We start from the raw sequence: 134,858 nt of genomic DNA, 5'->3' as shown, positions 1-134,858 counted from the left end.
CATCAAGGTCCTGTAGTGGCCTAGCCAGTCACCAGACCTTAATCCCATATGGCCCGATGGTGTTTTGAGCCGTCACCATCGCGGCTGTTGCCTGGAAGTCGCGTCCCGCCTCCTACCGGCTGAGCCAATCATAGAACAGCTTCTGCTCCAAACTTGTCAGTTTAGAGAAGATGTTAATTTGAGATTTGATTGGGAGGTGGTTTGAATTTGTGATTTGAGCAAAGCAGAGCCAAGCAGCTAACTGACAAAGGTAAGTTGCCTACATTATCTCAAAAAAATACTTTGATAGTAGGCTTAGTGTTTTATTTTAGCAGTGTGTGTGGGCACCTATATATCCTGTGTGATGGTTAGCACTACATATCACTACTGATGTTAGCTGGCTATTAGCTGTTTTAAACCACTTAATGTAGCTAGCTTTTAGCTGTTTCAAACCAAGACACTTTACTTAAAAAACATTGTTTTCAACCTGCTTACAAAGTTTTATGTTAACACCACTAATTTATTTAGTACTATCTTATTTAGCACAATGCTAACATGAGCTTTGGATAGCTCTGAGGCATCTTGTTGACTGCTAGGCTGCCTAGTAGTCGGTATACAGGTTAACTCACAGGCATTTAGCTGGTTTTTAGATACCTGTAAGGCATCTAGACAGACAGATTAAGAGGGCTGATTCCCAGGCTGCTTACGAACACTAGATTACTGTCAGGCAGCCAATTGTCTTAGTAAAGTTCCTTGGTTTAAAAGAGTTTATAGCTAGCTAACATCAGTAGTGCTATGTAGTGCTAACCATCACACATAGGATGTATAGGTACACACACACTACTTAAATAAAACACTAAGCCTACTATCAAAGTATTTTTTTTAAGATAATGCAGGCAACTTACCTTTGTCAGCTAGCTGCTTGGCTCTGCTTTGCTCAAATTGCAAATTCAAACCACCGCCCGCTCAAATCTCAAATTAATGTATTCTCTAAACTGACAAGCTTTGGAGCAGAAGCCTCTGTTCTATGATTGGCTCAGCCGGTAGGAGGCGGAACATGACTTCCAGGCAGCTGCTGCCAGGAATTCGATGGTGAGGGTTCAAAACACCATCGGGCGAAAATCTGTGGAGGGAGCTGAAGGTTAGATTTGCCAAACATCAGCCTCAAAACCTTAAAGACTTGGAGAAGATCTCCAATGAGGAGTGGGACAAAATTCCTCCTGAGATGTGTGTGAACCTGGTGGCGAACTACAAGAAACGTCTGACCTCTGTGATTGCCAACAAGGGTTTTGCCACAAAGTACTAAGTCATATTTTGCAGAGGGGTCAAATACTTATTTCAGTCATTAAAATGAAAATCCATTTATTACAATTTTGACATTCCTTTTTCTGGATTTTGTTTGTTATTCTGTCTCTCTATTCAAATAAACCTACCATTAAAATGATAAACTGATCATTTCTTTGTCAGTGGGCAAACTTACAAAATCAGCAAGGGATCAAATCATATTTTCCCTCACTGTATACACACTGTATCAGTCACTTATACACACTGTACACATGTCTGCTGCACCTGTGTGTATGCCAAATGCAAACTGACCATTAAGCATTGCTTTGAAATGAAACTTAGAATGAGCTTTTGACAAATGGGATATATACTTATGTTTTTTTTATACCCCAGTACACTGTATTTTTTTTATTATTCGATTAGATAAAGTATGTTCTATAGAGTAAAGCATATAATGTTTTGGTCATCATTAGAATATTTAAGCGGAACATTTGAAATCAAGCAAACATTTTCCCAGAGAACTTTGTGAATTGGCAAATATCAAATGAATAGTCTTGTTTGAAGAAGCAGACTTTAATTCAAAGTTGTTGAATAACAGACATTTTAATGTTTTTCTTTGTTTCTTCGTTTGTTTTTAATTATTTGAGATGTTTATTAATAATGTGAATATTTATTACAAGAAATATTGTCAAGCTAAATACAGTCTGTTAATGTAGCTTGGTGTTCATCACATTTAATTATTTTTTTGCAGTGTATCAGAGGAAAGGTGCCTTGAGAGTGAGATAGGAATAGTAAGGGAAAAATACTTTGTAACTAGACTCTTTTATTTGTTTTCGATTTTGATTGTGTGAATCTCAAGTCCAGTCACCATCCCTTTTCCTACCAAAGGGTTGTCTGCCCAAGATGATAGTAGAACCTAATAAGTTACTTAATTGTCCCTGTTTACATTGTCCTATTGCTATTGCTCTCTTAGTGTAGGGACAACACAGGGGGCCCTTTCCCCTCCCAAACGAGGAGTCCAGGGACAGTTACGGTGAAACTCCCTAAACAGTTAATTTATCCTCAACATTTACTTAGAAGTGAATTTGTTGAGGTAGCAAGTCTTAGGAACTGGATATGTGGATTTAAGTACTCTGTTGGCATCCACTATTAGTCTGAAGGAAAGGGGCTAAGAGAGTAAATCTGTATTGAGGCATACAATCATCAAGAAGTACATTTCATAGAAAACTGCTATGTTTAGGAAAGAGTTCTAAATGAAACTAAAGGTAGTACATCCCAATGTTAATCCCAATTTAACTATGTTGCATATTACACACCTCTGATGCTTGGCTTGGCTCTAGGCTTGGTGTCTGAAATTACCTGAAATCCATTTGCAAGGTTATTTTTGTGAAGAAAATGTCCTGTTTTGTTTACTCATTCATCAGGGATGATTTGTTTGTGCATATTTGTCTTAAACTATTTATTTATTAATTTATTAAATCAATTGTTTATGTGATGTATGTATTGCTTTAAATCAGGATTGTCATGGGTTTGGAATGTTCTGGAGTGATCTCAAGGTTGCTGTGTTGTAAGGCAAAAAGTGCTGGTGCTAGCCACGGAAACAATCTCTTACCCATTCTTACTCCAACATTTGGCACAAAAGGCATCACATTCAGTGTGGAGCTGGAGTTGAAGCTGCAGCAGTTAATTGAGGCATAAATGTTACACGTGTTTTTCATAGACCAAGGATATTTAAGGTCTGACATACTTTTTGACATCAGTATCTAGCGACTCTGGGCTAGTGGTACAATGAATCGATGGGTGTGTACCGGTTACAGAATAATCGTGTGTGCATAGTTTTTTACCTTGTCAATGCTAAGTTATGTTGTGTTTGGTAGTTTATTTGAATGATCAGCCATCACTGATAGGCTTGACAAGAGGTACATAGGACTCAACAGCAACTGACACTTAGTATTTGTACTGCTTGTTGACCATAGCTGTTCTTGTTATGTTGCTAAGTGTAATGTCTTGCGGACGGTGTATGCCGATTTAAGAGATTCAAACCAGTACATTTCCAATGGGGAAGCTAGTTTTCCCAGGCTGGCAGTGGGGTTTGTCTTCTAAAATATATACAGGTCTGAATGGTTGCTTATTTTTTAGACATGGTTGAAGTACCAATTGCAAAGCAGGGTAAACTATACAGAGAACACCAACATCTGCAATAACAGTTCCAAATATGCTAACTCTTTAAGTAAATCATATGGGTACTTGACTCTAACTGGTACTTGACCAAGGATTAATTCAACTCTTCTGTTGCCACCATTTTGAGCTGATGACAGTGAACCATTTCCAAAAAGAATACTTGGTAATAAATTAATAGTACATTGGTAATATATGTACAGTATACCGTATACACCAGGGGTGCACAATTACAATTCAAAGAGGTCTATTGACTAACATTTTCTCCCCCCAAAGGTCCAAACCATTACCAAAAATGTGGTGCTGGTGTTTCTGATTGACTCTGTATAACTCGAGACCACTATAACTCGAGACCACTATCAACTCGATAGAAAACGTTCCTCTGTATGCCTGCGCCTCGTCCATACATTTTATGTAGCGGTACAAGTTATCCCAGAGCCGGCCCTATGGTTTTGGGGGCCCGAAACTAAAATAGTGTAGGGGGCCCTTGGATTGGCAATTTTTTTATGTTTTTTGGGGGGTGCCCTGAACCAATCGCTAAACAAATGTTTAGTTTGTTTATTGGGTCGGGCCGGCCCTGAGTTATCCCTTACTTAAATACAAGATATGGCGAGTGAGATCTGAGCTGGTTGAAAGGCACGAGTCTCACGGTGAATGTGTGAGACTTGAGTCCTGCGTCTAACGTGCGATGTGATTTGGGGCGTCATTCTTGAATATGTAGGCCCTATAGCTGATAAACAAAGTATTGACACTCGCTGCGGTAAGGGTAAAGGCATATTTGTCTGTCCACTTCTTTGAAAGTTTGATTTTCTGTATTGACTTTACTGACCTTTGTACGGAGCCCCTAAAGGGACATGGAAAAAGAGAACGTTTCTGGTGCGTACGAGAACGTTTCTGGTGCGCACGAGATACTTTCTGGTGCATACGAGAAAGATTCTGGTGAGCACAAGATACTTTCTGGTGCGCACGAGAAAGTATCTTATTAGACACTTAATTGTAGGCGAAGTGGAGGCTCAAAAACCACATTTGGTGGCCGGTGGATCACCAATATAAACTGTGCAAGTTGCAGCATATTGCTGCTGCCATCAACTGTGCCAGCAATACCCCGAGTCGAGATACAATTTGAAAACAAAAGCGTTTTGTGATGCACAGTATTAAAGTTTGAAATGATAACGAGGACGTAAAGTGTAGCGATTGCGCCTGGGCTTATAACCGTATTTCCAGTTAAAGACATGATGATATACTCATTTTATTATAAAATACATATATTTAGTTATACACAGTGTTCTGCAGTTATCTAAAGGTAGGATGTATGATGTTATCCTGTACTCCATGCAGTCAGGGCATCTCCTCCTCCTGCACCCATAGTGGACCATGTGATGTTGAGACAGCCACGTTTATAAATGAGACCCCTGGTCAAGACGGGTGTATCCCTTGCGCCAAAACAGACAACACAACTTCAAAATTCGTTTTTAATGTCTTTCTAGATAATATAGTGGTGACGACTCGCAAGCAAACTTTTAATGTCCTTAAAAGGCATTTCCACGCATGAAAACAGCAGATCTAATGCACGCTTCTGTGCATGCGGTATCCACCACATACTTAAGCATGGTAACGAGAACCTTTCTGGGGCGCACGTTTTTTTCACGTCCCTTTAGGGGCTCCGTACCTTTGCGCTTGCAATTCTACAACTTTTCTCGCTTCAGCTTTTGCTTCTCTCACTGTCTCTCTCCTAACATGCACTGTAAACTTTTGTTTTGATTGTCTTGAGATTCATGATGTGATTTAAATAATGCACGTAATCACATCGTAGTATGGAGCGCTGTCTGGGACTTTCCCTGCTGCGCTGAGTCAGCGCAGTATGTGTTCATTGAAAGTAACGGTTGCTTCATCAGTATTTAATTCAACAATTATTTATGAGAAATGTGTCGAGGTCCAGATACAACCTTCACTCAACCGACCGAGGTCCGCCAATTGTGCACCCCTGGTATCAATCTTACGTAATGGTAAATAAAAAAAATAAAAAAACGTAATTGTCAGGAGGAGGCTTTTCAGTCAAAAGATCTGAGTATTAAATTAATGTTGTGTACATCAAATCCTTACATCGGTCCCTAAACTATAGGCTGTCATCTTCTGTGAAGTTGATGTAATTGGGAAGTATTGTGGTGGGATTGTATTTTGGCATGATATTCATTTTCCCTTTCATCAGAGTTAATTACATGAACTGTAACATTTTATATTTATTGTTACAAAATGCAAAAGGTAATGGGATGGGGAGAAAAGGGTAGTGAATTATCCTTTGTAAGCATCAATGTGGGAAGAAAAAAAATAATTCAGATACTGAAGTGGTTTTAAAGAGCACTGGATATGGGCAAACAAAATCTGAAAGTCAGAGCTTATCACAAAGTAATGTGTGAGTGTTAGTGTGTATCTGTGCTGCAAGTTAAAGAAACAAAACTGAAGCGCATATTGAGATTGTCTCAATGCACCAATCTCCGGATACTCAAATTAACTTAATAGAATTGTGGTTCTGAATTTTTGGCAAGGTTGTGTTAAAAATCTGCTACATATGTCTGCCTTGCAAATCGTCAGCAAAAACGTTCAAATCAAGGGTTCAAATCCATCGTCACCATTTTGACACTGGATATTTCTGTATAGCCTGTATATAATCTTGACATAACCCGTGTTAAGGCCACTAAGCTGAAACGGATGCCCTCTTTCTTTCACTACCTTAACATCGTTAAACAACTTATGTTTCTGGTGTACATTGTTAAACCTTTTTTTCAAGGGCATTTTCTGTATTTTTCACGTTACAGGAGACTAACTCATAAAATGTAAAATTGTATTAATGACTGATAACAAAAAAACCATGTTGGTAAATTTATGGAAGAGGGTTTCATGGTGGTAAAGTTTAGGGGTAACAAAGTAATACATTCGAACCTGATAAAAAGAGGGCTTTTTCAAAATGAAGTGAATCTGGATTTAAAGGACCAGTTAATAAAAACCGCCTATTGTCTACTTAGCAGCCAATCGAGAAGGATTTATCCCTACTCTATGGGAGAGTGACAATAACCATGAGCACGTATATTTGTAATTTAGAAGAAAGATTTCTTTAAGATAACAAATGTACTTTTAAGCAGAAGCAAGACTATGGGCGTTATTGCAAGTGTAACACTTGAATTGGTTTCTTAATTGTGGGAAATCTCAAAGACTAATATCAACTGAATAACCACTTTATGTTGGCAACTTAAGTTTAAACCATGCCAGTAATTTGATAAATTCTACCCTCCTTGATTGTCCATTAAATGAATGATGGTTTACATTTGGCTGTGGAGTGCATGTCGTTTTGAGTAACATCTCTGCCAACAACTAACAACTATCAGTTTGCTGTATTTATTTATTATTTGAAACATCATGGTTGTAAAAGATTAGTTTGACAGGACTCTGGGAATGGGGTTAATTATTTTCTGTAAATAATACGTATTTTTTTTCTTCTTAATTACAAGAAATTTGGTTAACTCTGATTTATGGCTGCAGTGCCTTGTTAGACGAGCATTGTTGTTTTTGAGATGTTTTGGTTCCAGTCTGCACCGTTTTAGTAAAAGTTGTAAAAAAATGACCGCTGTGTCCTGCATTTTTTTCTTTCTATTGTTCCTTCCTGACCTGCAATTTAAGTCAGAAAAGAGTGACACAACATTTGAACACCAGGACATCAGTTAACCGTGATGGCAATGGAGTAGGCCATGTTCAGATTCTCTGAGAACAATTCCTTCTTTCCTCTTTTCCTTGCAAGAAATCCCTCATCTTACATAACTACTGATGTAAAATTTGTCTTTGCCCACCCAATTATTGTAATGGCCTCAAATATGTTAGGGGACGATGAAGAGGCCAGAACTGTGCAACGCACAGCGGCACTGATAGTACGTAGCCAGCACAATGTTTTAGAACAGTGAACAGACAGTTTCACTTTAACTACTTAGTAGGAATGCCATCAATACCCAGACCCAGGGGCGGACTGGCCATCGGGGATACCGGGGGAGTCCCCGGAGGGCCGACGGGGTGGGGATGGTCCAAAATATCGGCCCACTTCCATCACCAACCGACCTTACCTCTGACATCGCTAGCATCTCATACTATTCCATATTACACACGTTGATAACGTATAAATTGCTTTAAGACCTTCAGTAGGCTTCAATCACTGACTGAGATTTATACTCCTCCTCGCGATCTGTATTCACACTCATGGTGCCTATTTTTCGAAAATGTTCTGTCTGTGTCTGACGGACTTCGGAATTTCAACGCAAGAAATGAAACATGATGTCATTTCTTTGTAATCATCCAAAATAATGTTAAGTGTATGGGTATTTTTCCAAGTAGGCCAATGACTGGTCTATACGTGGGATGCATTGAGTGGGCAACGCACCGTGTATTGAGTGGGCTGCGTACCGATTACTGGGTGGGCCGGTCTGACAGTATAACTCCCGGGCTACTTTTTTTCTCCAGTCCGCCCCTGCCCAGACCATGGTATAAACAAAGACGAGGTACTTATTACTTTATGAAAGTGAGGAGACACATTACTAAAGGAAGTGTGTGTAGGTTATGAACTTTTACTGTTCGCTCTCCCATAGAGTGTTTACCTAAACACATCACTGTAACATGCTATTTTCCTCTCCAAGCACAGGTCACCCAAGGCAGAAATGCGGTGGCCGCATTTCGAAAGTTTCCCAATTTACTAAGAAAACCGCAAATGTGGCAACCTTGCCTGAGTAGATCTCATCTGGAATCTCATTCAATACAAATGACAACAGCCATGAGTAAAACTGTGCTAGGACAGTGCAAATCATCTGCTGGCACTGAGGCTTGACTGCTCTACCTATATAATTTCACCCTTCTAATTTGCAGCTTGAATTTTCTTTTATTGAATTTTGGGGATCTAAATGTTACTGTTTGTATATGAGCAACCTGAATTTCCGAGCCTTACATTTTTGGATCAGAATCTTTTTTTTTTTTTTACATTGAAATGAATTATGTGAATTCGGTGTTGATTGGTTAGATTGGTCACTTGCTAACAAATTTGTTTTACAAACATTAATTTATGTTTTCATGCGTTTTGCAATAAAAATAAAAATGTTTTTCAACGTTAACCACTCTAATATCTCTAGTCCGCTTGGAACTCATACCGGCTTTCCTTTGGCTGAGATATTACATTTACATTTATTCATTTAGCAGACGCTTTTATCCAAAGCGACTTCCAAGAGAGAGCTTTACAAAGTGCATAGGTCACTGATAATAACAATAAGACAGCCCCAAAGCATTGCGGGTAGCCAAAACAAGCAAACATTGTGAACAACCCAAAAATAAGTGCCAAGGGAAAAACCATAAGAGCACGTAGTTAAGCAAGTTACAGTTAAACATGTAGTTAAACGTTAGCCAGAATGCTAACGTTATGCTACAAAGATTTAAAGGCAATAACATTGTGTACGGTTGACAAACTGTAAATATAATGTGATATGGGTGTGGCTCCAGAGGGTGTGACGGTAAGGCCACACCTAAGGCTTGTGCCAATATAACTGGGTGTGAGCTTGTAGGGTCACATCCGTACTTGAGGTGCATGCCGGCAGCATTGTTTGTCATGTGCGTGTGGCGGTGCAGTTGAGACCCTCCACTGAGAGACCCTCAGTCGAGAATACTGTAACTTAAGGCTAGGTTCCCTACTCATGTCCTGTCCAATCAAATGAACTGGTACAGAGGCGGTGGTATCAAAAATATATACAAAGTTTATTACATCCAGTGTTATCAGACAGTAGGCTCTATGAAAATAACAAACACTTAAGGGCAGGGGCATAATTGTGGGCCTACTAATCTTGGGCCTAGAATGGCTAGTTGGTTGACATCCCAAATTGAGGACTACTAAAACACACAAGATCAAGGGATGTAAATATAGCCACATCTAAATATCACAGCAACCAGTAGACATTACATAAATAACACCCACAACAAGCGTATCTGCCAGGTTAGCAAGCCCAACACAAAACCAAGGCTCACAAGAAGTAAAACCCCAAAACAATAAGCACAGAACAGCCCCTTAAACAAAGACAAAACTGAGAACACAAAGAAACATAACATGGGAAAAACAGTGGCAGTCGCTCCACACTACCGACGCTTGTCCACCATCAATGTTCAGCAGAGGAGACCGCTCAACCACCCATAGCAAATGCCTAAAGCATTAGGTAAACCGCCCAGCCACTAATTGCCTCCGGTACACTCAATTGAAACCTTCGCGGGCCTCATTAAGGAAGCAGCACGTCAGCTGTGAGCTGCCTAAAAGCTCCTGGGTCCTAAAGCTACCCGGTTACAAACGTTTGAGTCTTTTTAACGTGTCTTAAAAATGTTGTATGTTAGTCATCAAATGCATGCAAGACTGCGCCAGTAAATGTTGTATACCGGTGCGTGGGTTTGTTTGTAGCCGGGGCTGATTGCAGCAAGTGTCGGGAAGCTGATTGTGTCATCTTATCGGCTTTCTGTGTTTTGAGTGTGTTTTGCCTATAATGATCTTAATTATGTATGGTTGGTATATATGTTGTATTGTTGCCTTGTCTTATTTCAAATTGTTTATGTTTCCTAGATGTGGTCTATGTCACTGTTTCCTGGAGCGATTAAATGCTGTTGTTAAATACATGATCTACTACTGAGCCTTATAATAAAATCTATATTTTTATACAAATTCTCAGTGCCTCTTTAGTGAAGGAAACCTGGGTGTACTGGGCATTACAATAATTTGACAATATGTTTGACAAGAAGACTCTTGCTGGCCAGCTATGTCATTGTCCCCAAATCAATATCAAGATTTTCACAAACAAAGTATCTGCCATATACAAGTACTGTACTGGGCTACAGTAGATGTGAGATGATCGAGATGATCAAAGTTGACATTCTCCTAACGGTAATTATGATTTGACAGTAGGCTATGTTCGACAACAAGAGTAGCCAGCTATCCAGCCATGTTATTGTCCCCAAATAAAGGTTTTTAAGGACAAAGGAATTGGCATAAAGTGTTGGCCGCAGCCTGTCTGAAGTAGATTGACTAAACTACAGTAGCGAGGTGAATAGTGAATGTGATGTGAGATGAGCGGTTACGTGACACACACAGTCGATTCAGAAAAGTAACATTTTCCAAATAGGCAAAAAGAAATATTGAAGTCACTGATTGTTGTAATTACATGTTACCTTGTTAAACTCTGTAAACGGAGGCTTTGACTGCGTCCCTGTTGTTATGGTTACTTATTTCAGACACTTTGTACAGGTTCATACTATGTAGCCTGCACAATCATTTAGAATGGGGAACAGACCATTTTACTGGAACTACTTAGTAGGTGTACATTATCACCTGACAACGGACACCCCTGTAACCCCCAGACCATGGTACATGTAAAGATAACATGCAAGCTGGCAATCTTGCCAAATCTGACTGCAGTTTTGTAAACCATATGTACTGTTATGGTTGTTTGAGTTAAAGAACTTGCTAAATAAATTAAATGTCTGTTAAGTGTGGGGGGTTTATACCCAACAAATTACACCCCTGAACTTTTAACAGATCTATTGGCCTACTACAATTGTAAATATCCTATGGCTTATTCTCCGTTTGGGCATTGATACAATGTCATATAATATTTTCTGCCCATTCTGCACAGTTTTTGGGGACTTTCCACACCAGCACCTTTTGGCCAGTTCCTCTATTCTGCCCTACTACATGTGTTTTCCAACAGTCTGTTTCCAACAGTTACAATCGACCCTGGGTTATAGCCCTTCTCCATGAAATGGTGCCATTCATTCTACACAGATCACACCCATCATGACAATGTGAATAGTAACTGGTCCAACTCCATGTCGCAACCCATGGTATCTGTGAAGGAATACAGTCATCACACTTGTCAAACCCTCCCCACACAAGTCCAATAACTTTATAACTTTGGTTGTCGGCCCCCAACATAGCAATTTGCAGACATACAACATACATGAGACTCAGGAGAGGGAATTAGAGATAATGATAGTGGGAGGGTGTTGCACTTTACTGCTTCTCTTTTTCGTCAATCCTATGAAACATTTTTGGGGCGCCACTGCTTTAGCCTGTAAATGCCTGCAATGCTGAGAAGAAAACTGTATGACAACCATAATGTTTAATATAAATGGCCCGTCTAACAGTACAACTGGCCCCAGCTTGCCCCCCCCCCCCCTGCCCCATGGTCTAGAACCTCCCCTAGCTGCATTGCAAATCAAGGCAAGAGCCTTTTCATAAGGCCCAGTAGCAGACTCATGCTGTCGGAGGCCGTCAAATGTCAGGACTCATGGAATGCCTCTTGTCCTCTTGAAAGTAGACCTACTTGGTTGAAACTAACTATTGTGTACACAGATGGAACAGAGATGCGTTAAACAGGGCTGTGGGGTAGGCCTATGTAGGGCTGTATAGGCAGAGACCTGAATGATACAGCCCCTTTTTCACCAGTCACTCAGACACTCATCTGGGAAAGTCGTTCATTTGCACAAAAGGGACTGTAATGTTGAAATGACAACCACACTTTAATGACAAACCTCTGGAGAGGTGATCTCAGCAGTTGAAGACGAAAATTGCTGTTTGAAATCTTCTTGATGATTATCCTTAAATAATTACACGTACATTTATATAATTAGAAAAGCCCTTCTGTTCAATATGATTTAACAGTTCAAGTGTACGATTTAATACGAACATTAATGAAAATATGATGATGTATGCATGCCAGTCATTGTAGCCTTTTTACTATGGAAGCAAATCGTGACCAAAATTCAAATGAAAATGGATTTCCAGAAATGCATTTTCATTTTAAGAATGTGGCTGCATTATTTGACTCATAAATGAAATTAGTAATCGATCATCCTATTTGCATTTTAATTTTCTTCTGTAAGACTGGTCCGTGTACCTTGTGGCCATTGGTTTTTCTATTTTGCAACCCGTGTTGACAAACGCAAAATAGGGCCGTAATATCGTTTTGTCATTTTAGTAACTCAAACACACATTTAAGTATTACGGCTTGTTTTTGGTTGTTTTGTTTTTTTGGGAATAATGAAATAACAATATAACACAAATGGTATAACGAGCCATTAATCGTTGTTTTGATTATTCCATATCCTTTATGCTAATATCTGCAAAAAATTAAAAATAGCCTCGTAATATCGTTTTGTCCATTTTGGATGTCAGAACCAGATTACGGGGAAAGGCTTGGTTTCCGTTGTTTTGTTTCTTTTTGGAATTACGGAATATTCATATAACACAAACGGTATAACGAGCCATTCAGCCTACTCGTTTGTTTGATCGGCCGTATTGTGCATACTGGCACAAGTGAAAAAGAGAGGGAGAGATGCTAAACGTTTGGGGGTGTTATTACTTCCGAACACCAGAGGGCAGCAACGACCTGTGATCTGTAGGCCTACACTCTTGACGACATAGCAGCAGGTTCTTTAGTAGAAGACCCACACCAAACTGGAAGCACATGTTGACCGAGTTTGCTACTTGCTACTTAGTTAATAAATCTTTGATGAACCCAAGTTTCTTTAATATATATTAGAAACATTACAAGACGGGGCTCCAGTGTGTGTTCAAACAAGGCCAAAAGGGCCCGATGGTATCAGTTGAAAAAGACAATCACACCTGTGCAAGAAACCCTCCCCAACCATCCCTCCCCCCACCTAAATTACCTTTCAGCTCTGTTGTACGTTTTAATGAAGTGCATTGAGGCAATCAGTGAGGAAGTCTTCCCTTAAAAAAAACATAATATTTTTCCATCAATGTACAACACTACACTTGTTTAGCCAACATCAATGCATTCACGCTGTTACACACCATTTTAAAATGTCCTGAGAAAGGAAATTACTGTTCTGCTTGTGACGATTCGTATAGTAGCCTATACTTCTGTGCTTGAAGTTAGTATACTAGCTTGAGACCACTGTAGCCACAGGAATGAGAATGAATGCAATTAGAGGGGCGGCTGTGTCTACATACAATTTTTCTTGTTGTTTGTTCATAATTTAAATATTAAGTTAGTTCCAACCAAGTAGGCCTACTTTAATTGTACAGGAGGCATTCCATGAGTGCTGATATTTGACAGCCTCAGACAGCATGTCTGCCACTGGGCTCTTGTCTTGATTTGCAATGTAGCTAGGCGAGGTTCTAGACCATGAGGGGGGGGGGGGCAGTTACATTGGGGCCAGTGGTGCTGTTAGAGGGGCCAGTTACATTAAACATTATTGTTGTCATATCGTTTTCTTCATTGCAGTGCAAGCATAAACAGGCAAAAGCAGTGGCACCCCCAGAAATGTTTTATAGGAGTGGCCAGATGGGGCCACTGAAATCTTTGGGTGGCACTCCAAAATCAAAAGCCATATCTGAATTTCAGGGATTGTGTTATGCTGTTGTAGTATATAAGTTAGTTGAAAACAGCAGTGGGCTGGGGAAGGGTGATGGGATCTCAGTGTGGAGAGATATATGGATTGATATGCCGGATTGTTTTGATATACAGTACACAGTCTTCTTTTATGCAGGATACAGAGAGAATAGAGTATAGAGACTTAAACAATTGGAAAGCGTGAGAAGGTAAAGTGAGTGGGGAAAAAGAGAAGCAGAAAAGTGCAACACCCTCCCATTACCATTATCTCTAATTCACTCTCCTCAGTCTCATCTGTGTTGTATGTCTGCAAACTGATATAGTATGGGCCTACACACAAGTTATTAAAGTCATTGGACTTGTGTGGGAAGGATTTGACAAGTGTGATGACTGTATTCCTCCACAGATACCATGGGCTTGGATATGGAGTTGGACCAGTTACTATTCACTTTGACTTGATGCCTGTGACCTGTGAAGAATGAATGGCACCATACAATGGTGAAGGGCTATAACCCAGGGTTGATTGCAACTGGTGTTGGAAAACACACACACAATAGTTTTCGATGGACTCGAACGGAATGTGGATGGTTGGTCGTCCCCGTCCCATTTGAGGCTCCACAGCATCCAGCCGTTCCAGGACTGAAGAGAGGTTTATGGCAACCTCATTAATGTGTACGTCTGTGACGGCAGAGTATGCAGCCAAGCTCTCTGTGACTTGTTCTACTTGGTCACGGGCATCAGACTCAGATATATTATTAGTTTCTACCAGCTCAGCTAATTCTATCAGTGTCTGCACAATTTGAGGGAGCGCCATGATCTGTGATGCGTCCTCTAAAGACCCGGCAATTCAATCAATTTCCCGGCACATTTGCCATGTAATGCAATGCGTACGTTCACACCGCCCCCTACCGAACAAGATGGGTAGCTCGGTCAGCAGGGAGCTGAAGAAGAGCGGCTACTGACGTCACTCTGCTGCGCCGCTCGGAATGCATTTTCGTTTTCGAATTATGTTCTGTTCTTTGCGGGCAGAACACGAAAATGAAAATGCAATGTCCGCTCTGTTTTCTTTTTGATTATGGCATAACATGTGCAGTCTTGAGGAAGAAAATGCAAATAGGATGATTGATTATAAATGTTATTTAAGAGTCAAATAATGCAGCCACATTCTTAAAAGGAAAATGCAGTTCTGGAAATGCATTTGAATTGGAATTGTGGTCACGATTTTGCAGCCACATTCTTAAAATGAAAATGCATTTCTGGAAATGCATTTGAATTTGAATTGTGGTCACGATTTTGCAGCCACGTTCCTTAAAATGAAAATGCATTTCTGGAAATGCAATTTCATTTTCAAATTTTACATTTCAAATTGAATTTTGGTATCTATTAAATGGGGCATATCTTGAAAATTAAATTTCAAATGTCTTTTTCGTTTTCATTTTAATTAAGGGAAAGAATGAGCAGTCTTAAAGAAGAAAATTAAAATGCAAATAGGATGATTGATTACTAATTTCATTTATGAGTCAAATAATGCAGCCACATTCTTAAAATGAAAATGCATTTCTGGAAATGCATTTTCATTTGAATTTTGGTCACTATTTGCTTCCATATTTTACCGTTCTGGTGCCACCTGGTGTTTAAAATGTGCAACTGCATTGAGTGTTTGTATCCTTGACTTTTTACAGTCATTAGTTTTTATCCACGGTTATGTGAGCTCTGAATCAATGTCGTTTATCATACCTTAAGTGAAGTGTCCCTACGTTTGAACGTTTATTTTGAGACCTAATGTATTTAAAGATCAAAGCTCTGTTGCAGTTCTAACAACTATGAAGGTAAGTGCTAGCATTAGCTCTATATGCGTGGCTTTTGACGTTGTATCCAGGATTTGCGACTTTGCTTGGTTTTCAACTCATTTACGTGCTAGCTAGCTAACTTTACTTCCATTGCGACGTTAGCTCAATTCAATGTTTGTCTTTATTCATCGGGATATGTTAGTACGTTGTGAAAAGTGTGTGTAATATTATTTTATGTTGTTTACATGCAGACAGTGGTGTGAGTCTCAAGGTACGTACTCCAGTTTTGTGAACCTTAATTTGTGGGGGTAAGATGGCTGAGCGGTTTGGGAGTCGGGCTATTAATCAGAAGGTTGTTGGTTCGATTCCCGGCCGTGACAAATGACGTTGTGTCCTTGAGCAGGGCACTTCACCCTACGTGCCTCGGGGAGAATGTCCCAGTACTTACTGTAAGTCGCTCTGGATAAGAGCGTCTGCTAAGTGACTAAATGTGAATGTGATATCTCAGAGTTACTGAGATTTGAACCAACTTCCTGCTGCAACCTTCCGGTTGCTGTGTTGCCAATTTTGATTGGCTGTACCGGACAAACGGTTTTGAAAATCAAATAGTCTAATGACCCAGAAAACATTTTAGACATCCTCAGAAGAGGGTAACGAGTACACACAGCAAGTTTGGTGTGAATCCATCAAAGATTTGCTGAGATATGACCCAACTTCCAGTTTGCTGGCTTAACGGCACATTTTGATTGCCTGTAGCGGGCAAACAATTTTGAAAATCAAAAAACCATGTGATAGCTTTTGTGAGGCTTGGTCTTAAGATAATCTCTGCCAAATGTGGTGACAACCCCCACAATTGGCCCCAATTGGACAACATGTGTAGGAGAAGTAAAAAAAAAACGTTTTTCAATTAATTCAAAATGGCGGCCGCATCAATTTGGCTATTATCACAAATTATTATGACACGGGATGTCCCAACATATCATGAGACAAAGGAATCACTTATTAAAGGCGAACAAATCAATAGTAATTGCCCAAAACCAATTTTTGCTTCCTGCAACCACACCCAGTGATCATATTACACCAAATTGTGTGGACATCCTCAAAAGAGGGTTCCGAGTCATCATACCAAGTTTGGTGTGGAGATTTGATCCAATTTACTGTTTGGTTACTTTGTTGCCGATTTTGATTGGCTGTACCGGACAAACGGTTTTGAAAATCAAAAATAGTTCTGTGAGGATTGCTCCGATGATGATGTGTGCCAAATCTTTCCCAGATTTGACAAGAATTGAAGGAGGAGACTGACTTTGTTTTTACCATTGCATACAAAATCGGAAATGCAATACCATCAAGATCCACATGGGCCTTTATTTCAAGCCAAGAAGTGAAGGGAGGGGGCTTGGTGAGCCTATCCATTCCAGAAAGCCTTGTATCTTTGTGCTTTAGGGCGTGGCCTGTAGCGCCACCTATGGGTAATGTTGGGCCATTTGTGGTGTGGTAGTTACTCTCGGTCTATACTATCAATGTTTCAGGATTTATATAACTTTTTACCATTGCATACAAAATCGGAAATGCAATACCAAGAAGATCCACATGGGCTTTTGTTAAAGTGTTTCTCGGCCTTCACTATCAATGTTTTAGGATTTGAGACCTTTTTACCATTGCATCCAAATTTGGAAATGCCAAACCATCAAGATCCACATGGGCCTTTGCTAAAGACCAAGGAATGAGTGGGGGCTTGGTCAGCCCACACTCTCCTGAAATGTTGCGTGTGCGTCTTTGCCGCGCGTGTGTCAAGGGAAGGCTGAGTGTGTGAGGATTTGGAGCATGCGCAGGCAGGAGGAGGGGAGAGAGGATTTAGCCCCAAAAACTCTGAAATTAGCCAAGCATGCATGTTTCAAATATTCACCAAAAATCGACTTTTCATCTTACATTCAACTTTTTTTCAGATTTGAATACTAAACATTCTCAAGAGTCTTCATATGAACTAGTGATAGTATCAGAGTATTCGCTTTAGACCGGTGGATGTGTAAAGCATTATTTTAGCGTTAGCGATAATTTTGACTTGCTTTATATCAGTCATTTTTTAAGATATTAAGTCAATTTTTCACATGGGAACATGTTGTAGTGTCTTCCACCGATATACCAAGTTTGGTGTTGATATCTCAAAGATTCTTTGAGATTTGACCCAACTTCCTGTTTTGATCCTTTGTTGATGATTTTGATTGGCTGTACCGGACAAACGATTTTGAAAATAAAAATTCCAGTGATAACTTTTGTGAGGCTCAATCTGGAGATCCTGTCTGGCAATTGTGAAAAAGATTTGACCAAAAATGTAGGAGGAGTAGCGAAAAAACGTGTTTCCTTAATCTTTATTGTACAGAAAAATCCAATATGGCGGCCGTTATAGGTTCTAGAGGCTTTTTTGTTCCTCATCAGAAATAAGGCATATGTAATGAATTTCAGAGTTTTGGGACTTATGGCCTGCAAATGGCATCACTTTGAAAATTGACATATTGGGGCGTGGTCTGTAGCGCCACCTATTGTCTCACATGGCCCATGTTTGGTATGGTAGTTACTAACTGTCTGCAGTTTCAACATGCCAAATTTCACAACTTTTTACCATTGTGCTCTAGGGGCTGCCATTGACTCCCATGGGTAAAACATAATAATAATAATAAATATAGCTGCAAGCAGCAATGAGGTGGCCAAGCAGTCAAATGACCCATAAAACACTTTAGAAATCCTCAGAACAGGGTTCCGAGTGCATGCAGCAAGTTTGGTGTGAATCCATCAAAGATTTGCTGAGATACGACCCAACTTCCTGTTTGCTGGCTTTATGGCACATTTTGATTGTCCGTACCGGGCAAACGGTTCTGAAAATCTAAAAATCATGTGAAGACCTTTGTGAGGCTTGGTCTGAAGATAATATCTGCCAAATTTGGTGAAGATTGGACAACATGTGTAGGAGGAGTAAAGAAAAAACGTTTTTCAATTAATTCAAAATGGCGGCCGCATTAATTCGGCTATTATCACAAATGATGATGGGTCACACACGGGACGTCCCAAAATACCATGAGACAAAGGAATCACTTAATAAAGGCAAACAAATCAACAGTTATTGGCCTAAACACATTTCTGCTTCCTGCGGCCACGCCCAGTAATGAAATGACACCAAATTCATTGGACAGCATCAAAAGAGGGTTCCGAGTCATCATACCAAGTTTGGTGTTGATTTCTCAAAGATTAGCTGAGATATAATTCAACTTCCTGTTTGGTTGCTTTGTTGCCGATTTTGATTGGCTGTACCGGACAAACGGTTTTGAAAATCAAATATCCTTTGATAATTTCTGTGAGGGTTGGTCTGATGATGATGTTTGCCAATTTTGGGGAAGATCCGACAAAAATTGAGGGAAGAGAAGCAAAAAAACGTTTTTTCACAAAATTCAAAATGGCAGAAAATCTGTATAACCGGAAATTGACGCCATGGTGTGCGTTGAACTCGTCTCGATCCAGGGAATCCAACGGTACCTCATTTTTGAAAATCGGTCATACGGTACAAAAGTTATGTGTGGAAAAACAAGACCAACTTTGACCAGTTGGTGGCTCTAGAGTACTCCAATGGGAGACATGAAACTTGGTGAATATAAAGAAGGGACTGTGCTTAATGAGTGTGCCAAATTTCACAACTTTTTACCATACGGTTCTAGGGGCTGCCATAGATTCCAATGACAGAAGAAACGTAATAATAAATAATAATAATAAGAAAAGGTAGAATCACTTATGTGGCTTCGCCGCTTCGCGGCTTGGCCACCAAATATAGCTGCAGGCAGCAATGGCGGGTTCCTCCATAACATTTCAAACCATTACCAAATTGACATGACACAGACATGTATTTCATACATGTACACAACATTTCAAGACAACTGGCTCAATGGCTGATTTTAAGTCATTTTCTGATATTCTTCACAAATTGTCACTCTAGAGAAATATCCATGCTGCCGACATTATGGGTTCTTGACACTCTTTTGTTCCCCATGAGCAATATAAGGCATGCGTACCAACTTTTAGACATTTTGGACAAACAGGGTTAAAATGCCACCCTTTTGAAAGTGACAACTTTGAAGCGTGTTCTGTCAGGCCACCCGTGCTCTGGTCAGGCCCACCATGCAGAGATCCATTCTTTAAAAGCTTTGATTACAACAATAACTTTATGAAAGGGAAGATACACTTTAGTAAAGGACGAGTATGTAATGGTAGGAGGACAACTACATTAAGGCCTATAAGTATAGTTATATATCTATTATATGTAAAGCAGCCCAATATTTGTTGGGTGTACAACAAAGGAATTACCACTAGTTCCAATAGATGCCTCCATATTTGAAATGTAAAAATGACTGGTGGATTAATATTTTCCTTGTTTTCTGCTGTTTTTGGGGACTTTCCACATCAGCACCCATTTCCCAGTGTCATGTAACTGGATCTAGTTAATGGCGTAATGTTATGGGCATGGAGATGAAGCTACTACAAGGGGCCGGGGAGCAGGGCGGTAGGATAAGGCAGGGCGAGACGTTCTATACTGGACACACAACACGAATAAAGGGAGTCTTCTCAAGTTTTGTAAAACATGTCACGGAGCATTCATTCCGCAAGCGGAAGCTTGTACACCCAGTTCCTCTATTCTACGCTACTACACTTTGACTTTGAAACATTCATGTTGTCCCATACTATACCAGTTACAGATATACAACACAGATGAGAGTGAATAAGAGATAATGGTAGTGGGATGGTGTTCCACTGTTCTGCTTCTCTTTTTCGCCACTCCTACGAAACATTTCTGGACACCAATAAGCGCAGCTAGTTCTGGCAGGGCAATCGGGCAGCGCGCGTCAGTCAGTGATCGGGGACGTAAGGCGTCTTACTCCACCTTCCTTACTCCTCCCACTACCACACCCATGTAGCAGCGCATATCCATTGGGCCACGTCCGATAAGGCGTCTTTAAAAGACGCGCGGATATGCACACACTCACCCCGGTCGTTGTATGATCAGTGCTGCTGCCAATGTGTTTGTATTCCTGCGTTGTCGGTTGATGCTTTCGCCTGTGTTGCTGTGTCCGGCTCTTGCGATCCGGGGGTGACCTGTTGTTGTTGGGGGTGTTTGCGGGAGGTTTCGGGCATTCGCCTGGATTCGCAGCCTCTGAGAACCACGCCGACGGCGGTAGCGACGATGCAGGTAGCCAGGCCCGGCGTAACTCGCGTCAGCTCAAAGATCGCTTACTACCAGGATTGGCGATTCAACGCATCCTGGACTCTACTATGTCTTGGTCGTGTCTCTTTCCTTGAGTGTAATCATGTTGAACTGCACGTTCGTGGAGTGCTGCAAGGCCGCTCCTTTCTCCTTCCTTCTCTTCCCCAACGGTGCCCGCTGAGAATGCTCTAGTCCAGGGAGGAAGACCCGGTGCTGTTGGCCCCTCTGGACGTCGAGGTCTCTGGCGGAAACGAGTGCTCGGGTCGTCGCGCTGGAGGAGGGGTCGACGACAGCGGTGGATCCGCCGATCCCCGGTACTGCTTCGGAGGCGCTCCCGTGGCCTTCGACTTCGCATTGACTTCAGGGGAGGAATGACGTGGTACCGTGTCTTAGGACACCACCGGCTGGTAATCAGGAATGGCGTACCCGAATGAGAGGATTGTGTATCTGCGGCTCTTTAAATGGATTGTATTGCTTGATTGCCATGGCATTCAGTAGTATACGCTGTGCAACGGAATACTCGGATTTCGGGAATGTATTAGCCGGTGCTTACGTAACAGCTTGCCAATATTGTTCATTGTAATTTTCTTTATTTCAGGGGTGCGCACTGATCAATAGAAAGTGTAATTGAGCAGTTAGCCAGAGACGCTAAATTTGTCTGCTGTCTCCGGGCAGATGTTAAGGCAGCCAAATTACTTCAAACGTCAAATACATACTAAGGTGAAATATGGTATCCCTATATTATCGGTTAACCAGTTGAGTAGCGTCACAGTATCTGTCTGTCGTCGTGTGTGGGCCCACAGCGTAGACTACCATCTCGGATGCGTGACTTCGGCCATTTCAAATGAACGTCCGGTTATCTAGCTCTATGCATTACGCTGGTGTGGCAAAACATGTAGGCCTTCTGGCAAGAGGGTACCGTAACGGTAAACACCAGCGTCTAGCGTTGCTAGCTACGAGTGTCATGCTAGGTACTTGCCGGAAGGAACAAGCTAGCAAGCTGTGGGCCCCACCGTACTCATGCTGGGGGAGCGTGGGGATAATTGGACTCACGCATCTAATGTGTCGAGTGTGGCTATGCAAATCGTTGCGGGTGTATTTGACGTGTAATGGGCCGTCAGAGTGCCCCTACGCTGTAGCTAAAGTCTAGTGGGTCGATGGGTACTGTTGCACCATCGCATGAAAGTACGTCTATCTGCATACATGCTTTGAAATTGTCAAGACATACATTCCACGTCTCCCGGGAGTTCCGGGCGGGAGAAGCCAATATTTAGATTCACCGCGTGTACAAATGCACCACTTTATTGAATCGTATTTGATATAAAAACTGAATGAGATTAACCCCGCCTTTCTGAGGTAGTTTGGGAAGAACCCTTGGACCAAGTGTTGATTTAGTGTTACTACATTACATTTACATTTATGCATTTAGCAGACGCTTTATCCAAAGCGACTTCCAAGAGAGAGCTTTACAAAAGAGCATCGGTCACTGATCATAACAACGAGGTAGTCCCAAACATTGCAAGCAGCCAAAACATGAAGCATACATTGTGGAAATGTAATTATGTAATTAATTAATGTATGTAATTAAATTTACATCTGCAGTCGAACCATCATTTTAGGTGTCTGAATCCAATAGTAGGCTACTCAATATACTCCGATACAGACATTCCACGTCTTCCGGGAGTTCCCGGTGGGAGAAGCCCCACCCGGGAACTAAATGGGTCTCTGCAGGTTGGGATGACTGACATCATCAGTGTTAATGTGACTGCGATACATTGGTCATTTAGCAGACGCTTTATTCCGAGTGCCAATATTTAGATTCACCGCGAGTACATAGGTTATCAGTTACGAGAAACCAAACGATTGCAACGGTCCCTCCTGTCGTCTGTTCTGAAGGACTGGATTTAACTCTGGCATTCACATCTCAAGTAGACAGCTATTTCTCAGGCTGCCTGCAGGTCAACAACCGGTGGTCCGCGCATTCTGCTGCATGCCTCTCAGTGGCACCTAATTGGCGTCGGTGGGCGGCAGCTGTAGGCTACTCTCGGTGGTATCGTCCGCCGCAGCGGCCCGCACATATCGACACGCTGTCTTGTTCAATTCAGGAGTTCCGATAGGCAAGCATGCCGCCATTTCTTGGACGGTGCTAGACCTTAGGCCGGGGTGAGTGCGCGGTGCACATGTAGGCCTATGTTGTCTGCCGGCGAATACATGAGGACGTTTTTCAATCCACACTGATGGATGAAGGATGCAACTTTGTGGTCTAAGCAGGGGCAATGAGCGCACAGCGCAGACGTGTTACACACTGGTATCGGGGTGTTCAATTAAGGTGTTGGAGCCCTCAGCAAGCTGCTGAACGGACCAAGAGAGAAGAATTCGGATCAAGATTACGTCTACTATCATCTACCCATCTTGCACATAGGCCACTGAGGGTTATGTTGGTCGAGGGCCACTCATGTGAGCCTTCCGTGACATTGCTTGTCATAGGGCTATGCTCTTCAAATTACTGGTGTCCGACTGAACAAGGGTACTAGGGCCCTATACGGCGATAACACTCGAGTCAGTGTTTTCACAACCTTTTAATGTTTCACGGTGTGGGGAATTCACCACTATTGTGCAGTGAACGTTTAGTGTCCTGAACATTCCAACCTGATACTTTGCAAGGTGCCTCTATTGTGATTTCTCGATCTAACTGCGTTTTGTCCACTCTCCTATGTCACGCCGTGTCGCCTGGGGTGACGCCTTCCGAGTCCCGCCTTCCGAGTCCCTGTTGTCACCGATGCCGGCAAGGCCATGACAAAATCCTGGTTCGCTCAACGATTTGCTGTGGGCTGTCCCAGGATTGGTATACATCGCAAAGCTTCCGGATTGGGGCTGCCACCTGGGCATCTTCAAGTGCCTAGCCACGCTGGAATGATGGGGACTGGTCGTCCTCGGCTCACGAGCGCCTTGTACGCCCCAATGCCCTGGACATCGTAGGAGTCCAGAGATCTATGAGCTTGACGTGAACGAGCTTGCGGCCATGTGGTCAAAGGACTAATCGCAGTGTGTCAATACACGAGCCTACATTGCAGACGGTGACTGGGTCGGCTTGTTAACCCATAACAGTAGAATATCTCTTTAGATCTCGGTTTAGGCGTGGTGATCCGCAGACGTGCTCTGATCTGGTAGCTATCAATCAGAATCCATAGTGTCTGAATCGAGATATCTCTAGAGATGCCCTGGACTCCAGGGAACGGCGGGTGCTCTGCCGACACATTTGTTTATCTCATTCTCACATAGGAACACTGATGGTACAACATGCGCCTCGCGTACATCTTTGGGGTTGCCGACGGGCGCTAGAGGAATGGGTCTCTAGAGACAGCTGTAACTCTGCCCTGTATGGATGAGAGGTTACCGGATCACAAGCATTGTAGAATGTCCCTGTAGATCTTGGCTCAGCACTGGTGATCCGCAGACGTGCTCTGATTCGGTAGCAATCGATCAGAATCCAGCGTCCGAGTCAAGATATCTGCGGAGACACCCTGGATACCGGCCAGGGAACAGCAGGTGCTCTGCTGACACTAGTCATTCTCACTAGATAAGCATATCTTCGTGTTCCGGCATACATGCTGCCTTTGTGTACATCCTGATGGGTTCGCTGACGGGCGCAAAGAGGGGCAGCTCTCTGGAGGTAGCTATCTGCCCGATGTCGGATGAGAAGGGTACCGGGGAGATGGTCGGTGTATTTGGCTTGTCGCAGGCTCACCTTCCGTCCAGCGCCGGGTCTGGACGGGATGTGCGCGTGGGACGGCTCGGTAAACCGCACATCAGATGGTATGTAACACAATGGATATGCACACATAGTCTTAGTCATCGTCAATGTAGCACGACCCCCGCATCCAGAAACGCTGTTTTTGCCACTAGTACGTACGTAGTGGGATGTCAGGGGGTCCTCCTGTGGCTCAGGAGCAGCGGCGCTCCGCTCTACACATAGTCTGCATGGCGGAGTGGTGGCGTGTGTTTGGGGGGTTAAATCTCTATTGCTCCCTGCCTCATATGTCATGTATGTATGTGTTGCATCGAGGAGGCAGGGAGTGCTTCCCTTAGATCATCCACTCCGCCAAAGTAAATCTACATGTCCATGTCATGTAACAATAAATGCTCAAATCTAATACGTGATTGTCTTGACTGAAATAAGCGCAGCTAGTTCTGGCAGGGCAATCGGGCAGCGCGCGTCAGTCAGTGATCGGGGACGTAAGGCGTCTTACTCCACCTTCCTTACTCCTCCCACTACCACACCCATGTAGCAGCGCATATCCATTGGGCCACGTCCGATAAGGCGTCTTTAAAAGACGCGCGGATATGCACACACTCACCCCGGTCGTTGTATGATCAGTGCTGCTGCCACCCTCCACCGTCCCCTTCTCCCCCATGCTGTCTGTGTATCTATCCTACAGGGGGGTTATATCTCTATTGCTCCCTGCCTCATATGTCATGTATGTATGTGTTGCATCGAGGAGGCAGGGAGTGCTTCCCTTAGATCATCCACTCCGCCAAAGTAAATCTACATGTCCATGTCATGTAACAATAAATGCTCAAATCTAATACGTGATTGTCTTGACTGAACTGCTTTTATTAGTGCCTGCAATGCTGGGAAGAAAACTATATGACAACAATAATATTTAATGTAACTGGCCTTTCTAACAGTACAACTGGGCCCAGCTTGGCACCCCATAGTTGCATTGCAAATCAAAACAAGAGCCTTTTCAATAGGCCCAGTGGCAGACTCATGCTGTTTGAGGTTGTCAAATATCACCAGACATGGACTTCTGCCTAAATTGACATGCACCAACTCAGAGCAATGAGTTTCAACAACCATTAGCACAGTTATTCAATTTGTTGACTATACTCTTAATGCAAGACTATGTTTAAGTTATTGTCTGAAATTCTTTGTCAGTAACTGTTTATGTAGGAACCCGCCCTCACCAAATTGCTTTGGTCATGCTTTCTTAAAAGTCTAGTCCTTAGTTTAGATGTGCCAAAGAAGGTGATAACATGACCAAGCTGTGTTTGGTTAATTCAACTGTATAGTTCTGAAGAAGAACACCTTCTGTTTCTTTTAACAGTAGAATTAGCTGTGGCCAAACTAACCACACAATGCCTACTAGTCTAAAATGGCTACTAGAATAAGGAGTGAAGGTGGGAGCTTGGTACTGTTGGGGCCATGTACTGTTATGGTTTTTGAGTCAAACAACTTGCTAAATGATTAAATGTCTGTTAAATGTCAAATCCAACTTTAAATGTATAAAAGAGAGAATTAAACCTAGAGGTTTAAAAAGCTACGTTCGTTTAAACAAATTACAGATAGGATTTGGGGAAAAAGTATTAGAAATTAGCCAAGCATACATATTTTAAATATTCACAATGAATCCACTTTTCATCTTACATTGAACAATTTTTCAGATTTGTGTGGGTGCCGTTATAGGTTCTAGAGGCTTTTTTGTTCCTCATGAGAAATAAGGCACATGTAATGAATTTCAGAATTTTGGGACAAATGGGATGCAAATGGCAGTACTTTGAAAATGGACAATTGGGGGGTGGCCGTAGCGCTACCTATGGATAATGGTGGGTCATTTGTGGTGTGGTAGTTACTCATGGCCTATACTATCAATGTTTCAGGATTTGGAGAACTTTTTACCATTGCATACAAAATCGGAAATGCAATACCAACAAGATCCACATGGGCTTTTGTTAACGTGTTTCTTGGCCTATACTATCTACGTTTCAGGATTTTTAGACCTTTTTACCATTGCATACAAAATCGGAAATGCAATACCATCAAGATCCACATGGGACTTTATTTCAAGCCAAGAAGTGAAGGGAGGGGGCTTGGTGAGCCTATCCATTCCAGAAAGCCTTGTGTCTTGTGCTTTAGGGCGTGGCCTGTAGCGCCACCTATGGGTAATGGTGGGCCATTTGTGGTGTGGTAGTTACTCTTGGTCTATACTATCAATGTTTCAGGATTTTTATAACTTTTTACCATTGCATACAAAATCGGAAATGCAATACCAACAAGATCCACATGGGCTTTTGTTAAAGTGTTTCTTGGCCTATACTATCTATGTTTCAGGATTTTTAGACCTTTTTACCATTGCATACAAAATCGGAAATAGAATACCATCAAGATCCACATGGGCCTTTATTTCAAGCCAAGAAGTGAAGGGAGGGGGCTTGGTGAGCCTATCCATTCCAGAAAGCCTTGTTTCTTTGTGCTTTAGGGCGTGGCCTGTAGCGCCACCTATGGGTAATGTTGGGCCATTTGTTGTGTGGTAGTTACTCTTGGTCTATACTATCAATGTTTCAGGATTTGAGACCTTTTTACCATTGCATACAAAATCGGAAATGCCAAACCATCAAGATCCACATGGGCCTTTGCTAAAGACCAAGGAATGAGTGGGGGCTTGGTCAGCCCACACTCTCCTGAAATGTTGCGTGTGCGTCTTTGCCGCGCGTGTGTCAAGGGAAGGCTGAGTGTGTGAGGATTTGGAGCACGCGCGGGCAGGAGGAGGGGAGAGAGGATTTAGCCCCAAAAACTCTGAAATTAGCCAAGCATGCATGTTTTAAATATTCACCAAAAATCGACTTTTCATCATACATTCAACTTTTTTTCAGATTTGAATACTAAACATTCTCAAGAGTCTTCATATGAACTAGTGATAGTATCAGAGTATCCGCTTTAGACCGGTGGATGTGTAAAGCATTATTTTAGCGTTAGTGATAATTTTGATTTGCTTTATATCAGTCATTTTTTAAGATATTAAGTCAATTGTTCACATGGGAACATGTTGTAGTGTCTTCCACCGATATACCAAGTTTGGTGTTGATATCTCAAAGATTTTTTGAGATTTGACCCAACTTCCTGTTTTGATCCTTTGTTGATGATATTGATTGGCTGTACCGGACAAACGATTTCGAAAATAAAAATTCCAGTGATAACTTTTGTGAGGCTCAGTCTGGAGATCCTGTCTGGCAATTGTGAAAAAGATTTGACCAAAAATGTAGGAGGAGTAGCGAAAAAACGTGTTTCCTTAATCTTTATTGTACAGAAAAATCCAATATGGCGGCCGTTATAGGTTCTAGAGGCTTTTTTGTTCCTCATTAGAAATAAGGCATATGTAATGAATTTCAGAGTTTTGGGACTTATGGCCTGCAAATGGCATCACTTTGAAAATTGACATATTGGGGCGTGGCCTGTAGCGCCACCTATTGTCTCACATGGCCCATGTTTGGTATGGTAGTTACTAATGGTCTGCAGTTTCAACATGCCAAATTTCACAACTTTTTACCTTTGTGCTCTAGGGGCTGCCATTGACTCCCATGGGTAAAACATAATAATAAATATAACTGCAAGCAGTAATGGCGGATTCCTCCAAACATTGCGAACCATTGAAAAATGTATATTCTTGACAAATTGGAACTGTATAGAAAAATCTATGCTGCAGAATCACCAATGGGATACCAAATCTGAAACATGATACCATCAAGATCCACAAGGGCCTTTATTTCAACCCAAGGAGTGAAGGGAGGGGGCTTGGTTAGCCTATCCATTCCAGAAAGCCTTTGTGCTTTAGGGCGTGGAATGTAGCGCCACCTATGGGTAATGGTGGGACAGTGGTGGTGTGGTAATTACCCTTGGTCTATACTTTCAAAAAAGCTCGAGCAGAGCATACCCCCCCGCTCTCAGGGTACCGAGCTTCAGCTCAGTCATGATGCTGGGATGAATGTAGGCCTATATGTAGAGACCAGGGAGACAGACACACCGGCCAGCTGCCCTGATGGGTCCGTGGTAGATCATTAATGTGGGTTGTATCCTACAACGCTCGTGGCCTCCGAGTAGGACATACTGCTGCTGATAGATCAAGACGTTTGGTGGTGGACACATTGCTGGACGAGAGTGACATTGTCTGCCTTCAAGAAACCTGGATGGCCAAGCAAGATCTGGACAAATTGAACTCCCTACACAAGAACTTTCATGGTGCTGGAGAGTCCACTACCGATCTCAGCATGAGAATGGTTTGTGGGAGGATAGCTGGTGGTGTAGCTATACTGTGGAACATAAAATATGACCCAACGGTAAAGGTGGTGTGGCTTAACGTTGACTGGGCTATTGGGTTGGAGTTTAATCACAATGAAAATAAATGTACTATTGTAAATGTGTACACACCATATGAATCCTATGACCATGAGGATGAATTTCAGAACAGGTTAGCTTTTATTCAGTCCTTCATAGAGGACAATAGTTCATGTTGTGTCTATGTCATGGGTGATTTTAATGCTGACATGTCAGATAACCGTTTATTCGCACAACATCTGCAGCAGTTCTGTAATGAAACTAAATTAATTATATCAAGCGTTATTGCCTGATACAAGTTTTACCTATATAAGTGAAACGTGGCACACAACTTCCTGGCTAGACCATATTGTAACCACAGCCGATGCTCATGACTCACTGGAAAGTATAGAGATGTGTTATGGGCTGGCCACCACTGATCACATACCAGTTGCTAGGCTGCTAAATGTTGAGAGTGTACCCTTGTTGCTGGCCCCCCAAGAAAACTGGACTGGTCAAAATTGACCAAAGAGGTTATGCACAGATATTCTCTATTAACTGACAGCTTACATAGTGATGTTGCATTTTCTAGGGATGCCCTAATGTGCACGGATATGAACTGCAAGGATAAACATCATGCTGAAAAGCTCTGTGCCATGTATGATGATATTGTCAAATGTCTTTATGCTTCCAGTGAACCTTTTATTAATCACAAGAGTAAGGTCCCTAACGCACGGCCTGTCTGGAATGAGTTTGTGTTTGAGCAACATGCTGCTGCTAGAGAAGCCTTTAGAGTCTGGTCAGAGGCAGGCAGACCCAGACAGGGAGTGCTGCTTGATAACAAAAACCTCACAAATGCTAGATTTAAATATGCACTCGTTTCATTAAGAGAAATGAAAACACAATGAGAGCAGACTCGCTGGCCAGAAAGATGCAGAATAACAATCTTACTGACTTCTGGAAGGAGGTCAAGATCATAAATAATAACAGAACTCCCCTCCCTTCTGATATCAAAGGGGTTAATTGTCCAGAGAAGATTGCTGATCTATGGCATGAGCACTACAGTAAACTATTTAATTGTGTTAAAAGTAACACAGTGAGAATTGATAATGAATATAAAGGTATCGCTGCAGACTTGATAGTTAGATCAGTAGATATTTATGATGCCATCCACATGCTAGACAACAACAAAGCTTGTGGTATGGATTGCATTTCTGCAGAGCATCTAAAAAATGCCAGTTATAGACTCAGTCCATTTCTAGCCATGTGTCTCACTGGAATTATGGTTCATGGTGTTCTACCGAACTCTATTATGTCAGTACTGTTAGTGCCTGTTGTTAAAGATAAGGCTGGTAAACTGAACAGCATAGACAACTATTGACCCATTGCATTGGCCAGTATCTTGTCTAAAGTGTTTGAGAGAATGATTTGATTGAAATTGGAAATGTATATTCTGACTGCAGAAAATCAGTTTGGTTTTAAAAGAAAACATGGTACTGATCTCTGTATCTATGCTCTGAAGGAGATTGTCTCAGGTACACAAGTCTTAATTCATCTGTATTTTTATGCTTTATTGATGCTTACAAAGCTTTCGATCGAATTTGTCATGAAAAACTGTTTATGAAGCTAATAGCGAGAGGTGTCCCTAAACCTCTTGTGAGGATTTTGGTGTTCTGGTATGCCAATCAAACTTTTCATGTTAAATGGGACAATGTTGTATCAGCTGCTTTCCATGTTGGTAACGGAGTTCGACAAGGAGGAATTTGATTTCCCTTTTTGTTTAATATGGATATGGACGACTTATCAAGCCAGCTGAATAAGACAAATACAGGCTGTCTTGTTGGTGAATCTATTGTCAATCATCTGATGTACGCAGATTATCTGGTTCCACTCAGCCTGTTGCAACAGATGCTATGGGTGTGCTCTCAGTATGGCTTAGATCATGATATAAAATATAATGCAAAGAAAAGCCACATAATGATAGTCAGAAGTAATCAGGACAGGAAATTAACCTTCTCTACCTTTTATTTATCTGGCAGTCCCCTTGGTGTTTGTGAGGAAATAAAATATCTGGGCCATGTCATTTCTGATGATTGGACAGATGACAACGATGTGTATCAACAGCGCTGTAAAATATATTCTCAGGCCAGTATGTTTTTAAGGACGTTTTCTATGTGCTCAGATTCAGTTAAATGTTCCCTGTTTAGAACCTACATAACACCATTGTACACTGTTCATTTGTGATCTATGTACAGGAAAAGGAGTATACAGATACTGAAAGTAGCCTACAATGATGCTTTTAGATTGCTACTTAATGTGCCAAGGTGGCAGAGTTCTAGTCAGTTGTTTGTGTCTAAGCACGTACCAACCTGTAAGGCAATCCTGAGACAACTGATGTATGGTTTCAATGATGCTTTTAGATTGCTACTTAATGTGCCTAGGTGGCATAGTGCTGGTCAGTTGTTTCTGTCTAAGCACGTACCAACCTGTAAGGCACTCCTGAGACAACTGATGTATGGTTTCATGTGTCGACTGGACAAGTCTGAGAACTGAATAGTAGAGGCTCTGGTCAACCCTCTAAAGAGCTGCTATCGATTACTTGGAACTTAAGACTACATTGGCACAAAAGTCTTCATACTTTTTATGCACTGTATTATCTATGTTTTATGTTTTTGTTTTACTCTCTTTTTTATAGCTCTATGTCTGTTATTTTATGTGGAACTTGGCGTCTGAAATAAAGATTTATATATATATAAATACATATATATATATATATATATATATATATATCAATGTTTCAGGATTTGTATAACTTTTTACCATTGCATACAAAATCGGAAATGCAATACCAAAAAGATCAGCTTTTGTTAAGAGATCCAAGATTACAAGATCCACAAGGCCTTTGCTAGAGACTAAGGAATGAGTGGGGGCTTGGTCAGCCCACACTCTCCTGAAATGTTGCGTGTGCGTCTTGCCAAGCCCGCGCGTGTGTAAGTTAAGGCTGAGTGTGTGAGGATGTGGAGCACGCGCGGGCAGGAGGAGGGGAGACATTCATTGGAAATTTGGCTAGAAATTAGCCAAGCAAGCATGTTTCAAATATTCACCAAAAATCGACCTTTGATCTTACAGTCAACTTTTTCACAGATTTGTGTTATAAACATTCTCAAGAGTCTTCATATGAACTTGTGATTGAATCAGAGTATCAGTTTTTGACTGGCTGATGTGTAAAGCATTATTTTAGCGTTAGCGATAAGTTCAATTTGCTTTATATCAATCATTTTTGGAGATATGAAGTTGCCTTTGCACACGGTAACATGTTGTAGTGTCTTCCATCGATATACCAAGTTTCGTGTTGATATCTCAAAGATTTGCTGAGACATGACTTCACATCCTGTTTGGCGGCTTTTCTGATGAATTTGATTGGCTGTACCGGACAAACGGTTGTGAGGATCAAAATTATTTTCGATAACTTTTGTGACGCTTGGTCTGAAGATTATCTCTGGTAACTTTGAAGAAGATATGACAAAAATTGTAGGAGGAGTAGGCTTTCAAAGGTTTTTGATAAAATCGGAAATAGCGGAAAATCCATATAACCGGAAATTGACGCCATGGGGTGCGTTGAACTCGGCTTGATCCAGGGAATCCAATGGTGCCTCATTTTTGAAAATGGGTCATACGGTTCAAAAGTTGCGTGTGTAAACACAAGTCCAACTTTGACCCGTTGGTGGCGCTGGAGTGGTCTAATGGGAGACATGAAACTTGGTGTAGGTATAGAATCAACTGTCTTAATGAGTGTGCCAAATTTCACAAAAAGTTGTCGAAGGGTTCTAGGGACTGCCATTGACTTCCATGGAACAAGGAACAATATATATTGTTATATATTCCATGGAATTATATACAATAATAATAATAATAATAAAACTAACAATAACAATAGGTTTCCTCCTAACGGAGGAATCCTAATAAACGTAACTGCAAGCAGTAATGGCGGATTCCTCCAAACATTGCGAACCATTGAAAAATGTATATTCTTGACAAATTGGAACTGTATAGAAAAATCTATGCTGCAGAATTACCAATGGGATACCAAATCTGAAATATAATACCATCAAGATCCACAAGGGCCTTTATTTCAACCCAAGGAGTGAAGGGAGGGGGCTTGGTTAGCCTATCCATTCCAGAAAGCCTTTGTGCTTTAGGGCGTGAAATGTAGCGCCACCTATGGGTAATGGTGGGACAGTTGTGGTGTGGTAATTACCCTTGGTCTATACTTTAAAAAAAGCTCGACCAGAGCATACCCCCCGCTCTCAGGGTACCGAGCTTCAGCTCAGTCATGATGCTGGGATGAATGTAGGCCTATATGTAGAGACCAGGGAGACAGACACACCGGCCAGCTGCCCTGATGGGTCCGTGGTAGATCATTAATGCGGGTTGTATCCTACAACGCTCGTGGCCTCCGAGTAGGACATACTGCTGCTGATAGATCAAGACGTTTGGTGGTGGACACATTGCTGGACGAGAGTGACATTGTCTGCCTTCAAGAAACCTGGATGGCCAAGCAAGATCTGGACAAATTGAACTCCCTACACAAGAACTTTCATGGTGCTGGAGAGTCCACTACCGATCTCAGCATGAGAATGGTTTGTGGGAGGATAGCTGGTGGTGTAGCTATACTGTGGAACATAAAATATGACCCAACGGTAAAGGTGGTGTGGCTTAATGTTGACTGGGCTATTGGGTTGGAGTTTAATCACAATGAAAATAAATTTACTATTGTAAATCTGTACACACCATATGAATCCTATGACCATGAAGATGAATTTCAGAACAGGTTAGCTTTTATTCAGTCCTTCATAGAGGACAATAGTTCATGTTGTGTCTATGTCATGGGTAATTTTAATGCTGACATGTCAGATAAGTGTTTATTCGCACAACATCTGCAGCAGTTCTGTAATGAAACTAAATTAATTATATCAAGCATTATTGCCTGATACAAGTTTTACCTATATAAGTGAAACGTGGCACACAACTTCCTGGCTAGACCATATTGTAACCACAGCCGATGCTCATGACTCACTGGAAAGTATAGAGATGTGTTATGGGCTGGCCACCACTGATCACATACCAGTTGCTATGCTGCTAAATGTTGAGAGTGTACCCTTGTTGCTGGCCCCCCAAGAAGACTGGACTGGTCAAAATTGACCAAAGAGGTATGCACAGATATTCTCTATTAACTGACAGCTTACATAGTGATGTTGCATTTTCTAGGGATGCCCTAATGTGCACGGATATGAACTGCATGGATAAACATCATGCTGAAAAGCTTTGTGCCATGTATGATGATATTGTCAAATGTCTTTATGCTTCCAGTGAACCTTTTATTAATCACAAGAGTAAGGTCCCTAAGGCACGGCCTGTCTGGAATGAGTTTGTGTCTGAGCAACATGCTGCTGCTAGAGAAGCCTTTAGAGTCTGGTCAGAGGCAGGCAGACCCAGACAGGGAGTGCTGCTTGATAACAAAAACCTCACAAATGCTAGATTTAAATATGCACTCGTTTCATTAAGAGAAATGAAAACACAATGAGAGCAGACTCGCTGGCCAGAAAGATGCAGAATAACAATCTTACTGACTTCTGGAAGGAGGTCAAGATCATAAATAATAACAGAACTCCCCTCCCTTCTGATATCAAAGGGGTTAGTTGTCCAGAGAAGATTGCTGATCTATGGCATGAGCACTACAGTAAACTATTTAATTGTGTTAAAAGTAACACAGTGAGAATTGATAATGAATATAAAGGTATCTCTGCAGACTTGATAGTTAGATCAGTAACTATTTATGATGCCATCCACATGCGAGACAACAACAAAGCTTGTGGTATGGATTGTATTTCTGCAGAGCATCTAAAAAATGCCAGTTATAGACTCAGTCCATTTCTAGCCATGTGTCTCACTGGAATTATGGTTCATGGTGTTCTACCGAACTCTATTATGTCAGTACTGTTAGTGCCTGTTGTTAAAGATGAGGCTGGTAAACTGAACAGCATAGACAACTATCGACCCATTGCATTGGCCAGTATCTTGTCTAAAGTGTTTGAGAGAATTATTTGATTGAAATTGGAAATGTATATTCTGACTGCAGAAAATCCTGCAATGCTGGGAAGAAAACTATATGACAACAATAACGTTTAATGTAACTGGCCTTTCTAACAGTACAACTAGGCCCAGCTTGGCACCCCATAGTTGCATTGCAAATCAAAACAAGAGCCTTTTCATTAGGCCCCGTGGCAGACTCATGCTGTTTGAGGTTGTCAAATATCACCAAACATGGACTTCTGCCTAAATTGACATGCACCAATGCAGAGCAATGAGTTTCAACAACCATTAGCACGGTTATTCAATTTGTTGACTCTACTCTTAATGCAAGACTATGTTTAAGTTATTGTCTGAAATTCTTTGTCACCAACTGTTCATGGAGGAACCCTCCCTCACCAAATTGCTTTGGTCATGCTTTCTTTAAAGTATAGTCCTTAGTTTATACGTGCCAAAGAAGATGATAACATGACCAAGCTGTGTTTGGTTGATTCAACTGTATAGTTCTGAAGAAGAAGACCTTCTGTTTCTTTTAAAAGTAGAATTAGCTGTGGCCAAAATAACCACAGAATGCCTACTAGTCTAAAATGGCTACTAGACTAAGGAGTGAAGGTGGGAGCCTGGTACTGTTGGGGCCATGTACTGTTATGGTTTTTGAGTCAAACAACCTGCTAAATGATTAAATGTCTGTTAAATGTCAAATCCAACTTTAAATGTGTAAAAGAGAGAATTAAACCTAGAGGTTTAAAAGTCTACGTTTGTTTAAACAAATTACAGACAGCATTTGGGGAAAAAGCTCTAGAAATTCTAGAAGCTAAATATACATATTTTAAATATTCACAATTAATCTACTTTTCATCTTACATTGAACTATTGTTCAGATTTGTAGGGGGGCCGTTATAGGTTCTAGAGTTTTTTTAATTCCTCATGAGAAATAAGGCATATGTAATGAACAGTGTTAGTCCCCCAGGATTATTTTTAGCAGTGGGGGCAGGTCAGGTCTAACCCCCCCCCCCCTCCCCCCCCCCCGGCCAAAACAAAGTGCTAACCCTATATTTTGGAGCATCTTAATCTGAAAGTCTAATAGCTAATGTAATATTGCACATATTTTCGTCCTATCTCCCCTAAATAAATAAAATTAGCATACTTAAAGACACCTTACAGTATGTTCTAAATGGCATAAATGCTGCCAATTAATAATTGACGTAACAATTTATTGAAAATGCAGTGGCCTAGCCTACAGATTAAGGTAGAACACTCGGAACCATGTACACTGTCTGCTTCATTTGATCTTGATAGGCTAAGCATTCTGTAGCAAATAATAACAATATACCCACTATTTATTCATTAAAACTAGGCTACTTAAGCATAATAATGCACCTAAAATACAAACGTGAGCAAGGGCAGCAATCTTTATCGAATCAACAGACGTGCAATTTTGCTAGCAGGGGAAGAATACAAACAACGAAAATCACCAGTTAACTTAATTTAAATTTGCAAGAACTATAGACTAATACATTAACAGGCTTAAATGAACTGACAACATAAATTATACGACTTTCAGTTCTCAAGGATGCACACGTGCAATCTCAACTGCGCTGTGAAGCGCGTCTGTGCTATTCTCCGACATGCGCTCTAACAATCACGGCTGATAGACGGCCTAAAATTTTGTACAGCTATAATTCTGATACCGTGGCGGCAGAAATTTAACCGTGGCGGGCCGCCACGTTAAAATCAACATAGGGGAAACACTGATGAATTTTAAGAATTTTGGGACAAATCGGATGCAAATGACATCACTTTGAAAATGGCCCACACCTGGTCAGCCCACACTCTCCTGAAATGTTGAGTGTGCGTCTTGCCAAATCCGCGCGTGTCTCAAGGGAAGAATGAGTGTGTGAGAATTTGGAGCACGCACGGGAAGGAGCAGGGGACACATTTCATTGGAAATTTGCCTAGAAATTAGCTAAGCATGCATGTTTCAAATATTCGCCAAAAATCAACCTTTCATCTTACCGTCAACTTTTTCTCCGATTTGTGTACTAAACATTCTCAAAAGTCTTCATATGAACTTGTTTGACTGGCTGATGTGTACAGCATCGCGAACCATTGAAAAACGTATATTCTTGACAAATTGTAACTGTTTAGAAAAATCAATGCTGCAAAATTACCAATAGGATACCAAATCTGAAATGCAATACCATCAAGATCCACAAGGCTCTTTATTTCAAGCCAAGAAGTGAAGGGAGCAAGCTTGGTGGGCCTATCCATTCCCGAAAGCCTTGTATCTTTGTGCTTTAGGGCGTGGCCTGTAGCGCCACCTATGGGTAATGGTTGGCCAGTTGTGGTGTGGTAATTACTCTTGGCCTATACTATCAATGTTTCAGGATTTTTAGAATTTTCTACCATTGCATACAAAATCGAAAATGCAATACCAACAAGATCCACATGGGCTTTTTTTTGTGTGGTTGATACTCTTGGCCTTTACCATCAAGGTTTCAGGATTTGGAGAACTTTTTCCCATTGCATGCAAAGTCGGAAATGTAATACCATCAAGATCCACAAGGCCTTTGCTAAAGACCAAGGAATTAGTGGGGGCTTGGTCAGCCCACACTCTCCTGAAATGTTGCGTGTGCGTCTTGCCAAGCCCGCGCGTGTGTGAAGGGAAGGCTGAGTGTGTGTGAATGTGGAGCGCGCGCGCTGAGGAGGAGAGGGAGAGAGGATTTGGCAAATAAGCTATAGAAATTAGCCAAGCATGTATATTTAAAATATTCACTAAAAATCTACTTTTCATCTTACATTCAACTGAAAATTGACTATGTGGGCAGAGCCGTAGCGCCACCTATGGGTAATGGTGGGCTATTTGTGGTGTGGTCATTACTCTTGGCCTATACTATAAATGTTTCAGGATTTTTAGAACTTTTTACCATTATATACAACATTGGAAATGCAATACCAACAAGATCCACATGGGCTTTTGTTTAAGTGTGCTCTAAAAAATGCTGGGTTATTTTTTCTACCCAAACGCTGGGTTGAGCCTGTTGGGTCATTTTGTTGGGTTATTTCAATGGTGTTGGGTAGTTTTTGTGCAGCCCAGCCGCTGGGTTAGAGGCTGGGTCATTCTCGCTGACAGTTTTAACAATGCAGATTGTCCTCCTCTCTTTCACCAATACGTCACCTGGTACCTTACCCAGCGGCTGCCTCACTTTAACCCAGCTGCTGGTTTATCTGCGCCAACAGACTAACTTTGTCAACAGTCTTTTTAACTGCAGGTTTCTATCCAACCGAAATTATCGACAACAGAAATAGCCTAACATTTTGCAGCAACTGTGAGTTGTTGAGGCTACCTTTTAGCTGTCAACTCACTTTGGGCAGCTAGCCACCATTATACAGTAAAATCCCAGTTTGTGTAAGAAATAAATGTACTGCTGCAAACGATTTGCGTTTATTTGGTGTTTAATGTGTTCATTTGTCAAACTGATGCAGATTGTTGTCCTTTTTTACACATATCCACGCCACCTAGTACGAACCCAGGTGCTGGGTAAAATGGTTCACCTTAACCCAGCCGCTGGGTTGTTTAATAATACATCTTTTTGTACAGCAGAATCGACGTTCACCAGCAGAGAGAAAATTAAAAAAGGTTAGTATACACTTTTGTACCTACAAATTCACTGTTGTATACAGCTGTCAATAGCCTACCAGTCCGCACCCTAGTTAGCGACAGAATGATACGCCGCTCCATTAGTTTAGGAAGTTTGTCTAGCTAGCACTAGCTGTTACCTCACCGAGCCACCTGAGTAAACTAGCTCAAGCTCGTTTAAATAAAATTAGATAAATTCATACTGCATATTGAGCAATAATTGTGTGTTTAATAAATACATTTACGGCAAACAACTTATTTTAATAAGCGTTTATTTGCGTCCGACTGAGAAAAACCCTACAACGGCTATTTGGCAATTTACCAGTCCCTCAGGCCCCGTTAAGATAAATTGAGAGCTAACGTGCCTCATAGCATTGAAGCTGAAGCCGGCGGCAAAAGCCGGCGGCAAAAGCCACGGGATACAGTGTATATGTGAAACAATTAGCCTATACAAATACGACTCTTAAGAGGTCAACTCGGCTACTTCAAACAGAAATATACAATTTCCAACAACGTTTTGATCTGCATTTGTACTGAAATACTGTAGTCATATGTGCTTGGTTCGATAAGCGCAGCTAGTTCAGCTATGCTAGTTAGCCAAGTTGTCCGCTATCTACCAAGCTTAATTTAGCAGTAAGCATCACTAGCTAGCTAACCAGCAATGATAAAATGAATTCTTTAATTTGGCTCGATCTAACTGGCGTTAAGGTTAGCTATCGATATGTGTCATGCGGAGTCAGATGGCAGAGCGGTGAGGGAGTCGGGCTAGTAATCGGAAGGTTGCTGGATCGATTCCCCGCCGTGCAAAATGACATTGTGTCCTTCACCCTACTTGCCTCGGGGGGAATGTCCCTGTACTTACTGTAAGTCGCTCTGGATAAGAGCGTCTGCTAAAATGACTAAATGTAAATGTAAAATGTGCAGCCATACCGTGTTATAAACCACCTTGTTGTAAACCAGGGGCCTGTACTACGAAACCAGTTCAACGGAGTATATTTTTGTTACAGTAGTAGAGCTAGCTAGCTAGCTAGCTAGCATCAATAAGTTAGACATGCCAAAATATTTGCAACCGCACTCTGTCACCACGGTGGTTTTCAACTTCCAGTACCGCATAATTGACACAAGACAAGCTCATTATAAAATACATTATAACATTAAACAAATAAATTACATAAATATGATAGAGTAAAAGCAACACAATCGCTTGTTAGAACAAAAAGCGACTTTAAAAAAACTAACACCCAGCAGTGTGTATTTTCTTTGCCTCTTTCGAATGCAACAGTCCTAGACGAAAAATTATATCCATACCAACATTCATTCTGCACTCACTGGTGAGCGCCCTCATATGGAACCAGAGTGGAACTGCCATTGATATGCCTATCTATCTATCTATCTATCTATCTATCTATCTATCTATCTATCTATCTATCTATCTATCTATCTATGGGAACTGCAACCAGTTCAGAAGCCGGAAGTTTCGGAGAGTGGCAGTTCTCCCCATATTAGACGTTCTCTGATCTGACTTTGATCTGTTATAATGAGCATGTTAGGCGTGCAGCATAAATTGGCATTGCGGTGTACCCTGGAATAAAGGTAACACTTGACACAGAAATTAAAGAAATAAAAAAACACCACTGTGACACTGAAAATGTAGGATTAAACCGGAAGTTACCTCTCAAACTCACATATTGGTTTTCACAGTAAAGGCCTCTGACATTACCATTGCAGTAGGATATGCATTTGTAATAATATTAGTGTTATTTTTATTGTTCAGCCTATATGATGCTCTCCTCGTTTTAATGTTTCAGGTTAATCCACTAGGCTATGGACAGCTTTGTTAGGGATATACTTGAGAAATGGCAGCTTCCAGACCTTCTTGATAGTTTCCTAGGTAAGTAAATCAGGTTTGAAAGCCTTATATGTCTTTTTATGCAAGGAACAGGCCTGTGTATGGGTGTGTCTGTGTCTTTCTGTTGTGATTTTGTAAAAAAAAAAAAAATCTTTTGTGTCTTTGTCTTTCAGAAAATGCTATAGATGAGGACAGTTTTAAACTTCTTGATGAGGGAACCATTCACAACCTAATCCCCAAAATCGGCCTCAGGCTTAAGTTTCTAAAACATTACAGAGAACTTGTAAGTAGTTAGAATAGATAGGACCAGTTGTAAAGAAATTACTTTTATTTATTTATTTATATTTATTTATATTTTAGGACTAATGGCATACGTTTGCTTTCGATGCAAAAGGCAAATTCCTGGTGATGCAAAGTGTCTCTTTACACATTTACGTGCATTACACAATGTAAATAGTTCCTCAACATATTTCCAATGCAGCGAAAATGGCTGCGGCAGAACATTCACATACATTAGGTCTTACAGAAGACATCTACTGCAGCATGTAAACCAAGTTGAGCCTGTTCTTTGTGAAGGTCCTCCCCGGCCTGTTAAGTTCCTGAATGCTGAAGAGGTTCCAGCACAGGAAGCTGTAGATGAATGGGATGAATTGGAACAAGAGGGCATTACCAATCGGGTAGCTCTTTTTTTAGCAAATCTGAGGTCCAAGTCTTCCCAAACTTTTTCCACCATAAACTTTGTGGTTCAGCAGACCTCTAGTTTAATTAGTGACATTGTGGGTAGACTACAATAGAAGACCATGTCTCTATTCAGTCAATTTGGTCATAGAGCAGAGGTAGAGGAACTCAGAGAGGAATTTAAACACTCTGCTGAACCCCTTCAGAGGCCTGGAGACAGATTACAAACAGATGCAGTATTTTGCTCAATCAGGAAACTTTATTCAGCCAGTTGAAGAGGTTTTGCCAGGGGTTTCCTATGTACAGCAAAGGGACTCTGCCACCGGCATGGTCAAACAGGTTGCTATCCCTGTTACATATCAGCGGATTCCACTGAAGCGCCTTCTGGTCCAGGTTCTTAAAATTCCTGGTATTTTACAGACAATGCTAGCATGGCAGCAGAGAGAGGGTGATGTGCTTCAGGACGTCTTTGATGGGGACTTTTGTAAAACACATCCACTATTCTTGAAAGAAGTTTCCATTCCACTCCTCATCTACACTGATGACTGTGAAACTGTAAATCCTCTTGGATCGAAGACTTCAATACATAAGCTAGGGTTTGTGTATTTTATAATTAAGAGCTTGCCACCAGACTTGCTATCCAGTTTACGGTCACACTTCCTTTTAGCAGTGTACAAAACGGATGATGCGAAGACCTATGGGCTTGATTCTGTGCTGCAACCTGTGGTTGAAGAGCTCAAGTTTCTTGAAAGTGATGGCATCACCGTTGACACTCCTGGCTTTAAAGGTGTAGTTAAGTTCACGGTTGTCCAGGTAGTAGGGGACAACTTGGGCATGAATGGCATTCTTGGTTACTCTGAAAGCTTCTCGGGTAATTATGTGTGTCGGTGGTGCAAAGCACATCGAAATGTCTTGAGGGTGCAAACAACGGAAGATCCAGCACTGTTGAGAGATATCCACAGTCATGAGGCAGATTTGCATACAGCCAACCCCTCTGAGACAGGGTTGAAAAGAGACAGTGTGCTCAACAACTTGTCTTTTTATCATGTTACTGACAATGTGGCAGCAGCCATCATGCATGACATCTTAGAAGGGGTAGGGCCATATGAGGTGAAGCTTGTGTTGAATTCTCTGATCGAGCAAAAACATCTTACACTCGAAAAGATCAACTACAGAATCACAAGCTGTGATTATGGCTTCAGTGAGAATGGCAACAAACCCTCTCTGATCAGCAAACATGATCTAAGAAACCTTGATGGTGCCATGCGGCAGTCAGCATCTCAAATGTGGTGCCTACTTAGGTTACTTCCAGCCATGATTGGTGACCTGATCCCCATAGAAAACAAGGAGTGGCAACTTCTCCTCCTCTTGCTGTTATGCATGGAGTTCATCTTCTCTCCTTCTCTAACTGTTGCATCAACCCTATACCTAACCAAGATCATTGAGGAGCATCATTCCCTCTTCCTAGAGCTCTATCCTCATCGGCATTTGCGGCCAAAACACCATTTCATGCTACACTATCCAAAAGCAATCACAAAGTTGGGCCCCTTGATGCAATTCTGGGCAATGCGGTTTGAGGCAAAACATGGTTTCTTCAAACGGGTTAGTCATGTCACATGCAACTTTCGTAACATCTGCAAAACAATGGCATTTCGACATCAGATGATGCAGTGCTACAGTTTCTTGTCTGGTTCAGTGCTAAGCCACAATACTGAAGTTGGTCCGGGGCACTGTACCTTCTTGGCCACCTTAGACAGATTTCAAGAAATCCAAAGTGGTCTAACTGGTATCCCCCTCGTCAGCGAAGTTTTTGTGCCGGCCTGGGTAACCTTCAAGGGTATGGAATACAGAGCAGGCATGTCAGTATTCCTTTCCTATGAAACAGATGGAGAGCCTCAGTTTGGGCTTATAAAAAGCATAATTGTTCTGGAACAAACCACAAACACACCAACAATGAAGTTGGTTGTACAGAAATGGGAAACTAAAGGTTTTGAGAGGCATTTCTTTGCATACAGCGTGACCCCCACTCACAGTTTGGCAGCTGTTGATGTGGAAGAGCTGCTTGATCATCATCCATTACAAGCTGTTAAGTCATACAGAGAGCATGATGACAGTTTCTACATCTCCCTGCGCTATAGAATCTTTTAGACTTCATCAGCTGAACTGATGAAGAAAAGTTAACAATATTTTCAATACTTTACATTATTCATCAAGTCTTGCTTTACTTTTAAAAACTTTTTTTACCTGTTACGTAGTCATTTAAGGCTTCCAAAAAGCCCCTTGTCCACAATGAGCAAGGATTGTACAGCTCTGCGAACACATAATGAGTGGATAAGTTAAATCTCTTTGGCCTACCATCATAGATGGGAAATGCTGTGCCCCCTACTGCCCCACTTACAAGCCCAGATGTGCCACCTGCTACACTTCCTTTGGAAGAAACGACCATGGTCGTGGATCAGACGATGCCACTTGTACTGCACATCATTCCAGTATTTGTAAGTCCCAAATGTTCTGACTTTTTAATTATTACCTAAACAGTAAGAAACCATAAGACAAAGACGCTGCTTGGTCAGAATATCGGTATCACACCTAATTGAAAAATTTGAATAAGCCAGGCTGCATAGGTACCTTCCCAGACACAAGCATCGTTGTCAAATCAAATCAAATGTATTTGTATAGCCCTTTTTACACGCAAGCATGTCACAGAGGGCTTCACATACGCCCATAGAACTGCCCCTCAACCAACCTAAGTTTACTGTCCATAAACTTACTTTATGGAACAGCTCCCTATAATGTGACTGCAGGATAAACTGACCTCCTGAGCTGATAAATAAATGATCTGATGGTATATTCATTTCTGAATTCATACGTCTTCTTACTGAGGATTTGAGCCTTGTAACGTTAACCTACAGATGTTCGTTAATTTAGCTAGCTAGTGTAGCAATGCGTTACTTCTGATGAGCAATAGCGCTACATTGCTAACAACAGCTTAGGTAGTATGTAGCAATCGATTTTTAAAATTATCATATCCATTTCAGTTGTCAGGGGGATCAACTTTAGACATAAAACAGCAGATTTGTATCTTACCTGGTTGCTCTTTTGCTGACAACCGATGAATTGCCATGTGGCTGCAATAGACTTACCAAGCCAGCGCCTTTATGGTGAATTATGATGGCAAGTGGGCAGGCGCACGAGAAACACAAGACGCACGAAAAGTTTAAAGTGCTTATGCACGTGCAAAGTGGCAGACACTGAGGAAGACTTTGAGGAAAACAGGAAGTGATTTTCACATTTATCAGCAAGAGGCTACTTTCAAACCCTCACAGGCCTATCACTATGACATCACACACAACCATCGTCTCATATTCAGTCGCACTCTCATCAATATGCTGAAGAATATTCTTCTAAGTTGCATGGCGGGGCACGGAGTCACGCACTATGTTCCTAACTATCACATTCACACATCCCCACCAAAGCCAGCGCTACTATACGTAACACAACTCTGTAACACTCGCTACGTTACAGCTTGTGAGCAACAGACTGGAGTACAATTTAATTAGCTAGCGTACACTCTTATGGTAACTGATGACTTAATTTGTACCCAGGATAACAGCAAATAAGAATACAGACTCAATAAACGCTTTGGAAAACTCCTCAGACAGTCCATTTTAGTCTTGCCGCAAGGCATGCTGGGAACCAAGTTGGTCGTCCGTGCTCCATGCATGCATTGTCCCTTTTTAGAAAACATTAAAGAATCAGAAACTGTCTTGCATAGTCATGTTCACAATATATTATAATGTCTTGTCAGGAAATATGGTATGCCCAGGGCCAGAACCACCGTCCAGCCACTGGGTTCCTTGAGGAGAGACTGAGAAACATCAGAAAAAGACTCAGAAGCATGAGCAGACCACAGCGTGAAGCCATGCATGAGCCCAACAGGACCTTCATACCAGGTAATACTTGAACTTTTGTAATAATAAGTTACAAAACACCCATTAAAATTTTTGACAGTATTCTCAACTGTGTGCTTCACAGAATCAGCTATATCTGACACCAGAGCAGAACAATTAAAAGAGTGGCTGAGAAACAACACACAGCCCATCAGCCAGGTGGAGCAAATTATGCTCGACACAGCACCACACAGGGCAACATGGATCAGGGCAAATGGCTCCAAAACCATTGTCGAGGTCCTCCATGAATTCCCCAGACTGACCGCTCCAGGCATGGTACGTGCTAATATAATATGATGTTGTAATTAAAATGAATTATTTATAATGTGAGAAATGCTATATTAATATATAAATCTTTTCTGTGACTGTTTTCCATCTTCTAGATCGCGCAAGACTTTTTTTTCTGCACAGAGACGCTGCACCAAAGTTGTTCGAGACGTGGCTGCCGGTGTATGCAGAGAAGATCCTGCACCCGGCTAAATTCGAACAGAAACTGCCATTTCCTGTGGAGGAGATGACACTGGGTAAAAAATGTTTTCCCTTTAACTGTACACATAAGTTATGTTATAGGGTACTAAGTGCCCAGGTCACAGCTATGCCAATCCATATCATATTGCATGATACCCATAGAATTGTCTTTCTACAGATGCCAAGGGGGATATTGCCCTGAGGCTGCTGCCCAGCTTGCTCCCGCCGCCAGTTTTCAAAGTGGGCCGAAAAGTGTTCCGGCCCAGTGTCGATGAGGCCAGACAAGCCTTCATTGACCTTCGGCCTGTAAGTAAGATTTAGTTTATTTGAAAGGGAATGTCATTGATTTTGTCATTCACATGGTATTCTTGCAGGGCCCAAGAGGACTACTCTCTCCTCAAGCTAGAACTCAGAAAGAAAGAAAAACATTACAAGGCATTATCCAGCTGATTTGTTGCTTGTGAAATGTATCCTTATATTTCTCCTGTCTGTTCTTTCTTTCTCTTGATCATAGGTTGGAACAAACATGGTGGAGTACCTCCAACAGGCAGAGGTGTCAAGGCCTTAAGGTGCCAGTATGGTACTCCGACTCTGTTACGGATGAGCGGACCGCCGGATAGGACGGATTAATTAGCATTTCTATTGCCTTTATGGTTCTCCGAAGGCTGGGGGTGCTGAAAACAATTCATTGCCAGAACAGTAGGTGGAGAAGCGTTTTTTTGTCGAAAACACGTTGCTTTGTTGCGTCTTTGTAAGTTAGAAACCGTCGTTGTTTATCTCCCACCTCTCATCACACGTGTGACACTTTTACCAGCTGTCACTAGTCAGACGATGAGTGCAGCAGGTGCAGTCACATAATATTATATCAAAGACTGTGTCTAATTCAATATAACCACCTGAAAGAGCAAACTTATCTCTATCATGGTAGGTATTATTTGTGGGGAAAATAGTAGCACTCTATAACAAAATGATGTGCTTATCTTATATACCCCGCCACGTCATATTATGTGGCCGGCGGAAGCTTAATGGGCTATTGAAATAAGTCTACGCTGCTTTACAGCGTGCATTGACCATAAACGACATCTCTCACCAGGCATTTCGATTCTATTACGGCAAAGTGACTACATCCCGCCTCTAGAAAGCAGTGTATGCACATCAGTGTTAAATGCAAAGTTTAACTGGGTGAAGGCGAGCATGGTTTGAATGACAGCACTCCAATGCAGCCGGTTCTGCGAACGTACCCCATGTGCATTTTCAGCCAAGGTCCTCGGGCATTCAACCCAAGTTGGTATCGCTCTCGAACTTGGTTAGAGTAGGCTACTCAGCCAAGCTAGCATGTTTCTGCTTTCCTTGTCGACAATTTGGAGCCAGAAATGATGAAGACATGACCTTCATTAGACAAGGTTTTACCAATTGGAAAACGGCAATGTTTATTTTAAATAAAGCTCAAAAAGCTATTCTGCATTCAAATGAAGGGCAAAAAAAACTTTGCTCTTGCGCTATGCGTGCTTGCATTTTGTCACCAAACACATTTGCAAATTTATCCTCCAAGAAAAACTGCAGTTTGTCCAAGAATTAAAAGGCGGACTTCAATTGCAGCATAATAGGCCCTATGTTCACAAAAGCTACAACAAAAACACAATGTTTTTACATCGTTACTGACGTTACATCGTAGTTACAACTGGCCCTTTGACGGCAACCATAATGCTGATGTGGCCCTCGGTGAAAATGAGTTTGACACCCCTGCGATATAGACAAGGCTCTGGTTTTGTGAATTCATTTCTCCACCACCAAGTGTATAATCCAATGTGAAAAATGATACACAAAAAGGCTGATATAATTGGAAATAAAAAGATCCATACAAACTATGTACTGTCAAAACTACAATGTACTACTCTAGGTCACTAAACTGTGGCAGTCAGTGCACAGACAACAAACTCACGTTTCTGAATTCGCTAGAGTAGAGCATAAACTAGCTCACAATAAACTTTCTCTCCAAGAAGTTCTCATCACAGACGTCTTTCAAAAAGACGACCTTAGAGAAAACGCCTTTCTGTCGAAGTCGGAAATGATGTCGTTTGAAAATGATGTCGTAGCGGACCAATCACGGCCAAGGGGTATCCGTCGCGTACAGCACGGCACGACGGATCGACAGGAATTTAAACGGTGCACGGGAAAGGTCTCCGACGGCCCCGCAGACGACGGAGAGGGCATTTCAGGGCGTTCCAACTATGCGTAGGCCCTTCCTATGTGTCCGTAATCGTATAGTACGGAGTAGCATATAACGGCCTTAAGCCCTTCCCATGTGTCCGTAATCGTATAGTACAGAGTAGCATATAACGGCCTTTACCCCTACGTCCTCTCACTTGGGGATGAACACTTGTGCTCCCAGGCATTTTCCATCATAGCGGGACAGGCCTTAGAGCAAAGCACACTGCTTGGGGCAGTGGATGTGTGCTTCAAGGCTTTTTACACCTTTGACATCAACTACCCCAAGCAGTGTTCTCCTATATGGGAATTTTTTCAAGAAGGAGTGTTTGAATTGGAGGGTAGTGTCTAGCCTGGCTGCCAGCCCAACTTCTCCCCGCCCAAAATAAATTTGTTCGGGAAATTGGGTCTGGGGGGTCTCGTATTGGGGACCAACTACAGAAAACCAGAATCTGGGCGAACCAATGAAATTGCCAGGGCGGGCTTTATTCGATGATGGACAGATGATCAACAGTAACGTAATCACCCACGTCACAAAAGAGCGCTTAAGTTGAATTCGTTTTGAACAAACATGGCTACCGCTGGAGATCTGGGATGTTGTGATTCTGCCATCGAGTCTGTTTTAGAAGACATCGACAGCGCATTAATTTTGAAAGAGGAACAGAGAGACGCAATCAAGGCATTTGTCGATGGAAAATATGTTTTTGCCGTCCTTCCTACGGGATTCGGTAAAAGTTTAATTTATCAGCTTGCCCCGATGGAGTTTTAATCCTAAACGGAGAACTTCGTATATGCATTGCCCTTTATTGTTTCGCTCAAAAAGGTTGACCGTGTGAACAAGTACTCTCCCTACCCTTAAATTAATTTTACAACACCGGCAAAAATCGTTTGTATTCATTCTTCAAGCATACTTCAAGTCTGCTTGTAGTTTAGTTCTGTTGACAACAACTATGCGGTGCTTAACATACGTCACATACTCTGTTGCTCTGATTGGTTGTAGATCTATCCAATTGAGCGAAGAGGCATTTGTTTTCCAGGCTCGTTTGAAACACGCCCTGTAGTCAAAGCCCAACGGAGAGTTCTCAGACTCATATTCTGACTAGAATTATGAGTATGACAACGTCAGGCTAGGTAGTGTCACCCCTTCTGTAAAATTTTTGAAAACATCCATCCTTGCTTGTAAATAGGTGTCTTAATCATGTTTATATTGTTTCTTGATTGTGTTTTAATCCTGTTTTGATTGGCTTGTTGTTGTTGTTTTTGTTTTGATTAATTTAAACATATGATTACATAATGTGCATTTAATCTCGTCGTCGTCGTCGTCGTCGTCATCTGCCGCTTGTCCGGGGATCGGGTCGCGGGGGCAGCGACCTAAGCAGGGAGGCCCAGACTTCCCTCCCCCCGGCCACTTCCGCCAGCTCTTCCTGGGGGACCCCAAGGCGTTCCCAGGCCAGCTGAGAGACATAGTCCCTCCAGCGTGTCCTGGGTCTTCCCCGGGGCCTCTTCCCAGTGGGACGTGCCCGGAACACCTCACCAGGGAGGCGTCCAGGAGGCATCCTAATCAGATGCCCGAGCCACCTCAGCTGGCTCCTCTCGACGCGGAGGAGCAGCGGTTCTACTCTGAGCCCCTCCCGGATGACCGAGCTTCTCACCCTATCTCTAAGGGAGAGCCCGGACACCCTACGGAGAAAGCTCATTTCGGCCGCTTGTATTCGCGATCTCGTTCTTTCGGTCCCTACCCATAGTTCGTGACCATAGGTGAGGGTAGGAACGTAGATCGACTGGTAAATAGAGAGCTTCGCCTTTCGACTCAGCTCCTTCTTCACCACGACGGACCGATGCAGAGCCCGCATCACTGCGGACGCCGCACCGATCCGCCTGTCGACCTCGCGCTCCATTCTTCCCTCACTCGTGAACAAGACCCCGAGATACTTGAACTCCTCCGCTTGGTTCAGGATCTCCTCCCCGACCCGGAGATGGCACTCCACCCTTTTCCGGTCGATTACCATGGCCTCAGATTTGGAGGTGCTGATTCGCATCCCAGCCGCTTCACATTCGGTTGCGAACCGCTCCAGTGAGAGCTGAAGGTCACGGCCCGATGAAGCCAACAGGACCACATCATCCGCAAAAAGCAGCGACCCGATCCTGAGGTCACCAAACCGGACCCCCTCAACACCCTGGCTGCGCCTAGAAATTCTGTCCATATAGGTAATGAACAGAATCGGTGACATAGGGCAGCCCTGGCGGAGTCCAACCCTCACCGGAAACAAGTTCGACTTACTACCGGCAATGCGGACCAAACTCTGGCACCGGTCGTACAGGGACCGGACAGCCCCGATCAGGAAATCCGGTACCCCGTACTCTCGGAGCACCCCCCACATGAGCCCCCGAGGGACACGGTCGAACGCCTTTTCCAAATCCACAAAACATGTGTAGACTGGTTGGGCGAACTCCCATGTACCCTCCAGGACTCCGCGGAGGGTATAAAGCTGGTCCACTGTTCCACGGCCAGGACGAAAACCACATTGCTCCTCCTGAATCCGAGGTTCGACAATCCGACGGACCCTCCTCTCCAGGACCCCTGAATAGACTTTCCCAGGGAGGCTGAGGAGTGTGATCCCCCTAAAGTTGGAGCACACCCTCCGGTCCCCCTTTTTAAAGAGGGGAACCACCACCCCGGTCTGCCAGTCCAGAGGCACTGTCCCCGATGTCCACGCGATGTTGCAGAGTCGTGTCAACCAAGACAGCCCTACAACATCCAGAGCCTTAAGGAACTCCGGGCGGACCTCATCCACCCCAGGGGCCCTGCCACCGCGGAGCTTTTCAACCACCTCGGCGACCTCAGCCCCAGAGATAGAAGGGCCCCCCCCGATGTCCCCAGACTCTGCCTCCACGTCGGAAAGCGTGTTGGTGGAATTAAGGAGGTCTTCGAAGTATTCCTTCCACCGATCCAGGACGTCCCCCGTCGAGGTCAGCAGCGCACCATCCCCACCGTATACAGTGTTGACAGAGCACTGCTTCCCCCTCCTGAGCCGCCGGATGGTGGTCCAGAACCTTTTTGAAGCCGTTCGGAAGTCATTCTCCATGGCCTCGCCGAACTCCTCCCATGCCCGGGTTTTTGCCTCCGCGACCGCCAAAGCCGCGTTCCGCTTGGCCTGCCGGTACACATCAGCTGCCTCTGGAGTCCTACCAGCCAATAAAGTCCGATAGGCCTCCTTCTTCAGCTTGACGGCATCCCTCACCTCCGGAGTCCACCACCGGGTCCGAGGGTTACCGCCGCGACATGCACCGACCGCCCTGCGGCCGCAGCTCCGGTCAGCCGCTTCAACAATGGAGGCCCGGAACATGGCCCATTCGGACTCAATGTCCCCGGCCCCCCCCGAGACATGATCGAAGCTCTCCCGGAGGTGGGAGTTGAAGCTCCTTCTGACAGAGGGTTCCGCCAGACGTTCCCAGCAGACCCTCACATTACGTTTGGGCCTGCCAGGCCTGACCGGCGTCCTCCCCCACCATCGAAGCCAACTCACCACCAGGTGGTGATCAGTTGACAGCTCCGCCCCTCTCCTCACCCGAGTGTCCAAGACATGCGGCCCCAAGTCCGATGACACGACTACAAAGTCGATCATCGAACTGAGACCTCGGGTGTCCTGGTGCCAGGTGCACATATGGACACCCTTATGCTTGAACATGGTGTTCGTTATGGACAAACCGTGTCTAGCACAGAAGTCCAACAACAAAACACCACTCGGGTTCAGATCGGGGGGGCCGTTCCTCCCAATCACGCCCCTCCAGGTCTCACTGTCATTGCCCACATGAGCATTGAAGTCCCCCAGGAGGACGAGGGAATCCCCAGGAGGAGCGCTTTCCAGCACCCCCCCCAGAGACTCCAAAAAGGGTGGGTACTCTGAGCTGCCGTTTGGTGCATAAGCACAAACGACAGTGAGGACCCGTCCCCCCACCCGAAGGCGGAGGGAGGCTACCCTCTCGTCCACCGGGGTGAACCCCAATGTACAGGCGCCGAACCGAGGGGAAACCAGTATTCCCACCCCAGCTCGACGCCTCTCACCAAGGGCAACTCCAGAGTGGAAGAGAGTCCAGCCCCTCTCAAGGAGACTGGTTCCGGAGCCCACGCTGTGCGTCGAGGCGAGGCCGACTATATCTAGCCGGAAACTCTCTACCTCGCGCACCAGCTCAGGCTCCTTTCCCGCCAGCGAGGTGACGTTCCACGTCCCTAAAGCTAACTTTTGCAGCCGAGGATCGGACCGCCAAGGCCCCCGCCTTCGGCCGCCGCCCGTCTCACACTGCACCCGACCCCCATGACCCCTCCTGCGGATGGTGAGCCCACTGGAAGAGGGTCCCACGTTGTCTCTTCGGGCTGTGCCCGACCGGGCCCCATGGGAAAAGGCCCGGCCACCAGGCGCTCGCCATCGAGCCCCACCCCCGGGCCTGGCTCCAGGGGGGGGCCCCGGTGACCCGCTTCCGGGCAGGGGCAACTGAGAACCATTGTTGTATTTCTTCATGGTTGGTTTTTTGAGCCACTCTTTGTCTGGTCTTTCACCTGGAACCTGTTTGCCTTGGGTGACCCTACCAGGGGCATGAAGCCCCCGACAACATAGCTTCCAGGATCACTAGGACACGCAAACCCCTCCACCGCGGTAAGGTGGTGACTCAAGGAGGGGACATTTAATCTAATCAAATGTAATAACCAAATGTAGTTCTAAAACAAATGTTCTAAAACAATGTTCTGAGTCTGCTCTATTTCAAACGTCGCAGATACGTCGGCTCATGACTGACTGTTCCATTATTCTCATTCCGTGTTGTAGCAAGCATAATCTAGAGCCAAAGACTTGCGAGTCAGAGCCGTTCACTTTTAAAAAACCGTAATCTATCTTCACATAGAAGGAGCAGTCGTTACCCTTAATTGTACATCATGAGTAGCCTAAATTTCCTTGCGCATCGCTAAACTGAAAACTCAATAATTTCGCCTGACGATAGGTCGGTAAGGGGCCCGTTGGTGAGATCTGCACTCGGGCCCGCCAAGTCCTTGTTACGCCGCTGGTTGGAAACATGTTTGTTTTCAACCCAGCATTTTTTAGAGTGTGTGGTTGTATCTCTTGGCCTTTACTATCAAGATCGGAACTGGTTATCATTTCAAAGCATTCATAAATTCAAAACATTTGTTATCTTTTAATACCTGCCAGTGCTATCAACATTACGTGTGCCCATACATGTTAACCATAAGCGCTAGCTAAGCTAGGTAGCTAGCTAGGCTGTGCGATTTGATCCTGGACATCGCCTCACATCTGGTAGGCTTTCAACTCGTGAGAGCTGACACTGCACTCTCTGGCAAAACCAAAGGCGGTGGTATTTGTTTCTACATCAACAGTGGCTGGTGTGTAGATGTGACAGTGATTCTGCAACATTGTTCTCCGGATCTGGAATCATTTTTTATCATCTTTAAACCTTTTTACTCGCCACGAGAATTCGCGTCGCTCATTTTGGTAGGAGTTTACATGGCGCCGGGTCCACAGGTTAAAGAGGCCCAACGCACGCTCGCCGACCAGATTCTGAGTGTGGAGCGAGCAAACCCGGATTCCCTTGTTATTGTACTCGGCGACTTTAAAGGGGCAATAGACTGTTGTTTTTTGGGGGTATTTCACACTGTTCCTTAAGGTCTCCGAACAGGGTATGTAACATTGTTTGAGCTGAAAATGCCCCTAGCGCTGTTCTATGACCCCTGATACATCCTCTGAAATTTTCCCGGGAAAAAACGTAGGTTTTCTCCTTTTATGGTATGCTCCTTAATATTTATATGAGCTGCGCGCTGATTGGTTGGCTTACAACGAGCGAAGCTGCGAGCAAAGACGCGACATGCACTCACTAAAACCTCCAAGGTGAAAATACCATGGAGGCATTAGGTGTTCGACCTTATATGTTTGAGCCTGAATCAGAGGAAGAATCTGAAGTAGAGGAGCAACCATTCGCCCGAAGATTTGAAATGACTGTTTCAGATTGGTAAATTGTCATTTCGAATTGACTTGAATTTGCAACATCACCTGTTAGCTGCACAGTTATAGCTTAGCTCCTAGTGTAGGCTAATACTCGCACTTCAATGTCATAGCCTGAGCATTACTTTGTCTTAGGTTTGTTTTAGCATTGTAAGCTAAATGTTATTCATTTGCACTGTTTTATTACTTGTACCCTCTTGGTATTTTTTTGTCAAGACGCCCTGTTAGCTAAAAAGTTCGCAGCCAGTCTGCATTGGGCTGTTCATAGCCCTGATTGCAACGAAAGAATAAGTCAGTACAGTAATATTTTTACCGTATTCTCCTGCTGATTAGGCCACCTGATTATGAGAGTACTTTCTTTCCATGTAGTTATATATGATCTTACAATCATCTGCCCTCACCAGGTGTACTTGTGGAAACTGTGCACACATGCCCCTGGATAAAGAAAATATATGTTGTCGGAAAATACCTCAGGTAACTAAAACTGGAGATACATGTACAAGCTACATGCTGCTTTCTGCACATCCAAAATTGTGAAATAACTGCATGGTCATCATGTTTTTTTTACAGGTCATGAGAAGAATGGACCAGGTTTCTGAAGCAATAATCTGTATGATTGACCATCCTGGCCTCGATCCGGTGTGCCTCAATATGTATTCCTTGCAAAATGCAATGAATATTTAAGTTTACGTTTGAGAATAAGAGGGATGGAAAGGTGCGGCCAATCTGATACATAATTCAGCATTCATTATTAGTTGAGCATATTACAAAAAACTGTTTGATCAAGACAGAATGACAAACTTTATTTTGTGTCAACACAATCATCCAGTGTTATACTCTGAAATGTAAAATAAATACTAATGATAAAATAAATAGTAAAAAAATGTGTGTTCTTCCACCCTGTTCTGTTTGCAGGCAATGCAGACACTTGTCCTACAGGACTTTTGTGAGCTGGTGCTGGGGTTCCCTTGGAAGAAGTGTCCGTGTTGTCATCCCCTCTTGTGTGGTGCTGCGCATACGGAGGGAGTTTCCGGATGCTTCAGGGCAGTACGTTGGGTTCAGACCCCCCCTTGACTGAACCGTGACAAATGTTGAGCAACAGCATCCTCCATGGAAGGCCTGTCGAGCTGAACACACAGGGGCTGGGGCACAGGAATCAGCTGGACGGCAGCCACATAAGGAAGGGGGTCATGGATGATCTCTTCCAACACCAGTTGCATCATGTTGAAGACATAGCCTGTTGTGTGTGACTAGATGTGAATACAAGTTATTTTTTTGCGCCTTTGCCGTTGCACATTTTGATTTGTTGTTTATAATAAAAATTATATTTTTTAAACGTACACATTGTTGGCTCTGTCTTCATTGGTTTGACTGTGTAACCTTCCCTTTTGGCCTTTGGGAACACAAGTATATACATTAGTTTCCCCTTGGCTGTCTTCCGTTGTGCGCGCTCGGCATTCTCGATGAAGTGCATGGCAGCAAGGTACAACCTAAACAGAACAACAACAGAAATGTTGTAACACAATTGTGAATCATTTTATATAAACACACCAATCAAATTATTCCTGTAAACTCAAAGCAAAAGCTGTTGCTAAAACTGTAAACTAGACTCTAACCAGTGCCTTTCAGTTAGAGCAGCCTAAAACTGAAATAATTTGCATTTTGATGGCCGGCAATTAGGCCTGATGTCTCCAGACCATTGCTCATGTCACACCTTCACTGAACAAAACCAGTTTCTGCAGACAGTTGGTCCCCCATTCACATTTGCATTACTAAAGACTTGATTGTACATACATACCCGCATAGCATTCCAATGAAGGGGAAAACAACGTTTTTGGGAGCAAAACACTGGATGACACTGGAATGACTCCACAGTTGATGTCTGGAAATGATGGCTTAGCTTTTCAACATCAGTAAGGCACCTCTTGTTTGTTAGCACCTTTTCAATACTGTTCAGAGCTGTCGAACCTAAGAGAAAAGTAAGAGAATGTAAATTGTAATTTAGAATCATGTATATTGATGAAGATAAACAACATGTTTGCTCACATCATAGCTTTATAATACACTTTATAATACACTTTGTAATACACACCTGGTCGAAACCACTTGCTAGGGTCCTTTGAGGCATTGGGTTGATGTCCACACTTGGGGAAAGCTGGGTCAGAATGACTGTGGACATCTTGAATATGGTTCAACACAGACTTCCATTTTGCTACCTTCTCTGTTCCGGAGAGGGAGCTTGTGGCACACCAGTACAGGTGGTTGACTATGCTCCTATGCCACTTTTTCACCAAAGCACAGTCCTTGGCCGGGTTTCCCAGATTCGTTAAGAAGCTCTTAACGCCAAGAGCGTCTTAAGAACGTTCTAAGGGCACTCTAGAACGCTCTTAGAACGTTCTTAAGAAGATCTTAGCGTTAAGAGCTTCTTAACGAATCTGGGAAACCCGGCCCTTGTCTTTTGCAACTTAATTACATTTAAATAGAAAGACATAAAAATTGTTGAGTGATAATTCAATTTATGTAAAAGCTGATAGCCACCTCACAAATGTGTTTACTAAAAAACGTCTATATGTATTGAACAATATATAAATAAAGGGTCACATTACCTTTTGCTACATGCCATACATCATAGTAATGGGTGATTTTACGGTCCCTCAGGAACTTTGGGATCGGAGGGTGACGATCGGTGATAATGCAGTCCAACTTCACACCACTACCATGTAGGAGGTCCAAAGCTCTTATGAGACCCTCCTTCTCCATGTATGAGCTTCCCCCCACCTCGTTGCTCTGTGTAAAAAGAGGCAGACATAGAAAAGCGATCCATTAACCTTTTTCCATTCTGTGGAATAAAAAAAACTGGGGATTATGTACACACACGTTTCTGACCATTTTGACAACATATATGTATGCCAAAAGACAGTTAAGGCTTATTGGGGTTTGTAATGACACTATTGTCAATACTACTTGTGCATATGCATGTGATCAATTGCGTTAGTCCTAATGATTTCAAATACCTGCACCAGCTGTATGTCTACGATTTTGTTGGTCTGCACATCCATCATCGTGTAGCTCCCATACTTTGCAGAATGTCCTAAATTTAGTCAATAAACATGAGTGGAATTATTCACTGTAAGGCAACACCTCACCTAAAATTGTTGATATAATGCATACACATTTGAACAGAAAGAAAAAGGTGTACCTGGTGAGTCTGCTCGCATATCGCCTCCGAGAATGACAGTGGTTGCCTTACTGAGCGTTTGAAGCATAGGTGTTTGCCATTCAGTCCAGCTGTGGATTATGGCTGGTTCCAGGTAAGCATGTTTTCTGAAGGCAGCATAACTATGTGTTCGCAGCTGCATTGCCCGAAACACCTATAAAATAATCCAAAGTAAGTAAGTGTTGAAGTGAAGGTTTGACAAACACATTCTGCAGGGGACAATGATCACAGTACCTTTTTCATCTACGCAAATGAGGCTCCACAAAAGTAGATGGCAGCAAACAGCTGAAGGTTGCCCACAGGGGTGCAATCTGACAACAGTCACATTGTATGTAAATAACACTGCTGCATTGTGAGAGTTGAAACTTTGCTTACTCAAGCTGAGATGATTCTGTCTCCATCGTAACTGACTGTGCAGGATCAAATGTTAAATCTTGAGGATCAGAGCCTTCATAGGAAACATCCTCCACCTCCTCCTCAAATTCAAGACGAGGTCTCTTTTCTGGCCTCAGACCCTTCAAAGGAGTTGAAGACAATGGCCCAGAGACTGAAGGAGCTGTTGTGCCTACTGCCACACTTTGGCATAGCACTGATGCCTGTAGGCCTTCAAATGGGGAGGGGGAGAGTATTTTAGTGGTATTTCTTACGGATAGCTCAGTGCCTAAGGACAATGTATTGCTGTGATACAATAGCACAAGTAAATGAAAAGGCATCTTCAACACACAATTTACTATTCAGTCATATTGTTTGAATATAAACCCATTCATACCTATTGACCAAATAATTTTCACCAGCCTCCCCCACAAAAGGTAATGTAATTGTTTAAGATCAGACCAATAAATGATAATACAGATGAACACCAGTTCTATTCATACTATGAATGGTTCGTTAATTTGTTGTGAATGGCTCACATAATTGATAAAAGCACCCAATCATCATGGTAAACATACTTGGATAACCCTGCTCTGCTAAATGCTATCCAGGCATAATGCTACACGTGTTTGGAACACACAAACCCCATAAGGTTATGTAAGAGTAATTAGAAGGGTTACCTTTGCTTCGTAGGCGAGGTCCCAATGTCATATAAGACAGTTGTGTCCGTGAGATGCCACACATGGAGCATCGGTTTGGCATTCTGCGTCTGTCGCGTGTTGTTGTTCTTGTGATGTACTGGTAATCTGAAATAAAAACGTGCAAATAAATGTATTGTATCTACACAACACTGTTTCCAACAGATTGACTAGATATCATTTGAAATAATAACGGGATCGACTTGGGTGGGTAACTTTCCAGCTTAGCAAACAAACTATCGTGATTCTACTCAGCACCAGCCCCATTTACAATAAACTACATCACATATTGTACCTATAGTAGTAGATACAGGAGAAGTTAGCATTGGTAATAACTGTTAGCGACAAAATCATACTGTAGCCTAGGCTTACTTACAGCTTGCGGTTGCGATGAGCGTACTGTCGGAACAGCACCTCTTTTCAGGTACAGCTTCTTAACAAATCCTGCTTGAAATTGTCCAAGGTTGGCAAAACTGTCTCGAGTGAAATGTTCAGAGCAAATGTGTAATTGCGTGTCGAACTTCGCCGGGATCTTCTCATAGACAAACAGCAGCCATGCCTGTCGAATGTTTGGCTCCTTGGGAAGACTATAAGTGTTAGCCTTCCCTGTACAGCCTGGAATATAGCATTTACGACCGTGGTCCATTTTCAATATCCTTGTTATTGCTTAGAAGTAGCCTACAGAGCACCGCGCGCAGCTAAACTAGCATCGGAGATCTACGCTACCTCGGACCGGGCAGAAACACCAGTGTGTGGGCTGGTCTGGATGTAAATTCTGGGGCGTGACAAAGATACAGACCAGAGCCAAAAAGGTCAGTCCCCGGTCGTACGTCACACCAGTAGTTTTGTTGAAAAGCTAGCGTTTTACAGCAAAAAAAAAATCTGTTTTGAAATTTGAATAGGAAAGAGGTTCATTTTACCCACCGAACTGTCGTTATTCAACTATGACAAGGTAAAATCGGTTTTGCAATCAATTGCCCCTTGAACAAAGGTAATCTCAGCCACAAACTCCCTAAATACAGACAATTCATCAAATGCCCAACCAGAGAAGAGAACACTCTGGATCACTGCTACACTAACAGTCAGTAGAGCCTACCACGCTGTCCCTCGTGCAGCACTGGGCCACTCTGACCATACCATGGTCCATCTGATTCCTGTATACAGGCAGAAATTAAAGCTCTGTAAACCTGTTGTGAGGACATAAAAACAGTGGACCAGTAAATAATTTATAATACATTACAGTACAATTCTAGAACTATAATCATTAGCTGTATCCCGGGCATGGCACTATCTATAATTCCAGTTATTAATATTTGTGGCAACTTAATCACCAAATGCATCACGGGCACTGTGCACTATATAGCAATGGGAACAATGCTCGAAAGACTTTATAAAGGATGCATGTATTAAAGTTATGTATTGTGCTTATTAAATGTATGTCTTATGAACTTAGAACTGTGCTCAGGCTTAAAACATTGTGTCTCACACAGTGTGCGGGAAACAGGCTGTATTTTGTGTTGTTATCTCTCCATTTCAGAAGCAACCTTGAAACCGGGCTGAGAGAGCACCCGAGCAGGTGGGATGCGTGGGGAAGAACAAACTCCCTGATACACGAGAGAACAAGCTCAACCCTTTTTTTATATTTCTGTTTCAATTGCACTGTATAATATATGCTGGGGCAGGGACAGATAGCCAGTTGGACTTCGTGAACCAGCCCAAACTCTGTTGCGGGTAAGGAAACGTAGACAACCCCGGAGCTCTGTACTGTTGATTTCCAACTGCTGCATTAAAGCTGATATTATCGGACCTCTGCGACTCCAGACCACTCTTTCTAGAACACATATTTGTGTCATTCATTACCATCATTACATATTGGATTAGACACAGTAAATTTAAATCCTTCACCAGTGAGGCTATGGAGGATCTGCGGGCGTGCTTGGACTGTACTGACTGGGATATGTTCACGACTGCTACCAATAGTCTGGATGAACTCACTGAGGCTGTGACATCATACATTAGCTTCTGTGAGGACTGCTGTATACCAACACGCACCAGGGTGAGCTACAACAACGACAAGCCCTGGTTCTCAGCAGAGCTGAGAAGGTTGAGGTCAGAGAAGGAGGAAGCTTTTAGGAGTGGGGATAGAGACAGATTCAAGGAGTCGAAGAACAGGTTTAGCAAGGCGGTGAGAGTGGCTAAACGACTGTACTCTGAGAAGCTGAAGCATCAGTTCTCTGCTAACGACTCTGCTTCTGTCTGGAGAGGGCTAAGGCAAATCACCAACTACAAGCCCAGAGCCCCCCACTCCACCAACGACTCCCGCCTGGCCAATGACCTGAACAAGTTCTACTGCAGATTTGAAAGACAATTGGACAGTCCTGAACCATCCCTTCCCATCCATGAGGCCTCCCCCCCCCCCCCCCCCCCCCCCCACTACTGTGACGACTCTCTCCATTCAGGAGGGTGAAGTTAACAGACTTTTCATGTGGCAGAACCCCCGCAAAGCAGCTGGGCCGGACTCTGTCTCTCCTGCCACCCTCAAGCACTGCGCTGACCAGCTGTCTCCTGTGTTTACAAGCATCTTTAACACCTCCCTGGAGACATACCATGTGCCAGCCTGTCTCAAGTCCTCCACCATCATCCCTGTGCCCAAAAAGCCAAGACCAACAGGACTTAATGACTACAGACCCGTCGCCCTGACCTCTGTGGTAATGAAGTCTTTTGAGCGCCTTGTGCTGGCACACCTCAAATCCATCACAGACCCCTTCCTGGACCCACTGCAGTTTGCCTACAGAGCCAACAGGTCGGTGGATGATGCCGTTAACATGGCCCTCCACTTCACCCTACAGCATCGGGACTCCTCAGCATCCTACGCCAGGATCCTGTTTGTGGACTTCAGCTCTGCCTTCAACACCATCATCCCCGCCCTGCTCCAGGACAAGCTCTCCCAGCTGAACGTGCCTGACTCCACCTGCAGGTGGATCACAGACTTCCTGTCTGACAGGAAGCAGTGCGTTAAGCTGGGAACACAAGTCTCTGACTCCCGGTCCATCAGCACCGGATCTCCTCAGGGCTGCGTCCTTTCTCCTCTGCTCTTCTCCCTGTACACCAACAGCTGCACCTCGAGTCATCCGTCTGTCAAACTCTTGAAGTTTGCGGACGACACCACCTTTATTGGGCTCATCTCTGACGGGGATGAGTCTGACTACAGGTGGGAAGCTGACAACCTAGTGACCTGGTGTAGCCAGAACAACTTGCTCAATGCTCTTAAGACAGTGGAGATGGTTGTGGACTTCAGGAAGAACACAGCCCCACTCACCCCCATCACCCTGAGTGACTCCCCAGTCCACAATGTGGAGTCCTTCCGCTTCCTGGGCACCATCCTCTCCCAGGACCTAAAGTGGGAACTAAACATCAGCTCCCTCACCAAAAAAGCACAACAGAGGATGTACTTCCTACGGCAGCTGAAGAAATTCAATCTGCCAAAGACAATGATGGTGCACTTCTACACAGCCATCATTGAATCCATCCTCGCTTCTTCTATCACCATCTGGTACGCTGCTGCCACTGCCAAGGACAAGAGCAGACTGCAGCGTATCATCCGCACTGCTGAGAGGGTGATCGCCTGCAATCTGCCTTCCCTTGAGGATCTGCACACCTCGAGGTCCCTGAGGCGAGCGAGGAAGATTGTGGCCGACCCCTCCCACCCTGGACACTCCCTGTTCCAGCTACTCCCCTCCGGCAGAAGGCTGCGGTCCATCAAGACCAAAACCTCACGCCACAAGAACAGTTTCTTCCCATTCGCTGTTGGCCTCTTTAACAAGGCCAAGGACTCACACTGACTTTAAATCACAATCTGCACAATGACACCCTGCACATTGCAATTTGCACTATTGTATCGTTTGCACTATCTGTATTTTTAGGTTAGATTGTAAATTAGGGCTACTTATATTTTAATTTTTATTCCCCTTAGTATTAGCTAGACCCCCCTTAGTATTAGCTAGACTTTGCTCCTTTTGTATAGTTAGTCCACATATTTAAGTTTCAATATTCCTATATGTTTAATGTATGCACCTCCCTGCCAAAGTAAATTCCTTGTTTGTGCAAACATTTATGGCGAATAAAACCCCTTCTGATTCTGATAGTCAAGCCATCAGGTGAGCTAGAAAGCTTAGCTAAGCTAGCTAGTCAAGCCATCAGGTGAGCTAGAAAGCTTAGCTAGCTAGTCAAGCCATCAGGTGAGCTAGAAAGCTTAGCTAAGCTAGCTAGTCAAGCTAATAATGTGAGCTAGAGCTAGAATGCTTAGCTAGCTAGTCAAGCTAATCAGGTGAGCTAGAAAGCTTGTTAATGTACATTGCATTAAGCTTTACTGTACTCGTTTTCAAAAAAACAATGGCTATTTAGGGCAGTGTAGTATAATTTATATATTTGGCTTTTCTTCATGGCTGTTTAGTCTCATCTGGTCCCAAGGCAGAGACCATGGTTTCCCGCAATTTTGTCTGAGTGAATCTCTTGGTCTCAGGGCAGGTTGTCTGACGGCAGGTGAATCTCCTGGTCTCAGGGCAGGTTGTCTGAGGGCAGGTGAATCTCCTGGTCTCAGGGCAGGTTGTTTGAGAGCAGTTGAATCTCCTGGTCTCAGGGCAGGTTGTTTGGGGGCAGGTGAATCTCCTGGTCTCAGGGCAGGTTGTCTGAAGTTCGACTCCCTGCCCTGAGGACAGAAAAATACAACTTCTGCCAAAGTAATCAGCCATGAAGAAAAGCGAAATATATAAAATTAGACTACACTGCTAGCTAAGCATTCTAGCTCTAGCTCACCTTATTAGCTTGACTAGCTAGCTTAGCTTTGTAGCTCACCTGACTAGCTTGACTAGCTAGCTTAGCTAGCTACCTAGCTTAGCTAGCGCTGATGGTTAACATGTATGGGCACATGTAATGTTGATAGCACTAGCAGGTATTAAAAGATTACACATTATTTGAATTACACATTTTTTGAATTTATGAATGCTTTGAAATGATTCCGATCTTTGCTGTGCGCAACTGAAAATGCCGCCTGAAGATTGAAAATGGAGGCCCCGCCTCTGCAATTCTCTCCTCTCTCTCGATTGGTTGTCAGATTAAACCAATCACAAACGTTTCTGCCCTCAGGCCAACGTTGAGTAAAGAAAATTCCCACGAGCCTTTGAAACTAGCTATTCTACGAAGTTGTTACCAGCAGTATTTTTCAGAAGGAATCGCGATTCAAACAGTACCATCTGCTAACTGAAAATATGCCCCCAAACTAGTGTTGCCAACTTTCTCAACCCCAAATGCGGGACACTCCCCCCCCCCCCCCCCCCCCCCCCCCCCCCCCCCCCCCCCCCCCCCCCCAAAATAGTTTTGGAGCTTGAAACAAACAAACGTTTATCCAAATTGGTAAAACGTTGTCTAATGAAGGTAATTACGTTTACGTTTCTTAGCCTGGTTTTCCATCTTTATATCGTCTCAAATTAGCTTTCAATCTGTCAGTGTCACTGTTGTGTGTAAGCGGCATCAAGGGCTGCATACGTTCATTTGGAATTTTCCACCGGAGCTTTAGCTAGCTGGCTAAGGTTGCGTTCCCTCCTCCTGTGTTCAATGACTCAATTAATCAAGCTGTAGCTAACGTTAGCTAAGTCTATGTCAACAGAACTCCTGGTTAACTCCTGGGTAGCACAAATCGGATAGATGCCCCCCACCCAGACTCGGCGCCCTCTGCTGTGCAGCGTGTCCCATCGCAACATTTGCGTGATTTTTGGTGCGTTTACAGTAGCATATTATTGGCCGGCGAGGCTGTGATTGGAAAACGGGACTGAAGCTGTCCCGGACGGGACAAATCAAAATCACCAAAAATCGGGATGTCCCGGACAAATCGGGAAGGTTGGCAACCCTTCCCCAAACACGTAAATAAGCTTGATATTTAATGAGGGGGAAATGGCTAATTCAAAAGAAGTTTGCTGGAAGCGATCATTGTCAGTAAAAAAAAGCCAACCATTTGGTCTCAGTCTAGAGCCCTGCATGGAGAAGCTGCATGAAGAAGCTACGAGCCTGGAGCGGGTTGCACCAACAGGATTTAGGACCAGTCTTAAGCCAAGACTGGCGAAACTCAACGTTCTATGTCTAAAATGATGTTGCGCCTGTTGCACCACGCTGATTTAAGCTGCTTTTTCCCTAAGTCTAGTCCTAAATGTTACGCCCTGTGGAGAGGAGTCTTATGTTAAAACAGAACGTTTTCTGTGTTGGTTTCTATAGTAGGCTAATTTTCACAAAACCGTTGAGTGCAGCTAAAACAACAAGTAGCCTATAACAATGCGTCTAATTTATAGATTGTATAGTGAACGCGCTTTAAGACGTGAGAGAGTAGTGCGAGACAGAACTAACCCGCTGGATATGTACAATGATGAGGAGTTATTTCAGAGGTTTCGTTTCAGTAGGGTTGAGATTTTTTCTCTAGTGGACGAACTGTCCGACGATTTGTGCTTTCAGGCAGACCGAAATGCTGCCCTGACGCCAACGTTACAGCTTTTAATTGCACTGAGGTTTTATGCAAACGGTGCATTTCAAAACACCGTGGGGGACATGATCGGGGTGCATAAATCTACAGCTCGTAGAGTTATTCGTAGGGTCTCGCTGGCACTGAGTCGCCGCCTACCGCATTATGTCAACTTGCCTAAGGAGGCCGAGGCAATCGCTGTCAAGCAGTGTTTCCGCCAGGCGTCTGGCATCCCTGGTATCATCATGGTAAAAATGTATGGGTATCATGGCAACGCACGTTCCATTCTAGAATTCCACGGGCACTTGCATGAACGCGCATGTTACCACCAGTCTTAGTTAAGACTGGTCGTAAATTCAGTTGGTGCAACAGGCGTTAGATATGGGCCTAAGACCGTTCTTAACTAAGACTGACTTAGGACTTAAGACAGTCTTAGCAAAGACTAGTTGGTGCAACCCACTCCAGATGCCTAGCTGATGTTGCTAGTCAAACTTCATTGAATGTGCCGAATTAAAAACATTTCTTTTTACATAGTTTAGCCTGTGGCATTGAAGACAGCGACACAGAACACAAGCTTAAGATGTGACATTACTTACTGCACATGCAAGTCTTGAATTGCTTAAATTTATGATGCTGCCAGTAGGCCTACACCACAGCAGGATAGATAGTACTGAAGCTACTGCTGTGCAACAGTCTATCCCATATAGTGCTAGTTAGTTCTATACATCCTAGCACATATATGCACGTCATCTCAGTTACACTATCAGGGCTTGGAAATACTGCGACTTGCTAAACACACAACTGCAAGACCCAGTGAAATGTTATATACAGCTAGCAAACTTACGTTAGCTAGCATCGCTGACGACATTGGATAACTCAACTTCGGTAGGCAACAGTTGAGGCTGTGTGCTTAAAGATTCTGACACAAGTCCCATTGGCCAAGAGAAAAAGTGCTAAGATTCCGATTGGCCCAGAGAAATGTCAATTATAAAAATGATCCAATAATGTTTCGCAAGTCTAAGCCTGCATGGCATGCAGAATAAGGCCCCCCCCACCCCCCAAAACACTCTTCGGTTCTACACGATTCACGTAAATGATCCAATTGACCAACAAAACGGCGATTGTCGCCTAAAAGCGACAAGTTTGCAGGTCTGAAAGACCCATTTTGACCCAGGAAAACCCCTGTTACTGCTGTTGTGCTTGACTGAGGCTACATGGAAACACACTTTATTGAGAACAAATAATTAAAGGTGTACAATAGGCTATGCGTGTGAGTTGGTTGAGACTATTGTAGCAGCTTGACCTCCTCAATGTCCAAGTCTTTTGAAAATGTTGTAGCATAATTTCCTACACTCTTAAACCCGTCCCTCTGCTTGGGCTTGTAGGGACGAGAGGCCATCTCCTTCTGTATCCTCTGCCCTTTTTGCTTCATCAGTAAATCCAGAATTTCCCCTCTCTGATTGGCCATACCTAAGTATTTCTTTCTCTCCTCCTGACTTTGAGCTAGCGTTAGCTGCAGGCGCTGGCGACTCTTTTGCGGCGGCACTTTCAGCTCAGCGATTGATTTGGAGATGGCACTGGTGGTGTCCTTACGTGACCTCGCTACCGGTAGCCTCTGGTGTATATCGGACGACTCCAAGCGCGACTCCTGCGGTGGTAAGAGGGACAGAGAATTCCACAGCAACTTGGCGTGAGAGACATCATCCTGTGAGGAGCCGTCAAACACAGTGTAGTACTTCTCAAACTCTTCCTCCTCAAACTCTATACGAAGCACAGACATTTTAAGGTTATTGCTAATGCTAAGAAATATAAAACGAGAAGGGTGGTGGTCATCAACGTCAGTATAGGCTGGAGAGGCACCAAATGCGAACTGTTGTCATTTTTGGTCACCATGGAAACGAGGCGGACCGTAGCCTACGCACCACTCCTCCCATAGATGGCACTAAACTGTTTAAATACCCGTGTAGGATGCTGCCGCAGTTAATTCGCACTTCTACCTGTGCCATTTCTACCTGGACTCCGTCTGAGGACTGCACTGTAGCACCGAGAGATATAGTCATCTCGACATTACGGGAAAAGAAGGCAAGTGGCATTTCTTTTATTTTACTGTAAAGTTTAGACTACTTAGGATTTAATAAAAAAAACACCAAGCTAGATCTTGACTAACTTACATTAAAAATATATATTTCTGTGTAAAAAAAATTCAACTAATTGGTTAAATAAGGACTACAAAAAAAAGAAACATGATGACACTTCTCTAGCTAATCTGACATTCAGTATGTCAGCATAATGTTTTTAATCCATAAACAAAATTGTTATAGTTACCTACTTTCTTAATTGTGGTGTTATTCTTAAGAACACCCAACAACTTACAGAGAACAGCTACTGTACATACAAGACTATTAGTCTTTACCTGTCAACCATTGTGCCACTACCACACATCACAGAACCTTGTGACAAGTCATAATTTTGGTGTAAACGGTAAGCTTGGATGGACACTTGGCAGCACGCTGAGCTGCTTTCCTTATAAGGTAGCTCACTGGTAAGTCCCTAGCATCTCTCGAAAAGCCACCAAGACACCAGTGAGAAGAAGCCAGGTACCCTAACATGGGCATTCCAGCATGGCACCTCGCCTGTTGTATGATAGCGTTTATCTTCATTCTGCTAATTTACATAGTTTATTGTGGTCACTCAAGGCAGCCAGTGGAGCCTTGTGCTCCACAGGCAGAGAACAAGATAAGTGAGTAAGTAATGCAAACAGCATGCATTTGTATGGTTAGCTAGTAGCACCTGTATTTATCTATACAATATGAGTAGACAGGCTACTGATAGAGAGAGGGAGAGAGACAGATGAGTATATGTTTAGGCAGCAATTGGTTGGTGGCTGACAAAGAGAACACTGATGTTTTTATTGTATCTTTTATATTATGATTCAATGTCATATTGTTGTTTGCATGTCAAGGCATTTAGATTTTTGGAGGGCACCACGGCTCTTGTTGGAAGTATTTCATAGCACAAAACTGTATTATGTTCTTCTGCTACAAAACAGCTACAGTATATACTTGGCCTATATGTCTCTATGATTATCTCAATAATAGATACAGTTCCATTAAAGATTCAACGACAAGCAGTTTTGAGATCGAACCTAGGGCCAGTGACATGTCCAAGATGGCTGCCAGTGATCCTGCCAGTGATGACAGCAAATTCCTCTTCCTGGATAATGACTTTCGGAACAGCGGAATGGCCCAGGCCGATTGGTCGGCCAAGAAGATGGTGTGGATCCAATCAGAGAGAGAGGGCTTTGAAGCTGCCAGTATCAAGGAGGAAAAAGGAGATGAGGTAACGTTCTAGAGGTGTGGTCAGCTGTACCAGCATGATGGGTCCAGTGTCCAAGCTTGGTTTCAATTCAGGACAAAGATTGTTATATCTAAATAGCTTTACATGGCTTCTTCTCCTTGTGAGCTTTCTTGTACCTAAACTGGAATATATATAACATTATATAATACCTCCATATTGTTTATACTTACAGATCAGAGGATGTAAGGGTGTGAAGGCGAGGAAAGGGAAGCCACTGAGAGTACTGAGATGCAGGCAGATAGTTTGGATTTACAAACATTTAAACATCCTCGGTTGATAGGGATCAGACATAAAAAAATCCAGCGGTTGATTGTTTCTTATTCTCGTGATGATTTCTGTCTTCTATAATTTAACACGATTTGTGTCTCTACTCTCTGATACAATTGAACACTCAAAAAATACAGTAGCGTTTATTGTATGCCTTTCCTTGCCAAATCGCAAACAACTGGATTGGTAACAGCTTGTCACCTGTTCAGTTTAGTCAGAGTGGACTGTAAGAGATTATATGAGAATGTAATTGTATTTTAACATGATCTTGTGTGGTCTTACCTCCTTCCTTGTCCTTCAAGGTACTAGTGGAACTCTCCAATGGCCAGAAGATGACGGTCAACAAGGATGACATCCAGAAGATGAACCCTCCTAAGTTCAGCAAGACAGAGGACATGGCGGCCCTCACATGCCTAAATGAGGCATCCGTCCTGCACAACCTCAGGGAGAGGTACTTCTCCAGCCTCATCTACGTAAGTACTTCTATGTAGACACACACATACACACAACTGTCAGAAATTCCCTCTTCTTTTTAGAGCTGTTGCATTTCTTTCTCTATTTCTTTCTGTCATTTACACATACACAGAGGGCACCGGGCACATACTGTGTAAACACACAAACACACACAGGCACACACACAAACACACAATCAAGTAGAAACTTTTATAATCAATGCGGTCCAACTGTCCCCACCAATGAACACAATACACTATAGGTAAGGTCATCAAGAAAGGTTAGTCCCTACCTTCTCCTCGTCATCATTTCTTTATCTTCATTTTCCACCAGACCTACTCAGGCCTGTTCTGCGTGGTGGTGAACCCTTACAAGATGCTGCCCATCTACTCTGAGAAGATCATTGAGATGTACAAGGGCAAGAAACGCCACGAGGTGCCCCCGCATATCTACTCCATCACTGACAATGCCTACAGGAACATGATGCAAGGTAGCTGTGTGTGTGTGTGTGTATGCATGAATGTACGTGCACATGTGCATAACCGGTGAGTCAAAGGGCTGAGACACATACAATTTAGGAGATCAGAGACAAAAAGCTGTCAATTTTCACAAATGTGTGTTTAATTATCAAAAACGAAAAAACATACAGAAGGCTTTCCAGGCGTCTAACTGAGAAGTCTTGTGTTTGATACTGTATGTAGTAAGGTTAAATGAAACCTCTGTACTTGCTATGACCCAATCACTGACCGTGGTTTGTCAGGTCTATATGGTCTAGCAGTGACCTAAAACCAAGACCCTACTTTCCTTCTCTACAGATATGGGTGACAACTTCAAAATACCCATACATGGAGGCCTTAGACCTGACCCGTATTAAGCAAATGATCCATTTTCTATTTTTAGCCAATTATTATTATTTATTTTTTCTCAAAGCATGAGCTTGTCTTAAAGGGGTAATTGAATGCGAAACCGAGTTTACCTTGTCATAGTTGAATAACGACAGTTCGGTGGGTAAACTGGACATACAGTGAACCTTATAGTCCATTGACACCTCTTTCCTATGCAAATCTCACAATTTGACCTTATTTGGCTCTAGTCTGTGCCTTTGTCACGCCTCAGAATGTACATACAGACCAGCCCACTGGTTGGCCATGTTGCAGCTTCGCTCATTGTAAACCAACATGCAGCTCATTTAAATATTCATGAGCATAAATGAAAGGGAGAAAACCTCTCGTTTCATTCTAGGGCTATTTCACAGTCTTGTCATCATTCCCTTGAATCTCTGTGTATCCATCTCTTGACCCCCTTATTTGTGTTTCTCCACAGACCGTGAGGACCAGTCTATTCTTTGCACGTAAGTCAAAACCCCTAACAATGACCTTCATTTTTTTTGTATCAGACACACTCACACATACACATACACACTGGTCATTAATCAGCCTGTCAGATGACTGAAAGGGTTCAAGTTAAGGTTGATTTCAATAGACCATTTTATTGTTTGTAAACATTCGGAAAGCAGAAAACCGGGAAATGATAGCATTTAAAACGGCAAAAGGACCACACAGATCATACAAATAGTTAGATTTTAAAAGACCAAAAAAGTAGAGGAGGACAGCCTTTAAGAGAGAAAGCGATTCCCCATTGATCTGTCGCCTCAGAATTTTGATTTGGGTCACAAAAGTCTTGAAATTTGAGTGAGAATGTCGCCCGGTACAGACTGCATAGTCGAGCGGCAGCCATGTCTTCACGTCATGTCACAAAGTTCATAATTGTATAGTGTTACAGTCAATTCTACATCTAAAAAGTCAAGCAGGGCAGTTTTCAAGAGATATTGGAATTCTGCTTTTAGCCAGCTGGTCCGAGTATTTGTTTAAACTGGCAATCTGAGTGAGACTGCATCCCCGTTACACTGTTTTGACATTATCCTCAGTCAGACTCGTCGCTCACTGGCGTGCACAATGTTGTACTTCACTCCATTCTGCACCGGAAACGCCAGGGAGGACTGCCAGCCAGCATCTCGGATTTATTAACCAAGCCTGTTTCATTCATAATTTGCCTGAGAAAGCGACCTCCGTTAGCCAGGCCAGTTTTGCCCGATCATTTGGTCAGGCTATTTAAAGGTATCGGGGTCAAGTGACTTTTGTGCATTGACAAGTGAAACTTAAATGTACTTGTCCAAGTGCCTCAAAAAATTAATGTCAAGCCCTGTAATCCGGTGGACAGAGATATATGATTACCTGATCGACACTCCAAGTGTATTATACCCGGGAGAAGTTCATCTTTTGCAACCGACATGCGCAGTTGAGCCTTCTTGACAGTCATGTCACGTAGGGTGCAAATTGGTCTATAAAACAAAGGAAATAGAAATCCTTGATGATCTTCTAGTGGATAGACAGACACTGTTTCCCGCTCATTTATCTCTTACCACTCACTTGCTATTGTTTTAGTGCCCCCCCAACCCATATTCGTGACAACCCCCTCTCTGTGCTACCCACCAACCCACCCTATCTTTCCACTTCCCCCTTCACCCCCTCCCCAGAGGTGAATCTGGAGCAGGAAAGACAGAGAACACCAAGAAGGTGATCCAGTATCTGGCTGTGGTAGCCTCCTCACATAAGGGCAAGAAGGACACCAATTCCGTGAGTAACTTACAATTGCTATCGAAACAAATTGCTATGAGCCAAATCAGGACCACAGATGTGCAGGTGTATATTACAACAGTGTGCATATAAACTTAAATAATATTGGAATATAATATTAACTAATCCTAACCCTGCCCCCAAAATTTCATATTTTGAATAAATGTAATAGAATGTACTTAAATACAATGCTTATGTGACAGGATCCAAATTCCCCGACATTGGTAAAGGTATGGAATCTTTATTGACCTTACTGGAAAAATTGTCCATTCCTATGGTTTAGCTGGTGGTGGTCTTGCATTGGGAGGCTAAATGGTGGGGGGGGCTTTCAATGTTTCAGTGTTTCATTGACACACACACACGCAGACACAGGCTGTGTCTACTACCGCGCACTTTACGAAGTACACTGCAATACAGTGCACTGCAAAACAGTGCACTTACATATTCAGTGCACTCCGTCGCTGATAAGTGCTGTCTGAAATGGAACACTTACGTTAAACACTTGGCGGAAGTGACGGACGCAACACCCGCGGTCTGCTCGCGACACCCGCAAAACCTGCCTAAATGAACGCGTGTCTCCACCCCAAGTGGAAAAAGCTGCCGAAAGGGCTCCTCCTCTTCCGCTATGTAGCCAAGAAGGCGCCTGTTTAGGGAGAGTAGTTGTACACTGTTTTTTTGGACCGTTTGCAGGGCGCCATCCGGGTACTTTCAGTGCACTGAATTCTGCTGGTTTTGTGAGTGAAACGCCCTAAGCACTGCAAGTCAGTGCTCGAAGTGCACAAGTGCGCGGTAGTAGACACAGCTACAGCCTTTATCACATGCCTCTATCAAAGGGGTAGAGCAAGAGGGAGGAAGATTCTGCCAGAAAAGGATATACTTGTACAACTAAATGTTCACTGCCAGTGCCGGTCCTAGCACATTGGGCGTCCCAAGTTTATCACTTGACCCCCGGGACGTAGAAGTCTTGTGCCGCCCCCTGCCCTGCCGGCCACTCCCCGACAGTACATGGAACAAACACTGCTACTACCTGGCGGCGCAAACTAAGGAAGATGCTGCACGGCACCGTCTCAGCAAGCAGGGGTGCCTGCAGCTGTCTGAAGGGGGCGCCAATATGCCAATTCCCCACAAAGTGAAATGATAGATAAGAGAGATTTTATTTTATTTTTTTTGCTTGTGCGCCCCCCTCTTGACATGAAAAATGCCGCCCCGGGCTGCTGCCCGGTCCGCCCATGCCTAAAACCGCCCATGTTCACTGCTCACAATAGGTTTAGGACAACGATGATGAAATATCATTGTTATTTCCATATGTGGAAATAGAGGGGAGTGTGGGAAGAGGTAATTTAGTGGTTAAAGTTAATCCTCCACATGGTCCTGTCCCTCCTCTGTAGAAAGAGACAGCCTCATTACTGGCCTATGTGAGTATGAGCATGCCTGAGAGTAATGACACCACTGCATGCCAACCTGCCTCTGTCACTCATTGGATTAGATCTGATGATCAATCTCCTTCTGGTCTTGTAATCCTTACATGTAGAAAGACATACCTTCAATCTGATTCTCTGACTGCAGTGACGGATTTTCCCCAACATTTTAGTTGACTGCTTTTGCTGTTCTGGTGCTTGAGACACTGTTATTTAATGTGTGTTTGTGTGCCCAATGTGATGCACTATGTGTGTGTGTGAGTGTGTTTATGTGATTTTGTACATGCATGTGTGCACAGTCTTATCATTACATAATGTAACACAGCAAGCATCTTTCCGGGCCCACAGGGAGAGCTAGAGAAGCAGCTTCTTCAGGCCAACCCCATCCTGGAGGCCTTCGGAAATGCCAAGACCATCAAGAATGACAACTCTTCTCGATTCGTAATGCTCAATGCACTGACCAAATAGCAATTATAAAAAAATGATCTACTCTGCTGTAATTGAAATGTATGTATGAGTCTCAAGTTTCCTCATCTGAACTTTATCCTCACAGGGCAAATTCATTAAGCTCAACTTTGACGTGACAGGGTATATTGTTGGGGCCAACATCGATACTTGTATCCTCTGAAAAGATCAACAGCAAACACATAGCACTAACACACACTTTGTACAAATGTATGACTGTGTATATTATTACATTTGACATTTTATTTATTTAATATACCTAATGCAACATACAAACAGTGCATGTAAAAAGTACAACTGAAAATTAAGGACCAAATGTACATTGTTCTAACAGTGCTGTCTTTTAATGATTAGAGTAAAACAATATTCTGTATTTAGCAGGCACAGTGCAAAATAAAATCCCCCCCAAAAAATCTAAAGCCAAAACATAAACACCTATTTTACATGGTGGATTCTCTTTAACCATCTCCTGACCGTCAGACCTGCTGGAGAAGTCTCGCTGTATCCGGCAGGGTAAAATTGAGAGGGCCTTCCATATCTTCTATTACATGGTGGACGGAGCCAAAGACAAGTTATGTGGTGAGAACTAAGGCTCAGGACAGAGGACAGAGGCTCCGTCTGATCAATTTGGCTGCGATGAGCCATTTTGAAGGGCCAGTGGCCAGGTTATGTCCCCCTAGTGATTGTATATGACCATGGAAAACCCTAGGCCCTTGATTATAGGTTGTTGACCAAGAAATGCTATCTGTGAGTGTGCTGTCGCATGGTGTGTATGTGTTTGTCTATGTGTGGTTTTGTTTAACTTGTGACCTATGGTCCCCACAATGACAGAAAACTAGGAAAAAAATAACATTGTTCCCCGCAACTTCGTGTTCTTTCTAGGGTTGTTTAAGGGGGTTTAGGGTAAGAATCACATTAAGGGTTAAGGTCCCCAATGATTTGGGGAGTGAATTGTGGGTCCTCCCTTGCATAATAAAACAAACCTGTGTGTGGGTGTGTACACACAGAGGAGCTGCTGTTGGAGGGCTTTGGGAACTACAGGTTCCTGGTGGCAGGCCATGTGGAGGTGCCAGGCCAGGACGATGGCAAGATGTTTCATGAGACTCTGGAGGCCATGGAGATCATGGGCTTCACTGAAGATGAGAGGATTGGTAAGGGATCGAGGGATCTCTACTCTATTTTCTTATCCTTTCATCCTTTCTCTCTCCCTCTGCTTATACCTATTTAATATAACATTTTACACATATTATATTAATATACAGTATAATATATTAACGAATAAAACACGCATCTTAATGTGCACATTTTCTGGTCACATTTAGGGATGCTGAAGGTATGTTCCACCGTGCTGCAGCTGGGGAACATCGAGTTCAAGAAGGAGAGGAACAATGAGCAGGCTACCATGCCTGACAACACAGGTAGGACTCACAGATAACATAGGATACATAGGTGACAACACATATAACACAGGTGACAACACAGGTAGGACAGGAAACACAGGTGACAGCACAGGTAACAGAATACACAGGTGACACCAAGGATACCATAGGATACACAGGTGACATTTCAAGGCTATCCTTACCTGGCTCTAGTCTCTTTTTCCCACAATTTCTATTATCTCATATTTCCCCTATCCATATTTCTTTCCACTTCTCTCTCTCCACCTTTTCAACATGTTCTCTCTTTCTCTTTCTCTCTCGCTCTCTCCGTATCTCTACCTATCTTTCATCTTTCTTTTTCTTTCTCTCTCTTATTATCTCTGTCTCCATCTCTCTCTGTCTCTCTCCCTCTCTCCTTCCAGCGGCCCAGAAAGTGTGCCACTTGCAAGGAATCAATGTGACAGACTTTACCCGTGCCATCCTCACTCCCCGCATCAAAGTGGCCAGGGAAGTAGTGCAGAAGGCCCAGACCAAGGAACAGGTACATTTGTTGTGTCCATCTTCCTTTACTCTCCATTTCAAACCCTGAACTTTACAATCAGGAATCAGTAACAAGTGTCTCATTCCCATTTCATTTGCCTTTTTCATCTTCCTCTTACCTCCCTCACTCTCCCTCTGGCTCCCCTTTCTTCTCTCCTCTGTCCCTTTATCATCCTTTCTGTCCATCTCCTCCATCCACTCCTCCCTCTTTCTCCTCCAATTCTCCCTATCTCTCCTTCACTCCCCTCTCTTTCTCTCCTCTACTCCTCCTTTTCTCTCCTCTACTCCTTCCTTTCTCCTCCACATCCTAGGTTGACTTTGCCATTGAGGCCTTGGCCAAGGCCATGTATGAGCGCCTGTTTCGCTGGATTCTGGCAAGGGTCAACAAGACTCTGGACAAGTCTAAACGCCAGTCCTCCTCCTTTCTAGGCATCCTAGACATTGCTGGCTTTGAGATCTTCGAGGTGAGATTTGTACCTTAATCAAAAATGTAACAAAATCCTTCTACCTTTAGTGCTGTTTATCGTTACAGTTTTTGGGAGAGTTGCCGAGTTTTTGAGAAATCAGACTTAAAGATGTCTACTGTGAACTTGAAAGCTCAAGAGCAATGTATTTTTCCAGACCCATTAACTTAAGATCAACCACAGACGTTGTTATGAGCAGTTATTATGTGGGAACTACTTTCTTTCGACCAAACTACACCTGCCAATCGTTTCACCGTGCAGAAGGAAGCGTGCATCTACTCATGGACAACAAGCTTGTGCTCTTACAATTGGCGGTTGTAGTTTGGTAGAGGTGAAAATAGTTTCTACATGAAACTGCTGACATGGTTCCTAATGGACAAAAAAACAATAGTTAAGAGTACAGTTGGGTTGTCCTTGATGTAGACTTGCTGTCCATATGTCAATATGCCTCCTCTGCCTGCAGGACAACTCGTTTGAGCAGCTGTGCATCAACTACACCAACGAGCGCCTGCAGCAGCTGTTCAACCACACCATGTTCATTCTGGAGCAGGAGGAGTACAAGAGGGAGGGCATCGAGTGGAGCTTCATTGACTTCGGGCTGGACCTGCAGCCCTGTATCGAGCTGATAGAGAGGCCGGTCAGCACAGGGAGGGGTGGGAAAGGGTGGGGGGTGAGGGGGAAAGTTAGGGATGTGAGTGAGAGGGATAGGTTTTGGGGGGTTGGGGGAGGGGATCCTTGAGCAGATAATGAGAAACACATAGACAGACAGTACACGTCAGGTCCAGTCACCGCTTGCAAAAACGCACAATATTGCTCCCAACATGCACATATACTCATGTCAGACCATCTCTCCCGTTTACAATACTGCCCCATGAACCCACACTGTACACAACATACTTTCAGTGCACACTTGAGAATGCTAATAGTGCAACCCAAATGTGATAGAATAGCTCTTATTCACTTTCACTCTAATTATATTCTTTCTTTCTCACTCTCTCTCTGTCTGTCTGTCTCTCTCTTTCTCCAGAACAACCCTCCTGGTATCTTGGCTCTGCTGGATGAGGAGTGCTGGTTCCCTAAGGCCACAGATCTGTCTTTCGTGGAGAAGCTGATGAACACACACAGCACACACTGTAAATTCTCCAAGCCCAAAAGCCTGAAGGACAAGACCATGTTTTCTGTGTTGCACTACGCAGGCAAGGTAAAAACAGATGTTGATTCTAATTAATTTACCGATTTATATTTATGTTGGATTCAGTTATAAAGCAGTTTACTAATGTTCAGCAATGTTTGCATTTTCCAAGTTTAAATGGTTAGCAATTTCTCAATACAAGGCTATTCTGAATGTTTTTTTCAACAACAACTCTATACAAACATGCAATCCTGTAGTCAGGGACATCAAAGTGAGGGGAAAAGTCAGACTCACTACCCAAGGCCTCAATGGGGAGAGGGCCCTCGAAAAGCTTGGAATGAAAATATGTTGTATGAAAAAGCTGAAATGGGGAGAGGGCAAATTGCCACTTCTTTATGGGGCCCAAAATACTTAGCATCACCCCTGCCTTTAGGTGCCTCAGACCGCTAGCAAACGGAAATGGAACTGTGTTTTCTTTGAAGCCATCTTTCCCAGAACTGTTCCAAGCTCACTAGTTATTTCTCCATGTTCCCCAGGTGGACTACAACGGCGCAAGCTGGCTGACCAAAAACATGGACCCTCTGAATGACAACGTGACGGCTCTGCTAAACAACTCTTCAAGTCCCTTCATCCAGGACCTGTGGAAGGACGGTGAGCTGGTTGGGTTCATACATGTTTTCTAAGTTTGTTGTGACACTGAGGAAGCAGAGAGGGTTGGTGTCTCTCGGTCTCACTTACATCTCCTATCCCTCCCGGTCTCTCCCCTTTCCCACTGTTCCCCTTTCCTTATCTCTCTCCAGTTGACCGTGTGGTGGGTCTAGACACCCTAACCAAGATGTCAGAGAGCTCTACCCCCAGCTCCACCAAGTCTAAAAAGGGCATGTTCCGCACGGTGGGCCAGCTCTACAAGGAGTCCCTGGGCAAGCTCATGACCACCCTGCACAATACACAGCCCAACTTTGTGCGCTGCATCATCCCAAACCACAAGAAGATGGTGGGTTACTCCCTAGCAACCTGCCTCGGATCTTTCTTGTCAAATCAAATCAAAACATTTGTTTTCCTTTTTTTCCAAATACAAATATGGAGGGAAAATCTTGCAATCCGTCTGACTGACTCTTGTTCTCTCCCCTTTGTGCGAAACATTTGCACTTACGCACTTAACCAATTTATCCAAGCCACTTAGTCTTTCTCACTCAATCAACCGTCTAATCTGCATACCAATCACCCAAGGGACTTTTACCTTTGCATTCCTCCGACCCCTTCCTGTCAAAAAGAAAAAAGAACCAACCCAAGCTCTCATACTACGCTACCTTGACCCTCTTCCTCAACCATTGTTCTCCCTTCCACCTTCCATAAGCATTATTTCTCTCATTAATTGGTTTATGAAGCATGTATCCATCCATCCAGCAATACCATCCATCCAGCAATACCATTCATCCATCCATTTATCCCATCCATCCATGTATTCCATCCATCCATCACAGCCATCCATCTCATTCATTCATCCATCTATCTGCACATCTCTGTGTTGGCAGGCCGGTAAAATGGACGCCAACCTGGTTCTGGACCAGCTGAGGTGTAACGGGGTCCTGGAGGGGATCCGGATTTGCAGGCAGGGATTTCCCAACCGCATCGTGTTCCAGGAGTTTCGTCAACGGTAAGGATCCAAAGTCCCTCATGAGGAACCCTCGTAGACTGGACCTTGAATATGAGTAGTTCCAAAACTGTTTACAATACACTAAGGTCAAGTTGTAATCAAATGAAACTGGTTATATTGCAACAACTAGTTGTGGCAAGGGTTGGAATTTGGGTTAGGCTTGCTTTGTTTGATAATTTGGGGGTAATTGGGTAAACATTCTATAGGCAAAGAGTTCTCCAATCTATACTGTTATCTCTCACAGTTTTTTTTTTGGGGGGGGAGGGGGCTTTTCTAATAGAACAGACAAATCCTTTCTCTATTTACAGCTATGAAATCCTTGCTGCCAATGCCATTCCCAAAGGCTTCATGGATGGGAAACAGGCTTGCTGTGTTATGGTCAGTGTTATTTAAATCAGTTGAACAGAGTAAACCTATTATTTTTGCCACCCAAAGCTACTGATGATGTCTTCTCCTGCCCCAACACATTTTGTCTTGGCATTCAACATGACATTTTAGGTTCAACCAGACTGCATGCCTATCACCAAATAGGAAAACAGTTTGTTAGACAAACTTTCCCTACTGCAAGCACAGTGGTTCTCCTAAGGCTTACCCTAGACTGAATCTTTCTTCTCTTCTCCTCCCAGGTGAAGCACCTGGACCTAGATTCTAACCTGTACCGTATCGGTCAGAGCAAGATGTTCTTCAGGACAGGGGTGCTGGCCCAGCTGGAGGAGGAGAGGGACCTTAAACTCACCATTGTCACCATTGCCTTCCAGGCGCAAGCCAGAGCCTTCTTGGCTCGCAAGTAAGGAATTTTCACACACACTATCAAACGCACACACAAACACACATGCATACACACACACACGACTGACACTCCTTCTTTTTAGAACACACACTGAGACATAGATGCACACATGCACTGGATCTGCACACACACTCATGCTTGCACTCTGACTTAGACACAGTGTCTCTTACACATATACTTAACTGGCACATTATCTCTCTTTCTTCTTTTTATTTATTTTTCTTACACACAAAAAGTCCCCTTTTTTCTCCTGTTTCCTTGCAGGATGTTCAGTAAGAGGCAGGCCCAGCTGACTGCCATGAAGGTGATTCAGAGGAACTGTGCTTGCTACCTCAAACTCAAGAATTGGCAGTGGTGGAGGCTCTTCACCAAGGTACACAGACACACACATCACACTGTGTCACACACATACTCCAGATAAATCTAAAGCCTCCATTCAAAATAAAGGAATAAAATCACACATAACACTAGGTGACGCTACCATTGGTTGGGTTTTGACTGGACGTCTCTGTTGTCCATTCCCAGGTCAAGCCCCTCCTCCAGGTGACTAGACAGGAAGAAGAGATGGGTCAGAAGGATCAAGAACTTAAACAAGCCAAGGAGGTGGCACAGAAGAGTCAGACTGAGCTGAAAGAGATCACCCAGAAATACATACAGGTGAGACACACACATGTACTTACTCATTCCTACACAAGTGGCACAGAGATATACATGTACGTCTACACACATATGCACATACAGTACACACACAGGTAAATCTGATGCACGTGTATTGCGTCCTCCTGATCTTGCGCACACCAGGGTTCCAACTTGGTTCCTCTGACCTACGAATGTGACGGACCACCAGCTTTAGCCAGCTACACCACCAAAAAGCTAGCTATTCAATAGTGCGGGTGGGCGGTATTTATACTGAGGAGTGAATTTAACCCATTCAACTTTGTTACACATGCATGAAAATGCATTTATCCAGACACACACAGGGACACACACACAAACAGTTGACACACACACACATTTCCTATCCCTAGCTGGAGAAGGAGCACACTCAGCTCCAGGAGAAGCTTAATGCAGAAACAGAGCTATATGCCGAGGCGGAGGAGATGAGGGTTCGTTTGGAGTCAAAGAAGCAGGAGATGGAGGAGGTGCTGCATGAAATGGAGGCCCGGTTGGAAGAGGAGGAGGAGCGCAGCCAGAGCCTTCAGCAGGAGAAGAGGCATGTGGAGCAGCAGCTACAGGTGGGAGACTAAATGTTCGACCTAATTAGTGTCTCTGGAGGAAGAGGATGAATGTGAGTTATAATGTGGCAAAAAGGCTTCCTGTGTTCACTATCTCTTATGATAGCTAAAAGGACCAATTGTAGTCGTGTTTAGTCAAACAGCAAGGTAGTCAGCCATTCAGTTGATAATGGGTTTGACCAAAAACAAAAGCACATCACAGTTTTTTACAAACGCAAGGACCAATTTTTCAATACTTGCGTCACATTTTCAAAACTCTTCATACAGTTCTCCTAACCAACTTTCAGCTTCGCCAGCAGTTATTTCCACATCCAAAATGCACTAAAACTACCAAAACACTTCATACATGTCTCATATTTACATTTAGCAGACGTTCTTATCCAGATCGACTTACAGTAAGTACAGGGGCATGAGGCAAGTAGGGTGAAGTGCCTTGCCCAAGGACAAAACATAATTTGGCACGGCCGGTATCGAACTGTTAACCTTCTTATTATTTGCCCAATTCTGTAACCGCTCAGCCATCTGACCCCCTTCATATCAAATTATTCTTCCATTACACTAGAAAAGGTTGTCACCCAACAAGCACACTTTGTCACACATAAAACATTGACCTAAAACACATTAGCAACAGGTAGCATTACACAATGTTATTGTTTGTAAAATCTCTTTACAAAAAAGAATGACGCCTCTCTACTGTTTAGAATTAATTGCAGTATATATTTCAGGAATAATTCAGACATGATGCATTATGCATCAATATGACATATTGACAAATATTATAGTTTTTTACAATCACTGACACTAATTTCCAAACCTTGATGTCCTTTTTCTGTAGACATACTGTAGATATTAAACTCGAAAATAGTCATTACTTGTAACACAGACTGTCACATGTTCAAGCAAAGCATTGAATGTTCATATCTTTAAAGACACCTTGCGCATGCAGAATCATTAGTTCAAATAACGAATTTATCATGAAATACCATACACTGTAAAAAAATGAAAATGTTGTGTGTTTTTTTCTGTATTTCTGAATTGCAGGAAATACAGATAGAAAGACAATGGCAAACTGTACATTTATTATTTTACATAAGAATTACAGCCAAATCTTGTTACTTAAAAATACACTAAAATGAAAAAGTTCACGAAAACACATAACTTCATTTTATAAAAACTAGCTATTTTAACAGTTATTTTGCAAATATTTACTTTCATCCAACGGACAAATAACTTAATAACATATTTTTTGGTTTAGACCAAAAACCAAAAATAACCTTGAATTGTGAACTGAGCTCGGATAGTTGACGTAATGCAATCCCAGCATACACCAGTCAATATCAAAGACTACAAAAGCCTGCAAAAGCCTTTTTGGGGCTATCTCGTTGTTTATGATCATTGACCAATGCACTTATAGTAGAGCTCTCTCTTGGAAGTTGCTTTTGATAAAAGCTTCTGCTAAATGAATAAATGTAAAGAGTAGGACAAAGGAAAGTTGATTAGATAGTTGTGTAGCGGCAACGCTCCTGTTACCCAGAATACCCCGCGGCAAGCCGAAAAGCTACAACATTAATGGTTTAAACTTAGTTAGATAAGCATTTTTTTTTTTTTTTTTTTTAACAATTTTCGATGAGATACATTACTTACCAATTCATACTGCTTGTTGGCGTCACAGGCATAATCTGAAGCGCCGGAAATGTTTGCAATATTTGGATACTGATAACAGGATCTGCATGTTGTGTGTTGGACACATGAGGTGCTTTGAATGCACATGTTTAATCATTAAAACTTTATTAGGCTTTATTCATTATTTTATTTATTGAAAATGCCGTATTTTTCAAGAGAGGTTATATTAATAAAAGTCATACTTACCGGCAAAGAACAGCCTGTAATGTGATATTACAGATATATCTCTTACATTTGGTACTGGATTATTTTTTATTTTTTTTAAAGCAAGCATAATTAGCTACAAAAGAAAACTATGCTGCAGTACTTGAACATGTACTGCAGTGTTCCTCGCCTGGCTCAAAAAATAAACAAACAAAGCAAAATAAAGGACTGATTACTCTCCTACATTTCCATCAATCCTGTCTTGTGGATTTGGCCACAAGTTTTCATCCACATTGCAATAGATGTTTTCATATGACAAACATCTCTGAAAGAATCTCCAGGCATGGCAAATCCTGGCCTGACACTGATCTGCTGTGATGTAATTGCATGCCTCATCCATGGCCTGGAGAATAGTAACTTGTTCATGAGGGTGCCTATCGTACACCTCCATGTGAAGAACAATTCCTCAATAGGGTTGAGGAAGGGAGAGTATGGGGGCAAGTACAAGGCTGTAAATTGACAAAGCAATTACAAGGCCGGCATACCTACAGACCTGCTGGTTTTCAAATCTGAAAACATGATGGTTTAGTCAAATTTGTTTATGTTTCATGGTAAATTGGTATCAATGGATCTCGTTATACTGAAACTTTCATGTTCTAAACTTGGAATATTGTATGTCAGTTTCTATAAAACTATGCATTAAGAGTAATCCAACACTTACTTATCATTTTGAGCAGTAGTGTCAATTGACAGTTAGATCATTGTAATGTAAGGAAATGACAGACATTTCAGACGTTATGTGTGAATTGCATTTTAAAATTGTAATACTTTGATGTTAAGTTGTGTCATTTTGAACAGATGATTATAGTTCAATGAACAAATGATCTAAAGTGTATGTGTATTGTATCCATGCAATTGAAAATCGTGTTGGCGTTTTGAAAAATTGATCAAGGTTCTGAAATTAGGGTCAAAATGATTAATAATTTAACATTCAAAATCCTTAACGAAAGTATTTTGATATTTTGTCATGTCTTGAATTGTTTTCCTTTAATTCCTTGTAGCCTATCCTTTCCTTTAATTCCTTTAAAAGTGTAATAAGGTTATTTAATGTGAGCTCTGGGCCTCCATTTCTTGAGCTAGAGATTGGATGTCAGGTGCGATTTTCGTTACAGCCAAACGAAAGTCATTGTGCACTTCTAACTTGTTGCATGCCTTCGTTTTGATGGTTACCAAAGAGCTGAAAGCAGTCTCCGACAGATACGTTGTGGCAAATGGCAGGAGGAGTCTGGTGGTGGCATGGTGTGCAAGCTTTGGCGCAAAGTCGGGTCCTTTCACGAGCCAGAACCGTTTGTACCCATGTTCGGGTACAAACGGTTGTCTTGACATCCACAAGCTCATTTGTCTTGACATCCACAAGCTCATCCTCCGCTTCTAGATACTCCACGTCCTCCTCTTTTGCGGTGAATGGATCCATTACCCATGCGCACTTGGCGACATGTTCATTGACATCCGAGAATCGTGACTTCATCTCCTCTTGTAGCAGTTCCATGTGACGTGTGAACTCTTTGCTCAAGGATTCCGGACACTTTCCATGAGTATGTTTGAGAAGTGATGGAAAGTGTTGTAGGTCATGTTTCAGCAGTTTATTCTTTCTGAATTCCTCTTTTTGCAGGAACGCGTCAAGGATTTCCTTGCATTCCAGGATGTTTGCATCTGCGCCCTGCATGCGCTTGTTTGTTTCATTGTATAGGCTGAATATGTCAGCCAGGTATGACGTTCTAGTAAGAAATTCACAGGTCATTTGGTCATACAGTTTCTGGTTGTTCAGTTTCAGGAATTCCTTTATTTTTTCTTTCAGTTCAATAAAACGAACCAACACTTTTCCCTTTGATAGCCAGCGCACTTCGGTATGAAGGAGGAGTGTCTGATGGGCCTCATCTTCACACAGTTCTGCAAAGATTCGTTTGTTCAGTGGACGGGCTTTAATAAAGTTGACTATTTTAACAACGGTATTGAGTGTTTCATTCAGCTCATCAGAGAGGTGTTTGCTGGCCAGGGCTTGACGGTGTATCATACAGTGAAACACAAGACAGTGAGGAGCCTTTTCCTTTACTCGTGCATTAAAGCCCTTATTTTTCCCCATCATTGAAGCAGCTCCATCTGTGCAGCACGCAACTCAATTATTATAGGGAATGTTTTGCTTGGTAAAGTACGTATCGATCGCATTGAAAATATCTTCTCCCTGTGTCGTAGTTGACAAATTAGTAGACAGAAGAATGTCCTGCTTTATTTCTGCGTCTTCAATGTACTGTACATATGCAATGAGTACTGCTTCATCTGCCACAGTAGAGGTTTCATCAAGTTGGATAGAAAATGAGTACGTCTTTAACTTTTCAACTAATGTCTTCTCAACATCATCTGCCATTCTGTTGATTCTCTTTTTTACGGTATTATTTGATAAAGGTACAGTTTTAAGTTTGGAAGCCACCTGTGCGCCGCACATTATTTCTACCATCTTTACACAAGCGGGTTTAATCAGAGTTTCCCCGATGGTGTGTGGCTTTTTGGTTTTGGCAATTAGGAGAGCGCACTCAAAAGACGCAACAGTTGCCTGTTTGTTTTCATTTCCAGCTTTAGTAAAAACATCTCTGATGTTCTGGGGCCTGTCTGATGTAACCAGTTCTTTTTTTCTAAGGAAAAATTCCCTGGGTTTACCGATTGTCTGTGGGTGTTTGGTGCTCTGGTGCCTCTTCAGTTTGCAGGGCTTCATGCTTTCATTTGCTAGCTTCTCACCACACATGACACACTCGATTTTCACTTTATCCATGGCTTCAATAAAACCAAATTCAAGATAATTCTCCAAATAAATCCTTTTTTTTGGGGGGCGCATAGGCCTACATCTTTCTTTTCTCCCTGACGCTTTGCCATAATCGTTTGTTTTACTATAGTCGCTATGTTGTCTTGAGAGTTGCATTAGAACCAAAGAGTATAGCACTTCTAGTTGCTTCAGTGCTTCTATACTCTTTGGTAGAACTAGCCGTTTGAATTTGCCGCGTCTTTTTTAGCCACTTCTCTGATTTCCACTCTCGATACACAGCACTAACAAAAAGATCTTGATGTTAATAAAAACGTTTCTTTTCATATAGCTTACACACTTATTATACTTGCAATAATTTGTATTTATTTATGATGTTTAACAGTTTTATTTGTGTATTATTTCTTCCTCTTTACACTCTCGAACTAGAGAGAGCTTGCAGGGCGACCCCTAAGAAATCTTTAGCGACCCCTAGTGGGGGTCGCGAACCCCAGGTTGGGAATCGTTGCCTTACATAGACAACAAAAGACGGACGTTGATGGAGCGCGAGTTGTCAGCTGCACCCTCCGTTTCACTAACGACAGATGGTTGGACTTCTCGTGCTACCGAAAGCTAACTCACGGTGACTGCTCATTTTATTGACTGAGTGAGAAATGAAAGCGTCAATTCTACAGACACGGCCCCTGTATGAGCAGCACACAAGCACTCACCTAGCTGAGAAGCTACAGAAGGTCGTGGCAGAGTAGAAACTAGAGAGGCCAAGAAATTTGGAATTTATTGGGTGTGTACAACATCAGCACACGTTAGCAACAACTCATATACTACGCTCTGGATAAAAGCGTCTGCTAGACTAAATGCACGTTCTAGTAGTAAGACAGCAATATCAGCGAGCCCTCAGCATTAGTACCGCAGCTAAAAGTCTAGGAAAGTTTAGGCTATTTTTCGCTATACTTACACTAGAACGTTCATATTTAGCACTAGCGTTGCATAGGCTACATCTTTAGTGCTGCTGCTGCTGCTAGCTATCTCTGTCTTACTTAGGCACAGCTCAGCTACACAGGTGGCGGCGCCAATCAGTTTCAGAGCTAAGGCGGGGCTACAGATTGTCCCTAAAGTACACGAATATCTTACAGTAGTTCCGCATTACATTTATTAATTTGCACGCGAGTTTAATGAGGGGCCAAGCAGCGAAGCTGCGAGGCACCTATTGTTATTGTTAGTTTTATTATTGTTATTGTTAGTATTATTATTATTAGGGGCCAAGCAGCGAAGCTGCGAGGCACCTATTGTAATTGGTAGTATTATTATTATTATTATTCTTAAGACTGGGTGTCTATGGCAGACCCTAGAAGCGCTTGGTCGAAAGTTGTGAAATTTGGTACACTCATTAGGGACAGTCCCCTGGTTCAAGTCACAAAGTTTCATGTCCCATACTTTGGCACTCTAGCGCCACCAACGGGTCAAAGTTGGAGTTGTGTTTACACACGCAACTTTTGAACCGTATGTCCCATTTTCAAAAGTGAGGTACCATTGGACTCCCTGGATCAAGCCGAGTGCAATGCACACCATGGCGTCAATTTCCGGTTATATAGATTTTCCGCTATTTCCGGTTTTATCAAAAACCTTTAAAAGCCTACTCCTCCTACAAATTTTGTCAAATGTTCTTCACAATTACCAGATATGATCTTCAGACCAAGCCTCACAAAATTTATCGAAGGATATTTGATTTTCAAAACCGTTTGTCCGGTACAGCCAATCAAATTCTGCAGAAAAGCCGCCAAACAGGAAGTGAAGCCATATCTCAGCAGTTCTTTGAAGCAGTGACACCAAAGTTGGTACGCCTACTCGGAACCTTATTCTAAGGATGTCCTCCAAAAATGGTGTCATGTGACTAAAAGGGGGCGTGGCCGGAAGCATAAACGTGTTTTGGCTAATAACCGTTGAAGTGTTTAACTTAATAAAGTAATTTCTTTGTCTGTTGATGTCTTGTGAGATATCAAGCCTGGCCATTGATAACTTTTCATAATAACCGAATTGATGCGGCCGCCATTTTGGATTTCATGGAAAAGTGTAAAAACCTTTTACACGCCCCAAATGTTGTCCAATGTTTACAAAGTTTGGCACAGATGATCTTCAGACCAAGCTTCACAAAGGTGTCGGGATGGATTTTACATTTTCAAAACCGTTTGTTCGGTAGAGATGATCAAAGGCGGCGGCGAAGCCGCAAAAGACACGTGAGAGCGTAACTCAGCAACCATTTGTGCGATTGTCACCAAACTTGGGTTCCATTGTTCCCACGAGGAGCAGAGGAGGCCTGCGGTGTTATACCAGAAAAAAACACCGTAAACAATCACTACTTTGGAACGCAAACAGATATTTCAACCAAACTTGGCGTGTTGCATGAGTGCAACAGGTTGTTGTGACTTAATTGTTGCGCAAGTGCTATGGAGGCCTTGTCCTGCTCTGGACTGCTTGGCCCCTCCATTGCTGCTTGCAGCTATATTTGGTGGCCAAGCCGCGAAGCGGCGAAGCCACATAAGTGATTCTACCTTTTCTTATTATTATTATTATTACACTTCTTCTGTCATTGGAGTCTATGGCAGCCCCTAGAACCGTATGGTAAAAAGTTGTGAAATTTGGCACACTCATTAAGCACAATCCCTTCTTTATATTCACCAAGTTTCATGTCTTCCATTGGAGCACTCTAGCGCCACCAACTGGTCAAAGTTGGACTTGTGTTTACATACGTAACTTTTGAACCGTATGACCGATTTTCAAAAATGAGGTACCGTTGGATTCCCTGGATCGAGACGAGTTCAACGCACACCATGGCGTCAATTTCCGGTTATATAGATTTTCTGCCATTTTGAATTTTGTGAAAAAAAGTTTTTTTGCTTCTCCTCCCTCAATTTTGGTCAAATCTTCCCCAGAATTGGCACACATCATCATCAGACCAACCCTCACAGAAGTTATCAAAAGATATTTGATTTTAAAAACCGATTGTCCGGTACAGCCAATCAAAATCGGCAACAAAGCAACCCAACAGGAAGTTGGATCATATCTCAGCTAATCTTTAAGAAATCAACCCCAAACCTTGTGTGATGACTCGGAACCCTCTTCTGAGGCTGTCCAATGAATTTGGTGTCATGTCATTACTGGGCGTGGCCGCAGGAAGCAAAAATGTGTTTTGGCCAATAACTGTTGATTTTTTTGCTTTTATTAAGTGGTTCCTTTGTCTCATGATATGCTGGGACATCCCGTGTGTGATACATGATAACTTGTGATAATAGCAGAATTGATCCGGCCGCCATTTTGAATTCATTGAAAAACGTTTTTTCTTTACTCCTCCTACACATGTTGTCCAATCTTCACCAAATTTGGCAGAGATTATCTTCAGACCAAGCCTCACAAAGGCCATCACATGATTGTTTGATTTTCACAACCGTTTGCCCGGTACAGGCAATCAAAATATGCAATTAAGCCATCAAACAGGAAGTTGGGTTGTATCTCAGCAAATCTTTGATGGATTCACACCAAACTTGCTGCATGCACTCGGAACCCTGTTCTGAGGATTTCTAAAGTGTTTTATGGGTCATTTGACTGCTTGGCCACCTCATTGATGCTTGCAGCTATATTCATTATTACGTTTCTTCTGTCATTGGAGTCTATGGCAGCCCCTAGAACCGTATGGTAAAAAGTTGTGAAATTTGGCACACTCATTAAGCACAGTCCCTTCTTTATATTCACCAAGTTTCATGTCTCCCATTGGAGTACTCTAGCGCCACCAACTGGTCAAAGTTGGACTTGTGTTTACACACGTAACTTTTGAACCGTATGACCGATATTCAAAAATGAGGTACCGTTGGATTCCCTGGATCGAGACGAGTTCAACGCACACCATGGCGTCAATTTCCGGTTATACAGATTTTCTGCCATTTTGAATTTTGTGAAAAAACGTATTTTTGCTTCTCTTCCCTCAATTTTTGTCAAATCTTCCCCAAAATTGGCAAACATCATCATCAGACCAACCCTCACAGAAGTTATCAAAGGATATTTGATTTTCAAAACCGTTTGTCCGGTACAGCCAATCAAAATCGGCAACAAAGCAACCAAACAGGAAGTTGAATTATATCTCAGCTAATCTTTGAGAAATCAACACCAAACTTGGTATGATGACTCGGAAGCCTCTTCTGATGCTGTCCAATGAATTTGGTGTCATTTCATTACTGGGCGTGGCCGCAGGAAGCAGAAATGTGTTTTGGCCAATAACTGTTGATTTGTTTGCCTTTATTAAGTGATTCCTTTGTTTCATGATATCTTGGGACGTCCCGTGTGTGACCCATCATCATTTGTGATAATAGCCGAATTGATGCGGCCGCCATTTTGAATTCATTGAAAAACGTTTTATCTCTACTCCTCCTACACATGTTGTCCAATCTTCACCAAATTTCGCAGAGATTATCTTCAGACCAAGCCTCACAAAGGCCATCACATAATTGTTTGATTTTCACAACCGTTTGCCCGGTACAGGCAATCAAAATGTGCAATTAAGCCATCAAACAGGAAGTTGGGTCGTATCTCAGCAAATCTTTGATGGATTCACACCAAACTTGCTGCATGCACTCGGAACCCTGTTCTGAGGATTTCTAAAGTGTTTTATGGGTCATTTGACTGCTTGGCCACCACATTGCTGCTTTCAGCTATATTTATTATTATTACGCTTCTTCTGTCATTGGAGTCTATAGCAGCCCCTAGAACCGTATGGTAAAAAGTTGTGAAATTTGGCACACTCATTAAGCACAGTCCCCTCTTTATATTCACCAAGTTCCTTGTCTCCCATTGGAGCACTCTAGCGCCACCAACTGGTCAAAGTTGGACTTGTGTTTACACACGTAACTTTTGAACCGTATGACCGATTTTCAAAAATGAGGTACCGTTGGATTCCCTGGATCGAGACGAGTTCAACGCACACCATGGCGTCAATTTCCGGTTATATAGATTTTCTGCCATTTTGAATGAATTTTGTGAAAAAACGTTTTTTTGCTTCTCTTCCCTCAATTTTTGTAAAATCTTCACCAGAATTGGCACACATCATCATCAGACCAACCCTCACAGAAGTTATCAAAGGATATTTGATTTTCAAAACCGTTTGTCCGGTACAGCCAATCAAAATTGGCAACAAAGCAACCAAACAGGAAGTTGGATCATATCTCGGCTAATCTTTAAGAAATCAACCCCAAACCTGGTGTGATGACTCGGAACCCTCTTTTGAGGCTGTCCAATGAATTTGGTGTCATGTCATTACTGGGCGTGGCCGCGGGAAGCAAAAATGTGTTTTGGCCAATAACTGTTGATTTGTTTGCCTTTATTAAGTGATTCCTTTGTTTCATGATATCTTGGGACGTCCCCTGTGTGACCCATCATCATTTGTGATAATAGCCGAATTGATGCGGCCGCCATTTTGAATTCATTGAAAAACGTTTTTTCTCTACTCCTCATACACATGTTGTCCAATCTTCACCAAATTTCGCAGAGATTATCTTCAGACCAAGCCTCACAAAGGCCATCACATGATTGTTTGATTTTCACAACCGTTTGCCCGGTACAGGCAATCAAAATGTGCAATTAAGCCATCAAACAGGAAGTTGGGTCGTATCTCAGCAAATTTTTGATGGATTCACACCAGACTTGCTGCATGCACTCGGAACCCTGTTCTAAGGATTTCTAAAGTGTTTTATGGGTCATTTGACTGCTTGGCCACCACATTGCTGCTTGCAGCTATATTTATTAGGGGCCAAGCAGCGAAGCTGCGAGGCACCTATTGTTATTGTTAGTATTATTATTATTATTATTATTATTCTTAGGACTGGGTGTCTATGGCAGCCCCCATAAGCGCTTGGTCGAAAGTTGTGAAATCTGGCACACTCATTGGGGACAGTCCCCTGGTCCAAATCACAAAGTTTCATGTCCCATACTTGGGCACTCTAGCGCCACCAACGGGTCAAAGTTGGACTTGTGTTTACACGCGCAACTTTCGAACCGTATGACCCATTTTCAAAAATGAGGTACCATTGGATTCCCTGGATCAAGCCGAGGTCAATGCACACCATGGCGTCAATTTCCGGTTATATAGATTTTCCGCTATTTCCGGTTTTATCAAAAACCTCTGAAAGCCTACTCCTTCTACAATTTTTGTCAAATATCCTCAAAATTACCAGATATGCTCTTCAGACCAAGCCGCAAAAGAGTTATGGTAGAACATTTTGATCCCCACAACCGTTTGTCCGTGAGAGCCAATCAAAATCAGCAGAATAGACACCAAACAGGAAATGAAGTCTTATCTCAGCAGTTCTTTGAGGCAGTGACACCAAATTTGATATGCTTACTCGGAACCTTATTTTGAGTATGTCCTCCAAAAATTGTGTCATGTGACTAAAAGGGGGCGTGGCCGGAAGCATAAACGTGTTTTAGCTAATAACTGTTGAAGTGTTTACCTTAATAAAGTAATTTCTTTGTCGGTTGATTTCTTGTGAGATATCAAACTTGACCATCGATAATATTTCATAACAACCGAATTGACGCGGCCGCCATTTTGGATTTAATGGAAAAGTGTAAAAACCTTTTACACGCCCCAAATTGTGTCATATGTTTACTAAATTTGGCACAGATGATCTTCAGACCAAGCTTCACAAAGGTGTCGGGATGGATTTTCCATTTTCAAAACCGTTTGTTCGGTAGAGACGATCAAAGGCGCCGGCGAAGCCGCGAAAGACACGTGAGAGCGTAACTCAGCAACCATTTGTGCGATTGTCACCAAACTTGGGTTCCATCGTTCCAACAAGGAGCAGAGGAGGCCTGTGGTGTTATACCAGAAAAAAAAAACACTTTGAACACTCACTACTTTGGAACGCAAACAGATATTTCAACCAAACTTGGTGTGTTGCATTAGTGCAACAGGTTGTTGTAACTTAATTGTTGCACAAGTGCTATGGAGGCCATGTCTTGCTCTGGACTGCTTGGCCCCTCCATTGCTGCTTGCAGCTATATTTATTATTATTCTTCGTAGGACTGGGTGTCTATGGCAGCCCCCATAAGCGCTTGGTCGAAAGTTGTGAAATTTGGCACACTCATTGGGGACAGTCCCTTGGTCCAATTCACCAAGTTTCATGTCCCATACTTGGGCACTCTAGCGCCACCAACGGGTCAAAGTTGGACTTGTGTTTACACACGCAACTTTTGAACCGTATAACCCATTTTCAAAAATGAGGTACCATTGGATTCCCTGGATCAAGCCGAGTTCAATGCACACCATGGCGTCAATTTCCGGTTATATAGATTTTCCGCTATTTCCGGTTTTATCAAAAACCTCTGAAAGCCTACTCCTCCTACAATTTTTGTCAAATCTTCTTCAAAATTACCAGATATGCTCTTCAGACCAAGCCGCACAAAAGTTATGGTAGAGCATTTTGATCCCCACAACCGTTTGTCCATGAGAGCCAATCAAAATTCAGCAGAATAGACACCAAACAGGAAATTAAGTCTTATCTCAGCAGTTCTTTGAGGCAGTGACACCAAATTTGATATGCCTACTCGGAACCTTATTCTGAGTATGTCCTCCAAAAATTGTGTCATGTGACTAAAGGGGGGCGTGACCGGAAGCATAAACGTGTTTTGGCTAATAACTGTTGAAGTGTTTACCTTAATAAAGTAATTTCTTTGTCGGTTGATGTCTTGTTAGATATCAAACTTGACCATCGATAATATTTCATAACAACCAAATTGACGCGGCCGCCATTTTGGATATCATGGAAAAGTGTAAAAACCTTTTACACGCCCCAAATGTTGTCCAATGTTTACTAAATTTGGCACAGATGATCTTCAGACCAAGCTTCACAAAGGTGTCGGGATGGATTTTCCATTTTCAAAACCGTTTGTTCGGTAGAGACGATCAAAGGCGGCGGCGAAGCCGCAAAAGACACGTGAGAGCGTAACTCAGCAACCATTTGTGCGATTGTCACCAAACTTGGGTTCCATTGTTCCCACGAGGAGCAGAGGAGGCCTGTGGTGTTATACCAGAAAAAAAACCACTTTGAACACTCACTACTTTGGAACGCAAACAGATATTTCAACCAAACTTGGTGTGTCGCATGAGTGCAACAGGTTGTTGTGACTTAATTGTTGCGCAAGTGCTATGGAGGCCATGTCCTGCTCTGGACTGCTTGGCCCCTCCATTGCTGCTTGCAGCTATATTTAATTTTTATACCGTGTATTCTCTCTGCAATTTCACGAGCCAAACCGTGACGCCCGTACCGTACGGTTTGGTACGAATACATGTACCGTTCCACCCCTACTTACATTTGGCCACAGGTTCTCATGCACATAATATTGTGTGTAATCTTGGGCAATACAGCTATGAAAAAACCTTTTGGTATGACTCGTCCATCCCTGACTATCTTCTGCCGATATGTCCTGGCAACCAGCTTTCATTGCTTCCAGGAGAGGAGTTAATTGATCTAATTGTTTTGATAGTATTTCACTTTTCTGAGTAAGAATACGTTTCAAAATTACTATAGAAATGTAGCAAATTGTTGTTATCTATTCAGTTATGCTTAGAATAAATTTAACAGTTTTGAAAAGAGTATGTAAACGTGCAAATGGGCTTGTGGGTACATACATTTTTGGTGATGTTTGTGTCTGAGTGAGCTTACATCACTATTGATATCAATAGATACTAGTATAGCTGTTAACAATAGAAAATACAATGTTCTCTATCTTCTTATCTCTGGTTCTGTGGCAGGACTTGGAGGCCCAGCTGGCTGGGGAGGAGGATGCCCGGCAGAAGCTGCAACTGGAGAAGGTCACCACCGAGGACAATGTCAAGAAACTAGAAGAGGACATTCTGGTCATGGTGGACCAGAACAACAAACTACTCAAGGTGCGTGTATGTGTGTGGAAGGGTGTTTGCATGTTTTTTATGTGTGTGTGTGTGGGTGTGTCATCACCCTTAATCACTATGCCATTATTCTACTCCTTTATTTAGGAGCAGGCGCTTCTAGAAGAGAGAGTGGCGGATTTGAGCTCCAACCTTGCAGAGGAGGAGGAAAAATCTAAGAACTTGACCAAGCTGAAAAACAAACATGAGTCCATGATTTCTGACCTGGAGGGTCAGTTTCTGATCCTTGACCCCTCCTTGAACTTTTAGACCCTACTAATTTAATACACCCTATTTTGGTGAAATAGGGTGTATTAGGTGGTGACCCAGCATATGGCCTGCATAGCTTTAATCTTGTAATATATATTATTTTCTGTAGTTATTTAAATGCATTTAATTGCATCCTGATGCACTGTACCTATGTGTTCCAGTGCGAATGAAGAAAGAAGAGAAAGGAAGACAGGATGTGGAGAAGGCCAAGCGGAAGCTGGAAGGGGAGCTGGCTGACCTCCAGGAGCAGCTAACCGACCTACAGGCCCAGATAGCCGAGCTCAAGTCCCAGCTTGTTGCAAAAGAGGAGGAATTGCAGGCCACGCAGGCTCGGTAAAAAACACTGAGTCAGCTGGCTAGGATCTGTAGCCAAATCTGTACCACAAGCTTGGAACATGCTAAATGTTGTCGCCCCTCAAGCTATAAACATGTAGCCTGACGTTGTCATACTCATAATTCTAGTCAGAAATAACAAATGCCTCTTCGCTCAATTGGATAGACCTACAACCAATCAGAGCAACGTAAAATGTTGTTTTTGAAAACAAATTCAACCCAAGCGCTCTTTCGTGACGTTGTTGATTACGTTACTGTTGATCATATGTCCATCATCGTATAAAGCCCACCCTGACAATTCATTGGTCCGACCAGCTCCTGGTCCAGATATAGTTTGTCCCCAATACGAGCCCCTCCAGACCCAACTTCCTGACCAATTTTTTTTGTAGGTGGGGCTAAGTTGGGCTGGCAGCCAGGCTAATAAACATGCTAAATGGTATTTCAATCAGGAGAGTCTTGGGGGTGAATGAAGTGATATTTATTTGACAAAAGATGCCGGATTTAACAACAGGTGTTTGAGACTTAACCCCATGGGAAAAACAATGATCAATGGGCATCAGCCCTGCAGCCGTAGAGAAATCCCCCCATGGAGTCCAGGCACTGGTGGCAGTGGCGCTAGCCGATGACCCAGCCAGAAAAGAGCACGACGGGGAGGTGGAGGGTCGCTCACAGTGGTAGCATGGACAAACTTAACAGGCAGAGAAACATTTAAAGATACGGCAGTGGTATAATAGGCTAGCGGAGAAGGGAGGTCATTGTGCTAATTGATAGAATCCCATTGAGAGTGCAGGCATTGAGGTAGAGGGAAAGGAGAGAGCATGCGTAGCGTCGGGAGTGAGACATACACATTAGTGAGACTTAAAGTGTATGGCCTGAGCATGCAGAGTTCGGTCTTGCCTGACTGAACTCGAGCTAAGCTTCATAACACCTCCAGCTAGAAACATGTCACTATCTTGAGGTGTAACACAGCAAGCTATAAACATGCTAACAGTGAATGTTGAAAAATGTCTCTCTACCAGCTGTCCTTGTGACTATCTTTCTATCTCTGTGTTTCTTCCCCTCCCTTCCTATCCCCCTACATCCCTCTCCTCCTCCCTTCTTTCTTTTGGAGCCAGTCTGGAAGAGGAGAGCGGGCAGTGCGCGATGACGGTCAAGCGGGTGCGGGAGCTGGAAGCCCTGTTGGGAGAATTGCAGGAGGACTTGGAGGCAGAGAGAGGGGCGAGGGGGAAAGCCGAGGCTGCCCGCCGGGACCTGGGGGAGGAGCTGAATGCCCTGCGCTCTGAGCTGGAGGACACCCTGGACACCACTGCTTTCCAGCAGGAGCTCAGGTCAGAAACGCAGGGTCATGGTCCTGTGGTGACCTCACAATGACTGCATGCCCATGACCATATACTAATCATTCATAACCGGACAGAAATGTTTTATTTAAGAGGTGGTGGTCTGATTGAACTTGTGAAAAGACTAAAGGACACCTTGGGTATACTTGGCCAGTAATCTGTGCATTTGTGATGCCCAATGTGTACTCTGTCACTATGAATGGATGTTGTCACTTCCAGGGCAAAGCGCGAGCAGGAAGTCATCATGTTGAAGAAGACCATGGAGGAGGAGGTGCGCAGTCACGAAGCCCAGGTCCAGGACATGAGACAGAAACACACCCAGGCTGTGGAGGAACTGAGTGAACAGCTGGAGCAGGCCAAGAGGGTACACAGTGCACATTCATACACACATACACACTCACATATACACACACACTCACACATTATGTACTAACAATTATATTTACCTGAATGGACACACACCAATAATCTCAATTACATCCTCTCAACTTAGACTTCAACCGCCCCCCAAAAGGTAGATCTGAGCCCAGTTAACCCCTATGATCACTTTTTCTCCACCTCTTTCTCTCCCTCTCCTCATCCCTCCATCCTCTAGGTCAGGGCCAGCCTGGAGAAGGCAAAACAGGCCCTGGAGAAGGATTCATTGGACCTAGGTGCAGACCTCCACTCACTGGCCAGCGCTAAGCAGGAAGTGGAACACAAGAAGAAGAAAGTAGAGTCCCTGCTGGCTGACCTGCAGTCACGCCACGACGAAAGCGAGAGGCAGAAATGGGAGCTGGGAGATAGAGTCTTCAAGATAACCGTAAGTGTTCAGTCCGATTCATTCTCCCTGTTTTTCTGCCTCCTCTTTTTATCACTTTTAATTTGTAATTTTTTTTAATATCTAATTTCTCATTTACAGTATAAATGTGTCCGTTTCCCCTCCCCCCTCTCTCTTACGCTTCTCTTTCTCTCTCTCTTTCTCACTCTCTCTGTCAGGCGGAGTTGGACAGTGTGACCAGTCTTCTGAGTGAGGCAGATGGGAAAAACATCAAGTTGAGTAAAGTCGTGACCAGCCTGGGCTCTCAGCTGCAGGATGCACAGGTGATAGAGAGAAACACAGTCATTGTTGCAGATAACACAGATCTTTTTGTCTTTTCTCTGCTGTAAATGTTGTGGCTAATGCAGAATTTATCCGCATCTCTCTCTCTGTCCCTCCTCTGCTCCTCCTCCCCCCTTCTGCCTTCGTTCTTTCATCCCCCGGTGTCTCCAGGAGCTGCTGGCTTATGAGACTCATCAGAAGCTGAGTGTGTCTGGGCGCCTGCGCCAGATGGAGGACGAGAGGAACAACCTGCTGGAGCAGCTGGAGGAGGAGACGGAGGCCAAAAGGAACGTGGAGAGACAGGTGTCCAGCTTCAACATGCAGGTCAGTACTGGTACAGACAGGCAGGTAGCCAGGCAGGCAGACTGTTACCACCACATCATGCACAAAGAGGTGACACTACCAATATGTCATTACTCACCACACGATTCAGTTTGAGAGTTTTAAAATAATTAGGATAAACATCTAAAACACATTATCACCCTGATCCCACATTACCCTGCTCCTTCCCAGCTGTCTGACGCCAAGAAGAAGTTCGAAGATTTGTCAGGGACAGTCGAACAGCTGGAGGAAGTAAGGAAGCGCCTGCAGCGGGAACTAGAGGCAGCAGGTGGCGAGTATGAGGAAAAGGCGTCAGCCTACGACAAGCTGGAGAAGAGCAGGGGCCGGCTGCAGCAAGAGCTGGAGGACCTGCTTATGGACCTGGACAACCAGAGACAGCTGGTTTCCAACCTAGAGAAGAAGCAAAAGAAGTTTGACCAGGTCTGTGATGGCTTGTGAAAAGTTAATTGTTCAGGCAAGATGCTTAGTAATAGTTTGTGGCATGAGTTGTAAGTGATGCAATTTAGCTCTTGATATTTTTGCTGTTTGTTTTCTGCTATATGTTGTAACTTTGTTTTATGGTAACAACATTTAAAACAATGGCTTTAAATGGCGCAGTGACAGTCACTCTCAGTCAGCAACTTCTTTTTTTTCCAGGTGTTTCTCTCCTCCTCTAACTATGTGTCTTCCCATTCCACAATATCATCCTCCTCCTCTCCCTCCCCCCATGACTCCCCTCTCCCTCCACCCTTGTCCATTAGTTGCTGGCGGAGGAGCGTTCTGTGTCGGCCAAGTGCGGCGAGGAGAGAGACCGGGCGGAGGCGGAGGCCCGGGAGAAGGAGACGCAGGCTCTGGCACTGGGACGTGCGCTGGATGAGATGCGCCGCACCCAGGAGGAGGCAGAGAAGAGCAATAAGGCCCTCCGTGCCGAGATGGAGGACCTGATCAGCTCCAAGGATGACGTGGGCAAGAATGTGAGACATGCACCTTTCCTTTCTAGAAGACAATGGGGGGCTGAATTGGCACATAGGCAGCATTAGAGAGGTGCTTCCCTATTCTTTTCTCCCTTCCTCTCTCCTCCTATCCTCTACTATTCTCCCCTTTGCCAATCCTCTACCATCCTCCCCTTTGCTCATCCTCTACCACTTTTAAAGTTACTAGCCACTCAGCATGCCACCATTTTATTGTTATATCACCAATTTTTCTCTTGGGTGTTGACGTCTGCTCTCCAGGTTTTCTTGCACCTGTTATGTGCCACCCCATTGTAGCCTATCTTGTACACGCTGTCGGTGCGGTGCGCAAGCACAAGGCAACAGGTCTGACACAAATGGGCTAGAATCAAACACTGTACACAATTAGTGCTTATGAGAGTTGTAGGGTCATAGGTTTGTATTGTCACTCACATTGCAATGAATTATTTCAGATGTCTTTAGAGAAGACTACTGTTCTACACTACTGGGTGTATAGAGTGATTGCGTTACACCCCAAGCCCGAATATGTTAGCGGGTGCTAACTTAAAGCCCTGTCTACCTCCCCCAGGTCCACGAACTGGAGAAGGCCAAGGGCAGCCTGGAGGCGCTGGTGGAGGAGATGCGCGTCCAGATGGAGGAGCTGGAGGACGAGCTGCAGGTGGCAGAGGATGCCAAGTTGCGTCTGGAGGTCAACTACCAAGCACTGAGGGCACAGTGCAACCATGAGCTACAGGCTCGTGACGAGATGGACGAGGAAAAGAAGAGGCAGCTCCTCAAACAGGTATCAGTCTGTGGGACACTTTGTGTCAACAAAAACTATTTGTTTGGCATATGTGAGATAAACTATACACCGTGTCCCATTACCACTACTTAAATCTCACTCCAGCCATTTGAGCTCTTCTACAGTTTTCCTCCCAACTCCCTCTGCCCCCTCTCCCTGTCTCCTCCCATCTCCACCCCCTCCCTCTTTCTCCTCCCATCTCTACCCCTCCTCCCTCTGTCTCTTCCCATCTCTCTCCCCCTCCTTCCTCGGTCTCCTCCTATCTCCCCTTTCTGTCTCCTCCCCTCTCCCCCCTCTCTGTCTCCTCCCATCTCTCTCTGCCCCCTCCCTGTCTCCTTTTATCTCTCCTTCTGTTACCGGCAGGTGCGTGAGCTGGAGGTGGAGCTGGAGGACGAGAGGAAGCAGCGTGGCCTGGCCATGGCAGGCAGGAAGAAGATGGAGGGCGAGCTGCAGGACCTGGAGGAGCAAGCAGAGAGCGCAGGCAGGGGGCGGGACGAGGCTGTAAAGCAGCTGCGTAAGATCCAGGTCTGGGTTGTATATGCACTGATTGTCGTACACACAAAACACATGCTTCCTAAAACCTTTCTTTCTAGGGCCTAAGATACAGTATATCTCTCCTCCTCCCTACCACTCTGCTATGAATTTCCCTAAACCCTTCTTTGCTTCTTCCACTTCTGCTTGTCTCCTTCCCAGGGCCAGATGAAGGACCTCCAGAGGGAGCTTGAGGACGCTCGGGTAGCCCAGAAGGAGGTGCTGGTCTCAGGCAGGGAGTCCGAGAGGAGAGCCAAAGCCTTGGAGGCTGACATCATGCAGCTCCAAGAGGTGTTGTAGACATACACAACCAGACATATGCCTTGTCTCAAAATGTCCAGTTCCTCACTCATAACCTTGCTTTCTTTCTGAAGTATGCTCACTTTCTACCCTCTCTGTCTATCTCTTCCTCTCACCTTGTTTTACACTATTTCACTTGCTCTATAACCATCCCAAACTTACTATTTACCAACTTACTTACTAATTGCCTACCTACTTACTATTTACCTACCTATTTACTATGTGCCTACCTATACTTTTAACAAGTTTCCTAAACTCTTGACACAGTTAGCACAACACCCGTCTGTGTTGGCTATACAATTAACACATTTCTTGTTGCTTTGACACAAAATGCAATCGATTTTTACTGCCCAATTTACCTATGCTTTCACACTATGTCAGAACAGATAACATCTAGAGATGTTCCGATCAGGTTTTTTGGTGCTGATCACCGATCACCGATCACTGAAATCATTATATGCCGATCTGATTATACCGATCACGGTGTCGACTCCCTAACCACTCAGCCATCTGACCCCTTGAATTGACAACCTTCTGTTGTATTGCAGGGAACGTGCAACATTCCAGTGTTGAAGCTCTCTCGCTTACTATAAAATGTGTAAATAATAATAAATATTAAAATAATAATAAAAATATTAATATTTAAATAAAAATCACAACAATATAATCACATGTGCAACATTCCACTCTCTAGATGCTCTCAAGAGAACTTGGAGCTTATACAGTAGCTTTCCTGTGTAAAAATAATTATACAAACTTAACTGCAACATAAACAGGCTATAGCCAAATATCCAATGTTTCAAGTCAGTCAGTTTCAAGTCGATTAGTCTGCTTTAGGAGGACATAACATACAGAATAAAGATTAAAGATGCACAGGAAGTCAGCAATTAAACAACAATATCTGTTTAGTGTCTCACTCACTCTCACATACTTCATTCACTCTTTCATTTCACTCACTGCACGCACTCACTCACTCACTCACTCACTCAAGGCCAATTTATACTTCTGCGTTTTTACGGACACACACACAGAGAACTCCCTCTCCATGCCTTCTCCGAACCCCTCGGAGAGTTCTTCGTGCACCTCCTGATTTTCCTGACTATCCGTCCGTCAGTCCGTCATTTTACGGATACCCCTTGGCTGTGATTGGTCCGTATTAAAAGAACCGCTTGCGTCAGGGGCGGGGTTGCCGTGACCAACAAGTGATCAGAATCCTTTGACTGCCATTGTTGTAAGTTTTTACAATTCATATTTCAACTAAACAGTACATGTAAATCAGCATCTGAATTAAAATATGACAAGAAATGGGCAGTGTAGTTGCTGAAAATGTGCTTATTTTATTGATGAAACGGCTAATTTGTACATTTGCTCCGACTTTTCGATAACCTAGCTAGCATCGCAGTGCAGCGCCACCTACTGATCTGGTGGTGAATTGATTTCAGCAAGCAGAGCCGTCGGAGTAGTGGTAATTCAAGTTTTAAGTTGAACTCTGTGCGTGTGTCTGTCCGTAACGGAGTCGGAAAAGTATAAATTGGCCTTCACTCACTCACTTGCTCAGAGAGGGGGCATACTAGAGTATTCAAACCTTACTTCTGATTAAGCAGCATCACAGGCAGATTTGCCTTGATAAATAAGCATATCAGCATTTTTAGGAGTCAAACTGTTCCTCTTCTCATCTAAAATATGTCCTGCTGTGCTGAAAGGTCGTTCGCTATCTACGCTTGTACAAGGTGCGGAAAGGAAGACTTGTCCTGCTGTGCGAGAGCAGGAAAGCGGTCTTTTGGCCTTCCAAAAAGCAGTGGCTGTCCGTGACTGTTTTCGTTCGAATGCGGGTCTCACAGAGTAAAGGCTCACGCACACTGAGTGCGAAATTTTCGTATGCGTTTTTCGCAATCGTCATTCTCAAAATTCTGTGGCTCTGAATTGCCCAAAAAAACAAAATGCTGGCTATGGATGCGAAAACGCAGAAAATCGAACCCGATCCAAACCTTTTTTTGACGAACGAAAGTTTCGGAGGCAGTGTGTAAGCGCGATTGACATAGCGTGAGGTTGTATTATTTTTTTTACGTGCAAACTTTTCGGACACAAATTTCGGACTGCAATACATTTACATTTATTCATTTTCATTTAGCAGACGCTTTTAGCCTGCAATAGCCTTAACGTCGCACATGTGCGATTCTGAAAATTCCAACCGAATATTTTCCGATAGACAAAAACTATGACAAACGCTATTGACCCGTGTATTCTCATTTCTGGTTTAGATACTCTCTGCTTTATAAGCTACTAAAAGAGAATGTCTTAAACAGGGTCAGGTACTAATTTAAGGCTAATAGAGATGCCCAGCGTGAACTGTGCAGTTCGTGGCTGCCATAACAGCTGGAGAAAACTGAATCAGACCCTGTATTATCATTGTTTTGACCATGGAAAGAAGAGGTCCGAGTATTGTGGGCCGACATTTACTTTGCACTGACCTCCAACCAAATTTGAGGATCTGTGTCCCTGGCTGAAGGCGCTGAATAAAAAAAAAACTTTCCTTTTGTCTGCTCGTATCACTAAAGTGTGTAATAACAGATAAACTAGCTATATTTTAGTATGTTTTAGTGTTCTCAATTTATGAGATTAGTAGATACAAGATTATAACCAAATGCATTGCTGTCAGCAAAACAACTGCTGCAATGCATCTAAATGTAATGTAAAGCTTTTGAAACAACACAGCAATCAAATTATTTCGTAGATGCGTCTTTTCTAATTGCCATTAGATAGGAGGGAAGATTATTAGTGCACAACATCATGTAAGTTTTAACACATTGCATAAAGCTTGTACCAAAGACCCTTGATGGAAAAGTTGTTACTATTTATTATTACCGCACAATTCATCACTCATACATTTGCAGTTTATGGCTAATAGCAGAGACCTGATGTAAAAACTAGAGCCTCAAGTAGATGAACAAGAAGTTAACGTTCTACTGCTAACAATGCTAGCTGGTCGGTTTTGCGGAGAAATCTCAAATGTACCGACTGTAAAATTAATCACACAACTGAATTCTAGAGGACCTATGCTTTCAAACAAAGTATAGCAAATGCATCTGGCCTGCAGTGAAATCGTTAGAACATCTTATGTTTGTGGCTAATGTAATAACTGTTTATCACAGCATTGCGCAGGGCAGCGATCTGACCGGCAAACAAATTATATTAACACTTAAAAGTCGTTTTCAAGCCATCCAGTAAAAGGGTGTATTGTTGACTTGTTGTAGCCATAGAGTTAAAGGGGCAATTGACTGGGTTTTTTGGGTATTTCACACTGTTCCTTAAGGTCTCCGAATAGGGTATGTAACATTGGTTGGGTTGAAAATGGCCCGGGTGCTGTTCTATGCCCTCTGACAGATCCTCTGAAATGTTCCCGGGAAAAAACAATAGCTTTTCTCCTTTTATGGTATGCTCATTAATATTTAGATCAGCTGCGCGCTGATTGGTTTGTTATCAACGAGTGAAGCTGGGAGCAAAAACGCAACACGGCCAACAGCAGCACTCGCTGAAACACCGAAGTTGGAGACTTGAAATAAAAACGCGCAAATAAATCTATTGTGTCTACACAACACTGTTTTCAACAGATTGACTATTACTTGTTTCCACTTCTGTTGTTGAAGCAAACTGGATTGACTTAGGTGGGTAGAACGTTAGGCTACAGCTTAGCAACCAAACCATATCGTGATTCTACTCGGCTTCAGTTAGCTAGCTAGGCTAGCTCTAGATATCTTGCTGTAAAATAACATGACAAAGATCTGGACAAACATGCATCGTGAATTGTAGATTTTCATTACACAGGTTATTTATTTGAATGAAACACAGTCAGGAACATGAATCAACGTTAGCCCCATTGCCAATAAACTAGGCTAAATGATCACACATTCTACCTATGCTCTTGCGTTAACTAGCAAGCTAAACTTGTTTACATGCCTTCAGTCTAGGTGTTACTAGTAACAGTTACTAGCAATGCTAACGTATCCTGTATCTAGAACCTGCCTTTCTCCAGTTCTTTCAAATAGATTATCTAGACAGGCGTTAGCAATAAGCCAGACTGCAGTTCGTTTTCTGGCTATTTTTCGGAAGCTTCCCTTCTAATGCCGACTACAGCTAGTCTAGCTAGAGTCATTTGATGTGTGTAGAAACGTATTTAGCATTCTACCTGGTATGCTATATACAGGAAACGTTAGCATTGCTAATAACTGTTAGCACAACATCATACTGTCCTTAGAGCTTGCGGTTGCAATGAGCATACGGTTGGAACAGCACCTCTTTCCAGGTTCAGCTTCCTAGCATATCCTGCTTGAAATTGTCCAAGGTTGTCAAAACTGTCTTGGGTGAAATGTTCAGAGCAAATGAATGATTGAGTGTCGAACTTCGCGGGGATCTTCTCATAGACAACAGCAGCCATGCCTGTTGAATGTTTGGCTCCTTGGGAAGACTGTGAGTGTTAGCCTTCCCTGTACAGCCTGGAACACAGCATTTACGACCGTGGTCCATTTTCAATATCCTTGTTATAATTCAAAACGTTCTTCTTTGTAATTCCTTATAAGTAGCCTACACAGAGCAGCGCGCAGCTAAACTAGTATCGGAGATAGACGCTACCTCGGGCTGGTCTGAATGTAAATTCTGGGGCGTGACAAAGATACAGACCAGAGCCAATAAGAGGGCGATCACCGGTCCTACGTAGGACCGGTGGCTTTGTTGAAAAGCTAGCGTTTTACAGCCAAATTTTTTCTTTTTGAGATTTGAATAGGAAAAAGGTGTCAATGGACTTTGATATTCACGGTATGTTCAGTTTACCCTCCGAACTGTCGTTTTTCAACAATGACAAGGTAAAATCGGTTTTGCAGTCAATTGCCCCTTTAATGTAACTACAGTAAGGTACTTTTGTCTTCCAAGATGGCGTCCCCATTCATTTCTATAAAAAGTGCTCAGTGGCGCAGTGAGGCAAGCGAGAGCGCGAGACTGGCCGTCTTTCCACTTCCGACTCTTCCGGTCTTTCCTCTTTAAACAGTGACTCTTTTTTCCCCTATCTCCGAGACCTCGTACACGCTTGCAACTAGCTGTACACGTCATACTTTGTGACAACCAGTCTCGAGCATAGACTTATAGTTACGAGCGTGTGAGCTAAGGCATTGCAGAGGCAGAATCTAGCAGAATGGGGTACAAGTCCGATAAGAATCAGAGACATGACGCAAACTTAACGGAAATGTATTCTGTCACTGTATTGTATTCCTTTCACTTGTTTTTTAGAAATAGGCTATAGGGCTAAATATAGGGCTTTTCTATATGGAAGTCATCACATATGTTGCTTTTTTTCTTCCTGATATGAGTATGATTTCCAACGCATTGTATCGGATGAAATAAACTGTTAACATAAACATCTCCGTCGTTGTTCTCGCCAGGCAAAGAAAGCTTCATAGATATTTTGGTAACCGAAATCTTCCACAATGCAGACTCACCATAGCTTACTGTCAACTTTATATTCAAACGAAATGCCACAAAATTCACACTGCCTTCAATTTATCATCAGTGTAAAAATGTGGCCTGTGTTTTATATGTTCATCCTACAAAACCAAACGCCTATTAATGGATATAACGTGATCTAACAAGACTTGGTAATAATGTAATAAATAAAAGCTTGAGAACTGTGTATAAAATATACTTTATTGAACATTTGCCTTTGAAAGGGGCATATTCACAGAACCATATAGGCTACAAGACGTTTCCATCAGATGTAAGTGGGGGTGAAACATGGTCACTGAGGACCTTCATTGTCCCACAAAAGCAGTCTGGCTTGATGACACAATCAAAAAAAGAATAATGGGTGTGTTTAACAAAAGCTTCTGAAGGCAAGTCTAATATAATTTAAATATATATAATTTCCTATTGTGGTTAACAGTTAAAGTATTAATCTTCGTCTTTGCTCCAGATAGACATTTCAACAATCTATGATCACACTTAACATAATATATTTGCCATCATGTCATGAAAGTTTTTACGAAAAATCAAATCTGTTTTAAAATAACGGGAATAAACTATATTAACAACATTTCATGTATGTATGACAACCTTTTGCTAAACTTGCTACAACAAGGCAGGCAACTCAAGCAATTTCTCCCTGTGCTCATTCAATATAAGTCTATGGCTCATTCAGCTCAATGTAAATCGGCTATCGGCCAATGTGAACTTTTGTGCTCGTGCCCTGTTAGTATCCGCGGGCACATTTGCAGGCAACTTTTATTGACGTAGGCAAATAGATGGGGGGCTAGTTTACCCATTTCGGATTGGTTTTAAATTTAGCAAAAATCTGGAAAAATTATTCTATGAAAAAGCTAGTAGTATGAGCCAGGTTCGAGAATCAAACAAAAATTATTGGGGGAGATAGTTTTGTAAATGTTGACTGGAGTTAATAGAATAAATATGACCGGAAGAGTCGGGAACCGTAAATGCAATACCACCTACATCCACTGGAGCCGTTGCTTCAAGCCGAGGGACGAGGGGTGGGGGTCTGGTTGTAGCACACGAACATAGCACATCTTGCACAAATCCACCTAATTATTTAATATTTTAGCAGCGGGACGTCTCGACAGTTCTCCATTGAATTGAATGGTATCCCCGGTGAAGCGGAAGTGCAAATAAAACGGAAGTGCAAAAATATGAAAAAAGTGGGCGGGGCGGAATAAGGTGAATAGTATGGCTTCAAAATGTACAATTAGGAGGCTAACAAGTAACACTAGCAGGTAGTGGCATTGCTACGAGTATTATGCTAGGTTGCTAGGTAACGGAAGCTAACTAAAGCTAGCTAGCTTCCGTTTTGGAAAAAGAACTGGTGGAAGCGTCAGAAATATTTAGAACTCACACATCTAAAGGTTAAAGAATCATTTCTTACCACTGGCGGCTTGAAATGCCTATCTAACATTTTATGGAAACGTCTCTGATAGCAGTTCTCGCAGATTTTATGTCATCTGATCGGCCATGTTTGATCGGCCATTTTGAGAACGCCAATCAAAACCAATTATGGGAATATCGGCCGATATGGATCGGCGCCGATCAGATCGGCGCATCCCTAAAAACATCATTTTTAAAAAATTACTTATTGGCTAAAGTCAAAGTGAACAGCTGTTCATATTGTGAATTGAAACACAAATATATCCCCTGTATTTTATTCCATTGCTACTGAGAAACGGCTGGTTGAAGTTGTGCACACAGCTGATTCCCAACTAGGAAAAACTCAGGTGTTGAGGTTCTTTCAATCGCATGACCATATGGTATATAAAGAGGACCTCTTTAAGCTGATCTTGTGTGGGAAAAGAAAAAATTGAGCAACACGAAGAAAGTAAGAAAAATGCCTGCAAGAGGGAGAGGAAAACAAGTACCAGGACAAGGGAGAGAATTGGGACAAGGGCAAGGGAAAAAGAGAGGAGTTAGAATGTGTGGTGGCGCTCAGAGAAGGGTAACTGATGACATACTGTAAATGGCAGCGATATTGCATATTTCTGTTATCTTGCAGTAATGTCCTGTTGCAAAGGAAGCCTTTACTGCAGCAATTCTCAGTCTTCTTTTTTCATAAACCGTACATTCTATAAGGCTACACTGAGATGGGTCATACATTTTTTGTACTGAATTTCTGTAGCAAAAGAAACAAAATGCATGCATTTACTAGTCAGATGGCTGAGCGGTGAGGGAGTCGGGCTAGTAATCAGATGGTTGCTGTCAAATTACGTTGTGTCTTTGGGCAAGGCACTTCACCTTACTTGCCTCGGGGGGAATGTCCCTGTACTTACTCTAAGTCGCTCTGGGTAAGAGCGTCTGCTAAATGACTAAATGTAAATGTGATAAACCCAACAAAACTAAAATGTAGAGACGCTTCAAAAGAGAACTGCATTGCAAAACACAATCTATGATCCATATACTGTGAAACCTGACACATATAAAAGAATGCGGTTTCTGTAATTCCATCGGATTTTTTTATCTGTGTTTTTATGACATTGTGCTATGATTGACTAAATGTTCCTGTTGAAAGAGAACATGTGTTAGTGCTTTGGTAGATTTTGAGCATGAAATTAACCGTTTTGCCAATCGTGAGTTGTAGGTGTGTTGGTGCGTTAAGAGTTTAGAAAAAAATTATAATAATTAGTATTGAAAAAAAAATTATAGCACTTGTAAAAAAAACTGTATTACCATCTTCAACCCCCCATCCATCCATCCCCCATTCCTAGGGACTGTCCACAGCCGAGAGGACCCGTAAGCAGGCTGAAACAGAGAGAGACGAGCTGTCTGAGGAGCTGGCCAGCAACACGTCTGGGAAGTGAGTGACTTTTTTGGATACAGGCAGCTTTGTATGGAGTTAGATTAGTTTCATAATTCAAACAAACAAACGCAACACGATTCAAACAAACTTAACACGATCCAAACAAACGTAACACGATTCATACAAACAAATGTAACACGATTCAAACAAACAAACGTAACACGATTCACAAATAAATGACCCTATTACATTCATTTGCAACCTGACAAACACAAGTTACAAATCCCTGCATTCGTTGGTGTGAATCCCTGCATTCGTTGGTGTGAATCCCTGCATTCGTTGGTGTGGATTTTTGAAACTTTCCTGACGCGCTTAGATTCACAAATGCATTTTTTCTAAAAGATATCCTCTGCAGCCTATCAGATCCTATCAGCCTATCTTCCAATTTTAGCCAATCACATTAACGTGTCTATGTGGTCTTCAACAACCTGCTATAATGACGGACATCGTCTCCTTCAGATCACGAGCAATGTCGTCTGGTAGCATGTAGATGAAATGTTGCTTGTTAATCTTATTAAACCGATGATCATACGTGATTGAATATTGTTGAGAATGGCAGGATTCATGTTTAGTCATTATCCGTGTTTCCTAGGCTAACGCAGAGCCCGTCTACCCATATTAGACATTCTCCGGTGATTGGCTAAAATTGGAGACATCTGATAGGCTGCAGAGGATATCTTTTAGAAAAAATGCATTTGTGAATCTAAGCGCGTCAGGAAAGTTCCAAAAATCCACACCAACGAATGCAGGGGTTCACACCAACGAATGCAGGGATTCACACCAACGAATGCAGGGATTTGTAACTTGTGTTTGTCAGGTTGCAAACGAATGTAATAGGGTCATTTATTTGTGAATCGCGTTACAGTTGTGAATCACGAAATACATTTGTGAATCGTGTTACGTTTGTTTGTTTGAATCGTGTTATGTTTGTATGAATCGTGTTAAGTTTGTTTGAATCGTGTTGCGTTTGTTTGAATTATGAAACTAATCTAACTCCATAGCTTTGGGCCTTGGGTTGCAAAGGGGCGGAAAGTTTCCAGAAATGTTTTATGGGTTAAGCCTGTTGAGGTAAACTGGGGAATTTTGGAAAAATTCTAAGCTGAGAACTTCACTGGAATTATATAAAACGTTTACGTTCCCTGCTATAGGCTAACCTGTGATTTAGCTAATTTCCAGTTAATTCTTGTTAATGGAAAGTTTCCAATTTAGAAAATTCCAGGAATTTTGCAACCCTACTCGGGCCTTCTTTTCTTGGTCTGAAACAGTATCTGTAAAGAATACTGGGAAGGAGAAGGATGTTTCAAACAGCCTCCTCCTTACCAAACCTATGGAGACAATAACCCTGCCTGTATACTGATCCAGTTTTTTTTTTTTCGTCACCCTCCTTCTCTCATCCTCTTCTTTCTCCTCCCTTCCACGTCTCCCCTTCATCCTTTTTCTTTCCTCCTCCTCTCCTTCCCCTAATTCGCCCCAATCTCCTGCCACCCTTCTCCTATTCCTCTCCTCCTCAGGTCAGCTTTCTCTGATGACAAGCGGCGCCTGGAGGCCAGGATCAGTCAGCTGGAGGAGGAACTGGAAGAGGAGCAGGCCAACGTGGAGACCCTAAACGACCGCCTCAGAAAGACCCAACAGCAGGTGGTACAGCGTGTGCATTAGGAAGTATATAGGGAGGAGTGTGCGTTAGGAAGGGTATAGGGAGGAAGATTGTGTACAGGGAAGGGTCTAAAGGAGAAGTGTGTACTAGGAAGGGAATAAGGACAAGGAAGGTGTACTAGGAAGGGTAACAAGGAGGAGTGTGTACTAGAAAGAGTATGGAGAAATCTGTCCACTGGGAAAAGGATTGCACAGTTTAGAGATGACTAGGTAGTGCATCGAAAGGACTGTGCACTAGGAAGGGTATAGGGAGGAGTGTGTGCTAGAGAGGATATAATAATAAGAAGAAGACTTTATACAGTATAGCACCTTTCATACAAGAATTGCAGCTCAAAGTGCTTTACATGAAATCAATAAAAACAATATTATAAGTAATAAAAGTAATAAAACCCTTCTGAACACAGGCCGCAGTCTTTGCGGTAATCCAGAACAATCTCAGACCTTTTGCAGAGCAGTCCAGAACCTACGTTGCTCAAGCCTTTTGATTCAAATCCAAAACACAATCTCAGACCTTTTGCAGAGCAGTACAGAACCTATGTTGCTCAAGGAGGGTTTCCCGCTGCACTTTTCAGTTGAGGCGGCTGCCTAAGCAACACCACCGCCTTAACTATGTTGTCCCAAAAATATATTATAACAATATCCGCCGTGTTATTGTCCTGTTTTCTCCATTCCAAACTGTAACCAACGGCAGTCTCCCTTCTCTGCAGAACGCATTGGTCAATAGCACAAACTTGCCCCCCCCCCATATAAATAAACTGTAACAAAACACAGGCCGCAATCTTTGCGGGAATCCAAAACACAATCAATCAAAACAATAAAACAAAATAATACAAGTTAAAACACATGCCGCAGTCTTTGCGGGAATCCAAAAACAATAATACAACTAATAAAAGTAATAAAATGCTTCTGAGATCAAATTTGTTAAAATGCTTTGGTAAAAAGATAAGGTAAAAAGGTTTTAAGCTGTCTTTTGAAAATGTCTATATATATGGGGAGGAGTATACACTAGGGAAGGTATAGGGAGGAATGTGCACCAGTTGGGATATAGGGAGGAGTGTGCTGTAGGGAGGGTATAAGGGGGAGTGTGTGCTAGGGAGGATATAGGGAGGAGTGTGTACACAGAAAAGCATTGGTAAAACTGTGTACCTTGTATGTCTCAAGGTGAAAGCCAAAATAGAGAACCTCAATAGTCCAAGGAAGAGCATCTCTCCACTTTTGACCTCAAAGCCCCCCTAAGCTAGCCTATCACCAGAACAATTCACAAATGTTCATTATAGTCCAGGCCGAGGCCAGAAATTCCACTTGTCGGTACCATCTAAGGAAACCAATCCTAGTTATGATTTTTGAATTGGTGTATATATATATAGGTCATATTTTGATGTGATAACCATTGCAGACTGGCAGCTTATTGGTAGTTATCATCTCTGGAATGTAACCACCCTCCGCATAATGAAAGCGAAAAGGCAAACTCGGAAACATTCACTAATGATGCGATTGCTGTTTCTGATTGCTGTGGCTAGAATGAACTATAAACCACAAATTCATGTCTGAAATGCTTTATTTATACCATCCGAATAATCCTTTCTGTCATTCCTGAAGGCAGAATTTGTTTTATGGCAGAAAGGGGCGAACAATAGGGCTTATCAAAATGCTGATTATAGTGATTTTCAGTACATTTAAATTTATAATATTGTCATACAAGTTCCCTGGGTAGTGCTACTGAACCGAAATTGCCTACAACAAGCACATGTTGTATGAGGTAAACATTTATGAACATTTTACAAGTTTTTACCACAGCTAAAGGAATTTCCCTTACCCTACCCTTGTTCCAACAAACATCCAAAATTTGAAATTTACGGATAGCCCAAATTTCACCACGCTACTGTGGCATGTTTCTGTACTATGTTTTACTCATGCATATTTGTATCCATGAATGTCCTTGTAATTGTGCCAAAACATTCGCACCTTGGACCGTTAGTCTAGTCTTCATCACTGTTATCAGCATCAGAGTCCTCGAGGTCTACAACATCTTCCTCGACATCAACGGGCTGGTTGCTGCAGGTTCAACTTGCTGTTGAACATGTCAGTGCACTTCAGGCTATTGGCAAGGCACTTGCAGTCTGAGAGTTCGGCAACCGTGCACACTTCCAGGAAACCAGTTGCCACACTGCACCCGGTGTTGGAGAACCCTGCATCCACCTGATGGACAGCTTCCCCTCATCATCAGTGGTCCATTCACAACCCTTGGGACTTGGAACATAGGGCTGGCATTGCAGACTGCCACCAAATAGCAGCCTGGTAGTTTGCACAGAGGACGTGCATGAAGAGGCAGTCTTCACATGGTGGAAGCTGACTGGACTCTATCTCTCCCCGTCTGGCACAGAAGAGTTGATGTCGGAGTTCATTGACTTTCGTGGTGTTGGTAGACGGCATATACATGTGGCAGGTGACCTCTTGCAACTTCTAAAAGAGCTTGGTGGATACTTCCCATGAATGACCGAGCTGACTGAAGGCCTCTTGGTAAGTCTTATCCGACTTAATTTGTTTCAAGGCGCCCATCTTTCCCCGGCCTGTAAAGGCACTGACTGTATCACAACCCGAGAACACGTGCAGTCAAACCAGGGCATCACAGACATTGCCTCCCATCGATCTCGTAAGCTTGTCAATGTCTAGGAACCGTTTGCGTGTTTGCGTACCACACTTCTGATACACGGGGAATGGGGTGTCCTTATTGAAGGCAAGACACAGCACAAAGACATCTGTATCTTTGGCAGTGATCACCACAGCCTTGTACCCAGCCTTATGCAGAAGCATTCAGGTGTCAGCTTCCTCCTGCGTGGACTCCAGCTCTGCCACTTTGAGCTACATTGTAATTTTCATATATTCAGCATTCCGTAAATAATGATAATAATAAATCAGCAAAATTTCACAAAATCTAGCGTGCAAATCAGCCATAAAGCGTCAAAATGGGAGGTTTGCTTGTTGTAAGTGTGCAGATAACAATTCTGGATATCCTGAGCTGTTATTAAATGATATTACCTTTGGGGGGTGTGTCAATAGTCCATTGTGTGATTTCCCCCCGAAACTTCAATATTTCAGAATAATGAAAACGCTCTTATCCAAAAATGCAAAATACATACACTAAGCTGCTCTTCTGGAACGGTTATCACATATTGAAACTAGATAGTACAATTTCTGGGGAAATTGTAGGGTGTGCTTACTTGCGTCAGTTGCACAGGGGTCCGTTTTTTAATGACATTTTTACAACTGATATTTTGGTATATTTTATATAAAAATGCATAGGGCCAGTAGCATCCCTTCAACTTGGAATAAACAGGCTTGGGAGTGTTTCCAGATGGGTGTACTTTATTTCAGACGAGTGTGCATAGCACCAACACCGACACCGTGAAAACTGAAGAGGAAAATAACAAAGGCAATTTAGCCAGATACAAATAATACTCTTTAGCATACATGGATAACAGTATGACAGACAACAGTTATTACAGGCAATGAATTCACATGAAATACAATTACAATGAATAACACACCTCGCTCCGCATATTAAAGGGTGCTATAGTAATCCCGGGAAGGCCGCCGCCATTAGTTTAACTTCAAATTTCTGGCTCCAATAATGCACCGTCCTGCAACGTGACTTCACACGTCCTCTATTGAACAAGTGTGTGCGCGCGCAATCACGTATGCAGACAACACGATGCCAAAATAAAAGTCACATCAAATAAAAGTAGGAAACAATTGCTAGTAGTCATTTACAGGGCCTACTTATTATTTAGAAAGATTACATAGATTTAAAAGGTTATTTTTTGCTGCTCAGAACTGCTCTTTTTCAGAGCTCCTATCAAATTGGGAGCCTATCAATTCGACGTGTGAGCGTATTCTTATGTTTTCTGATTGATTGTTTACAATTCAAAATACGAGTGAAGTGTAGAATGAAATATGATGTCTTCTCATTTCCCCTGCAAGAGGCATTCTCATAGCTGAATCAACGAATACATTTGGTAGACCGGTGTAAAAATGGACCTAATCTCTATTACTTAAACGTCCTTTTAAGTTTTCCCTTCTCGTAATATTTTCAGGCATTTAATCTACTCATATTGCATTCATTCATGAGTAAAGAACCCCCTTTGAAGATTATTCTACGACGTTACCGGCACTAGAAGTAGGGAGGACAAACCCGTTTGAGCGTATTTCCTGAAATACGATTTTATTAGTTATTCCTGGTGAAATTATGGAATTAAATGACATATTTACGATATTAAAATACGTGTGCACAATAATATCAACAATATTTGCTAAATGTAGACGTTTTTAAAGGTTTTGAATTTTACCTTGAAGCTACTTCCGTTAATCAGCAGTTTGTGAAAAGGAGGCTAGTTTTACAACAGCGACTTTGGATGTAAACTACTTTAACATGTTAGCTGATTAGCCAATATGAGTGAGATATGTATACAGTTACATTAACAAACTTCTTGCTTGTGAAGTATTTCGTCATAAATACGAAGGGAACACATCACATTAACAATTCTAAAATGCTTGACACGCCAAATGTTGTCTTTTTTTGTCAAGTGTCCCTGAAGCTCAGATTCCGAGTCGAGTTCCATGAAGCGTTGCAGTGAATGGTTGCAGGCACTCATCGGACTTAAACTCAAATATCTCAAATGTCCCAACTGGAAAATTTTAGCGGTTTCACAGTCCTGTAGAGGACATTTTTCTGAACAGATTGACATCAAGTTAAGGTTGTGGCATTAAAGTTCAGGTTAGTAGCCAAGGGTGTAAAGACCACTCGGCTAATTACGGACGTCTTAAACTGTTAAAACGCCAGTGGCACATTCGGGACGGTATTCACACAGGCATTGGATCAATCCTAGTTTTCGGGCATACTAGCTCGAATGTTTTTAGATGTTTATCTGCTACAAATGAATGAGTTGTCTAAAAAATGAGTTGGAACAAAATACCACTATTAAGTGTGCCCTTTGCGCCCCTCCCCCCACCTGTCTGGGCCAGGCTGCTGCTGTAAGTTGCTAGCCAACCTTTACTGAGGGGACTGTTTGAACGCGCTGGAATTAAAAAATGTTCATCTTTATGTATATTTGAGACCACAGATTCGTAGATGTAGGTTTCCACTATATGTTAACCGATTTTAAGGGCGATCGGATTAAATGAGCGAAAACAAGGCACATCTGTCCATATTTTGTTAGTGAAGCAGGGAGAGGAATGCTCGTGGCAAGCTAACTGGCTGGGTAGAGCGATGGGGAGTTTGTTAGCACCCAAAATGTAGCTCTTAAACAGGGGCACTCCTAGGACATAAGCTCAATTATAAAAAATCCCCCAGCTGGGAAATGTTCGCGGTTTTCACAGTCCTGTAGAGGAGACCTTCATGAACACAATGACATCAAATTGAGGCTGTGGCATTGAAGTTCAGGTTAGTAGGCAATGGCTCAAAGTGCTCTCAGCCATTTACAGACCTCTTAAAATGGGAAAACCTCTGTGCCACATACGGGATGGTATTCACACAGGGATTGGCTCTAATTTGAGTGACAGGTTGATTCACCAATTGAAAAACTCATCTGGGAATTTTGATTTTTGTAAGGGGAGTGCCGAGATTTTACTGTCGCCGTTTGGCTTCCTAAACAGCAGTAGAATTTCAAGTTTTTCTAAACCGCGTCGCGTACAGCATTTCAGTGAGCTACACTGGTTTAAAACTACAGGCATATAAGGACAATTGTACCCATGAATTGTTTACTAGTAATATGATGTCATAATAAATCATAAAAGGTTCATCGATATGTGAGGCATGTTTATTAATTTAACGATTGAAAACGGATGTATCACAGACCGCTATCGTAAATGTCGTTAAACAGAGGCTAATTACGCTAACGACTCAGTCATCAAACGAAAATTGACTATTGTTTTCGAAAGTAAATGTACTGATAATATCAGCGTACATCGTACTGTACATTAAATATCATAATTGTGTTTTTTATCACAATGTTAAATGAGCAATAAGTTCAGTTTGGCATTTGTTGACGCTTGGAACTCTCCGTTGTGATTACATTGAGAGCAGAACGTTTGTCCTCCCTACTAGAAGATGGAATCGCGATTCAAACAGTACCATCTGCTAACTGAAAATATGCCCCCAAAAACGTAAATAAGCTTGACTTTTATTTAGTGGAAAATCGCTCATTCATAAAAAGCTCACTGGTAGCGATCATTGTCAGTAACAAGGCAAAATGCGATATAGCCCTGTGTGGAGAAGCTGCCCCGGTAAATTCTACTACAGTACAGTACTAGACTACTGTACTGCTGTGTTCGTCTTGGTAGCGATTGCGTTAGTTGAATCCGATTTAACGTTCCGTTGTACGGTTTAGGCTGAAATGAATTATTTTCATGAACAGATTAAACAAAGTTTAGGCTGTGGCAATGAAGTTCAGGTTAGTAGTCGGATAGTTTCACCTATTGAAAGACTTGATTTAAGAAAGGAGTGCCGAACATGTTCTGTCGCCGTTTGACTTCCTAAACAGCTGTGTAGATGTTTTTGTAGTGTGTCTCGCGTAGGTTACAGCATTGCAGTGAGCAACACTGGTTTGAAACCACAGGTAATGATAATTTCACCAACAAATCGTTTACTTGTAATGTAATGGAGGAATGTTTATTTTTACCATTGAAAACAGATGCATCATAGACCACTGTAGTATGTGTTGCCCTGGCAATAGAGGCTAATATCATGATGCTAATGCTTCAATAAAATAGTAGACTACCGTTTCCGAAAGTAGATGTGGGCCCACTTCCTTATAATATTAGCTAATATTGTACATTACATTTCACAATTGCGTTTCACATCACAAAGTAAAATGAGTAAATAGTTATCACCCTGGCCTCTTTGCTTGTGGCGTTTCTGCAGCTGCCTTGCAGTAAAGCTATAGTTAGCCTAGCTATCCCCCAAGTTAACAAATGCGAAACGAATGATCTTCTACAGGTAGTCACGCGTGTTTTCGTGACGTTGGTGACGTGGTGACGTTAGTAACGTCAGTGACTGTGGCTAGCAAATTAGCCACCGTTAGCTTCACTTTTCGCCACAAGAACTTAACTTGAGCCTAAACCATGCAACGGAACGTAAATCCTAATAGAAACAACTCAATCGCTACCAAGACGAAACTTTTTACACCTAGATTGTATAAGTAGGCCAAATATTGACTGAGTTTTAGGGGGGCGAAAATAAACATTAACTAGAAAAGGCTGTTCCTGCGAAACAGCAGTGAGAATGCTGAAAACCTGAATGGGGATAGCTGACCATGCTAAAAAAGCTCAACATTTTGTAGAAAGTTATAAGCTGAAGCTTCAAAGCGCCCGAAAGGTATTTTAAATAGGGTCTGGAGCTGGACGAAGGCTTAAAACTACAGAAAAGAGAAGAAAAATACAAAACAAAAAGTATAAAAAATCAGAAAGAAGAGGAACAATGCATACAAATTTGAAAATTTTGCAGAAGATTATTTGCTGGAGTTTCAAAGGCCTGAAATGTATGTTATAAAGGACCTGCAGCAAGATAAAGGCAGAAAAGTACAGAAAAGAGAAGAAAAATGCAAAAGTACTGGCAGTTGGAAGGTACTGCTGTGAAAGGTATTTTTGAAAGGACCTGGAGCAAGATGAACGCAGAAAACAGAAGAAAAGAAGAAGAACAATGCAAAACAAAAAGGGGAAAATTTCAGAAAGATTAGCTGCAGGAAAATGTGAAAATTGAGCAGAAAACCAGTTGCTGAAGTCTGGGTTGAACAAATTTGAAGGTAAAAGGACAACACTGGAATGACTTGAACTTGCTGGAAAAAGGTAGCAACCTTTAGTCATTGGCAACAGACTGGCAACATTTCTAACCTAGAATCTAGGTTTCAGGCTCAAGACGGAGGAGAAACTAATCATGTGTAACTGCACACCCAGTCCTGTTCAGACACTTTAAGATGACATCAAAATAATAATTCATAGTGCAGGGTTGCCGATGTTGTCGTTGTCCTTGGTGAGTTTTTTATACGTAAATAACAAGATCATGATACATCTAAGCAGCGGATCATTTCTTGCAAGTGTGTCAAAGTGGCATGTATTAACACCGTAGGCTTGAATAATAACCGAAGGCGTGAAGCTAGAGAGGATGCAATGGAAGATTTCCTACATAGCTAGAGGTACAACTTAAAATTAGAAACGGAGAAGATATTTAGAGTAAAGACAAGTTACTTTACATATGTGTTCAATATCATCAAATAACAGTAAAAAATTTCCAGTTACTTAGCGTTTGTTCGTAGGATTAACGCCAGCTGCAGCAAACACTTACCCAAGGCCTGGTTTGGCTGTTCGTGACGATCAGCTATGACAGTGAGCCTCGATTTTTGCAGATTTCTGTAAAACTTGCTAAAATAAAAACGATATAGCTAGATTATGTACACTTTAAGCTCAATGTACATATCTTGTTTGGTCGATTGTGGAAAAAAAGTTGAACCGTTTTTAGTTATGGAGAGCCATCGCGCTAGCTCGATTATGAGAAAGGTAGCTAGAATCCACACCTCAAACAAGTTAACCTAGATGCAAAACTGTACATCCAATCCCAAAAAATAAGGATATTTTCCGAGACCCAAGACTCTGCCGAAACCATTGATTTCCTTTATGTGTCTGTGCAGTCAGAAGTACAACTCTTTTGGCAGTTTCCAAAACGTCACCCAATTCTGCTTTCATGGTGCGTGTCTGTTTGGTTGCCACGGTGATGGCGCAGCTGTGATCGCTAACGAGCTGGGCAGAGAGAAAAAACACATTTAGCTGGAATCCACACCTCAAACAAGTTAACCTAGACGCAAAACTATACGTCCAATCCAAAGAATGATATTTTCCGAGACCCAAGACTCTGCCGAAACCAGAGATGTCGTTTATATGTCTGTGCGGTCAGAAATACGACTCTACCGGCAGTTTAAAAACACGTCTACTTTCGAAATTCTCTGACGAATTTTACCCACCTCTCCATTGAAGTTAGTGAGAGAATTTGAAAGGCTGCTCTCGCTTCAAGGCTCAAAGCTGAAAATCTATAAATGTGAGCTCTTTAGTAGTTAAATTGGCTGAAAGAGGACAAGTTTTCCTACATTTTAAGGTAAAACTTGTTTCTGTAAGTTAAACTATATGAACGTCAGAGGAATTTGTTTGACAATTTAGTTGAATATCAGAAAAAGAGCAGCCAAGAAGTCAAGAAGGAGCTATATTTTTCATGTATTTCAAAATTGGCTGAATATATTTGAAAGAGCTGAATCATTTGGGAATAGCTGAATGTCTTGTGAACATTTTAAAGGCTGAATGGTGTCTAGCTGAAAGTATGCTGAAGTAGTTACGTTTGAAAGAGGAGGAAGCTTTTTGATGATTTGAAAGGATTTACCATTACTTTCAATGGGAGAATAATTTGCACAAAAACCTTAATTCTTTAAAAAGTACAAAAGTGAGAAATACCAGAAGTCATAGCCACCATCTCCTGAAGGAGCTGAACGTTTTGATAAAAAAATGTAGGAATCGGTGAAAGTATGCAGGACTAGTTAAAGGCCAAAAAACGGCGGAAGAACTGAGAAGTTGAAAAGCAATAGTGAGAATGCTTCACAGCATTCTCACAATAATAAATATATATGTGAGAGAACAATGGTTGTGCTCTCGCCGAAGGCTTGAGCACACCCAATAATCATAAAGTCCCTATTAATAACTTAATAGCCCTAAAGTTTGGATTCCTCAGATGGTACCGATATATGTCTGGGCCCATAGACTATTAGTCTTGAACCTCTCAGTTAATTTCAGATTTCCAAGGGGCATCATCAACAGGTGCAGACCAAAATGCAGTTGGATGCAATTGTATAGATACAACCAATCAGAGTATCAATACGTCATCTTGGTTGTTTACGACAATCTCTTCCATACAGTCATTGTATTTAACCAACCTCATATCAGATAAACGGTTGTAACTGGCCTGATTAGATTCTGGTCGGATGGAAATGTGTTTGAATGGGAGGGTGGCCAGACCCATCTTCCAGAGTAAATAAAACATTAGCTGGCTGATTCGTCTGATTCCCAGGCCACCCCTTACCCACCTCCTCCCCTTACCCACCTCCTCCCCATCCACCCTCAGATTGAGCAGCTTTGCGAGGAGCTGCAGGCAGAGCGCTCCTCCTCCCAGACAAGAGAGGGCGCCAGGCAGCAGCTTGAGCGGCACAACCGGGACCTCAAGGCCAAGCTTCAGGATATGGAAAGCCAGGGCCGCTCCAAGCTCAAGTCCTCCATCGCTGCCCTGGAGGCCAAGCTGCACCAGGTGGAGGAGCAGCTGGACATAGAGAGCAGGTGGGGGAGGCAGTGAGTCAGATGGCTGAGTGGTTAGGGAATCGGGCTATTAATCAGAAGGTTGGCAGTTCGATTCCCGGCTGCACTAAATGACGTTGTGTCCTTGGGCAAGGCACTTCACCCTACTTGCCTCGGGGGGAATGTCCCTGTACTTACTGTAAGTCGCTCTGGATAAGAGCGTCTGCTAAATGACTATATGTAATGTTATGCAGTGTATGGTGGGAAATGTAGTGTGTGTACACGAGATAAACTGCAAGTGCATTTACAGGTTGGGTAGGAAATAAGTGTTTTTCAATCATGTAACAAAATGAATCAAACTATAGTGGTACTACGTAAAAATGAGTGCTGTCAAATGATTAACATATTTAATCACGATTAATCGCATTAATGTCAGAGTTAACTCGCGATTAATAGCACATTTGTATCTATTCTAAATGTCCCTTGATTTATTTTTTGTCCCATTATTTTTTTCTCATTTTAATGCTCTTATCAACACGGAAAAGTGGATCAGATTGCTTAGTCATAGTGCAAATGTTTTTTTTTAAATTGAAAACAACATTGCAATCGTCTGGATTTGACGAGGGGGCGGATAATTCGCATCAGCTGTGTACTCGACCATCAAGTGATATTTCAGACTGGACATGCTGCGTTGATAGCTCAGTTCACAACGACAAAACACACAGATCAATTTGGTCTTGTCAATGGAACCATTTGGCAACTTTTCAAAAGTAAACTTTCCAATCAGAATCTTATTGGCATCCGTTTCGGCGTCTCGCGCTGGCCATCCACTCAAAATGTAACGTTAGCTACTACTTTTTAGCCGGTGTTATGTCCCTACTGTTTTCCAAACTAACTGGTTTCCCAGCTGTGCATTCACATATCAGTCTGCCACTTTCACCAGATTCGTCACACAATCTCAAACATATTACTGGCAATTTTCAAATCGTTTTCCAGATCTACTGCAGCGAAAATATTTGTCTAAGTAAGCACCACATCACAGCCACCTACAACAACAACAAAAAAGAATATAATCATTCAAGTTCGGTTTGAACTAGTTTCAATCTTATGGCAAAATTATAACGGATAACACACAAGTTCGCAGCTCTACGCAGTGAGCTATCGAAGCTCTACAAATACTCTCTTCCAGTCACATATTAACAACTACGTCAGCATCCAGGTAACATTTTGTCTTGAGCTGATCTGAAACAACTGGTTACCTTGGCTTAGTTTAGGAAATCACCAATAATAGTTGTTGGAATGCTGCTTCAGCATTCCAAGTATTGTTCTTTGAATCTTTATTTATTCTTATTTTTCTATTTCTTCCTTGACACCTTTCAGCGCCTTCAAATCTTTAGCTATTAAAACCGTTCAGCTATCAATAAATTCAACAGTTTCAGACTATGACTGCTATGACTTTTCAGCTTTTTACCTCTTATGCTTGAATTAATATAAATCAATATTCATAATATTCTTAACATGGTTTTCCAATTGAGTTTTTTTTTCAAATCCTCTCAAACTTCTTACAACTTCTTCAAATTCTAAGCTACCATTTAAACTAAAAAATGTTGACAAAACCCAAAACTATTTTCACAAAAAACGTTTTGATATCTATTCAATTTTTTTCAATATCACTAATTATGTTTCAGGAGTTTTTCAAACCGTTTCTGAGATTTACATGGGTGTGTATGTGAGAGCTTAGAGTGCAGACCGAAACGCTTACATAAAATTAAACATTAAATACTTCTCGTTTGCCAGCATTGCCACAATTTTCAGTCCTCATACTTTTTGGGGATCAATAGATAGCAATTTTTATGCTGGTCATAGACAGTTGTCTGTGGAATCAAACAGACTTAAACATTTGTCCAGAGCCCACAAAGTACAACTCTTGCCCCATAGAGACCAATGCAAATCTGGTGACAGATTTCTCAACAAAAGCAGAAGGTACACGTTTTTGAAACTGCCGGTTAAGGACCGCATAGACAAATAAAGGATATCTGTGGTTTCGGCAGAGTATCGGGTCTCGGAACATATTCTTTTTTTTTGTATTGGACGTATAGTTTTGCCTCTAGGTTAACTTGTTTGAGGTGTGGATGATAGGTCAATTTCTGTTATTTGAAGGGCCCCTAAACATTTAAATATATTAGTATATCATACTAAATGGACATTTATGAAGTTTTCTTCTTGAAGTAGGCTACTTAAATTAATTGAAAGTGCACTTGAAAGTATTCCAAAGCATACTTTGAGGTACTTTAGGAAGTATACTTCATGAACTGAAAGTGCACTACACAGGCTACTTTACATTATTCAAAAGTAAACCTCAAATACAATAGAAGTGTACTTAAAGTATACTAAATGACCTAAAAAGTGGGCGAATTTAGTTTACTTAGGACAAAAATAGTATATAAATAAGTACACTGTTAGTATACTTTAAGTACCATGATAATAGTATACTTTTTATACTTAAGTATACTTACAAATTAAACTTGAAGTATACTTCTTTTTCGTAAGGGCAAAAACACGACCCAGTTTGAATTCATACTTTAAATGTTATACAGTCATCGTCTTTCCTTTTGTGTAGCCTATGGTATGGAATATAATGATATATTCAGAGTATCAGTATTCGGAGTCAGATGGTTGAGCGGTGAGGGAGTCGGACTAGTAATCAGAAGGTTGCCTGATCGATTCCCCGCCAAGCCAAATGACGTTGTGTCCTTGGGCAAGGCACTTCACCCTACTTGCCTAATGTCCCTGTACTTACTGTAAGTCGCTCTGGATAAGAGCGTCTGCTAAATGACTAAATCTAAATGTAAATATATCCCTCTCAATTTCCTAAACAAAGGCTTCTAATACAGCATTACTTGAGTTTAGCTACAAATTACCCAAGCATTGTGTCTTTAATCAAATCATTCCATCCAAACTAATGTAACGTTCTGAACTCCGACACAGCAAAGTGCTGAGCAAATATAGCTATTGATATTAGCTTATTCATCTTTAGTGATGTGAGTTTCTCTATGGGTTTAACCAAAATCTCTCTGGGGCCAAAGTGGGCCCTTTGTGGACAAAATAAAACACAAGCACATTACAACATGAGAAACATCAGATGCATAGCCTTAAACGTTACAAGCCTTTGTTTAGCAAATTCAGAGGGATACATTAATTTATCCCATACCATATAGGCTACACAAAAAGAGAGACGATGACTGTACAACATGAGAAATCATTAAAAAATTATTATGTAAATCATTAAGACCGTACAAACGGGGTCGTGTATTAGGCTACCACTTTTCTGTCACTCGGTGGTTGCAATTATGTATTTAGACAATATTTGACTATGAGTTATTGTTAAAAAACTGTTATCAGTCACTGTGTAAGTGGCTGTGATGAAGTAGTAGTAGTTAATTTGGCCGTAGATCATGCAAGGAAAGAAACGTGATAACTATCATCGGTGATTTCCTAAACTAAGCCAAGGTAACCAGTTGGTTCAGATCCGCTCAAGACAAATTGTTACCTGGAAGCTGGATGCTGAATGTTAAATTAGTGACTGGAAGAGAGCAATTGTAAAGCTTCGATAGCTCACTGCGTAGAGAGGCGGACTTGTGTGTTATCCGTTATAATTTTGCCTTGAGATCAAAACTAGCTCGACCCGAACTTGAACGATTATATTGTTTTTAGATATTTTTTGTTGTTGTTGTATGTGGCTGTGATGTGGTGCTTACTTAGACAAACATTTTCGCTGCAGTAGATCTGGAAAAGGATTTGAAAATCGCCAGTAATATGTTTGTGATTGTGTGAAGAATCTGGTGAAAGAGGCAGGCAACAACTGCTGCTGTTAGGTAAACACAATATACGGAAACCAGTTAGTTTGGAAACCAGTAGGGACATAACACCGGCTCGCAAGCCCAAACAAGTGTGTGCGGCATACCTGTTGTTTTGTTTCCGGTCTAGCTAGATCCGGTGTGGTGTTGTAGTTTTTCTAACGTCAGTAGTTGTTGCAACAGTATGTGAAAAAAACTAAAAAGTTTGCTGGGCCAACAATAATGTTAATCTCGCAATAAAATAATTCACACCGTTAAAATGGGTTTACGTTAACGCCGTTAATAACGTGTTTAACTGACAGCACTAGTAAAAATCAATTAATGAATACTTTGAGAGGTTGTATAGTTTGTTAACTGACTAATGCACAGTGCCCCTAATGCAGTCAGTGATAAAGATGTCAGTGAAACACACAAATACTAATGACATTAGTAAATACATGAATTAATGTAACAAAATTCACTGATCTATACTGAAAGTATTTCCACTTTATATTGTAGTTCTGTCCCCCCCCCCCCCCCCCCCTTGAGAGGGGCTGGACTGTCTTCCACTCTGGAGTTGCCCCCTTGGTGAGAGGCATCGAGCTGGGGTGGGAATACTTGTTTCCCCTCGGTTCGGCGCCTGTACGTTGGGGTTCCTCCCGGTGGACGAGAGGGTAGCCTCCCTCTGCCTTCGGGTGGGGGGACGGGTCCTCACTGTTGTTTGTGCTTACGCACCAAATGGCAGCGCAGAGATCCCACCCTTTTTTTCGGGGGGGAGGGGTGCTGGAAAGCGCTCCTCCCAGAGATGCCCTCGTCCTCCTGGGGGATTTCAATGCTCATGTGGGCAATGACAGTGAGACCTGGAGGGGCATGATTGGGAGGAAGGCCCCCCCGATCTGAAACCGAGCGTTGTTTTGTTGTTGGACTTCTATGCTAGACATGGCTTGTCCATAACAAACACCATGTTCAAGCATAAGGGTGTCCATATGTGCACTTGGCACCAGGACACACCAGGTCTCAGTTCGATGATAGACTTTGTAGTCGTGTCGTCGGATCTGAGGCCTAATGTCTTGGACACTCGGGTGAGGAGAGGGGCGGAGCTGTCAACTGATCACCACCTGGTGGTGAGTTGGCTACTTTGGTGGGGGAAGATGCCGGTCAGGCCTGGCAGGCCCAAACGTACTCTGAGGGTCTGCTGGTAACGGCTGGCAGAATCCCCTGTCAGAAGGAGCTTCAACTCCCACCTCCGGGAGAACTTTGATCATGTCTCGGGGGGGGCCGGGGACGTTGAGTCAGAATTTCCGGGCCTCTATTGTTGAGGCGGCTGACCGGAACTGGCATGGGAGGAGTTTGGCGAGGCCATGGAGAATGTCTTCCGGATGGCTTCGAAAAGGTTCTGGTCCACCATCCGGAGCAGTGCACTGTCAACACTGTATATGGTGGGGATGGTGCACAGCTGACCTCGATGGGGGACGTCCTGGATCGGTGGAAGGAATACTTTGAAAACCTCCTTAATTCCACCAACACGCTTTCCAACATGGAGGCATAGTCTGGGGACATCGCGGGGGGCCCTTCTATCTGTGGGGCTGAGGTTGCCGAGGTAGTTAAAAAGCTCCACGGTGGCAGGGCCCCTGGGGTGGATGAGGTCCACCCAGAGTTCCTTAAAGCTCTGGATGTTGTAGGGCTGTCTTGGTTGACACGGCTCTGCAACACCGCATGGACATCGGGGACAGTGCCTCTGGACTGGCAGACCGGGGTGGTGGTTCCCCTCTATAAAAGGGGGGACCGCAGGGTGTGCTCCAACTTTAGGGGGATCACACCCCTCAGCCTCCCTGGGAAAGACTATTCAGGAGTCCTGGAGAGGAGGGTCCGCCGTATTGTCGAACCTCAGATTCAGGAGGAGCAATGTGGTTTTCGTCCTGGCCGTGGAACTGTGGACCAGCTCTACACCCTCGGCAGGGTCCTGGAGGGTGCATGGGAGTTTGCCCAACCAGTGTACACATGTTTTGTGGATTTGGAAAAGGCGTTCGACCTTATCCCTCAGGGGCTCATGTGGGGGGTGCTCCGGGAGTACGGGATGCCGGATTCCCTGATCGGGTCTGTCTGGTCCCTGTATGACCGGTGCCAGAGTTTGGTCCGCATTGCTGGCAGTAAGTCGAACTTGTTACTTATATGGTCAGAATTTTTAGGCGCAGCCAGGGCGTTGAGGGGGTCCGGTTTGGTGACCTCAGGATTGGGTTGGTGCTTTTTGCAGGTGATGTGGTCCTGATGGCTTCATCGGGCCGTGACCTTCAGCTCTCACTGGAGCGGTTCGCAACCGAATGCGATGGGGCTGGGATGGAAATCAGCACCTCCAAATCTGAGGCCATAGTTATCGACCGGAAAAGGGTGGAGTGCAATCTCCTGGTCGGGGAGGAGATCTTGACCCAAGCGTAGGAGTTCAAGTATCTCAGGGTTTTGTTCACGAGTGAGGGAAGAATGGAGCGCAAGATCCACAGGCGGATCGGTGCGGCGTCCGTAGTGATGCGGGCTCTGCATCGGTCCGTCGTGGTGAAGAAGGACCTGAGGCGAAAGGCGAAGCTCTCTATTTACCAGTCGATCTACATTCCTGCTTAGGGCTTCCCTGCTTAGGTTGCTGCCCCCGCGACCCGACCTCGGGAAAAGCGGCAGTTGATAGATGGATGGAATTTCCATATTTTCCTTATTACGCTTCGTATTGTTTCATTTCATTGCGAATGCCTTTGTTAATCACATTCGTTCAATCGAGGCAACCGTTGGATTATAAAAAGGACACCTAGAAAATATTAACCTGGTCTCGAGTCGACACCGGCAAGATATTAACTTTGCAGAGTGCCTGGTTCTTTTTCTGATCGTGGGAAACTAAACCCATTCTAATTAATACACACATTCCTGTAATTAATAGAGAGATACCATTATGGACTGGGGAATGTGTCATTGAATGTCTTGAATTAGATTTTTAGGACAAATTTGTATGTATAAATGTATTTCAGAGAGAGACAGAATGGTGCTAAGACCATGCGTCAGAAGGAGAAGAAACTCAAAGATCTGACCATTCAAATGGAGGATGAGAGAAGGCAGGCGCAGCAGTACAAAGACCAGGTAATGTCCTCCAGTTTTTTTTTTCTCAGTTTTCCTGGGAGTTTTTTTCTTGTTCCTTTTGACAAGGAGCCGATCAATAGGCATCTGTGTAATTTGATTTGAGTAACACACAAACACTATGTGTGACAAAAAATATATACACATAACCTCATACTGGCACAGTATGTGGGTACCTGTATCTAATTTAACATCCAGGATTACATGTTATAACATACCAGTCTCCTACTCTCCCTCTACTCAACATCACCCCGTCTCTATATCCATCCTTCCATCCACCCTTTCATTCATCTTCTTACCATCCAACACTCATACTTTCTCTCACTTCATCCCACCGTCTGTCCTATCCACCCCACCTTCCTCCTCTCATTCCACACATCCCCTCATCTATCTCTGACTTCTTATATCCCTCCTGTCCATCATTCCTCCCTCATCTCATCCCATCCACAGGCTGAGAAGGCCAGCGTGCGCGTGAAGCAGCTGAAGCGTCAGCTTGAGGAGGCCGAGGAGGAGTCTCAGCGCGTGGCAGCGGGCCGCAGGAAGCTACAGCAGGAGCTGGACGAGGCGTCTGAGGCCAATGACGCACTCAGTCGCGAGGTCTCATCCTTCAGGAGCAAAATGAGGTAGCTCAAGTCACAAGTATTCTGGCTTATGCACAAACTAGCTAATATACTAACATTTCAGTGCAATAAGGTAGGCTGAGAGTTATGTCCTAATCATTCTTCATCTGGGGTAAGCCTACCTAATTTGGTTTACAACTGAAGCACTTTTTCCCCAAAAAATACAAATTATGACCTCAAGGCAAAATCTGCCCATCAAACAATCAGTGATGAATCTACAACAAACCTCTATGTGATGCCACTGTTCCTCCTCTTCCTTTGACTGCTACTCCTCTGCTTCAACCCTGTACTTCTCAGATACTACTTTTAGCTCTCGCTCACACACAGGGTTTACTGCAAAAATATTCATTTTATCACCATCTTGGAGAGCAAATAGGGCATATTCTATTTTCTTTCTGAGGCTACTGCTTGTGCTTGGAAAAAGCACAGAGCTTTAACCTCTACTTGTCCCCTGTGACTGTCATTCTTCTATCTCCTATCTTCATCTATCTTCTTTCTCTAATTCGCACTTTTCACAACATTCCCCGGATTTCCCAGGCGTGGCGGGGAGCCACCTTTTGGTGGCAGCCCTCGTCGTGTTGGCAGCATGGGAAACGTCAGTGCCAGTGCTGGTCGGAGAAGCAGGAATAATGACAACTGTGAGATACAAGAGGGGGAGGAGACACCACCACCCTCCACACCACCTTTAGAACAGGAGGCAATAAATTGAGAGACTTCTCCTGTTAAGTAGAGGGGAATGCACACAGATGTCGTATGATTTTAGTTACTAGTATTTCTACAGTCTTAACCAACTGCAGCGTGACACGCTTTAACTGACTTGTAAAGGGCTTATCTTCAATTTGGTCTGTCTTAATATTTTATTCATTATTTAAATCGTATTGTAGTTGACACAGAAGAATGATCTACATGTACTTCTTTGAATGATTGAATAATTCAACTATTCAACTGATCTATTGAATACTTTTTTGTGTAAAATATTCATGTATTTAATTAAAAAATAAATTAATTGTATAGGAAATGATTTTCGGTGTTCAAAACTTCTCACTCGTACACCATTTTCTGATGTTTTGTTCGGGTAAAACAAATAACATTAGACTCAAGAGTTCATCTGCAATTGTATGTTATTAAAAATGTGTAATTTGTCACATTTCAACACCCATTAATTCTTATCCATTCAAATTTTTATTAGATCAATTAGAGAACTTGAATTGAAAAATATCTTCTTTTTTTTACATTCATTCTTTAAAGAATGTATTCACCTCAAGCTTGCTTTCTTTTGTTTGATCAGAAAAAAAACTACACTTTTGGATGTTATGTATGTTATGTTTATTGTGTAAAGTTTGGGAATGACACCACATGAAACATTAACAAATAGTATATACCTCCTAAGATGCAGGCAGGTGGAAAACAAGAGTCCTCAACGAGGAGGAGTCTTTGCACTTAGTACAGTGGCTGGCAAAGGGGCCAGGCAAAGCATCATGCAGAAAAAATTAATGGGTCAATGACAAATAAGGTTTCTAAAAAAGCATTTTTATAGTGTTTTCAAAATGGATTTCATGCATATGTTTACATCTGGAGCAGTGTGTCTAAGCAACATTTGTTATTTAAATAACATTTCAAAGTGGTCAAATTCCTTTTTTTCCTGTATTTCCTGTACTTCACTACCCAAAATATATCAGGTGGCGCAACAAAATATTTGACAATATATATGTATTTTCCGACTATTTATTTTAAGTGAATTCTTTTCACAAGTATCCATAAGAATGTCTATAGTCCCAAACACATTATAATTTTGAGTTGGTGTTTTGTATTTATAACAATTTAAGATCATTGCATTCTAGTGGCCCGGTATTTAGTTTCTTCGGCATCCGATTTTCACATTTAAAGACAAAGAAATTATTCTTCAAATCTACAAATGAATGCATTCAGTACAATAGCTATTCACATCATATATATTAACCATTTGTTCACTTCGACCTATTATTAATTGGTTGAATTTAATATTTTACATGGTCGCACCACCTGACAATTATCAGTTGTGCCACCTGACAACATTATTAATGACAGAAAATATGCTGAATAATACTTATTTTTCAAATACACAATAACTGTTTAAGTCAACAGTTTCTAATAAAGTAAAATTAGTAAATTGATCAAAAACAGGATACATCACTATACAATAGCTTGATCGACAAGTAGCACGAGCAAATTAGAGAGCGCCGCCTTAAATGCCTAAACCAATCGAGTCCCTCGTGCACTTTCGAGTTGTCTCTGTAGTAGAAAGTAAATATTATAAACAGAGCGGGAATCGAGGTTATGGCAAAGACAGTTACGGCAAGATAATTAGGCTACTCAAAATGTCAGGATCACTCGAGAAGATGTCGATCGTTGACGATATGTTTATATCATGTTTGGTTTACCCATGATTGCGACTATAATCATCACTGGATGTCCGCTTTACTGAAACACGTCGGTGAAAGGGGTTATAACATGCCGAAAAACACGATTGTTAGCTTTTCATTTAGAACATTTACATTGTGTTGTAAACAGTGTATTGTGAAAATTAACATTGTGTAGCGTCCGTAACGTCACGTCCATATAACACATCATTAGAGTTTTTAAAAGCAACAAAGGGGCAAGATTTGTTAATTAAACTAACCATTGGTATAAATAAGCTTTGCAAAGAAACTTTGGATGTTGTAGCATCGGCACTGTTTGAATGGCATAAACGTATTCTACATAACGTTACGGACGTGACATGGCCATGGAACTCCGGGGTCAGATGGCTGTGCAGTTAGGGAATCAGAAGGTTACTGGATCGATTCCAGGCCGTGCCAAATGACGTTGTGTCCTTGATTTGATTTATTTGATTTATTAAGGATCCCCATTAGTCTACACCATGGTGTAGACTATTCTTCCTGGGGTCCAGGCAAAAAAATATTACAATACAATATAAATACATAAAATGCAGTACAGCATGATCAGTTATCACAAAAACACAGACTTAGAAAACAACATTTACATTAAAAGTAAAATAATACCTAAAATCCCTTAAACACCTAAAATAATAATCTAATCTACTATAATTTCCTTTCTAATAATAGCTGCCTTAAGTTTCCTTTCGAAATCACATTTATTTTGTGTTAGAGTCACATATGAGGGAAGCACATTCCAGTATGCAATGGCTCTGTACATTACTGTTTTTTTAAGTGCATTGGTTCTGGGTAGAGGAAAATTAAAGTGACCACTAATTGCCTGTCTAGTGTTATAACCATGTCTCTCATTTGCAGGTGATAACTGTAAATACAAACTGACAGGTTTCTGTGAGGAATACACATTATTTAAAAACAGAATAAGGCTACATGCCAGTCTTTCATCCACCCTCATCCATGACAGCCTGTCGTGCATAACATCCACACTACTCCTAACAGAGCAGTGAAGTGCCAGTCTTGCCGCTCTGTTCTGAGCAAGCTGAAGTTTACTGATTTCTTGCTTTGATGCACTAGACCAAATCACAGGACAGTAGTCCAGATTTGACAGAACTAGAGATTGAATGACTAGTCTTATTGTTGTGTTAGTTAGCAGATGAGCACTCCTTCTAATGGCATAGATACCATTAATCATTCTAACCACTGTATTATTAATCTGAGTGTACCATGACAGTGTTTCGTCAATAGTGACACCCAACAGTTTGACTTCTTTGACCTGTTCCATAGCAACACCCTTTGAAGAGAGGCTTAATTTCTTATCTGTCCTGAGAGCGTATTTAGAGCCTATTACCATGCATTTAGTTTTTTGGACATTCAACTTCAGCTTATTTTCCATGACCCATTCAGAAACCAGCGTTAACTCTAGTTGAAGCACCTCATTAACATGTTCAATGCTATCTGACGATACATACATAGTCGTGTCATCCGCATAAATCCCCATTCCTGCATTTTTTTATACATACGGCATGTCATTTACAAAAATAGAATAGAGAAGGGGGCCAAGGCAGCTTCCCTGAGGAACTCCACACTGAAGTGTCTCAATAGGAGTGTCTCCTTGGGCAAGACACTTCACCCTACTTGCCTCAGGGGCAATGTCCCTGTACTTACTGTAAGTTGCTCTGGATAAGAGTGTCTGCTAAATGACTAAATGTAATGTAAATGTAACTCACTGACTCATAAAGGCTTAATGCATTTAAGGAGTTGTGCTTTTAACTCAAGCTGAGCATACACAAAGCTCTATCATTCCCTTGTCAATCAGGAAAATTGTAACATTTTATTGAAAACTGGAGTCCATTTACCCCATTCTTGAAACGGTACAAAACGGCCAATAAAAATGTTTTTTTTGGATGGAGTGCACAACTTGTATATTATGAAAAATAGTGTAATTGTCTATACATTTCGATCAGACTGGCTCCATGCAACAAAATATAGACCTAAGTTAACATTTTAACAACAGTTATATTTGTGGTCTATCTATGGTAAGGGTGACCTTTGGATAGAAATGCCCATATGGCATGTGTACCACAGTAAACAAAGCAGCAGTTTTGCCACCTGACGCTGGTTTCGCCACCTGATTTTTGCAACTAATTTCAAATTCAACAGGCTTCTACCTGGACGCTTGTTTTAGCTTTCACCATTGCTAGCAAATTAATACACATCACTTTTAAATAGAAGAGTTTTATGGAAAAATGTTTTTTCCTTGTTATACATTGGTTGTACCATTTTCCCTCAATAACTCGGGTGATTTGAGGTCCTCTAGATGATGCAATATGCTGTTTACTGTTTAACCTGTTTACTTAACAATAAAAGTCCCATGTTTACGGTTATGCCACTCTGACATTTGAGAACATACAAATGACCGGACAAAAGTTCTTCAGTTATCTCAATGGCTTAAAAACTTTTGGTATTCAAAAAATGTGGTTCATTAAAAAGGTTTCAAACATAAAATCATGCCAAAGTATTTTATTTTGAATTTGTAATCATTAAAATATATTTTGTAATAGTTTTCTTACTCCCCTTATTTGCATGGACAGTTGCACCACCTGACATTCTAGAGGTTTGAGATGCCAAAGCATAAAATTATATTTATTATTTGAATGTACTGAAATATATTACAACTAATTAGGTTTTAAAGAGTAAATTGATACATGTCATGAATTGATTACATAAATAAAAATTGAAATAATGCACTCGGACACCAAAATATACATGTCATTGGCCCAAATACTAGAAGTAAAGCAAGTGAATTAACGCTTTCATACAATTCTCTTTTTAATATAAAACACGAGTACCCTTCACTGAAGTATTCATATGTCTTGTTACAAAACAAGTTTTTTAGCACCCCTTGAGGCCAGGAGTAGGCTATGAGCAGAACAGACACATGGGTTCTGAAACTCTTTCTTAAAACCTGATGCAGCATCACAGGGTGCACCTCCATAGTCTAGAGTGGCTTCCTCTCCTAACTCGATTTGGCCAGATATGACAAACAGAGGTTTGTGCTATATGTAAGGGATAATGCCCGTTCATTTTGAACGAATCCTTACAAGGACTCGGGAGTAACGAGTCCTCTCAAAGAGTGATTCGCTAATTTTTCTCTTGGCCGCGCAAAGTGACTGTTGCATAAGCTTGTCCAAGTAAACAGAAATGATTTGTTCATTTTCCGACTCGGTCTTCGGGTACGAGTCTTTGGATCATTTTTCACGTGATTTGCATAGGCTCTGTACTGGTAGCTAGAGGAAACAAACGATTCGTTCATTTCCCGACTCTGTGTTTCTACGAGTCTTTGGATCATTTTTCACATGACCTGCATTGTATTCTTTAGCAGAGGAAACAGTTTCCTCATTCCCTTTTGCGTGGCCGCTTTTTAGTAGGACGTGAATGATATTCGCTCAAGTCATCATACTGACTGGTTTTGTTATTTTCACTTTACATTTACACTTACAGTTTAGTGCAGTGTAATTGTTGTTTGCTGTGATAATGAAATGCTAGTGTAATATTTAATGACCAAATCATACAAACTGTCATGATACATTATTATCATTACCCCCCCCCCCCCCCCCCCCCCCCCCCCCCCCCCCCCCCATTGAAATGAACGAATGCTTCGAAAAAAGATTCGTTCATTTTACTGAACGATATCCAAAGAACCGAATCAGTAAAATGATCCGAACTTCCCATCACTAGAACCAACACCGGCTTTCCTTTGGCTGAGCTAATCACCTTATTCTGCCCAGCCCACTTTTTTCATCTTATTGCACTTCTGGTTTACCGGGGATATCATTCAATTCAATATAGAACTGCCGAGAAGTCCCGCTGCTAAAATATTAAATAATTAGGTGGATTTGTGCCAGATGTGCTATGTTCGTGTGTTACAACAAGTCAACAATACACCCTTTCACTGGATGGCTTGAGAACGACTTTTAAGTGTTTATATAATTCGTTTGCCGGTTAGATCGCTGCCCTGCGCTCTGAAATGCTGCCTCGTTTATGATTTAGCTTGAGTCAGGCTACACATCACACAAACATATTCCTCCTAACGTTGGCTATCTATTATACCAAAACAAGTAGCCTTCTGGGCAAATGAGGTCTGCATATGAAATATAGGTTACTTCATAATTAAGTAAATTATTAACGTTGCAGTTACGGACTAGCAACGTCACAAAATTACGTTGCTAGGAGGTCGCGGTTACGGACTGGCAACGTCACAAAACAACGTTGCTAGGAGGTCGCGGTTACCGACTGGCAACGTCGGAAAATAACGTTGCCACGACGTCGCGGTTACGGATTGGCAACGTCCCAAAACAACGTTGCTAGGAGGTCGCGGTTACCGACTGGCAACGTCGGAAAATAACGTTGCGACAACGTCATGGTTACGGACTGGCAATGTCAGAAAATTACGTTGCTAGGAGGTTGCGGTTACGGACTGGCAACGTCGGAATATAACGTTGCCACAACGTTGCAGTTACGGACTGGCAACGTCAGAAAATTAACGTTGCCACAACGTCGCGGTTACGGACTGGC

General features: G+C 42.6%; 4 protein-coding genes across 11 annotated transcripts; 2 read left to right on the top strand and 2 right to left on the bottom strand.

Moving 5' to 3' along the window:
* The first annotated feature begins 38,639 nt into the window (after positions 1-38,639).
* Positions 38,640-54,462, top strand: LOC124488068. Its single transcript, XM_047050541.1, has 11 exons — positions 38,640-38,713; positions 40,522-40,604; positions 40,736-40,845; positions 43,604-43,735; positions 45,049-45,193; positions 45,276-45,466; positions 45,574-45,714; positions 45,837-45,964; positions 46,173-46,357; positions 54,279-54,348; positions 54,445-54,462. The coding sequence occupies exons 2-7, from the start codon at positions 40,538-40,540 to the stop codon at positions 45,706-45,708; spliced, it is 780 nt and encodes a 259-aa protein (XP_046906497.1). The 5' UTR covers positions 38,640-38,713; positions 40,522-40,537; the 3' UTR covers positions 45,709-45,714; positions 45,837-45,964; positions 46,173-46,357; positions 54,279-54,348; positions 54,445-54,462.
* A 492-nt stretch (positions 54,463-54,954) lies between these two features.
* LOC124488067 lies at positions 54,955-58,590 on the bottom strand. Of its 5 annotated transcripts, none has more exons than XR_006958590.1 (10): positions 58,538-58,590; positions 58,144-58,269; positions 57,326-57,695; positions 57,074-57,245; positions 56,889-56,965; positions 56,481-56,661; positions 55,967-56,112; positions 55,673-55,842; positions 55,216-55,364; positions 54,955-55,111 (listed from the first exon to the last, which is right to left on the bottom strand). XR_006958590.1 is itself a non-coding variant. In XM_047050538.1 (10 exons), the coding sequence occupies exons 3-10, from the start codon at positions 57,332-57,334 to the stop codon at positions 55,094-55,096; spliced, it is 876 nt and encodes a 291-aa protein (XP_046906494.1). In that variant the 5' UTR covers positions 57,335-57,695; positions 58,144-58,269; positions 58,538-58,590; the 3' UTR covers positions 54,955-55,093. The 5 variants fall into 5 exon arrangements, 4 of the variants coding, with proteins under 4 accessions (XP_046906494.1, XP_046906493.1, XP_046906496.1 ...); XM_047050538.1 differs by having other exon boundaries at positions 54,955-55,124; positions 55,967-56,053; XM_047050537.1 differs by having other exon boundaries at positions 55,967-56,053.
* A 7,364-nt stretch (positions 58,591-65,954) lies between these two features.
* Positions 65,955-66,567, bottom strand: hoatz (HOATZ cilia and flagella associated protein). The gene has a single exon (XM_047050531.1). The coding sequence runs from the start codon at positions 66,447-66,449 to the stop codon at positions 65,955-65,957; it is 495 nt and encodes a 164-aa protein (XP_046906487.1). The 5' UTR covers positions 66,450-66,567.
* A 101-nt stretch (positions 66,568-66,668) lies between these two features.
* On the top strand, positions 66,669-129,893 carry LOC124488066 (myosin-11-like). 4 transcript variants are annotated; one of them, XM_047050534.1, is made up of 43 exons: positions 66,669-66,751; positions 67,768-68,008; positions 68,596-68,766; positions 69,080-69,236; positions 70,070-70,097; positions 71,283-71,382; positions 71,586-71,612; positions 73,149-73,241; positions 73,354-73,417; positions 73,746-73,844; positions 74,273-74,416; positions 74,588-74,683; positions 75,067-75,185; positions 75,496-75,648; positions 76,112-76,285; positions 76,676-76,849; positions 77,317-77,431; positions 77,581-77,774; positions 78,316-78,437; positions 78,746-78,815; positions 79,064-79,224; positions 79,492-79,600; positions 79,753-79,884; positions 80,256-80,462; positions 93,902-94,039; positions 94,145-94,268; positions 94,468-94,639; positions 95,755-95,967; positions 96,196-96,340; positions 96,572-96,778; positions 96,955-97,059; positions 97,229-97,381; positions 97,571-97,819; positions 98,140-98,352; positions 98,918-99,130; positions 99,494-99,655; positions 99,824-99,952; positions 108,211-108,299; positions 109,814-109,937; positions 120,112-120,320; positions 127,126-127,234; positions 127,682-127,854; positions 128,389-129,893. In XM_047050534.1, the coding sequence occupies exons 2-43, from the start codon at positions 67,829-67,831 to the stop codon at positions 128,558-128,560; spliced, it is 5,988 nt and encodes a 1,995-aa protein (XP_046906490.1). In that variant the 5' UTR covers positions 66,669-66,751; positions 67,768-67,828; the 3' UTR covers positions 128,561-129,893. The 4 variants fall into 4 exon arrangements, with proteins under 4 accessions (XP_046906490.1, XP_046906489.1, XP_046906491.1 ...); XM_047050533.1 differs by lacking the exon at positions 66,669-66,751 and having other exon boundaries at positions 67,154-68,008; XM_047050535.1 differs by lacking the exon at positions 66,669-66,751 and having other exon boundaries at positions 67,154-68,008; positions 128,149-128,481.
* Positions 129,894-134,858: the final 4,965 nt, after the last annotated feature.

This window comes from Hypomesus transpacificus, unplaced genomic scaffold, assembly GCF_021917145.1.
Source record: "Hypomesus transpacificus isolate Combined female unplaced genomic scaffold, fHypTra1 scaffold_118, whole genome shotgun sequence".
In the NCBI taxonomy this organism is placed as follows: domain Eukaryota; kingdom Metazoa; phylum Chordata; class Actinopteri; order Osmeriformes; family Osmeridae; genus Hypomesus; species Hypomesus transpacificus.
The sequence above is the reverse complement of the archived record's forward strand: the minus strand, read 5'-3'. Positions and strand labels throughout refer to the sequence as shown.

Excerpts from the sequence above, each read along its gene's own strand:
- LOC124488068 (XM_047050541.1), top strand. The coding sequence starts at position 40,538 with ATGGACAGCTTTGTTAGGGATATACTTGAGAAATGGCAGCTTCCAGAC. Across the intron at positions 40,605-40,735 it reads CCTTCTTGATAGTTTCCTAG|AAAATGCTATAGATGAGGAC; the intron begins GTAAGTAAATCA and ends TTTGTCTTTCAG. Across the intron at positions 40,846-43,603 it reads TAAAACATTACAGAGAACTT|ATGGGAAATGCTGTGCCCCC; the intron begins GTAAGTAGTTAG and ends CTACCATCATAG.
- LOC124488067 (XM_047050537.1), bottom strand. Across the intron at positions 56,662-56,888 it reads TAGACATACAGCTGGTGCAG|AGCAACGAGGTGGGGGGAAG; the intron begins GTATTTGAAATC and ends CTTTTTACACAG. Across the intron at positions 55,843-55,966 it reads TAGCAAGTGGTTTCGACCAG|GTTCGACAGCTCTGAACAGT; the intron begins GTGTGTATTACA and ends CTTTTCTCTTAG.
- hoatz (XM_047050531.1), bottom strand. The coding sequence starts at position 66,449 with ATGTCTGTGCTTCGTATAGAGTTTGAGGAGGAAGAGTTTGAGAAGTAC.
- LOC124488066 (XM_047050533.1), top strand. The coding sequence starts at position 67,697 with ATGTTCTTCTGCTACAAAACAGCTACAGTATATACTTGGCCTATATGT. Across the intron at positions 75,186-75,495 it reads AGGCCCAGACCAAGGAACAG|GTTGACTTTGCCATTGAGGC; the intron begins GTACATTTGTTG and ends TCCACATCCTAG. Across the intron at positions 99,953-108,210 it reads ACATCATGCAGCTCCAAGAG|GGACTGTCCACAGCCGAGAG; the intron begins GTGTTGTAGACA and ends CCCCATTCCTAG.